The sequence below is a fragment of the Juglans regia genome, chromosome 2 (assembly GCF_001411555.2).
Source record: "Juglans regia cultivar Chandler chromosome 2, Walnut 2.0, whole genome shotgun sequence".
In the NCBI taxonomy this organism is placed as follows: Eukaryota; Viridiplantae; Streptophyta; class Magnoliopsida; order Fagales; family Juglandaceae; genus Juglans; species Juglans regia.
Window position 1 is genome coordinate 3,941,210 of NC_049902.1, and position 112,436 is coordinate 4,053,645.

General features: G+C 34.3%; 13 protein-coding genes and 1 pseudogene across 28 annotated transcripts; 7 read left to right on the plus strand and 7 right to left on the minus strand.

Annotated features, from left to right (window-relative positions):
• The first annotated feature begins 3,874 nt into the window (after window positions 1–3,874).
• Window positions 3,875–10,199, plus strand: LOC108999250 (betaine aldehyde dehydrogenase 1, chloroplastic). Its single transcript, XM_018976114.2, has 15 exons — window positions 3,875–4,049; window positions 4,231–4,373; window positions 4,787–4,867; window positions 4,946–5,094; window positions 6,253–6,345; window positions 6,429–6,552; window positions 6,683–6,748; window positions 6,842–6,908; window positions 7,064–7,140; window positions 7,514–7,627; window positions 8,717–8,794; window positions 8,879–9,030; window positions 9,170–9,230; window positions 9,358–9,464; window positions 9,633–10,199. Exons 1-15 carry the CDS (start codon window positions 3,941–3,943, stop codon window positions 9,721–9,723), a joined length of 1,512 nt encoding a protein of 503 aa, XP_018831659.1. The 5' UTR covers window positions 3,875–3,940; the 3' UTR covers window positions 9,724–10,199.
• A 3,002-nt stretch (window positions 10,200–13,201) lies between these two features.
• LOC108999188 (mannose-1-phosphate guanyltransferase alpha-like) lies at window positions 13,202–19,074 on the plus strand. Of its 3 annotated transcripts, none has more exons than XM_018975998.2 (15): window positions 13,202–13,733; window positions 14,162–14,259; window positions 14,369–14,469; window positions 14,579–14,657; window positions 14,822–14,882; window positions 15,090–15,136; window positions 15,222–15,314; window positions 15,439–15,529; window positions 15,812–15,860; window positions 16,907–17,023; window positions 17,135–17,282; window positions 17,670–17,762; window positions 17,857–17,925; window positions 18,673–18,715; window positions 18,804–19,074. In XM_018975998.2, exons 1-15 carry the CDS (start codon window positions 13,676–13,678, stop codon window positions 18,902–18,904), a joined length of 1,248 nt encoding a protein of 415 aa, XP_018831543.1. In that variant the 5' UTR covers window positions 13,202–13,675; the 3' UTR covers window positions 18,905–19,074. The 3 variants fall into 3 exon arrangements, with proteins under 3 accessions (XP_018831543.1, XP_018831541.1, XP_035543498.1); XM_018975996.2 differs by having other exon boundaries at window positions 13,247–13,733; window positions 16,904–17,023; XM_035687605.1 differs by lacking the exons at window positions 18,673–18,715; window positions 18,804–19,074 and adding an exon at window positions 18,417–18,650 and having other exon boundaries at window positions 13,252–13,733; window positions 16,904–17,023.
• Window positions 19,075–20,451: 1,377 nt separating this feature from the next.
• On the minus strand, window positions 20,452–24,153 carry LOC108999189 (E2F transcription factor-like E2FE). Of its 2 annotated transcripts, none has more exons than XM_018975999.2 (11): window positions 23,864–24,150; window positions 23,713–23,780; window positions 23,585–23,637; window positions 23,403–23,480; window positions 23,173–23,226; window positions 22,983–23,082; window positions 22,577–22,644; window positions 22,409–22,481; window positions 22,253–22,314; window positions 21,725–22,121; window positions 20,452–21,183 (listed from the first exon to the last, which is right to left on the minus strand). In XM_018975999.2, exons 1-11 carry the CDS (start codon window positions 23,956–23,958, stop codon window positions 21,095–21,097), a joined length of 1,137 nt encoding a protein of 378 aa, XP_018831544.1. In that variant the 5' UTR covers window positions 23,959–24,150; the 3' UTR covers window positions 20,452–21,094. The 2 variants fall into 2 exon arrangements, with proteins under 2 accessions (XP_018831544.1, XP_035542313.1); XM_035686420.1 differs by having other exon boundaries at window positions 21,140–21,246; window positions 23,864–24,153.
• Window positions 24,154–31,008: 6,855 nt separating this feature from the next.
• On the minus strand, window positions 31,009–33,318 carry LOC108999187 (pentatricopeptide repeat-containing protein At1g74900, mitochondrial). Of its 2 annotated transcripts, none has more exons than XM_018975994.2 (2): window positions 31,450–33,318; window positions 31,009–31,371 (listed from the first exon to the last, which is right to left on the minus strand). In XM_018975994.2, exon 1 carries the CDS (start codon window positions 33,276–33,278, stop codon window positions 31,785–31,787), a length of 1,494 nt encoding a protein of 497 aa, XP_018831539.1. In that variant the 5' UTR covers window positions 33,279–33,318; the 3' UTR covers window positions 31,009–31,371; window positions 31,450–31,784. The 2 variants fall into 2 exon arrangements, with proteins under 2 accessions (XP_018831539.1, XP_018831540.1); XM_018975995.2 differs by having other exon boundaries at window positions 31,009–31,379.
• Window positions 33,319–35,198: 1,880 nt separating this feature from the next.
• On the minus strand, window positions 35,199–36,606 carry LOC108999191. Its single transcript, XM_018976001.2, has 3 exons — window positions 36,440–36,606; window positions 36,210–36,298; window positions 35,199–35,616 (listed from the first exon to the last, which is right to left on the minus strand). Exons 1-3 carry the CDS (start codon window positions 36,467–36,469, stop codon window positions 35,463–35,465), a joined length of 273 nt encoding a protein of 90 aa, XP_018831546.1. The 5' UTR covers window positions 36,470–36,606; the 3' UTR covers window positions 35,199–35,462.
• Window positions 36,607–37,169: 563 nt separating this feature from the next.
• LOC108999190 lies at window positions 37,170–47,196 on the minus strand. Of its 11 annotated transcripts, XR_001997446.2 has the most exons (8): window positions 46,891–47,196; window positions 46,510–46,655; window positions 45,000–45,111; window positions 44,035–44,448; window positions 42,089–42,297; window positions 41,809–41,862; window positions 40,572–40,634; window positions 37,170–40,085 (listed from the first exon to the last, which is right to left on the minus strand). XR_001997446.2 is itself a non-coding variant. In XM_035687836.1 (3 exons), the coding sequence occupies exons 1-3, from the start codon at window positions 46,915–46,917 to the stop codon at window positions 44,273–44,275; spliced, it is 315 nt and encodes a 104-aa protein (XP_035543729.1). In that variant the 5' UTR covers window positions 46,918–47,196; the 3' UTR covers window positions 43,175–44,272. The 11 variants fall into 11 exon arrangements, 1 of the variants encoding a protein (XP_035543729.1); XR_001997448.2 differs by lacking the exons at window positions 42,089–42,297; window positions 44,035–44,448 and having other exon boundaries at window positions 37,170–39,555; window positions 39,648–40,085; XR_001997445.2 differs by lacking the exons at window positions 42,089–42,297; window positions 44,035–44,448 and having other exon boundaries at window positions 37,170–37,687; window positions 37,920–40,085.
• A 7,401-nt stretch (window positions 47,197–54,597) lies between these two features.
• LOC108999279 (two-component response regulator ARR5) lies at window positions 54,598–57,775 on the plus strand. Its single transcript, XM_018976150.2, has 5 exons — window positions 54,598–55,042; window positions 55,130–55,206; window positions 55,393–55,470; window positions 55,759–55,829; window positions 57,221–57,775. Exons 1-5 carry the CDS (start codon window positions 54,880–54,882, stop codon window positions 57,522–57,524), a joined length of 693 nt encoding a protein of 230 aa, XP_018831695.1. The 5' UTR covers window positions 54,598–54,879; the 3' UTR covers window positions 57,525–57,775.
• A 5,538-nt stretch (window positions 57,776–63,313) lies between these two features.
• Window positions 63,314–66,123, plus strand: LOC108999278 (formin-like protein 8). The gene is made up of 2 exons (XM_018976149.2): window positions 63,314–64,300; window positions 64,402–66,123. Exons 1-2 carry the CDS (start codon window positions 63,477–63,479, stop codon window positions 65,714–65,716), a joined length of 2,139 nt encoding a protein of 712 aa, XP_018831694.1. The 5' UTR covers window positions 63,314–63,476; the 3' UTR covers window positions 65,717–66,123.
• A 2,441-nt stretch (window positions 66,124–68,564) lies between these two features.
• Window positions 68,565–74,895, plus strand: LOC108999281 (protein EDS1B-like). Its single transcript, XM_035686563.1, has 2 exons — window positions 68,565–69,045; window positions 74,707–74,895. Exons 1-2 carry the CDS (start codon window positions 68,698–68,700, stop codon window positions 74,719–74,721), a joined length of 363 nt encoding a protein of 120 aa, XP_035542456.1. The 5' UTR covers window positions 68,565–68,697; the 3' UTR covers window positions 74,722–74,895.
• LOC108999280 lies at window positions 70,342–72,357 on the plus strand (annotated as a pseudogene).
• Window positions 74,896–80,496: 5,601 nt separating the features above from the next.
• On the plus strand, window positions 80,497–83,897 carry LOC108999261 (protein EDS1L-like). Its single transcript, XM_018976126.2, has 3 exons — window positions 80,497–80,966; window positions 81,994–82,800; window positions 83,020–83,897. The coding sequence occupies exons 1-3, from the start codon at window positions 80,619–80,621 to the stop codon at window positions 83,734–83,736; spliced, it is 1,872 nt and encodes a 623-aa protein (XP_018831671.1). The 5' UTR covers window positions 80,497–80,618; the 3' UTR covers window positions 83,737–83,897.
• Window positions 83,898–86,402: 2,505 nt separating this feature from the next.
• LOC108999292 lies at window positions 86,403–88,108 on the minus strand. The gene is made up of 3 exons (XM_018976167.2): window positions 87,866–88,108; window positions 87,672–87,738; window positions 86,403–87,568 (listed from the first exon to the last, which is right to left on the minus strand). Exons 1-3 carry the CDS (start codon window positions 87,938–87,940, stop codon window positions 86,676–86,678), a joined length of 1,035 nt encoding a protein of 344 aa, XP_018831712.1. The 5' UTR covers window positions 87,941–88,108; the 3' UTR covers window positions 86,403–86,675.
• A 1,680-nt stretch (window positions 88,109–89,788) lies between these two features.
• Window positions 89,789–97,540, minus strand: LOC108999276. Its single transcript, XM_035687865.1, has 6 exons — window positions 97,269–97,540; window positions 92,683–92,781; window positions 92,517–92,595; window positions 91,828–91,888; window positions 90,144–90,205; window positions 89,789–90,051 (listed from the first exon to the last, which is right to left on the minus strand). The coding sequence occupies exons 1-6, from the start codon at window positions 97,373–97,375 to the stop codon at window positions 89,938–89,940; spliced, it is 522 nt and encodes a 173-aa protein (XP_035543758.1). The 5' UTR covers window positions 97,376–97,540; the 3' UTR covers window positions 89,789–89,937.
• Window positions 97,541–98,686: 1,146 nt separating this feature from the next.
• Window positions 98,687–100,975, minus strand: LOC108999168 (paired amphipathic helix protein Sin3-like 6). 2 transcript variants are annotated; one of them, XM_018975973.2, is made up of 6 exons: window positions 100,816–100,975; window positions 100,320–100,460; window positions 100,082–100,219; window positions 99,497–99,659; window positions 99,272–99,327; window positions 98,687–98,900 (listed from the first exon to the last, which is right to left on the minus strand). In XM_018975973.2, exons 1-5 carry the CDS (start codon window positions 100,929–100,931, stop codon window positions 99,319–99,321), a joined length of 567 nt encoding a protein of 188 aa, XP_018831518.1. In that variant the 5' UTR covers window positions 100,932–100,975; the 3' UTR covers window positions 98,687–98,900; window positions 99,272–99,318. The 2 variants fall into 2 exon arrangements, with proteins under 2 accessions (XP_018831518.1, XP_018831517.1); XM_018975972.2 differs by having other exon boundaries at window positions 99,272–99,373.
• Window positions 100,976–112,436: the final 11,461 nt, after the last annotated feature.

The window sequence follows — 112,436 nt, forward strand, 5'->3', positions numbered from 1 at the left end:
ACTAGTAAACTGAATTGAATCTGACCGGAACCAATAAAATTGGAGGTACTGGTTTAAAAGAATAACTGGTGGGTAATTAGTTTTTGAAAATCTAAAACCGGTGCATACCAGTTCGATTCTAAATTTTGTCTAAAATCGGATCGAACTGTGGTTACAACACCCCTAGTTCAAATACATGCTTCTTGTAAAATTGCAATTTCTATAGGTGATATGGGGGCAATGGCATTGTCGTTAAGAGTTAGGTGGAAAATGTGATATGTTGTTGGCCTTGGACGGATTGTGAGGGATGCAGGAATGCCGTGAGATTTGGGAACGAGGTGGAGCGAAGGGAAGGTGTCCGAAATAAAAACTGAAAAAGCCAAAGACGATAAGATGGTTTTCTACGGTGCCAGGCCTTGTTTGTTTTGGAAAAACATCTCATCTCATCTCATCTCATCTAATCATTACAACTTTCCCAACTTCCAATACAAAATAAAATAAACAATTCAACTTTTTCAAATCCCAAAATAAAAATAATATTAAAAAATATATTCTAACAATATTTTATTCAATTTTTTAACTTTAATCTCATCTCATCTCCGAAAACAAACGAGCCCTGAATAAGCTGATTCCGTTTTCTCCAAGTTTCTGACAAAGCACAAATGCATTGACAGTACTTTGTCATTACGTGAAAGAAAATTTGAAACCATCTCAACAATCTTAAAAATAAGCGTTTGGATACAAATGTAACTGTCCTTACGATCAGGGTTAAGTTCATCTCATCTCTACATTCAAACTGTGTTAAGAGTACCTTACATGCCACATCATTTCAAATATATTATATATATTTATTTTAATAGTTTCATATTTATATTAAAATTTGATAATTAAAATAAAAATACTACTCATTTAAAAACCAACAGTTATATTTCTTGATGAAATGAAGCAACACTTAAAAAACAGTAGATAAGGGTCTTGGCCTATCTATATATAAAGGCATGTAATTCTTCATCAATCACATTCATTAACGTAAATAAAGATAAGCTGAAAATCCTACTCAATATTCTCTATATAGAAATATGAGGGTTCACAATCCAAAAATAATTGGTTCCTGTGAATACTTGATCAATGATAACCAGAGATAAGTGTTCTAATGATTCTTTTCTTATTAGATATTCTCAAATCTTACGACGACTTGTTTCTTCTTTTTTTTTCCCTTTTCATCTTGTTATGGGTCTAGATCTTTTTATTGGAAAAGATTGTATGTTAGAAACAAATTAAAGTAGATCGATTTTACTTGCATGGTGAATTGAGAGATCAAAATCTATCATGTGCCCATGGGAGGGTTCTTGAAAAGGTTCACTTTCGAGAAACTTTTAAAAAAAAAAAAATTTAACAAATGAGGATTTAATAGTACCTTACTTTTTTTGCTCAATAATAATAAGCTAGAAGTTTAGATATTTTATTCTCAAATCGGTACGTAAAGTATACCATTCTCGTCAATTAAATGGTAAAATTTTAAAAATTCAATTCAAATCAAATAATGTTATGCAAGTACTTTATTGGATATATTATCTAGATCTACTTATAAATAAAATTTTCCTTCTTAAAATACTTATTGCTAGAATATATATATATATATAGAGGTAATTCTATGCATCAGCCTACACACTTCACACACCATGCATTCAAATTTTTTTTTTTTTAAATCTCAATACACTAAGTGTGTTGAGTGTGTGATGAATAGTAGGCTGATGCAAATATTTTTCCTATATATAGTATTGAGATTTACATATAATAATATCACGTACGTCTTCCCTTCGTTGGCAGTTGATTCTTTGTCAAAATTTGGTTGTTGATTTTCATTTTTGCTTCTTAATTTGCTTTATTGGCCGTACGTATAAGATGCTTTACTTCTTTGACAGGATCCAAAAGAGTATACTTAACAATCTCGACGTACACGTGATTAATAGAATCCTCTTCCTAAAAAAAAAGAGAATGGATAAGAAAAAGAAGGGCATAAGATTGTACGTCAACTTACTTCCGATACCAATAACTAGCAATCCAGATCAGAATTTACGATGCAATTCGCGTGGCATTAATTTACATCAAGGTCCGTTTGGATATAGAGGTGATATGATTTTTTTATTTCATCTCATTTTATCTTATCTTATTTAATTTTAATTAATTATCTCACTATTATTTATAAACTATCTCAACTCATCTCATCTCAATATCCAGATGAATCAATTCTATGTTTGTGGGATTCTTAAAAAAATCAAATTACCTACAAACATGATCGAGGAACCTCTAGCAGACCACAAAATACAAATTATATATATTATTAAAAAAATTATTCTTATCAATTACTATTCACTACTTCACGCCTCACATCTTATGAAAAACACTCACACATCTTATAAAAAAAAAAAAAGAATTTTGCTACACAACCTCCACCACACTCTACACTCTACATTTTTTTAATTTTTAAAATTTTTAATATTTTTTTTAAAAAAAATTTTTGAGTTTATTCTTTTTAAATTATTTCAAATTTTCTATTTATTATTCATATAATAAATATTTGATACAAGAAAAATATAATAAAAATTAAAAATAATATAGAGTGTAGAGTGTTAGGAAGTTAGGAATATTTATTCAAAAAAAACTATAAGCGTTGAGTATGAGATGTGAAAGTAATAATGAGACGTTTGGATTCGAAGATGACTTGAGATGAGTTGAGATGGATTGTAAATAGTAATGAGATGAGTTGTGAATAGTAGTGAGATTTGTGAGTTAAAGTTGCTGAATAGTAATGAATAGTAGTGAGATGAGTTGAGATGAGCTGAACTGAACTGAGATAAACTATGAATATAAACGTCTCCAGTAATTGATACATGGAATTTTTATTATTATTATTATTTTATCCTCTCTGATTAAGAAATTACTGGATATTATAAAACAACGTAACGGGGATAAGATTGACAATTATCTTATCTATTGAGAGGTGGAACAACTTTCAGCACTGTCATGACAAATACTTGGAAAAATCTAAAGTAAATATCATATCAATAAACGAATAACACAATTTCGATTAATAAAATTGTCAGATTTACTATTTTAATTAAAAATATAAACTCTAATTTGTTTACTAGTAACAGTTACATATCGATGGAAGATGCACATTACAATTTATTTAAGATAAGTGCTATAATTATAAAGAAATTTTATAAAAATAAACTCATAAATTAACATGATTTTATATGAATTTATTTTTATAAAATCTTTGTTAAAAGCATTTATTTATTTTAAAATATTAAATATAATTTTCTCATACCAAAAAAAAAATTCAAAAAGCACTCTGTATTGGAAATGTGCTTAATACGGCAGTTGGAGGACTTTTAAGAAATTACATTACCAAATTAAACTAAGCAATGCCTTTCGATTCATAATAGGAATCTTACAATTATCTTATAATGACAACAATATTATTTACAGTACCATTAATACAACAACTGTATGAAGATACCACATAATTCAGAAGAGAGAACCACATGAAGGTTACATTTGAATCTATACCCTCTCTCTCTCTCTCTCTCTGGGATAGTTGCATTCGGAATAGTAATCAGGACAGCCGAAATATAGGAAACCAGATTCTCCAACTAGATTTTGACTTTTTCTTAAAAAGTTGAAAGGTTAGTCTCGTTTGACTAAAATTAAAAATTTTAAAAATTATCTTATTATTATAATTTTTTTAAATTTTTATATAAAATAAAATAAAATAAAAAATTTAACTTTTTTAAATTTTAAAATAAAATTAATATTAAAAAATATTTTTTAATAATATTTTTTTCATCCTTTTGATTTTAATCTCAATTCAATTAACCTCACCTTTAATAGCACAATTTAAGTAATCACTAAATACTACAGACTCTGAGACAGCTAAAGAGTGAGAGACTGAAAAATGGCGATCCCAATTCCATCTCGGCAGCTATTCATCGACGGCGAATGGAGAGAACCCACCCTCAAGAAACGTATCCCCATCATCAACCCCTCTACCGAAGAGATCATCGGTCTCTCTCTCTCTCTCTCTCAGTTTGTTCCGATTTCTGCAAGTTTGTGACCATTCATTCATTACAACGTTAGCTTATATGTCAAATATTTTTGGGTTTTTTTTTTTCTGTGCTTTTGGGTTTTGAGCTCTGAAGAAAATCTGATATTCGAGTTCGTGGGAATAATTTTTTTTTCACCCAGGAACTATACCGGCGGCAACTGCGGAGGATGTGGAGCTTGCGGTGGATGCCGCGCGGAAAGCTCTTGCTCGGAACAAAGGCAGAGATTGGGCCTCTGCTTCCGGGGCCGTTCGTGCCAAGTATTTGCGTGCTATCGCCGCCAAGGTATTGGATTGTGTCAGAAATTGAAATTCTATTTTTGTGATCCATTAGGGTTGCTATGCAATAGCTCAAAATAAAAAGTGTGAACTTGGCTTTAAAGAACAGAGGACAGGAACACACTTCGTGCCTTACATTATTCATCATTAGTCATCATTAGTTTCTTAAACTTCACGAGTTGCATACATCTTGTGTGAATTTGGATTTCATTTCGTGCGAAGTGTGCCCAATATGTATTAGGTGCTGACTAAATATGCATTCAAGAAATGTCTAGACCAGTTATCTGGTTCAAGATCACTGTCGATGATTAACAGATGATTTGAAAGCATGATCCCAGAGAAATGGCTCTGTGATGACTGGATATCAAAGCGGGGTTTTGTCAATAATGTTCTGATATTTGGTGTCGTGTATGCATGCAGATAACAGATAGGAAATCTGAACTAGCTAAACTTGAAGCAATTGATTGTGGAAAGCCGCTGGATGAAGCAGCATGGGACATTGTAAGCTTGTGACACTTTGTGGAAACCTTCTGTCAACTATTGAGTATGTTGCCTTTCATGCTTGTTAACGTAATCCAGGATGATGTTGCTGGGTGCTTTGACTACTATGCGGACCTTGCTGAAGGTTTGGATGCAAAGCAAAAGGCACCAGTTTCCCTTCCCATGGAATCATTCAAGAGTTATGTTCTTAAGGAGCCGATTGGGGTGGTTGGGTTGATTACTCCATGGTATTTGCCGCTTCTATATGTTGAATGTTTATGCATTCCTGTTTGTTCTTTCTTAGTGTTATATTTGCTGGCTTGATGATTGCAAAAAATAGTACCTTATCTTTCTTCCTTCACACGTGGATCTTCAGTATCAATTTAAACGGGGCTGTATTTATATTTGCATGTCTTGCATTTCATAGTTCATTTGATATTCCTACATGATTGTAAAAGTAAAAAAATAAGCTGAACTCAGGTGCTTAATCTGAATTTCTATATACTTTAAGTTGTAGCTTCACAAGGTGTCTTTTCCTGATTGCTGCTCAACTTGTTAACTTTAATGGGTCAATGTATTACATTTAGCAACCAAGCATCAGGTCACACTGCTTTAAGAAAGCAAAATAGCAACAAGAATCACAGATTTAAAAAAATATATATTTCCAACTCTTTTGGTCACTATGCTCTTGGCCATCAATGTCTTTGATTTTCTGCAATTGACATATCATTTTGGTATTCCTCTACGATCTCAAAATTGTGTGTTTTGTGGGTAATGATTCATTGGAGTCTTCATATTAGTAGTGCTTCAAATTTTTGGAATACTTGTTCAAGTTGTAAGTTTAAATCATTCATTTGTAGTTTCTGGGTGGGAAGCCAACTCTTTTTTTACTTATCAAAAAAAAAAAGGGGGAAGCCAACTCAAATTAATAAATATTCTCAGAACTATTGGAGTTTCAAATTCTTTGCCACCATGGGGCCCTCTAGTCTTGATATTTTAAGTTGCCTGCCTTACTCAATTTGTTTGACTTTGTCAACTTAAATCAAATTGTTCCTTGCTAATTTAACCATTTGTTTTCATTGTAGAAATGAATCTTAGCTTATCTGTTTAATTCTGTTGTTAATAACTATACTCCTCAGGAATGCATGCAATTTTAAGATTGTGCTTCCTTTTCTTGCCTGAATTACTCATCTGTAACCCTCTAGTGCACACTCCAATTCCTTTGCCTTTTTTCAAAGATTAGTGGAACAGGGGATCTCAACTGTTTTATAGAGCGGGGTAGTTATTTGATGGTGATCCTTAGTCTTTAGCATTGTTAAGATTATTTTTTAATGATGACCTACCATGACTACTGTGAACAAGAATGCCAATCATTGATAAAGTGCTTGCCTTTTATTGTGTTAAAGGAACTATCCTCTGTTGATGGCTACATGGAAAGTGGCTCCTGCCTTGGCTGCTGGGTGTGCCGCAATACTGAAACCGTCTGAAGTGGCATCTGTGTATGGCATCATTAATTTATATGAACTTGTTCAGTTTTGATTTTGTTTTGGTCTGCTGCATGTCATCATCTTGTACATTTCAGGACCTGTTTGGAGCTGGCTGAAATGTGCAGAGAGGTCGGTCTGCCTCGTGGTGTTCTTAATATTCTGACTGGATTCGGCCACGAGGCCGGTGCTCCTTTGGCATCCCATCCCCATGTTGACAAGGTCCATTTAGTAATTTTTCCCATTGGAAATTGTATGAAGCAGAATCATCTTACATATTTCATAACTCAGTGTCTATTTAGGTTTTTTTAGCTACCTGGCTGTGGCAGTTAACATGTTAAGTTGTCAACAGATTGCATTCACTGGAAGCACCATCACCGGGAGTAAGATTATGACAGCTGCAGCTCAGTTGGTCAAGGTAATTTAACCTTCGTATATATTGATAATTTTCGGTGACATTTATTTGTTTTGCATGATCTTTCATATGTTAACTTGTGTTGTTTCTTGGCAGCCTGTTTCACTGGAGCTTGGTGGGAAAAGCCCAATTATCGTTTTTGATGATGTTGACCTTGATAAGGGTCAGTGCCTCATGGATCATTAAATCTTTTATATCGGAAACAGATTGTATATAGAAGACAGTTTGGCATGCAACCCATATAACTAGAAAAACACATGCTACTGCTTGGTTTTATTGTATTGATAATTATTCTTTGCTTGTCCATGATTCAAACAGCTGCTGAATGGACTGCTTTTGGTTGCTTTTGGACAAATGGTCAGATTTGCAGTGCAACATCCCGTCTCATTGTGCACGTAAGTATGATCATTACAAGATTTTTTACACGTATTAGGCCATCTATGTAAGATCTCTCTCTCTCTCTCTCACTCTCACGCACACACGCACGCACACACACACACGCACACCCATATTCTAGCTACCCTTTGTCTTTGTGTTACGAATTGCATAAATGAGGGGAAAATATTATAATTCAGTGCATAATTAAGGTACATGAGTTTTACCAGCCATATAGTATGGCACCTAATAAGCTCACTGCCGGTTTTGTGTGAGCTTGTGATTGCTGATAATGGGAATTGCACACTTAAAAAATGCTTCTCAGACCAGGATTCGTTATGTTTCCTCCCTTTCCTCGATAAGTTATGATGTGGTCAATTACAATTGTTTCAGGAAAGCATTGCTGCAGAATTTTTGGATAGGCTCGTAAAATGGATAAAAAACATCAAGGTTTCAGATCCTCTGGAAGAAGGCTGCAGACTTGGCCCCGTTGTTAGTGGCAGTCAGGTATGGTTGAAATTTATATTTTCTGCACGTATATATAAAAATATATATGTGCACATATATATATATATATTTTTGGGGGGAAATGTTAATAAAATTTTCATTTTACTTAAAAAAAATTGTTGGGGAAATGTTCGAAAACACTTCATTAAAACTGACCTCATTAGTGCATCATAATCACTATGAAATTGGTTTCATTTGTAAACCAAACTATCACTAACATGTTTTGACTTATAGAACAGTGGCAAATAGGGAATTGGGATTAGTTTGTTTTTCTCAGCCATTTTCTAATGCATAGGACAGGAAAATCTAAGAATTATTATGTATTAGATCTTCTCCTGATTTGGTCTCTTTCTCATAAAGAAATTTTGCCACTTTGTATGCAATATGTTAAAATTTCATGGTTTTTGTGAATGTTGAGATAGTTTTGGTTTTTTAATGCTTTGTTTACGAAGGTTTTCCTATAAAAAACATGGTTATCAAAATCAGTGATTGTAAGCTGTTTTATCAATTCCAGTTTCAGTAGCTATTTTGCCAACTTTTATTGTTTGATATATGGGTATACATTATCTTTAAGCACAGAACATGCTTAGAAAAAATATAAGGTGGGAAGGGTGTCCCCTCCCAAAAAGAAATGCAAAGAAGAAGAAGAAGAAAGGCGTTTTGGTATAATGTGTGATTGTCATTGGTTGGCATGAAATCACTAAAGCAGTTTCCTGTGTATTCCCGGTAATGGAATTTTTCCCCAAAACCATCTCGTCAGCTAGTTATCATTAACTAAGCAACATTCAAGGCATGCATGTTTTGTGGGACATTTTGGGGAAAATTCTTCCTTGCCTGGCCTTTGTTATGTTGTCAAATTTGTGGGTTTAACTACTCCGATGAATGTTATGAAGTGGAAAATTTAAGAATTTCACCTATATATTGAATCATAATATCTATTTGATAATTATTAAACTTAGTTTATTTTTCAGTAGTTTTGTACAAATTTGGCTTCAGTTCCAGTGATATAACTTGGAATTTCTATCTAAGTCTACTGATGTAACTTTTTAAGGCGTGATGTGTTATTTAATATTTTTTCATCGTCCTCAGTATGAGAAAGTATTGAAGTTCATTGCTACGGCTAAGAGTGAAGGTGCAACCATAGTATGTGGTGGGGATCGTCCTGAGGTATAATCCTTTGCTTGGACTTATCAGCATTGTCATGTTTCTGAATTTGTCGTGACTTCGAATTGTTGTACATGTGAATGGCAGCATCTAAAGAAAGGATTTTTCATCCAACCAGCAGTCATAACTGATGTAACTACCTCAATGCAAATATGGAGGGAGGAAGTTTTTGGACCAGTTTTGTGTGTGAAGACATTCAGTAGCGAAGATGAAGCCATTGAGCTAGCGAATGATACCCAGTAAGCCAATAATTTTGTTCAATTATGACAAACAAATTTACCTAAAATTCTTGTAGGGCACTTTTTTCTTTAATGGAGAAGAAGGCGGATTGTTTTGATTTAGGAGATTTTGTTTTGATCTCTTATTGGTCTTTCACAGCTATGGTTTAGGTGGTGCTGTGATATCAAACGATCTAGAAAGGTGCGATCGCGTTAGTAAGGTGAGACTTGATTTGCACTCAAAAGGAACAAAGAAATCACCAGGCCCAAATAATCATTGAAACCATCATTTAATTGAGTTTATCTAGTTCTGGGACTGAATGTTGTTTTTTTAATGCTTTTCTGCAGGCTCTTCAGGCAGGAATTGTTTGGATTAATTGCTCACAGCCTTGCTTCACTCAAGCTCCATGGGGCGGCAACAAGCGTAGCGGTTTTGGGCGTGAATTAGGGGAATGGTATGACCCAAATTCTCAAGTTAGAGATACAAAATGAGATTTAAATATATACTTAAAATTGAATCTGATGAATAACACATTTTAAAAAAAAAGAATATAAAAAGGGAGAAATAACAGTAGGTGATATTCTTAGCCTGTGATAACATATTGTCAATTTTGTGTTAACAGGGGGCTCAACAATTATTTGAGCGTGAAGCAGGTTACTCAGTACGTGTCTGATGAACCATGGGGATGGTACCAGTCTCCTTCAAAGTTGTGAAAAGTGTACCATAGCAGTTGTACCAAAGTAACACGAAATAAGGTTGAGAACTTGAGAGGGTGTTTCATGTGTTGAACTCGGCGTTTGAAGGACAGAAGAAAATAATATAAACTGTTAGAACCAATTCTCTATTTTGTTTGGTCTTGACTCTTGAGCGTGGATTATTTTGGCTGGTTTTAAGTTTCAGTATCATGCATGATGGGATTATGGTTATCGAACTGACACAATGCCATTTGCTACTATTAGCACCTCTGCAATCCTATTGCTGCCATGTATCCAGTAAGTGGGGATGATATGGTCCTAAATCCTACAAGGCTCTTCAACTGGATTTGAGGTCTCAGTTTGTAATGGGGATGTTCTCTAGTTGCTTGACGGAATTGGATGTTTCAATACAAAGAGATTGATACAATATTAAGGCTCGGTTTGGATAATAAGTTGAGATGGTTTTGTGAATAGTAATGAGATATTTGAGTTGAGATGAGATGAGTTAGAAATAGTTTGAGTTAAAATATTTTATGGGATTTTGGGAAATGAGAGAAATAGTTGAATAAAAAATATATAAACTTAAAATATAATTATAATATTATTTTTAATATTATTTATGTTTTGGAATTTGAAAAAGTTGATTTGTTTTTTGTGTTTTGTTTAGAGTTTGAAAATTTTGTAATAATTAAGTAATAATTAGATAAAAAAATTGAAAATTGAAAAGTATTTATATTTGTGATATTTGGATATTTAAGATGAGATGAAATGAAAGCATTGTCTAAGAATTTTATATGGGCGGTATTAAATGCTTTAGGATTCACGCGATGTGTCTTATCTCTTTCTAAAATTGAATCATCTAATTTAGATGAGAGAATCTCTGCTCAATTTCAATTGAAGAGGATGTATATTCCTAGGACTTGGAGGAGGGGTATCCATAGGGATCCAACAAGGCCTAAAATATAACTAAAACACCTTTTGCAGAGGACTCACATGGCATACCTTTTTTACGCATAATAATGTAGGCTTATACCGGCGTTGAAGAGCATGTGAGTCACGTGACAGAACCTCCACGATTTTCTCACTTCCATTTTCTAAATTATAACCCTTTTCATAAAATTGTTTAATCTTCCTTTTTTTTTTAATTGTTTTAATGTATGAGAAATAATAGTTGTAATCGTGAATGCGCATATGTTGTGCAATCACTTTGAAAAAAATGAACAAATATAAGACTTACATGAAAAAAAACTAATTATTTAATAATAAATCTTACTCTTTTTTAAAGCTACTATATATCACTTGTACATTCTCTAATTATATGTAGTATTACTATGCATGCATTGCAGATTTTCTTTGGGGAATAAAAAAATGGGGGAAAGTTCCGAACCACTTAGGTGATAATCTTTACATGGCAATAGGCTTCATTCAATGGGCCAACGGTCTACCAAATTTTACACGGATAATCAGTATTTAACAATCCTCGAACTTTAGTTAGGCTTTTAATAATTGGTATCAGGCTAAAAACCATGTCACTAAAATGACTTGATATTATAAATAGACATGATATAAAACTATTAGATACAACATCGAGTCAATATTGATAAAGTCTTTGATCCCATTTGGATTGAGAAGTCATCTCATCTCATCATTACAACTTTCTCAAATTTTCATATAAAATATAATAAACAATTCAACTTTTTCAAATTTCAAAATAATAATAATATTAAAAAATAATATTTATATAATATTTTATTCAACTCATCTAAAACTATAGGATCTTATCCCATCTCATTTTATTTCATCTCTCAATCCAAACAGAACCTTTTAAGTCTACTTTTTCCACAGAAAACATTAAACACGATGGGGTTCACATGTTATATCTATCTCTCTTAATTACAAAAGTATTTATCATAGAAAATGCAAGCGAATGTTAATTCAGCCATTCCATGATGTCCTAATATTCCGACTTTGCTCTGAGCTGGATTTGCTCCAACCTTTGCCACTGTTGATATGGCTTCTACCAAAAGTAATTAACTGATAAGGTAAGATACTCACATCATGTGGTCGTCTTTCTCAAATTCTGAAGCCGATTCATCACCTTTTCTATCTTCTTAGATTTAAAGCAATCCTTATAAAAAACTCAGAGGTGTTATTAGAAACAAAAATAATCAAAAAGGAAAGGAACCTCAGACAACTGAAACAGGCCAAAAACATTTGATTATCATGCTAGGCACCCTCTGTCATGTGCACATTTGTCAGTACACACCTGTGCCTCGAATCAAGCAACATGTGCTTGTTGCTTCGTAAAATAAAAGCAACATGTGCTCTATAAAATTGGGGTTTTAGCTGTATATTTATATAGGGATGGATCCATAGAAACCCACTTTAATTTTATCCGCACACAGAAGCTTAGAAAGTGCTTGCCAATGGTGGCTATTTCATGTTACTCTCCAATGTCAATGTCAAGGGAATGGAATCTAAACATTTGTTTGGTAGGAAGGAAAGATGAGAGGATAGACAATGGTGTGAAAAAATGGAGGAAATTTCTTTTTATTAATAGAATAGGAAAAGAAAGTTGAAAAGGTGGACATTCTTCCTTTGGGCCTACCATTTTTCATCCTCCCAAGAAAAACAAAATGACTTGAGCAGGGAGATGAGAAAAATGATTTTTCACCAACAACTTGTGATAAAAACAAAAAAATAGTAATGTTTTCTTTCCTTTCTTTTATTAAACTTTTTCTCTATCCCTTTCAATCATTTTTTGCCTTCACTAGTCATTCCTACCAAGTCCAAGTTGTTTGACACTGACTACTAACTACCTCCTTTTTCCTTTATCTCTTCATCAATACAATGATAATGAATTGAGCATGATTTTCTATTAAATACCCTGCCTTTTACATATACATCAAGCAAATGAATGGGACCAACCATTTATAAGTTAAACGACATCAGGAAATGAACAATATTCCATACATCAATGAATTTATTCAAAGATTAAAAAGCATCTTGAAAATTAAAGTCTATCGATTTCATTAGGATTATATCTAATATTACTCATAAATATTATAATTTGATATGAATCATGTCTCTTAACCAAGACAAGGAAGTGACTGTAAAAATGTAGCACAACTGTTTAGCCAAGTATGGAGTTACTTTTCCTAAAGACCCCTCCTTTTATATTTGTTGTACACACATCCTCAAATATATTGAATGTGTTTACTTAGAAAACAAGCCTAATGCATCTTAAACATCATGTGTAGATAAAATCCTATCTATGTTATCGATGCAGAAGACTTCAACATCAGTTAGCATAAAAATAAAAATAAAAAAAAGCATAGTTGAATATTAGGAAAACCCATTGTGTATCATTGTCCTATTTGAACCACTTGATTTATCACCTAAAAATGAAAAGAAAAGAAATCTACCAGGCAAAGGAACCGAGCACGAATATCGTTTCTACAAATTGGAAGAGATTTGATTGGGGGGTGGGGAGGATGGCACTTAGGTATAATAACAACAAAGTGGGCCACGAACAGGCTGATCTGCTGACAACGGCTTGTCTCTCCCACTCCAAAGTCGGTCCCAAAGGACAAGAGCCATGTGGGGAAAATAGGCGGAAGCTTCCCTGTCTTGGCCATGTCTTTTGCTTACTTATCTTGAGCGAGTGGCTTTCGTACCCTATCGCTTTTTCACTGCATTAAAATGTAATACCGACACTTACTGGCCTTCTTAAATCTTTTCCTAGATTACATTTTTCAAACACCAAAATAAAACCCCCCCCCCCCCCCCCCTTCTCTCTCTTTTCTAGTGATGTGATGGTCATTACACAAATAGGCCAGTCATAAATTGTACGTTTGGGCTCTCTGTATGAAGTGTGAACCAGCTGCGTTTTATAAAAGGATTTAGCTTTGTGATATAGGAGTTGTGGACAAGTTGAGGCGTTGGGGATCTGAATTTCCGTGGGTCAAGAATGGGGAGCACAGATGAAAGAGTGGTTGCCGTGATCATGGTCGGTGGACCCACTAAAGGTATGATCTTGTTTCATGATATCTGGAATTGGAATGAGAAAATTGCCACTCATTTGTTATTCTCCCTGAATTTGTCTCTTGGAAATTGTTTAATCTTGATGTTAAAACTTGGGTGTAGGATTAAATTATCAGACCCCTTTTCTTATTTTCATTAAATTTTACTGAAATTGCTAAAAACTGCTGTGGTTCCCATGGAAACTTTTGAATTTTTAAGTCGAGTGATGAAACCTCTCTGGCATTTTGTTTTAGTTTTGAAAGCAGTATTTCCGATACAATGGTCAACCCGTGAAACCGTGACATTGTCACATTCTTTAAATGTTATTAGTAGTTTTCGAAATTGGTTTGATTATTATAGTGAATTCTGACTTTGGTTCTTGAATGAGAATCATAACACCTCTGGCTTTGGTTGCTAATTTTGAATTTTGCAGGTACTAGATTCCGACCACTCTCATTGAACATTCCAAAGCCGCTATTTCCTTTGGCTGGACAACCAATGGTTCATCATCCAATTTCTGCTTGTAAAAAGGTATATTCTTTAAATAAAAAAAAAAAAAAAACTTATAATGTGAATCTGTATATGTTTAGCTTCTATCTTTTGAGTATGCTGAGTATCAAGTGTTCTCCTTCCATTACAGATTCCGAACTTAGCTCAGATCTTTCTTATTGGTTTCTATGATGAGCGTGAATTCGCGTTATATGTCTCCTCTATCTCTAATGAGCTCAGAGTCCCTGTTAGGTATCTTTTTGTCTTGATTATCAACTAAATTATGAGCAAGTTTCTCTAAATTATTGTCTGGATCTGAATTTTCGATGTTGCTGTTTATTTTTGTTGATGCTGGTATCAGATACTTGAGGGAAGACAAGCCACATGGATCAGCTGGTGGGCTTTATAACTTCAGAGACCTTATCATGGAAGACAGCCCTGTATTTGTCTTTACCTTTGGCTTTGTCTCTGGTTGATAATTACAAACTTTTGCATTTAAAAAAAATAAAAAAATTGTTTGATTGAAGATATTCTGTCTCTCTATACCTTGACATGATGTGTATTCACATTGTGTTGATATTGATGCTTGAATTGTGTTTGGCAGTCACATATTTTCTTGCTCAATTGCGATGTTTGCTGCAGTTTTCCACTGCCAGAAATGCTTGGTAATTATTTTCTTCTTGCTGATAGATGATGGTATCTTTTCTTTTTGTAACAATCTTACCATTTGATGGTTCCTTTGTTCTTTCTTAATGTCTTGTATGGAAAATTTGTTGTGTAGCACCAGCTTCGACATTTTCTGGTGGTTAGGGGTCGATTTTCCTTGGCTTGCAGAATAATTTGATCACTTATTTTGCCTTCTATATTTGCAGAGTCTCACAGAAGATATGGTGGTATGGGAACTATTCTAGTAATAAAAGTAGGTTAACACGCCTACAAACAAAATTCTGCAAGAGCTTCTTTATGTAATGTTATCGTTTATGTATTCTTCTTTCTTTGCGCAGGTTTCTGCTGAGTCAGCAAACCAGTTTGGAGAGTTGGTAGCTGATCCAGCCACCAATGAACTGTTGCATTACACAGAGAAACCTGAAACCTTTGTATGTAAATTATAAATCATTCTCCTTAACATGTTCTTTAGCATTTGGTATTGCCTTGTTCCATTAACTGACTTTTGAAGTTCTTTCCTTCTCCTGGTGGTCTTTTTATTCTGATGAAATATAGGTAAGTGACCGAATCAATTGTGGTGTCTACATATTTACCCCAGATATTTTCACTGCCATCCAGGGGGTTTCCACTCAGCGGAAAGACAGAGGTTGGTGATCCAGGTCTTTGATTAAATTGTCATGCCTCACTGTGGGCTTAACTTAGGAGTTCTTGAAATAGCTTGATTTATATTCAAGTTATGGTTAAAACTCAAGATGGATACTTATCTTGAATTTGCTCCTCGGTTATTTGTTTTGGCTTTTCAAAATGTAATAAACTTGGCCTGGTGATAAAATGAAACTAATTTTTTCATCTGACTTACCATGTTATGTATGCATGAGCATTGATATTCATCATGCTGGAATCTGAATTCTTTTTTGCTCATTTGCAGCAAACCTGAGACGTTTATCCAGCTTCGACGCCATCGATTCAGCAACAAGGTTTTACCTTTTTACTGGGTTCCAAATTTCTGTAGGTGTTTTCTTGATTCTCAAGCAATGAAGTAGTGATAGCATATATACAGTTCAATAGGACTAGAACATAAAAATAACCTGTTCATTCTATTTAAACTGAGCAAAATGCCTACAGTATGTCCGTCTGGCAGTTGTGGTGGATTTGCTGCTTTATGATGATGAAGCATAGCATAAGAGGCCCATTATGGATTTCAATTTATCATGAGTCAGTTTGATTGTAAAAGAGTTTGAGGTTAGTTAACAAATATATAGGAATATTGGCCCTGATGAGAGAGAGAGAGAGAGAGAGAGTGGTGTGTAGTTCAGATAAATGCAATCAAGGTCATAATGAAATATTCCTCTCATTAACTTGGAAAGATATAAAATAAGAAAAAGAAAGAAAGAAAAGAGTCAGTTGTTTGAGTAGTTCAAACTATGTGAGAATAATGAAAGAAAAGAAAGTGGGGCGTGGATATTCTACTTTGGTGTATATACATACATATTGAATTGTGGATATCAACCATTTTATCAGTTTTCAAATCTATTATCTGATCTGGACAAGTCCTTGACCTATTCTTGACAAATTAGTATCTGGTGATCCCCACAATACATGCTTCCAGGACCTTTCAGAATGATGAACTAACCAGAATTGTAACCATGCACAGAATTATTTATAAAACTTTCATTTCTAATATGGGAAGGTGATTGAAAATGCCATATTGGTTTGAGTAAATTTAAATATTTGCTTGGGTAGGATTGAAAGTCATCTATGATATGATTTTATGCATGACAAAGGATGGTTGTTATATACATATTGTGGAGTTGGGCATATGTATGGTGTGGGTTTTGCCAGCATGGGTTTGTTGGGTTCAAGTTGTAACTCGTGGCATACTTTTTTATACACATATCGTTATTTCCACCTGTTAATTATAAAGTTTAATTTAACAAGTACAACTATGTCACTGCTGCTTAACCTTGGATTATTATTGATTTCTCTCCATTTCCTGGTCCTGACACAAGTGGTCCTTCAGCAGGAACCTTCCCGCAGATTTTGTAAGATTGGATCAAGATATTCTATCACCTCTTGCTGGGAAGAAGCAGTTCTATACATACGAGTCCATGGACTTCTGGGAACAGATCAAAACTCCTGGGTAAGCATAGCACCAGGGTGTTGAAGGCTGTAGGATGTCCTTGGAAAATAATCATTAACTTAGCCCTTTCAATCAGGACCATTGTGTGAATTTTTGGGTTGATTATTGCAGGATGTCCTTGAAATGTTCTGCACTGTATCTTGCACAATTCCGGTTCACCTCCCCCCATCTTTTGGCTAGTGGGGATGGCACGAAGAGTGCTGCCATTTCTGGGGATGTTTATATTCATCCATCAGCAAAAGTGCATCCAACTGCTAAGGTGATCATTCCATTATCAGACTATGCACTCTGGATAGAGTGTTACCAATCTATGAACATTTTTTAAATTGTACAACCGCATTATTGATCTGTAGTTCTAATACTACTAGAAAGGGGAAATTTAGCTGTGATTCCATTGAAGCTTTTTGATGTTTCACCGTGTTCATTGTGTGTGTGTGTGTGAGAGAGAGAGAGAGAGAGAGTAGGTAATGTGCATGAGTTGCAAGTTTGCATGCCATAGAATGCTATCCAACTTAACCTGGAAACATATACTACCTTGTCCTCAAGTCATCGAGTATAGAAGTGGTTTTGCTTATTTCCATCTAGTTGGACTGACTACAAAATTCTTGTATTTGTAACTATGTACTTTTCTGCTGTTGTGGAACAGATTGGTCCCAATGTCTCAATATCTGCAAATGCTCGTATAGGAGCTGGCGCAAGGCTCATCAGTTGTATCATCCTTGATGATGTTGAAATTAAGGTACATAACCTAGTCAAAGGGTATGAAGTGCATGCATAATGCATAAGTCTATCTTAGATTCTTAAGTGTGACATTTGCACTTGTGGTTTTTCAGGAAAATGCAGTTGTTATTCATGCTATTGTTGGATGGAAGTCCTCTATTGGGAGATGGTCCCGTGTCCAGGTAAGTTCATAACTTCGCATTTTGTTTTCTTCTAATATGATACAATTGTTCATCAAAAGATTATGGTTTCCTTATTGTCTAATCCTTGAGCCGTGAGTTCTTTCTGGAGGATTTGATTTTTTCCCTAGAATGTTGTTCAAAGTGTGCATTAAGCACTATAGTTGAGTTTGGAACCACAGTAAATATGGTTCCATCTCAGCACAAAAGGGGTCCAATAATTGAAGGGACCATGGCACATACGATGTCATCCATCACAGAAATAGTTCAGTAATTAATACCTTTTAGTTCTTCTGCCAGCATCAGGAAAGGATTGACCTTTATTCTGGTGGATCCTATGGCTATTCCTTTTTCATAGTTTGATTCGAATATGCAGACCATCTAATAGCTTCCTCTTCGTAAAAGAGAAAAATGGATCTTTAAATAGAGAAGTGAAAATCAATAGTCAATACGTTTAACCAACCAATGTGTAGCTGGGCTATTGCTTTTTTCAGCTGCTTCCGAGCTCCAGTAATATCGCTGCTGTGATGAAAGTGGGGCATTTTTTGCAATATCACGTTGCATAACAGGACTTCAGTTCCGACTCCCATGTCACAATCGTATCTCTGATTAAGCATCATAGTTGGAAGACAACATATTCTTGTTACTTGCACGAGACTTGTCGAGTTCATTTATTTTTGTGCTGCCTTTTCATTTGTGCATCTCTCTCTCTCTCTCTTGTAATTGATTAAGTCTGTCAATTGATTTCAGGCCAGCGGAGACTACAACGCAAAACTTGGGGTTACAATACTTGGTACTGTTATGCATTCTCCCTGTATTTCTATACAAGAAAATCAAGATCACACGTTGCACCATCTGACGTTCACTATTTTGTAATGCAGGTGAATCTGTGTCTGTTGAAGATGAAGTGGTGGTGGTTAACAGCATTGTTCTACCAAACAAGACTCTCAATGTCAGTGTTCAAGAGGAAATAATTCTATGATAAAGCAAGCCGAGTTCTCAAACCTATTGCTAAAGCTTTCTCACTAGTGTTATTTCAATCCTCATTTCTGGATTTCTAGTACGGAAGCCAACATTAAATAATTTATTTTCCTTTTGTAAATTGGCATTTCTCTAATAAGAATGAGTTCCTTTGTTTGGCTGCTTCATTAATCATTATTTCTGTTCTGTCAAAAAAGGCGCATATGAATCGTTCATGCAAAACGGGTGAGTTATTTTATCACCACACTTTCATCTCATTTTATCACTACATTCTCGTCGTGCTTCTATTCAATGGATTGATGGATAACGACACGTCAACATGACATTATAGAATAGAAGCACGACGAGAATGTAGTGTATAACATTTTTTTTTTATATAGAAGAATCAAAATAAAAGACTGTAGTGATGTTACTCAATCCCTATGGTTTGCAGCCTTTCCACGCAGCCAGGAGTGGGTGGGCAGAATTCTATGAGATGGTGTCAACTATCCAAACAATCGCAGTTTAAGATAAGCAAAACTGAACACATAGTTTGTGTCCAGTGTCAAGTGTTAACAATATCATTTGGTCATATCAGTCATAAGGGACGCCATTTACATTTTCAAATACCTCTCAGGCTTAGGGTGGCTATAGGTGTTGGGAACTTCTAAAATTTATCGAGTAGGAATGAAAACTATTTTAAAGGAGTTTTTAGTAGAGTTTAAAGATCTATCGAGAATATGTTTAGATAGGAAAAAAAAAACATTCAAGAAGAGTTCCTATGAAGGGTGTTATCCCCCCTCCGCTTAGGCTATAATGATGAGATTGGTTTCTCCATATTTCAAGTATGGAGTTTTATTATTTGATTACTGCAAACTCTGTCGTAGATAGAGTTGTGTTATCTCTTAAACTTCGGTCTTTAGAAATTTACCAGACTAGACTATGTCAATCACGAAAATATACTGAGAAACTACTAACGTTTATAATTAACTTGTTGTTTAAGTCAACTTTATATGTCCTCCTTTAATGAATGGAATGAAATCCGTTGTTATAAAATAATAATAATAAAAAAAAAATCTAGTAAATAGTAATAGCTGCCACCACAAAATGGGCAACCTTGCCACTAAAGCCCCATTTAGATAGAGATAAAATAAGATAATTTTAAATGAAAATTGAATAAAAAATTATTTTTTAATATTATTATTATTTTACAATTTAAAAAAAATTAATTATTTATTATATTTTATGTAAAAATTTAAAAAAATTGTAATAATAAAATAAAATAAAACTATTTTTATATTCAAACAAAACTTAAAAAGGTATCACACATCGAGTCATTCCTTTGATGGATATATATATATATATATATTAATGTTTATTTGGGAGAAGTTTTTTAAATTTAGTTATGTTTTAAAATCTCTCAGGTTATCCTCTCATTATTTTCTAAAAAAAAAATCGTAATGCCCAGAATCATCCCAAAGTGACTAGCCTTACTTCTTGCAAGGAGATCAACTTTCATTTCATACTCAATTATCTGGTGTCTCTTTCATAATCATCCATAGAAAAATAGAAATCAAATAAATTTTGTGATGCAAAGTGCTTGAGTTTCAAAAGGGCTCTGGCTGCAAGACTTGTGTTGGAAAGGAGATGCTAACGTTTTGGAAACATCCAGCTGCAATAGCCATTGGAGGCACTGTAAATTCAGGAGTACTCAAATCTCAAGGATTATCTAAACTCCTGGTACGAAGTGGAAAAACCTTCAGCTATCAACTCTTGACAGTTGACACCCACAAAAATCCCTCTTGACACCCACAAGCTCTTGGACTAAGTCGCTCAATCGTTCCAAAAACAATGATAAATATGTTATATGGAACATTAATCCAAGAGAGGCTAGGTATGCAACTTGTTCAGGGTGCTGAAAAATGGCACAAACTCAGTTCCAACGACTTCTTGAGTACAAGAGACTCTGATAGTAACAAACATACCAAGCCATGTTAATGGACAACCAAACCAAAGCGCACGGGAATAGAAAAAAAAATGTGTGAGACTATAAAGACCGTAAGGAATGAATATCTTCATGGGGGTGGCCGTTCTAACTTGTCGCATTGAGAACATGCATCCATAACGGAGTAAGCTCTTTCTTGTCAGATCACTAGAAAAAAGAATGCTATTTGATTGCTGAACCTTTTTCAGTGCTCGTTGGTGGGAAGAATCAGGAAATTTGTAAAGACTTTTTCCCGGAAACTTCAGAGTACCATGATTTCCACGCTTCCACGTAATGAGAGAAGAGGTCTTTCAAAGCTGCATTGTCAATACACCTTTGCATTACTCATTTTGCAGCATCAGACGAAAACAGAAATTGGCCTAGCAGAATGTAAAAGACAACTACATAAATGGCAAAGGACATCAAGGAGAACCCATTTCCTAAATATTGATACTTGAAAGATTAAAGCTTGTTAGCTTGATATGACAATATGAAGAGGACATATTGTATGATAAAACTCACTCTACCATGGATTTGCATATTTCCAATTAGCTTGTCACTGACCATATTTATATGGATGGAAGATTTTTTTAGTGAAATATAGATGGCAGATTGATCAAGGCTTCTTAAAACACATCAATGAGAGCAAAAAGATCATGCAGAATAACACTGGTGAGAGAATGCCACCTCTAGAGATTTAATAACTGCTACACAACCTTATCACTTGGTACCCTAGGTGAACCTAGATCATTGACAACCCACATCACTTGTGGGATCTCTGATGGAGAGTCAATAATGAAGCCTCTAAGCCCAAGAGAGATGCCTTTCCTTGACCTACAAAAGAGCATGAAATGATACCTTCGTTTTGATACTGAGGACGATATGTAGAGGCAAGATTCTCCCAATCATGAACTCGCTTTACATTGTTGCTCTCATGAACACCAACTTTGGCCACACTGGTGGGAGCAAAGGGACCAAATTGGTAGCTTTTTGAACTCTGTCTCGAGTCATGTTCCAAATTCCTTCTATCAACCTCATCTCCCAAATTGCCATATTTTATTTGATTCTGTGCCTTCGGATCCCCTTTTGAATTTCCATCAAATAATGAGTCAACTTTGTTCCTCTTAAAACTGATGTTTGTGACATCACTTCCAAACATTCGTTTCCTAGAATCATTCGGAACAGAAACATTGTCATTTTTGCCTCTGCATCCTAACCACCTGAATGCTGGCTTCCTAGTGTCTGACGTATGGGTCTGCACGTCATTCAAGAAACGCTTGAGATAAGCAAATGATGTAATTGTATCAGACATCGTCTTAGTAGAATCGTAGAGAACAAAAAAGATCAAGTTTAAACAGGCCTCGCACTTCTGCACTACCGTTTTACCTTCTCAATTAGTTTCATTGAAGACAACACATTTGCAATATCGTACAGGCGTCTAACTTTTGCTGCAAAATTTCAATGCCAACTAGATTTTAGATTCTTTTTCAGGTTCATTGCAGTTAGTAGATAAGAATAAAGAAAGCAAATAGCATTTATTACTTCTCATTAACGAAGAATTGTGGCCATCCCCAAGCAGTAACCTCGCAGCATCATCAAGGGAGATCAAATCTGCCTGGAAATTATTAAGAAAAAAATCAAACCAATGACTAACTAGAGAGGAAATCAACGACAAAATTAAACAACAAGAGAGATAATGTTCCCACTAACATTAGAGCAGACAAAGAGCTTGACAAAATTCTGGGTAAGAAGTGCCAGAGATTTTTCCCTCCGATTATCTGTGAAGAATCATACAAAGCACATTCAAAATTCTACTCCAATTTTATTTTAGTTTTTATACTATTGTTTCTTAATAAAGATTGATTTGCAACACGGGTTTATAGTATAACATTCAATTTCTATTCCCAAGAAGATAAATCTACAAAATCATCGAAGATGTGAAGGACGACTTATAAGATCGCATCGAGTCATCAAGTTCACAAATGTCCACCTAAATTGCTGCTTAACATGAACTCTGACCCATCAAAGCAATAAAGTTTCATTGAGATTCACAAATATTTTCATCAATAGTAGTATCTAAGCCAAAAAATATAAAAATAAAAAATAAACGGAATACCTTTTGTCAAGGATTTAACAGAACTAGTGTTGGGCTTGTCATTCTGACTTCCGGTACTAGGATTAGAGTACATGTCCTCCTCATCCTCGTCATCCGAAACCTGCCCCGATTAAAAAAATTATCTCTATCAAAATGCTAAAAAAAGGAATAAAATACGGAAAACTTCATAAAACTCTGAACTTTGACCTACTTTTGCGCAGTCGTTGCCGTCAATGGCATTGATATTCTCACTCAAACCTTCTTCCTGTGACAGCACTAGAACGCAATATTAGAGATATGTTCCAAATATACATTTCAACCATATCTTTGACCTACTAAAACGAATAGAAAATATTTAAAAAATCATAAAAAAATTTAAAAAAAAAAAAAAAAGAAGAAGAAGAAGAAAACTCGCAATCATAAATTAAAGATAAAAATCACCTTAAGCTCAGCCAAAGCCTTAGGGATTGCCGCAAATCCTTTCCAGTTGTATTGGTTCTTCGCTTTTCTTGCAAGGACCTAAAAAATAAAGTCAAACACCCATTCAAGCTTAAGACTTTACACACGCACATTTATATTAAAAAAAATCCAAAATTTAAGATGGCCAAAGTTCAAAATCTCACCCCAACACTCTCCAAGACATTTACAATATCGTATATTCTTCGCCTCTCAACACCTGAAAATCCCAAATCTCATTAGATCCACAATATTCAAAACTCAGACAAATACATGAAAAGGTTAGAAATTGTACCTAGTCTCGAAGCAGCGTCGTCAAGCCCAATGGACCGGACGTCGTCTCGATCGTACAGGCTCAAGAAACTGGAAGATGCAAGTGAACGAAAATCAAAAGAAGAAAAAGAATATATATTTCAGGATGAAGAGAAAAAGTAGAGAGAAAGTACTTGGAGCAAAGGAGGCCGAGGGACTTCTGCTTTCTGCTATAGGCGTGGTGCCTCGTCGAGGGCTCAGCTAGAGTAGATGACGAAGGCAAGGCCATTGACCGTGTGAATCCTAGGGGGAGAGTGGCCGAACCAAGTGTCGCAAACCTCAGGGTTGAGAATTGGAGGGAAGTGAAGCGAAGGTACGAGAGAAGAGAGCGAGAGGTGGAGGCTGAGGAGAAGTGAGAGGACCGTTAAGAAAGGGGGAGAAAGAAGGGGGGAGGGTTAGGGGAATGGCGGGGTCGGCATTTTGAAATTGAGGAGTGCTTGGACTTTGGACTTTGGTTTGGATCCAAATCTGTATTTGGTTTCGAATAAGCGGGAATTTGAAATTCTCGGTTTATACCGACGCGCCTCCGAATCCGCCGTCCACGTGCGAGTGGTCTCCCGAATTTGAAATAACACCAGCGCCTTGCTGGGCTGGGCCACACTCTTAACACTCTGGAATATTATTTTAAGGCCCGGTTTGGATATACAGATGAGATAAGATATTTTAAATAATAATAAGATTTTTTTAGTTAAAATAAGATGAGATAGTTTATAATAAAGTATATATTTGGATAGTAAGATAAGATGAGATAATTTTTATTTTTTAGAATTTGATAAAGGAAAATGCTGAAACCACAACATCGTTTGTTTTCAGAAAACATTTTATCGCATCTCATCTAATCATTACAACTCTTTCAACTTTCAATACAAAATAAAATAAACAATTTAACTTTTTCAAATTTTAAAATAAAAATAATATTAAAAAATATATTCTAATAATATTTTATTCAACTTTTTAACTTTTATCTCAACTCATCTCATCTCATCTTAAAAATAAACGAGGCAGTATTCCCAACTAGGATCCGGACTGATTTTTTTTTTTTTTTACTTAATGATTAAGTACGTGTTTTTTATTAATGTTATGAAATTTTTTTAAAAAAATGCATGAAAAAGAGCAAAAAAAAAAAAAAATACACTGGGCAGGATCTCCCATGTGTGGGTGTAGAAGCACTCTTTGATAAAGGGGTGAGTCCCACTAATGATTGAATAATAATTATGAATATATTAATAAAAATTCATATTTATGAGTAATTAAAAAATCTATCATAAATAAATTTAAATCTCAAAATATATTGAGAGATTGTTGGCCAAAATTTATAATTTCTCTTTTTTAAAAGAGATTTTTATCTATTTATTTTTCTATATATAAGAAATTCGTCATTTTTATTATAATTATAAATTATAATAATTTTGATTATTGTAATAAATAATTATATGAATTATGTTGTATATTTGTTTTAAATAATTGATTAATTTCAAATTTTCTAATAAAACCCCAAAATGCACTTCTATTCAATATTCACAAAATTATCAAATTCTTTATGAAAATATATTATTCTAATAATGACTTATTGGTTATTCTATTTTAATCACAAATGAATTTTTTTACTGTGTGTGATTGTTTTTACTGTTTATGTCAAAAAGTAATGATATGAGTTTGAAAACTTAGAGATAAAATAGAGATGTAAAATTAACTATTTGAATAGATAAAACTATATCATCCATATAGACTAGATTCTCATCTCATCTGGCAAATAGTATGTCTTTGAGATAAGAAAAACTTCAAATTAGAGGTTATGGTGTAAATTATAAGATTACACTATCCAATGAAAAGAGAACACATAAGAAATTCATTTTATTTAGCGTGGGTGTGACTGTAGAATATTACCCTCTGTTCTATCTCATTATTCACAATCCTCTATTTGTCCACTCGTTTTCTTCCTTTCTCTAGGGTTTCCTTTTCCTTTTGGTCTCTCTCTCTCTCTCTCTATTACTCTCATCTCGTGGATCTTTCTCCCAGTAGCCCATCTGGTCTTCGTCTCTCTCCAGTGCAAGAAATCGATTTTTCTTCCCATCTCCCTAACCTCTATAAGTGGTTTAATTTCATAATGCACTACATTATTTTTAAAAAATTAAAAGGGCATCTTGTTGAATTTTTGCATAAGCTCACTACATCAAACCTAAGTAGAGGTTCTTGCTCTTGCAAGTTGCTACTTCCAATGCCTTTATAGTTTCACACCATGCAAATAAGTATTTGTTTCTTTTCCTTATTTATTGTCTTTTATTTGGCCAACAATTAATTTATTAATTTTGACAAGAAGTATGTGATAATTCGATTCTTATAAACACGGGAACTGGTTATTATCGAGAGAGGGAGGAGAAACACAGGAATCGGGAGAAGGGGAGGGCAGAAACACAACTAATTATAATTTTTCTAGAACCAATTCTATTTTACATTTCTTAAAATTCATAAATGTTAAATTATGATTGGACGATGTAAAATTCTATTTTTCACCTAATCCGACGCCCAGGCGCTCCTTCCAAATATGTCCATCAAATATACCCACTCATATATATATATATATTAATTATATATTAATTATTAAAACAGTGACTATTAGTAAATTTATATTTTTTATTTTTTCTTAATGATTAAGGCTGTTTAAAAAATGTTTTAAAAAAAAGTTATTTGCATTGGTGTGCACCCTAGCATTGTCCAAAATATATATACTTTTAAATAATCATTCTATTTGGATGCCACACTACACACCACTACTATTTTAGTTTTTTTTTTTTTTTAATTCTTGTTAAACTAATTGAGCTATTCTACTCATCATCCCTTAAAGGTGGGCTCTGACTCCAACAGAGTCAGAAAGCCAAACTTAGAACTCCAACTCCAACAAAAATCAGAATCGAAGTTGGTATTCGACTCTGACTCCAAAATCGGAATTTTCAGAGTCGGAGTCAAAGCGTTAGAGCAACACATGGGAGAGAGAGAGAGAGAGAGAGAGAGAGATTGGGGGGGGGGGGACTCGGTCGACAGCCGCCGTCGAATGGTGGTTGTGTCGTTGTGGTATAATCAATGCTATTGAAGCCACCATGATGATATAGAGTCTGTAAATTCTAGTGCATTTCACAAAAGTATAAAAGGAAATGGGTAGAGACATGATGTTGAAGAAGAGCTCGGATACTGATGAATGATGATATAAAACCTTCTTGCGTGTTGGAGTAGTTGAAGAGGGAAGTCTAGTTTTTTCTCCCTTTTATATTTCGAGCCAGAGGGAAGTCTTTATGCCGTTGGTGATTTCGAATCTCTTCTAATATCAGAGGAAAGTCTTTCAACTGGCACAATTCCTTTCAATGTTAGGAAAATGAGACAACTTGTTACTTACAAACCCTTTGCAATTTGCATCAGCTGGCTTGTACCTAAAATTAAAAAAAAAAATGAAAAACGGCGGTGATTTCAACCAAATAAGTGAAAGCATGTAAAAAGTAAACTTGATAAAGTTGGTTCGGGAGAAAGACACTTTAGGCCCGATTTGGATTCAAGAATCACTCCAACTCATCTCATAACATCTCATCATTATAATTTTCTCAAATTTTCATACAAAATATAATAAAAAATTTAATTTTTTCAAATCTCAAAACAATAATAATATAAAAAAATAATATTCTAACAATATTTTATTGAACTTTCATCTAAAATCATCTCATCTCATCTCATTATCCAAACCTCACCTTAGTCTTTACACTAGTTCAAATAAAAAAATAAAATAAGTTGGTTCAGACAGATAAAAACGAGTTAATAGGAAATGAGAGAATTGCTCTGAAATTTTTGGTCGAAGTTTGGAGCCTACACGGGCTTCGACTTGAACTCTGATTCTAACATTAAATTTCGGAGCGGCACCAACTCCAACTCCGAATTTTGACTACTCCGACTCCATTGGAGTCGGAGTCGGAGTCGGAGGCGGAGTGGGCGTCGGCCGGAGTCGGGTCAGTGGAGGATTTGCATAGCCCTATTATCCCTGCACCACATACTTGATAAGAGAAAAAAATAAAAAATAAAAGCATATGATATAGGGATGATGAGTATAATTATCAACTTTTAAAGTTCTAATCATTTTTAATTATATTTGTTAACGAAGTACACTTTAAATGATTTCATAATTTAGTCATTTAAATCAAAATCACTTAATATCTATCAAAAAACAGATGTTGTTGTATTATATATATTTTTGCCATATATTTAATACATATAAACATGAAAACTGCCACGTACAGTTGGTTTCGCGCACCTCGACTAACGTGGCGGAACTTGTTTTATTAAAAAAAAAATTTGAAAAACGCATTGAGAAGAAGACAACTGATGCAAACCCCTGAAATGCTCGGTTCCATTTTTCCCCCGCATTCAGCTTGGCTCATTATAGTGCGGTTGGGCTTCAGCTTCCATGGCAGGAAAAAGCTGAGAGTGGGTTGATTTGCCTAGGATTTTTAGTACCAGTACTACTCCTGCAAATCCATTAAGTTAAGGCTCCCATAAACCTTATTTCCTCTCCTTAGCTCACTTTCTCTATTTCCCTCTCTTTCATTCTACCTCCAAGCCCTTTCTAAAAGCCGCAATTGAATCCATTTCCCACTTGTATAATGGCTCTCCCAACTATGGAAGCTTTCAGCTTGCTCAAGTATTGGAGAGACCTTCCTTATGCGTCATCGTGACTCCCACTATAGTCACCACTATTGTTTAAAGTAGTGCTGGGAGGTTGATGAAGACAACGAACCTTTTTTCAACTTAGAGTTCGTTGTTCACGATGAAGAAGATGATGTGGAAGATGAGGACGAAAACGAAAGCAGAGAACAAGAAGGAACCAACCATGAGAACGAGAGCGAAGAAGATGACAACGAGTTTGATGGCAGTGGGGACGTCGACAGTGAGGGAGAATTCAACTGTTGTCGTTGTCGCTGCTCCCAAACCACATCCAAAAAAACAGAACAAGGAAAAACTATTGAAACATCCTAGGCAAATCAGGAGAGCCAACCCCAGCTTGCTTTGAAACACTAGTCAACAAGCCATTCAATGAAGGAGTTTGCATGACCTGAGATATAAGACTTGCCATATCAATTGAAGAGGGTAGTTGCTCTGGGGCTCGTTCATTTGCATTCATATTTTTTACAACAGAGCTATGAGATGCTATAGAATGTGATCGTGGAGGAGAGAAGGAGTGGACGGGGGAAATGGAAGGAGAATCACTCTGTTTTCCCCTATCCCATTTTCGTTTCCCACTCATCTGAAAATGCCCCATTTCGCAACATCAAAACGTCCCGTTTCATTTCGCGGGTCCTATGCCAGGCAGACGAGGTGCGGAAAGTCGCTTGTGTTTAGAGTTTTTCTATAAACATACCACTTACCATGAGATTCATTATAGTAAGAGGGGTTATGAATCACATAGATCCACCATCTCAACCTACTCAATTGCCTAGCCCATTTAGTTGTTTCTTGTTAACATTGTGGTTCATACACCTGGGCCTGGTTCTAGCAACCTGAGATGAGGTCCTCTTATCTGCACACAAGGGAAAGCAAAGTGGGTTTAGTGCAAAGAGCCTCCGATGTTAAAGTTAGTCAATCATCTTAGTAAGTCATGTTGGAATCTCCAAGTTTAAAGAGAGACATTTGTACGTAGAGGATGACTTTTAAACGAGGTTCCTCACAGGAGGGGGGCATCTTGTACTCTGGTTCACGTCACCCTCCCACTGTAGCCCAGTCAAGGTCTTTTAATACGGCGTGGAGCCTGGGGTGGCGACATCAATGCGGTGTGGAGTCCGAAGGTGGCGCCATTAATGCGACGTAGCTCCCATAGTGGCATCTTGTCGGCAGATGATCGACGTTCTTATTCTTCATACCCTCTATTAGAGAATGGAGGGCTACCCGCGTTTGCCGCCTGCTTGTCGATGCAAATATTTTATTGTTAGGTGTCGCAAGGGACATCAGGGGCGGCGAGTCCTGTTGTCCCTATCAGCTAGTTTTCTTCCGCTATGCCCCCCTCTCTCTAGTTTGCATAATTCGGGGGCCGAGCTCCTTAAGCAGCATCAGGGCCATTTAGGGGATGAGGCTTGGGCTAGGATGGGCCTCAGATGTCCTACCCAGGCCTAGTAGGAAATTCCCCTTCCATTTCTATTAACTAACCTTATTCAAAATATTCTAAAAACTGGTTTTCTAATATAAGAATGAAATGAAAGTCAAAGTTATTTGAAAAAGAAAACTCAAGGTAAGTAGCGATTTAATAGAAGTCTTCCTTGTAATAATTTACTAACGGTTCCATTCATAGTAATTTGGTAAATAGGCAAAGTTGGGATGGGCTGTAGCTTGATAAAAAAATCGATGGAGGGAAGGAAGTTTTAGGTTTTGAAAGCTCTGCCGAAGCTAACACAAAATGAAATTTGAAACCCATTAATCATGGATTAGGAATATTGTGTTGAAAAAAAGGTTTTTGCAACATTGTTTATTAAAACATTATTAATGTAATTTTATATTAATATGATTAAGGTTGCTACTCACCCGGCACGGGCAAGTTGTCACCCCATCCTCCCCAGGTGCTTGTACCTGTTTTATAAGTAGACGCCAGCCATATGGGGACTCACCAACCAACACAATCAAACCACGACCATGACCAAACCCCACGTTTGCTCTTCAATCAAGCCATAATCTTGCATGAGATGAAAGAGATAAACTCAATGTCTATTTTGAAAAAACTCTTGCACGTCAAGAGACGGCCACGGATCTCTCGGCTTCCAAAGTTTACTTTTCAACAATGTCTACTTCCAAGAGAGGCTGAGAAATGAGAGGAAAGGAAGAAGAGGGAAGAATAAGAACATGGAAGAAGAAGATTAAAGCCTCATCAAGAGCGTGAAGTGAAGAAATGTGAGGTAAAATATGGTTTTTTATTTTCTTATATTCTTCGGTGTAATGAACGGATAGGTTTTTACCACGCAGACAAGTTATTTATCTGTTGACTTGCTTGTTTGGATATAAAAACCGTTTTATCTCATCTCATCATTACAATTTTTTTAAATTTTCATATAAAATATAATAAACAATTCATCTTTTAAAATCTCAAAACAATAATAATATTAAAAAATAATATTTTATTCAACTTTAATATTAACTTATATCATTTTATCTCACTATCCCAACTGCACCTAAATGTTTTGCATCAAAACTGGTGAAAATGGATCCGAACATTTGCTGACAGCAAATGGATATGAAATTTAAACCAATGTTAATATGCTATCACTGAACAACGCATCAATCTTCTTATCATCTCAATCAAATACAGGAGAGAACAAACTGTTGGACTGAATGGTTGAGCATATATCATGCATAGAATAACTATTTATTTGATGCCGAATCAGAAAAATTGGGTGCCGTCACGTGAAATGGCAGTGATCATGCTGCAAGAACATGAGATAGCACTAGGAAGGATGAACAAAGCAACCTCGAAGGTTATCAAACCCAGTAACCATAAACTCCTCTTGTCCTGTATCAATTGCTCCCCCAAAACGCTATTTGTAGGGGGCCGTCGGACTTGGAAAATTTCTACTTGAATTATCAGAAGTGCACTCACGATAAACTCCCTTCTGAAGAGGACCTGTGCACCTACAGGATTAGTTAGGACTTTATTCCGGACACCCGGTACCAATAATAAAAAAAAAATGCAATGTGTTACCGAGAAATGGCTGAAGATGAGAGGATTTCATATTCTCAAGAACTTCCCAACCACACCATGCATAATATAAGTCCTGGTCCTGCTGTGTGGACTGATTGCAAAAAAGGCACCCAAAGTCCCAATTTAGGAGCCAACTGAAATTACTAATGTGATCGCGATTGCTGTTGAAGGCCAAGGCAGCAGCACATCCTCAAAAACCATTTTAGAGACAGAAACAATGGCACTCATCATCAAGCACGATCAGAAGCCCTTGGTAACATTGTAACATTGGCTCTACAGTCAAGGAGGATTTAAGAAAAATCTACAAATGAGCCAATTCAGACGCCAGTACACTTTCACAATTTGAGCTGACGAGGAAGACGGCCACATCTACTCTGCAATCTCAATATCTCTTTTGCAAAACCTTGGTTGCCAGTTAGCAAAAGCCCATTCAAGACCCGATTGAAAGTGAACTTCCGGGGCAGAAATCCTCTGCCCACCATCTCGGTCAACAACTTCCCAGCCACCAGCAAATCATCTGATTTCTTCCTCACAAACATGGCACTCATCAAAACATTATAAGTATCTAAATTGGGCAAGCAATCCTCACTACCCATCTTCTGAAATACATCCAACCCCTTTTCAATCTCTCCGGCATCACAAAAGTAACGAATCACAATATTGTAAGTCTGAACATTCGGCTCACACTCATCATCCTCCTTCATTCTTTCCAGAAACATTAAAGCCCTATCCATCTGATCGGCATGACACAATCCTCTGATTATCACATTATAAGTAGTCCAATTAGGCGCATACCCCTTCCTCACCATCTCCTCAAACACCGAGATGGCATTTTCAACACTATCCTTCTTGCACAAAACTTGAATCAGTGCATTGTAAGTTGCGACAGAAGGGAGCACACCCTCCCCAATCATGTCATCGAAAACTCTTCTAGCTCTCTTAATCTCGCCAGCGCAGCCAAACCCATGAACCATGGTGGTATAAGAAACAACATCGGCCCCACATTTTCTTCTCTTCATTTGCAAAAAGAACTCCCAAGCTTCGTTAATCTGACCAGCTCTAACATAACCTTTAAGCATTGTATTAAACGTGGTTAAACTCGGTTCCAATCCTCTCTCCACCATCTCCTTCAACACCTCAAGTGCCTTGGGCGTCCGCTTAATTAAACACCACCCATTTGAAATTATATTATAACTAACGCAATCAACCTTAAACCTACCCTTTAGAGCCTTAAACAAATTATACGCCATTTCGACGCGTTTCGATTTACACAGAACATCAAGAATCGTATTGAACGAATTCAAATCCTGAAAACAACCGTGCTCGTGCATAGACAAGAAGAGCTTGACAGCTCTGTCGGGTTTGCCGGCGGCGACGTACCTCTCGGCGATGATGGCGAAGGTTTTCGGTCCCGGGCCGAGGCGGCGATTACGCATCCGGGCCACGAGAGCCCATACGGCCTTGTAGTCGCGCATGCGGGCGGCGATGTCGATGGCGAGGTCGAAGGAGGAAGAGGAGTGAGCGAAGGTGGGGTGGTGGCGGTCTAGGGTTCTGAAGAAGTGGATAGCCTTGGGTCCATGGTTCCAGAGGCGCTTGAGGACACTGTCGGCAAGCTCCGGGGTCCATTGAATTGTTGGGTCTACTAGTGTTTGCGTTAGGGTTCGTGGGTCGGAGCAGAGAATGAGTTTCGCTATGATGGCATCTTGTGGTGGGGGTGGTGGCGGCGTGGTGGAGAGGCAGTGGTATGGGAGTAAGTAAGAAGGTTTTGGAGGTTGAATTTGGGAGTAAGAAAGAGATAAAGAATTTCTACGAAGAAGCAGAGTGAACATTTTCCCTCTCCCTCGTTTTCCTCCAGCCAAACACCACTAACTTCAACGACTCTCATTTAATTGAGCTCTTTTTATTAGGCCCGGCCCACTAGGGAAGGAGTAGGGAAGAACCAAAATCAGACTTGTTTTCCCCTTGTGTTCTCTGTTGATAAATGATCATAGCGATGGAATGATTTTGGTAGGGTTGAGGCCGTAGGGGGTGGCAGCGGGGTCCCGCACGCGCATGGTGGGGCAGGGCGCTCTGTATATTTACATGTATTTTATATAAGAGAAATGTTATAAATCAGCCTACTGTATATTACACTCTCTATACACCTCACATAGTTTTTTTTTTTTTCAATCCAGCACGTTAGGTGTGCTGGGGTTTCTACCAACAGTAGAGTGTGGAGAAGATTTTTTCGTTATATAAATATATATTTATAAATATACGTTAATAGTTTATATATATATATAAATGAGTAATGCTAGATACAAGTTTCAAATAGACAAGTTCTATATAAACATTTTGTAAAACAATAGGTCACACTAATAAATAATAATTTTTTTTACATTTTTTTTAAAGTAGGATCTATTTTTTTACAAAGGTTTGTATGAGACTTGTCTATTTAGAACTTATACAAATCATTTCTCTATATAAATATAGTAATATAATTAATACTTTGTTCAAATTATAATTTTTTATAATGTGACTTTTATATAGAAATTCAAGACAATACAAATATCTCATTTAAGCAATGTGAGACTCTCGCCCCCGGGATTAGGCTGGGTGAAAATCCCATATTATTTCGTTAAGGCCGGAGAAAAGTGAAAAGAAGAAGAAATGAAACTATGAACCGCTAACTGGTGTCTATGGAGTGTGAGTTATCAAGAACGCGCAAGAATGCTACAGTTGATCCATGTGGAATTATCAAATTGCAAAAGCTTTTACGGGAATTTGAACAAGTTGAAGCAATATTTGAAGAACTTCTAAGAAATGATCCTATTCCTTATCGAGTTGAAGACATGGATATGTATTCCAATGTGTTCTATGCGGAATAATGTTTTTCCACCCTGAATGACCTTGCCCATGGGGTATTTATGACTGACAAATTGTTATGAACCCACTAGGTAGAACTCACCCTTGAAAACTAGCTTACAAGGGAAGGGTGCCTAGGAGCTTATAAACCATCAACTAATCCCATACTTAGTCAATGTGGGATCGTAACAACCACCACGCTCCGCAACCGACGTCCACGGCGGTCCCGGCGCTCACACGGGCTGGCTGTGCGCTTGGTCTTTTCCTAGCTCCGGGCGAACACTGCCATGCCGGCATCACCCCCCGTGCCGCACGATTGCAACCGTCGCAACATGGCCTTAGATGTGGGGTGGCTCTGATACCATTTGTTATGAACCCACTAGGTAGAACTCACCCTTGAAAACTAGCTTACAAGGGAAGGGTGCCTAGGAGCTTATAAACCATCAACTAATCCCATACTTAGTCAATGTGGGATCGTAACATGAGTTTGTTGGGATGAAAATATTCCAGCTGATGTTGATGCCTATTGACGTGCTGTAAATATAAATCCATGTGATTATTGAGCCCTAAATGGATTGAGACAAACTTATGAGATGATGAGCATGCCATTCCATGCTCTCCATTGCTTCCATTAGGACACATTGGCAAAATCAAAAATTTGGAAAGACAATGCAAATTGAATGATATTTCTAAAGCACGTACATGGGAGAAGAGTTTCATGCATTTTTCATGGGACTAACTAAAGACGGGGAGAGATTCATTGCTGGGGCTGGTGTGGGGATCTTCTGATCTCCATTTTTCTGATATTGTCTCTTGAAAGATGACTGCCCAACTTGATGAGCAATAAGAAGAAATTTGCTAGGCTGTATGTTCTAACAAGCTTGGAGATACAGGAGAACATTCAATATCAAAAGAACAACCAGCTGATTACCTTTCTATATCAAATTGGCAACATCTACCAATTCCAGTTAAAACAGAGTAGAGAACAACATTCCATTTTCCAAGACAACATCATCCTGATTTTAAAAAAGGGGGTTCAAAACATTATCCACCCAAAACTTTATTTAAGTCAACCGCATCTGCTGGATGCAAATTCAATGCGATTTCCAACTGCAAACCACACCATTCTAGAGTTTATATCACAACTTGAGTTCTCTTTACTTGGGCATTTAGTTTCGACTTGGATCTGTGAAGAAGCTGTTGAGGGATGGCATGATTTCTGGGGTCTTGTTGCGGACAAACTTCCTCAGGAAATGTTCTGAATACTTCTCCCCCTCAGCAAAGTTATCCAGCACTCCTGCAGTCCTGTTCTCCTTGTTCACCCTGATAAAAAAGAAACAAGATTCTTGATATGATCACATAGGCTAATTAATTACCTTTCTATATCACAAAACTAGTCATGTTTCAAGTTCGAATTGAAATGACTAGCCATCCTCTTAACATACTTAACCAGCTCATAAAATCCAATCTTTCCATTATAACAACCGGCTACTCACCTGGATATGACTAATGGACAGGATTTAAGAGAAGCAAGTAATCCATACAAAAAGGTTTCTGAAAATACAAATTGCCATCATTATAATTTTATCATTGTAACTTCAACCTTTTTTTTTTATTTTACAAGCCATTCATTTTACTTTCAGCTACAACCACGTTTTTCAGAACAATGATTATCACACAGGTCTTACACACGACGAAGCCAAGTGCAGTAGATTCCGGCATAAAAATAATAATTAAGACCAAAAAAGTAATAAAGATCACGATTACGATTACGAAATCACAGTGTGAATAAGGGACTCAAATCGTGATTCGGGAAGCCCATACCAGTTTAGCCTACATGCACTCATAATTCTACACACAAACATACACAGAAAGCATAAGCACAGAGAGAGAGAGAGAGAGAGAGAGAGAGGGACCTGACTTCAGGGTTGATGCAGATATTGCGGACGAGCTGAAACCCGCAGATCCCTACAGCAACTCCTACGGCGGCGAACAGAGGATACACCTAAACGTATACACACACATACACATAAATATAGAGATTAAGATCTAAAAACTCCTAAAACAACAAAATCGATCAAAACAAGGCAAAGAAACAGTCGGATCCAGAAGATGGAGAAAGAATCAAAGATGGATCTGAGCGTACCTCGGGCCTCAGCCATCGGTTCGGAGCCATTGAAGCACTGTACGAGAGGAATCGAAGAGGGTGCGGAGAGAAAAGATGGGGTATGCGAAGAAAATGAGGCGACTTATCTTTGAGTAGAAGGGTTCATATATTTTTTATTTTTCCTAGTCAGTCGAGTGTTTGCTTTTTTAATAACGACGCAACCTGATTGGCTGGAATGATAAAACAGCCGCCCACTGTTTTTCCGTAAAGTTATACTATTAATCGAATCAACAGTCGACACGTAAAGAATAAGGGAAATGATAGCATCACTGGGAGTTTACATATGATTTACACGCACGGTCTCACATGAACTCGCTGTGTATTGTATCATAACCCACAGAATAATGGTTTTAAAGGCTCGTTGACATTAGAGCATTGACAATTGTTAAATCTAAAATTTAGTTTTTAGTTATAATATCAACTTTTGATTAAAAACATTAGAGCATTGGCAATGACTTAACTATTGTCAAGTCTAAAATTTGACTAGAATTTCAAGTTTTGACTATAGGGTTAAATTTTGATTAAGTAAATCTACATTAGACTTGCCATATTAAAGCTAAAATAGTAATATAATATTATATATTTTAATAATATTTTATAATTTATTTTTTATATTTTACAAATATACTCCATGTGTTAATTAATAAATATAATGCATATAAATCAAAACCAAAAAGAAAAAAAAAAGGTATAATAATTATCTCCTTACTCATTTTTTCCTACATATTACAACTTTATAATCTGAATGCAGTACTACTTCATGCACAACAACTTTCGCTTGAGCTAATGAAACCCTATAAATAATAAGGAAAAATCAAGGATCCAAATACTAGATCATACATAAAATGCACATCATCCAACTTCTTCTTCTTTAGTTTGAATTCTACACATTTTTAGTATATGAAACAGAACAACCACCCTTGCAGCTGGAAACAGACTCTACAAACACAACCACCCTTGCCATAATCCCCATTATAATATGCATTCTTCTCCACCTCAGTCACTGCATAGTTCATTCAATATGACAGTTTAGAAATAGGACATTGGAATATTAGTGAGTTTAGATAGATAGCACCATTCCACAAGCTTGCTGTAAAAACAAGCCAAACTCCTGCATCTGAAAATTTAAAAATTTACCTTTTGTGGCACTTACAAACAAGGCAAAGTAATAAAAGAATTCACACCATTGTTGCATGTAGAATCACAAACATATATTTGATGACAAACCTGCAAATAAAAGACAGAATATGGACAAAACAAACACTTATTTAACTGGTTTGCTATTTAAAGCGAACTAACGTGATTAAAATGGCTTATGACATCTTTGGCATGGAAGGAAATGAAGTTTTTGATTTCTTTAAGCTAGTTGATGTAATGGAAAGACTACATGGAAATTGTCTTTAGTTAAATTGGTCCACTTTTTAGGATTTAGAAGATAAACAGAGCAGATTTAAGTTACCTTCATTTAGAGGCTTAAAAAGCACTGGTCCAGCTTAAGTTTCTCATCCTCAATTTCTTGTCCAAACAAACAAAGGCAGAATCAATTCTATAAATGCAAGTCCTTGCAAATATGTAGATGGGGAAAAAACTATACATCAATGTGACTTCAATTGTAGCAGGATAATTAAAAGGTTCCAAACCATCAATAGCCAAAACAATTGAATCTATTAGCTATTCTGATCCAAAACAGCCAAATCTATTGGCACATATTTTCATATATCACATAATTAAGGGGACCTATCTAAACCAAAACATAAAAATAAAATTTTCACAAAGAAAATCACAGACAAAACGAAGCAAACAAAAGAATAAATTGGCAGTGGTGAAGTTTAGTTTTAGTGAGTAAAATTTACATAAGGGTAGGAAAAAAAGAGCTTTAATGTGCATATCTGAGAAGGGAAAAAGGAAGAGCAGCTATGTACTAAGAGAGGAATGATGGATTTGCCGCCACAACGACTCCGTTTAATTGCTTATTAAAGAGAAAATTAGAGATTTTTAGGAGTACATTAGAATCGGAGCAAAAAATGAGAGAAGAGGGAGATGAGAGACTAAGAGAAAATGCACAGAGAAGAGGGAGAGAAAAGCAAAGAAGAGTTACCGTTTGGCCTAACTTGGAAGAAGACGGGAGAATCCAACCAATTCATGCGAGAGAAGAAGGCCAAACGAGGGAGAGAAGAGGGCGACAAGAATGTTGCGGGTCTGAAGAGAAAGAAAAAGAACGAGAGAAAGAAAGAGGAGAAGTTGATGGAAATAAGAAAATAATGAGATGGATGGTGAATAGTAACTCGCCAACAATAGAGAGATCCCCTAATTTACTATAGCTCATATGTTGAGCTTTGGAGCATTGACTAGTCCAATATAAATGTTTTTCCTCACATCTAGCCAAATTATAGATTTACATTGGTATTTGACTAGTTCAATGCCAATGTTCTTAGCATTCGATTATGCAAATACAAATGCAAAATTTGCATAATATGATATGATTTTGCATTTGGTTATTCCACTTAAAACTTATTCTCATATTGGATTACCCATATATTAGTCAAAATAATAATAAAATATTATAAATTTAATAATATAATTTTTTTTTGTTCTATTAATTTTTTTTTCATAAATTAAAATTTCATCCTGAAGACGTTGGAAATAAAATTGTTGCTTTGATTTCATCCTATCAAGATCTAATCTCATTATCTCAGCTTCGAACTTCTTCTGAAGTGCAAGATGTTCATTTATATCCCGCTCTTGCTTGCTGTTAAATTCTCTTCTGTCCATCCTGAATGTATTTCTTTCATCAGTCATGCAAGCTAAGGCATGGGTAAATTCAGAATCTACATCATCTCTAGACTTCCTCTTTCTTTCCTTGTCTTTTTCAGCCTTATTGCCTGGAGGTCTCTCAAGGATGACCTCCACGTTGTCATCCAAAATATCGTCTCCGTCTGGAGTTAAGCTAGCTCTGGCCGGACATCTTCCATGTGGTTTCCTCCTTGTTGACAATGTTGACTGATGTTGCTGCCATTTTGGTCGGTGTCTCAATAGACACCAACAATGCTCCATAGTAAAGTTTGCCTTCTCAATTTCTTTGTACATTATTTTTACTTTCTCAATTTTAAATGAACAAAGTGATAAAGTTAGTATGTAAATAAGCCCAAGCATATAAAAAAAACTAAAGGAAAAACAAAATTAATACCTTATTGACCTCTGTGGTATCACTTGGATGCAAAGACTCTACTTGTGCTACAGTAGCACAAAACTTGTTTGTGCATTTTTGGATCGATTGCCACATATTGGTCAATGACGCAATCGAACATTCAGGTTGTTTGGTTTTTTATACTCATGATATTATTCATAAATTCTTTCCCACATTTGTGTGGATTTTTGGTCAGTCCCTCGAATAGCATCAAAGCTAATGTTTAGCTAAGCTGAAACAAAAAGATTATCCTCCTCAGTGGTGAAAGACACACCTCGTTGAGATTTTTTAATAGGTGGCCTTTGTTCACCTTCAGCTTGTGATGGTTGGACCACCACATTATCATGCATGCTATTGAAGGGGGTGCTGTCTTCCTCTTGTCCACCACTTTGCAAGAGAGTAATGAAGAAGGGATCCGCATCAAATGAAGGCTCCATCCTTGAATAATTTAAAGTTTATCATAATTAAATGAGGCAGCACATAATGAAATGAGTGTTCAACAAGTCATTAAATGAGGCAGCAACATTTCTCATAAAAAAATCAGGCATCGCTACACATTTCACAACATCATGCATAAAAAGCTAGAAGAATACTTTGGATGTGATCTCCCAAGGTAAAATATCATTTAGACCTACTAAGGATCTTCAAAGTTGAGAGCTATGTATGGTAGATGTACAAGCCTCTGATCAATGCAACGTGAGTACTGGATTCTATACATTTTAATCAAAATCAGTTTGGATTTCCATATATCATTTTGCATGAAAGAGAGAGTTGACATTAATACCTCTTTTAAGGCCGTACCTACGGAAGTAAATAATCTCACTAAAACTTGTATACTTTGGGTATATCATATATGCAACATTTTAACATACTTAAAGCATGGATATTAGAAACTAATGAAGAATAAATTGTTTCGAAGAGTACCTTGCTAGAATTTTCCTTATTTCCAACAATAGTTTGACAAGCAAGCCTCCAAGATTTAGGTTTCTGTACATAATAACCCAGGTTAGTTAAACTAGCCATCACTTTAAAAATGAATTACATGATGAACCAAAGAAAATCGGAACACAGTAACAGATTACTTATGCTAGCTATGATCAGTTGGAATGCCATCATTTTTTGTATAGAAGCAAACAGGTTGCTTGAAATCTATATTTAGCACTCCTACAATCTTTTACAAACCATCATTATTATTTGGTTTAGCACTTTACCAGCTAAGGAATAAGAAAGAGTGTTTGCCTGGAAGTGATGGAATAACCATCATTATCATTTGGTTTAGCACTTTACAATCTTTTACTTTCATCCGATGAAAAAGCCCAAAACAAAATGACCTGCTCAATTGCAGCACAAGGTAGAACCGTAGAACTACATTTTTATTTTTGGGTGGTTGGTAGAACTACTACTTGCCAGCAAATCACATGAGTTCCTCCATATTCAGGCATGAGGACAATATCTCCTTCTTTTACACTGACAGGTATCAATTTCCCCGCTTTATCATGAGTCCCAGCACCCACCGCCACAACTTTTCCAAAGTTAAGCTTGGTAGCTTTCTCAGGAAGCAAAATGCCGGCATGGGTCTTGGACGGGAGGACGATTTTCTTGACCAAAACGCGATTAAGTGACGTGATAAAACCCACATATCAGAAGCAACTGATCAGCCGAACAATCAGTGCACAAAGATGACTACCATAATCCTAACTTCACAGTAAATGATTCAATTAATTTATCAAGAACACTTATTGGATTTGCATTAGTTTTGCATTAATTCATCAATTAATTAATTTCCTCAATAGCACTTCATCAAACACTTCATCTTCACAAAGACCACTTCACTCCACTCTCACTCCAACTTCACAAAGACCAAGCAGAAGTAATACAAATGAGATAAATCTTGTAGGCACGATCCTGGAAGACAATCCAGCTTTATACATGGAAGAAAAACTATAAAAAAGAAAAAGGAAGATTATTCTAGCTTTGTGCATGGCAGTCTTCAATCAGGTTTTTGTTTACCAGTTTTCAGATCAAAGTGTCTGGTTTTGAGCCTAGGATTCCAAAGAATTCATTTAAAATCTTTTCCCTCTCACTGTGTTTGTAGACAGAATTGAGAAAAATATACAAATTCAACCAACATCACAGTAAAACAAATTTCAAACATACTTACCTATTTTTCCAAGCTCACGGCAGGATGTGCTGGTGCTGCTGCTACAGGCAACTGCTGCAATGAAACCCAAATGCAAAGTGAAATAGGACGCCACAATTCCAAGAAAGAAACAGAGCCTAACTAATAAATTATTAATAAACCAGATGATCCATACAATCAATCTGTTTATCATGAAAAATTAATCATAAACCAATTTGAGAATAAAAAATAAATAAAAGCTAAAACACACAAAGGGGATCATGAATTGGTCAGATTAGATGGGTAGGTGTGGAGGAGGGACCTTGAGTTGGGCCTTGGCTGCATCAAGTCGCCTCCATCTCTGAGCAGCTTCAATGGCTTCTCTTTGCCTTGAGTGGTTCTGTGTTGACGAGAAACGACTGGAATGGCTTTTTTGCGAAGGAAACAAACACTCTAGGGCAGAGATCTGGACCATATGGCTTGAGTGGCTTTCGTGCGAAGGAAACGGGCGAAGTGATTTCAGATTTTGGGCTGAAAACAATGGCAGATATGCAGTTGCACTAGACGGAAAATGGAGAGAAAATTGTGAAAGAAACTGAGACAATCCAATGCTGTATTGAAGATACTCAGGAAATCACCCCAACGGCTACTAAGCCTTACATGGAAACCCAGCCATACATGGAAACCCAGCCATACACAGACCCAAGTCACCCAACGGCTACAAAGCCATACATGGAAACAAAGATACCCAACGGCTAAAATACAAAGATGGAAACAGAGGGTTGAATCTCATCTACTTTCCAATTCTTCCTCAATTGTAACGTTACACTATAATTTCTATTTTTCATTCACACATATGTACGGTAAATATATATAGTGAAAGGCTCTCCAATATGCTCTCACGCTTTGTGAGACATTGTGTCAAACAGCTTGTGTTCAATTATCTTTATGCGGGAGTAACAAACCGAGGGAAAAGCAACTACTTCACAGAGGAAAAATCGAGGGAAGAGAGAGAGCGCTTCTAGAGGGAGAAAATAATAAACAAATATTTGGTTGAACTACAGTATTAAGTCAAATATGACCGAAGGAGTCGAATCACTGTAGCTAAAAGTCATTTGGTTTTATACACTTGCATAATCCAATGCAGCCCGTTTTCATGTTTATTAAGCCATTTGACCTTTTGCATTTGCATTTGGATATTCCAATGCGAATGCTCTAAGTGAGTCCACATTGGACTAACTATCTTAAAGTCAAAATAATAATATTATATTATATATTTTAATAATATTTGACAATTTTTTTTTTTTTTTATATTATGCAAATACACTTCATATATTTTAATAATATTTGACAAAAAAAAAATTTATACAACAATTCTTGAAACCAACAAACTAATTTTTGCCAAGAACCTGACTATCAATTGGCAAGTCCATTGTGCATTCACTACTAAGCTTCGTAGCAGAAAATGCAAATTAAGAGGTCCAATTCAATCAATAAACTACTTAGATTTCCTTAACCATTTGAATAGAATGTTAATCTACCTCACAAACTATAAAGATGATGGATTTCATAATGTTCCTATACAAAAAGCAAAAAACAATTATGAGTTGCAAAAGGCAGCACATAATTGCTCGACAAATCTCTGCACCACAACATTTGGTCACAACCATTAAAATAGAAAGTAAGATGAAGATACAACTATTTGAAATAAAAGAAAATATGCCTACAAGTTCATCAAACCAGGAACTGTTGAAAGGCATCTGGTATTCCTCCAGATAGAAAGTTATTTATGACTTGATGAAAAAAAGAAATGGACTTTAGGTGAAGAAACAGCTCTCAAGAAACAAATAAGAGCTCCACTATAATACAATAAGACACTTGATTCACCACTAAACTGCATCAAACAACCACCTGCAGCCTCTGATCCACCATCCCCCAACGTTTGATTCATTGTCTCCAGTTCTAGGTCTATCACATTCTTAGCTCACGGTCATCTCCAATTTGAGTTTGAGGTATTGTTTAATGGTTGGCTAATATTAAAGACTATCCAATATAAATGGCAGCATATTATACACCAAACAGACACCAATCATTCACAACTAGAACAAACAAAACAAAGTCAATTCCCTTATCTCAAGGTGAACCACATTATTAAATTCCTTGTAATTGATTTGTTTACTAATTCCCAACAAAATAGTATTCTCTTTCTCTGTACCAGTGAAAGGTAGATGCAGGTCATCATGCACATGTTAAAGGGAAAACTCTCACCATTGGCTGAGGTATTTAGTAAAGGCCGTTCAGACAGGGGAGGCTCTAGTGGTGCTATCACTGGTGGCTGGAACACGGGAACCGTATCAACGAATGAAGCTGGTGGAAGTAGGGGAAACAATTGGGGATCAACAGATGCTTTTGGTGGGCACTAGTGGGGCAAATTGACCATAACCGCGAAAATTAAAGAAACTAATCAGCAAGGGGAACTGTATGGGTACTACGGAAATTAAAGAAACTAATCAACAAATTGACCATAACCACGCAAATTGTGCCTGTAGATATCGGTACTACTTTCTGGTGTACACGGGGAAGGTTCAAAGTCTTCCTTCTCCATCGAGGCTTTCATTCCTTTTCTTGAAGCACTTGATACAGATTTCTTCTGCTGAATACTGATTGATGAATGACGAGGACCTGCTTTGGATAGCAAAAGCCTTCCATCTCATCCCATCTTATCTTAATATCCAAACACCACAAATACAAATACTTTTTAATTTCAAATTTTTAAAATTTTCATCTAATCATTACAACTTTTTCAAACTTTCAAACAAAACACAAAAAACAATTCAACTTTTTTGAATCCCAAAACAAAAATTATATTAAAAAATTATTTTCTAATAATATTTTAACTTTATAATATTTTCATTCCCAAAACCCCATAAAACATCTCAATGCAAACAATTTCACTATTATTCACGAACTATTTCACTATTATTCATAGATCATCTCATCTCACTATCCAAACAAGCCCTAAGAGAGACTCCCAACATGTTGCATGCGAGGTGATTTTAGTTTTTTTTTTTTTTAATTATCTAAGATCCTATAATTTACTATCCCAGTCACGGCAAGTTCCTTGTGGATTCACAAGCACCTAAAAGATGGGTAAGAGTCACTTGAATTGTGAACAATCAATCTCAAATACAAGTCACCCCCCAAACAAAAAAAACCTGAGCAAAATTACTTACCTGCTCGCTTAAGATGCTTCCAACGGACCAACAAGGTCATTGTCATTGCTCTCCTTTTCATTTCCTCTGCTCCCAGCTCCCTATCTGTACTTATGGAAGGTGAAGGTGATGACTTCGCATCACAAAAAATGTAAATTACACTAGGGTCAGAACTCACATGCATGATTATCAAATGCAAATTAACATGTTTAAGATAAATGAAGAGATGGTGCACGGTTCCTCTACTACAGTAAATGAAAAGCTTTAGCCAATGTGCTTGATTAATGCCACATCATCTTCTGCTGCCGCAGACAAGCTAAAGATCAATGCTAGGTTCTGGCCCTCGGGGTGTGCAAGTTCCACCAAAAAAAAAAAAAAAAGGTGGGACCCACCATAAAAAGTGAGTTTTTTTTTTTTTCCTGATGGGTCCCACTTCTTTTCCGAAGAACATGTACAGAACTAGCACAAATCATTTTTCAATTGGAACTTACTATCATCTGGTTAGTCCAATGCTGTGCTTATGGGATTTCTCCCTGTCAGCCACAGTGACTGTTGTCTGTACTAAGAGTCTATTTCAAAGTAAAGGGAACTCAAGGGAGGAAAGGAAACATTCCATTTTCGTGAAGCCTTTATAGTAAAGGTGAAAGGCATTATCATTAATTTGTTTTTCAAAAGATGACAAGAAGATCCGGGCAAAATAGCAAATTCCTTACAAAGTGAGCCAGTTTCTCTGCACTGAAGTTTACAGACAGAGAAATGACTCCCCCAAGCCTGCTCTTTATTCCATTTGTTTCTCTATATATTCATAAAATCTATAAACTCTAAGGATCTAACATGAGATTTCTTGCCAAAGTTTTAAGTGTTAATATAATTATTCACACTTGCTAGACGGTGTGAGTTTCGCCTCAATCACACAAGCAGAACTAACACTGAAGGCATGGAAGGTACAATACAAAATGCAAATAACTGCCAATATTTGAGCAAGCCATATGTTACTTATCAAAAAAATGGTGCCTGCAAGAACCAAAGTTACTAAACATTCATGACTCCATGCCCTTTTTAGTTTAAAATTTCTTTAATTGTATTATGGAATCTATTAAATCTTTGGAACAAAAGAAAAGGCTGCATTTAAAGGTAAATCTTGTAGCTACACATTCATGATTAGAGCGATCAACAAGGGCTATCGGTTTCTACTACCAATAGTGATTTTGAAAATAAATGAATTAAACATCATCATAGGTCCAAAACCTGTGGCAAAGACCAAACCCTTCAAGAACAATAAGTGGACAAGCCCATATGTCAAGCACATCATACTCTAAAGTTAATACAGATCACATTTTCGTAGAAAGCTTTAGCCTACAGAAAGGCATCCACAAAATGAAGCAGACATCGTCACTTTATATACCACCTAGCTCTCTCCAAACATAAGAGTTTTGTAATAAAAATCCTTGAAAACAGACGAGTACTTCCACATCCTAGCAAATTCATCTAGTTTCATTCATGTGTCTAGAACTATTCACTGAGATTTTACCTGAACCTAAATTCTTTTACACAGCTCCATGAAAGAGATACCAGTTTCGGCAAGCTGAAGTTTCATCTTGGCTTTGACTCTTTGACTCTTGATCTTGACTCTTTGAGCTGGTGCCCGTTTACACAGAGATACAGCTTTTTATCATACTTCAAAATTGATGAAAACAACATATAAAGAGTTCGATTTTTTTAGTTTACAAATATGAATAGCAATCAAAGCTCAACCAACATTAACATCAATCACATCGTAAATTTATGATAATTACTACAATGCTTATATATCATACAGGAAATTGAAACGCCCGTAAGCAGAAGAAGAAAGCTTCCTAATTCCAATCAATGCAAAAAACATTGAACCACGGCTGAATTGGAAGAAACATACCAAATTGTCATAGCCCTCAATCATCATTGAATAAACAACCCCACCATTTCTTTCCCTCCCCAATTTAACCTCTCTATCCGTATCCGTATCCGTATCCCTACCCCCTTCTTTACTTCTATTCTTTTCCGAACTCCTCTCTCGCTCTGGTGGTGAGAAAAGATGACGACGAGGAAGGCAGAACCGAGCCTTTAGTGGGGCATTTTCTGAGGAGGAGGAAAATCCGAGGCCCTGCTTGAAACCTGGTGGCTCCTTCTCCTTTGCAAGTGAGCTCGTCGTAGTACGCTCGGCCTTTTATCTCCATCATTTTTTTCTAAGAGCACCAGTAGCGGGCTAAACAAAATTTAGCCAAAATTTAAGAGATTTATTTTTATAAATTTAGTTAGTTACTTTTTAACTACACTAAATAATAGATTCAATAAATCTATCACTATTTTATTAAAATATTAATTTTGATATTCTTTTTTATTTTAATTCTAATTATCATCTTTCTCTTATCTATTTTTTTTTAAATTTCTGTCATATCCAAGGATAGAAAATCATTAACAAAAATGGACCACTTAGACAAAAAACTTATAATCAGCCAACAAAAAGAAAAAGGAAAAGACCACATTGATTAGTGGGGCACCAAACAGATTTATCTTAACTATCCCATCCCACCCTAATGGATTCCAATCGGTTGAAGAACAAGTTGAAGAGATCCACCTCCACTCAATAGCCACTCTGACAAAATTAACATATAAAGTGATAGAATCATGTGAGTGTAGAGTGTTAAAAATGATTGCAGATGAAGTCGACAGAGAAGAAATTATAGAAATTGCATAAATATATGATCGTTAGAAATTACAGAAATAATTGCAGATGAAGTCGGCAGAGAAGAAATTGCAGAAGAAATTAATCTCGACGGAGAAGTATCCATGGAGAAGAAATAACTAATCAGAAGAAATTAATGAAATTATCACCAGATTTCGTAGAAGTCGACGGAGAAGAAATTGCAGAAAAGTCAATGGAGACACTTTGTTATGAATCCATTAGGTAGAACTCACTTTTGAAAACTAGCTTAGAAGATAATGGTGCCTAGGAGCTTATAAACCATCAATCAATCTCATACTTAGTCGATGTGGGATCGTAACAACCATCACACTCTGCAGCTGATGTCCACGGCAATCCCAACACTCACATGGGTTAGTTGTGCGCTAGGTCTTTTTCTAACTCCGGGCAAACACTGCCATGCCGGCATCACCTCCCGTGCCGCACGATTGCAACCATTGCAACATGGTCTTAGATGTGAGGTGGTTCTGATATCATTTGTTATCAATTTATTAGGTAAAACTCACCCTTAAAAACTAGCTTACAAGAGAAGGGTGCCTAAGAGTTTATAAACTATCAACCAATCACATACGTAGTCGATGTGGGATCGTAACAATTGACGTAGAGAAGTTGCAGATGAAGATGACTTTGACGGAGTTGCAGAGACGATGTACGGAATGCAGATCGTGTTTTTGGGCATGAGATTTGGGCAAAATGTAGATCATGTTTATGAGCCAAAGATGATTATTTTCTGAGTTGTGGATCACGTGAAACGTTAGTCACGTGAGAAAGATGAATTTTTTATGCGAAAATAATAATTGGCCAGCAAGATGGCTGGCCAAATTTGAATTTGGCGAATGAAAGTTAAAATTAAGTTTTATTGAGTCTATTATAGTGTGTTATTGTGCACCTTAGTTATTTTTTTGGGGCTAAAACTTGAATCGCTTTAACGTATACAGGGATAGAGCAGTCTCTGCAGATTGCAATGGATTTCGTTTTTATTTGGGTCATTTAAAGAGAAGTGGGCCCAGTGTTACGAATATGGGCCTCCAAATGATTCAAGACCAAAAATACCCATCCCGCACAATGCGGCATGCGGGAATTTCCTAAGAAGTACAAGTCTGTTTGGACAAAATTGTTGTTAAATATTTTCAAATTATTTTATTATTGTTTAAAAATTATTTATTATTATTTATAAACATTTTATTATTAGTAAAAACTATTTTACTATTAATAATAGATATTTTGAATATTTTTTATATTCATATAAATCGAAAAAAATGATATTTACAATCGTGAAGTTTGTAAGTACATCGCAATCATTTTAAAAAAATAAGTAAACAAATAATTTATATAAAAAAAAAAAATTTAATAAAATTTTTTTTTAAATAATTATATAATATTTATATATTTTACGATTATATATAACATTATTCAAACCATAATAACACGTAAAGGAAACGTGGAGGGTTGTGAACTCGCCTTTAGTTTTGCACGAAGTTGAAAATTCCTAAAGGGACCCTCCCATCTCCCCATAGCTCCTCACACCACACAACAAAGATGTGGGCGAATCTCCCCTTACGTACTTGCGTTTCAAAATCCTTGGAAATTTTACGAGACACGTGTGTGATCTGTGATGCAAAGGTGCGAGCGAGGCCCCTTCCCCACTCACGCAAGACCTGAAAATTTCTAGAAGGACCGCTCCATCTCTACATCATGCGGGGTGGGCCACAAGTTTTACAAGCCCTCTACGAATGTTTGCATTTTTTTTTTTTCTTTATACTTTTCTGTGTATTTTTGTTTTTTCTTTTCTCTTTATAATAATATGATGGATTATTGAGATTTTATCCAATTATTCATTCGAATTTGATGTTCAAGTTCGGAGATGGACAAAGCATGTAGGGTCGACACTTCCCGTAGGCTTCGTATGAAATGTTGTAAGTTCCACTTCTCAAGCCTCTCTCTTTAAATTTGACCACTATGTAGTATATTTACATAAGGAGTAATGCTAGGATATGTAAATATTATACACTCTTTTTTTAAAAAATAGAATTTATTATTAAAAATTAATTTATTATATAAATTTATTATTTATTTACATTTTTCAAATGAATTACCAAAAATTTACGTACCATAATATTGCAAATAACATTTTTCTTATATAAGTTATTGAAGAAAATGTCAATCTCTTATGTTCCATCTATCACTTAGATTATGTTTGGATGTTGTGAATAATAATAAAATAATTTGTAATTAATAATAAAAATAATAATAAAGTTTCTCGTATCGTTATCTTGAAGTGAAAATCTTGCCTGCAAACTAGCACACTATTTCTCTATCATAAATTATATTTGTAACTATGCAATATACAAATGTAGTATAATTTTTTTGAAAAAGAATAAATAAAAAACTTATATAAAAAAAATTAATTTTTTAATAATAGAATCTACTATTTTTTAAAATAATATTTATTTAATAATTATGGAAATATTTTTTAATAATATTATATTTTTTTAAAAAAATATATAAAAATAATAATATAACTAACGGCATTCTGAATGAGCTACTCGAAAGTTGTGGCTACAGGGACGGCTCAATGTATTTTGTGGCCTAAGGCAACCATTAATTATATGATATTTTAATTTAAAAATGATAAAAATCTTTAAATATTAAATAATAAAATTTTATTAAAATTTTCTGAAATGCAAAACAAATATGAATATTGATTTGATTAGTAATATCTATAAATACTATAACAATTTGAAAGAAAATCTAATTTTTTTGTAAATAAAGTATTATCCATTATTTGTATATATATTTTTTTTTAATACTTCATTATGAAAACAAATAAGGCCATCAATATCAAAATAAATATCATATTTTATAAAATATTCAAGAGTAATATATCATCAGTTTACTATTTCTATTCCAATTTTATTATTGTCTGAAATTTTTGTATGATTTCAATAGGATTTTTTTTAGTAAAACTTCTATATTTACTGATTTTATTTTATTTTTACCAAATTTTATCATTTAAGATTGATTTTATTTTAGGTAAAAAAAAATTCATTTTTTATGTTCATCAATATTTTTTTTATAATTTATTTTTTAAAGTCATAATAAATATTTGTTTTTCCCATTTTGGGGGGCTTTCTCAAGATAGGGGCTTAAGCGATGGCCTTAGTTGCCTACCCCTTGAGCCGGCCCTGTGTGGCTGTAGAGGCAACAACGGGCAAAGTAGCAGCTGAAAAATAAAAGGAAAGGGGATGATGCGATGATGGTGGGTGGGAAGGAAGGAAGGAAGGGTGGGGTCAGCAGAGGATCCAAGTTGATCCCTCGTAAAAGTCGCCAACCCCACCATGATGTTAGCAGCACTGATATCTACAGACAATTATCACTGTACATTTTAATGGACGACCTTATAAGCTTTTTTCCAAGTCCTTGTGCAGAGCAGAGGTGGGTTGACTGTTGCCACACCCACAATCCAACATAATCAAGACAATGTCTGAAACATTTTCTTTAGACAAACAAGAAGGGACACAGTCGATGATTCATCAAATCTTACAAAAGGTGACTACTTCTCATTATGATGGGGACTTTATATTTGGACAGTAATATTTCCTTTTGGCATCAAAGTCATGGTCCAAGATGCCTCTTCATCTTCTTCTCTGCACAAACCCCATCACCACATACATACATACATACATCTCTCTCTCTCTCTCTCTCTCACTCTCTCTATATTCTACAACATAATTAAAAGTCCAAGATGCCACTCAAACTGTCCATTCAAAGTGGATCAAACAAATCTTTAGTATTTTAAACTTCCCACTCCTACCACCACCACCACCACCAAATAAATAAGAATATAAAAGGTTGTCGGTTAAAAATTAAAATATTTTCTTCATTTTTAATTCACCTTCATATTACACTCTTATAACTAGCTTCTAGTGGGAGCACATCAATAATAAAAATTAAAAAAAAAACAAAATATAAATATTTTTATTCAAAAGAATTTAATTTTAATAAATATATTTTTTTTGTCCTTTCAAGATATATGAAATGAAATTTTTTTCATCAGTCATTATTTACTATTTCACACTTCACATCTTATAAAAAACACTTTATCACTTTATAAAAACAACAACTATAAATATAAAGTGTAAAAATAAATAGTGATTTATGTATAAAATTTTTATCTGAAATTTATTCAAGATCTCTTTTTTTTTTTTAATTAAAATAATAATAAATAAATACAAATATATATTTTTTAATCGGTGGGAGGGATAGAGCAATCAACATAGATATGGGAGATACTCTTTTGCACTGAAAAGCCAAAGCGAAATAGGATTTGGAAAAGCAAAACAGATCCAATGCCCACACAAGAGAGATCTATATTATTCTATGGAGGAGCGTTAAGTCCAAATCAAAGTATATCCATCCCAATTAACTAAGATGAGCCTAATTTAGTTTGGATCGTATCCGTCCAGATATTATTAAGTGGAGCATTTAAAGGCTCTGATCCTTCGCGCAAATGGAGGAGGTGGAGTGGGAACAGATTAATATAAATTTTTTTTTTTTTTTTCAGAGATGTGTGGTGGGGACCACCATCTATATCTGGAACCGTATCTCGAGAATTAGATTTTGTTGTCCGTACCATAATGTATTTCGGGAGGTCACACTCAGCTACCCTCAACGACCGGCCGTGGGCGGCTTTACTATTTTTTTTACGCCGCCGTTTCACAACTCCCACTTGGCTAGTATCTCTGTCCTGCCTCGGTGCCGTTATCACGAGGCAAACTTGATTATTCTTCCTCATTTTATTTCTGTGCGTATTTCGACAGTGAAACCATCACATCTCATTTTATGTTATAATTTTTTTAAATTTTTATATAAAATATAATTAATAATTTAAATTTTTAAAATTTTAAAATTTTAAAATAATAATAATATTAAAAAATAATTTTTTATTTAACTTTTAATTTTTATCTCAATTTAATCTATTTCAACTAATTATTCAAATCACACCAACAATATTTTAACTAGAGAAAGGCTATGCATCAGTTGTAACCGTAGTACACTTCACGTAATGCTTTTTTTTATTTATTTTTAAACTCAATATATTGAGTGTTTTGCAATTGTAGACTGATACAAATAATTTCTCTTTTAACTATTTATAAAAATGCACTCATGACAAGGCTTTTCTTCTGGCTTAAGTTATACGCCATATTGAATTGGGTTCCTTAAAATCCCATTTTCATGTAAGAAGTTTTTAAGCACCAAATATGCATCCCTAATTTAAGTGATTAGGATGTATATCGAACATCTTGGTCCACATTTCGATGGCTGCAGTGAAATGTATGAGCAACACTATATTCATCAAAAATTTGTCTCGAATGTATCCTAAAAAATACATTTCATCTTTTTTTTTTCATATATTTTTGTAATCATCATAAATATTTTTTAAATAAATAAAAAATTTACAATATCATTAAAAAATACTTCTTCAATCACTGAAATAACAATTTCAAAATACATTTTTAGAACTTACTCTGAAGACATTAAGCATTTCTGGAAATGTATTTTAAAAAATCTTGAGAATCTGACAAGTCTTTGGAAATGGTAGCTTTGGGAGTTTGGCTAACGAGCTGAAACAAGGGAAAAATTTAAAGCCAGTCGGGTATAAAACTATTTTTCGCACCAACTAATAGCTATTGGCTACATAAGAGGTGCAGCCTCCAAATACCTACACCCGACCTTTCAGAATCATTCATCTTCTCTTCCATTCATAATCCATTTTTTAAAGAGTTCTCTCGTTCCATTCGTAATCCCAACTCTCATTTTGAGCTTTCTCCCCTTACCAGTCTCATTTTGTTCGTCATCCGACACCTTTTCGAACATAAAAGAAAGGTCACAATACCACTTGATTTGCCTTATAGATCAGACATGCATAAGAGCTATAACACATTTATCATCATAAATAATGATCAATATATAAAAAAAATGTTATATAAATTTATAAATATGATTTTTAGATTTTAAAAATCTAATCGTGAAATATGTAAAATAAAAAAAGATTATAAAAAAACGGAAAAAGAGAAATGCCTAGAGGTTGCTCCTTTCTAGTGATTAAATTCATGAATCCTACAATGATTTATTGATTTTTTGAGACAAAACAAATATACGGGACTAAACAAACAAAAAATTTTACTTTTCAAAAAACGAGAGCTCCATAAATCTTGAAAATCAAACAGAGAGACTCACAAATATTGGGAAATTAGATCGTATTGTAGAGAGAGATAGATAGATGAGGGGAGAGTGATGAGAGCAGGTCATGTGAGTAGATGAAGATCCAAATAAACAGTTTTTATCACCTGTGTGAGAGTATAAATAGAAACCCGTGGTCCGTGGAGACACCTATGTAATAGCCTTTGATTGGCTAGTGTAAAAATTTACTTCCTATCTGACTGGCTCTAAGTACTATCTTAAATAAAATAAGATGAGATTAAAGTTACAAGTTGAATAAAATATTATTAGAATATTATTTTTATTTTAAAATTAAAAAATGTATATTTTTTTAATATTTTTAAAAAATAAAAAAATAAATTAACTAATAATTATCTTTTTAATCATGAAATAAAAAAAATATACAATATCGATCAAGATGAGGGACACCATTCTCGATCCCGTCATTTTCCATAGGCACATGGTTACAACTTAGGAACTGTAGGGAGGTCAAAATACGAGGCAGCCAGTAAAAACACTGAACACCTAGGAGTAAGGACTGTACCAAACCCAAGCATATGGTATAAGTTGGGTGAGTCCGACTATTTACTGCTAAATCTTTTGAATATATTGACAGGACAACGGAGTACAAGACAAGCGACTCAGGACCGGATTGTTCTCTCTCTCTCTGAAGAAAATCTTTCACATTTGGATCCTCAGAATCTCAGCTTTAGCCTTTTTCCTTAAATTAAAGCAAAAGCCTACCCACATGCCACGCCCACATACTCTCTTTCTCCTCTCGTATCCACCACCTCTCAACCCAAAAGGCTATAAAGTCATCCACAAAATCTCCCCATCCCTTGCTCTCTGTTTTTTCTTCTGTTTCCACTCTTTCTACGCAGACCCATTTCAGCGAGGCTAAAGAACACTTTTTGACTTTTTAAGAGGATTTTCCGGCGAATGGCGATTACCGGCCAGGTTTTGCGGAGAAACTTGCCAGAGAATGTTGAGGTTTTTGATGATTCACCTTCGGGTTCGCTAGAGCTGCACGTTCTTGCGGTGGATGACAGCGTCGTGGACCGGATGGTCATCGAAAGGTTGCTGAAGATCTCTTCTTGTAAAGGTGAGCGAATTTAATTAATATTTGTTGTTTTGGGAAAAGATTTGGGTTTTGATTGTTTTCTGAGGCCGGTCGGATTGGAATATGCAGTGACGACAGTAGAGAGTGGGACAAGAGCTCTGCAGTATCTGGGGTTGGATGGAGAGAAGGGCCCGGTTGGTTTTGATGTAAGAAACGAGCTTGGACTCGGATGTATTCACTTTGTTTCATTGCTAAGAAAGTGTGTGAAATCTCTAAAGAAAAAAAGAAAGGAAATTTTTTTACCTTTTCTTTTCTCGCGTTTCTTCAGAACCCGATCAAATATTCAAAGATTTTCTTTTTTGGTGGAGTGACTCTGATAGCTATGATTACAGGGCTTGAAGGTTAATCTCATAATGACTGATTACTCAATGCCAGGGATGACCGGATATGAATTGCTCAAGAAAATTAAGGTTTGTATTCTATTTTGTCCTGTCCTTTTTCTTCTTGTTATTCTAATTCTTTTCAATGGGACTTAAAACGAAAGGATAGGAAAGGAGAAATTAAACTTCTTTTTTGTATTTTTATCTTCATAATAGGTTAGAGAGCTTAAGTTCCTTGCATGTGAAAGTTTCAGCTCAAACAAATTTCCTTTTTCTACTTTGTGCATGCCTGCATTTTCTCAGCAAACAGATAATAACTTCTAAAGGCAATGACAAAAAAATATTAAGGGTGTTTTGCCTACGGTTGCTTTCAAGCAGGGATCATCGGTTTTGAGAGAGATACCTGTGGTGATCATGTCATCCGAGAACGTCTTGGCTCGTATTGATAGGTAATTTCTCTGTTCAATATTTTCTACTTGCATTAATAGTAGATGCATAATTGACATGAACTTACATGTAAATGCACGATGATTCTGGATCGTGGGCTTGTTTTATTAATGAAAAAAAAAACAATATAGTGACCTTGATGTTTTTTAATGGTCGGTAGGAATTCAAATATGTTGAATCTGATGATTATAAAATAACTATCTCTGTACAATACTCATTCTGGTTGTGCATGATATAGTTGATATAGGAATTATAGGCTGAATCTGTATAATTCTGAATCTGATCTTGCCTGAACGTCTTGTTTTATAATATTTTGATATTGATGTAATATAAGTTAGGGGCAATTATACTTTACAATCCCAAACTATCACCTCCATTACAATGCACACCCTAAATTATGAAAAATTGTAATGTGCATCCTAGACTAACCAATAAGTTTATATGGCATATTTGGGGAATTTTCGATGGTTAAAATTATGCCATGTGACCTATTCATTCATCTTAATGATCAGATCCTAACTGAGAGTGTCATTTGAACTCATTGGTAGTTTAAGGCGGTAGTTCGAGGCATATAGTCTAGTTTCCCCTATATTTATATTGGATATCCTACACTTTAGTGAAACAGAGTTTTGGTATAGCATGTTCCAATTTGGAGAATTATGCATTTCCAATCCTAGATGCCACCATTAAAATCCTGGTATAGTGTAATTGTATCATGTTCTTCTTGCAAGAGTATGACAACTTTTTGTACACCTCTTTTTACAAACTTGTGTAAATTGGAAGGTAATTATACAAAGCAGTCATCTTAGTGATAGATTACCAGTTTGGATGATGGTGCAAATTGCAATTGGGAAGACGGCTCCTTAGTTATCATTATTCATCATCCCCAAGCAAGTTCAATGTAATAATAACAGGCATTCTTCCAGCTCTGCATAGGTCCTTTACAGTCCCAACCACTTGGGGCTGGTAGCTTGAATTCATTTATACTCTTTTGCTGTGGTCTGGTTCTTGCAGTTATGCCTCAAATTGGTGGCATGTATTTAGAATAGAAAATATTCTAGGAGTGTAGTCATTAACCTCTGTCGGACCAATCGGTGGATTTATTGGCTTGGCATCAACCGTCCTCTTTCTGGTTTCCATTCAATTCAGATATAACTGTTAATATCATAACATTTACTTGGGCGTTGGAATTCTAATAAACTGTACTTGTTGTCTCTTCAGATTAGTGAGTCGTATGAAATAATTGAAGACGATTATGATTAATTTCTATTAGTTTGCTGTGTGAACATGACTCTTCAACTGCTGAAGTCAGTTTGATGTTTCTATACTGGTGTTAGTATCGGTTGAGTTATTGGGATACTGGCTAACGGCTCGTTCTATCACTGTTTAGCAGGTGTTTGGAGGAAGGGGCAGAGGAGTTTCTACTTAAGCCTGTAAAATTGTCAGATGTGAGACGTTTGAAAGATTTCATAACCAGAGGTGAAGGAAAGGATAGTGGAGAAAGAAGCAATCATAAGAGGAAGCGAGAAGATGATTACGCTTCCTCATCCTCTCCATCATCGCTGACATCACCATCACCATCACCTCCATCTTCCTCCTCCTCCGTACTCTCGGCATCGCCCTCGTCGTCATCTGCATCGTCGTCGTCATCATCTGCGCGAATGTCAAAGAGGGCCAAACTACGTAACAAAGATTGAATTACTGTCTCTCTTATCAGAATATAAATTTTTTTGTTAGTCTCCATCCTCCATCCTCGATCCTTGCCGAGTGTTTTTGTTTGGTCGGAAATGATTTCTTTCTAACGTGTGGAATAGGGACCAGGAATAGAGAAAAAGTAGGTACAAGAATCAGATCTAGCAGGACATCATTTGTTTTTACCTCTTTGGTCGTGTAAATATGAATTTCGTCTTATAGTTGAAGGAGTTTATTAATCATTGTTTTGGTTTAATGTTACTTCTACAAATCATTATCTATAAACTTGATGTGTGATTTATAAACTTTTTGGCTCCGAATTTTTTGGGGGGAGGGGATACTGTGTCAGGTTTTGTATCTGTTTTCTTCTGCACAGTTAACCACTTGGAACGTTTAGCTCATCATTATAATTTTTTTAAATTTTAATATAAAATATAATAAATAATTTAATTTTTTTAAATTTTAAAATAATAATAATATTAAAAATAATATTTTATTCAATTTATCTTAAAATTCAAACGGATTATAACACAACTATCTATATATGTTTCAGAAGAAATCGGATACAAAACCTATTTCTAACAGATATAACGTAGTTTCAAACCATGTTTGCTAAAGAGAGACGAACAGCTACTGAAGGCGAGGCATCCATCCCCTTGGTACCTTGGTAGTAATGTTGACGAAAACCAACTTCTGGGTAGGCAGTTTTGAACTTTACAGAGATGATAAAAAGCTCTACCATACCCATCTAAGTTGTGCTGCTGGATAACTTCTTACCCAACTTCAAGTCTCCTGAAAGAGTGTAAACATTTCTTTCACATTATACTCTATTTTGCAGTGTTCCAATCTGGAATAGACCAGTGCATGCGTGTTGTTAATCTTGTATTAGATCTAGATGGTGAGGTAGGACTAGCTACTTGTGCCAGTCTGTAATCATATAAACGCAATATCTGCTTAGAACTAGTATTCTGAGCTCTTCTCTGATGCTAAAGATTCCATGCATAAATATTTCTCCAATTTTTTTTGGCCTCCTCATCTTCAGACATTTTAAACGTTACTGCTGAACACTTGAAAGCTTACCAATCTAAATAATGATAGTCTTTTACAATTAAAGACAATGATTTTACCCTTTCGTTTTCTCTCTCCGGACCATTTCCTCTCTACCCAAGCAGCTAACAATCTCAGCCTTTTCTCCCAGGGGAGGAGCCGACTCCCTCCCTCTGCTTGTCCAGCCATCGTCTGCCATGGTTATCAATTTTTTTCTGGTTTTTTTTTTTCTTGCTTTCTAGCGATAGTACTAAGATCTTCTTATCTGCTGCCTTCTGATCTTCTACAACTGGCACGCACCCCACCATCAGACTCCCCAACTGCCGATCTGTCGGACGGAAAGAGAAAATTATCAAAACGAGTGGTGCGTGTGTCTCACGCGCAGCTGCTGTGCCAAGAGGAGTTTTCTGCCACCATATGCGGCTGCATGAGGGTCAATGGCTTTAGATCTCTTAGATTTTCACCTCTTCCTTAGTGTGGCGCGTGATCCGCATGTGCCACCATCGCCAATAATGATCCTCGACTGGTGTATCGGTTCATCTTCATGTTGCTATTTTCCTATGTTCATATTTTTCCTAACCAATGATCAAAATAAAATGGTCGTGATAGTCTCATTCAACCGGACCAGACCAATGATCAAAATAAAATGGCGACTTTCCCTTTATATGAAATGAGTTAGAGTTGAGATTAACTTGAGAATCCACTATTTTATTTTTATATTCTGGTTTTACTTTTGTTTGCTTTGAGATAATTATTGGGTACTTTCACTCTATTAAATCCTGTATCTTTATAACGACTTAATTTAATCTATGTCATGTTTTTCTTGAGAAAAAAACAAAAGAAAGCTCACCAATCTGCTCGAATCCAGATTCAATTTGAGTAGAGATCTTTTTCTGATGTAACAAAACCTGAACGGCGTGAACGCACTTGAAAGCTATGCTACAAGGCATTAGGAAGTCAAAATGCTATTGGTTTCAGATATCTGCATAGGATGCCTGAGGAATCTAACTTATATGCTTTTACTCCTATTTCAATCAAGATCATATTCCAAAATCTGTGGGCGGTCTAGACCATTAATGGGCTGTAAAGCTTTCCAGGGGCAGGCTTTAAAATTGGATGGTTGGCTCAGTAATTGGCTCCCAACCATTATGCATGTAGGCACAAAGGATTAGTAATTTCGCATCAAATCCAAAGATTTGAATTTTCAAAAGATTTGTTTTTTCTTCACCAGAGACAATCCAGGTCCCACTAGTAATGATACAGGCAATGGTTAAAGATGTAAATATCGTATAAATATTTAAAAAAAAATAAAATTTATTATTAAAAAATTAATTTTTTTTTTATATAAATCTCATATTTATTTATTAAAAATTATATAATATTTACATATTTTATAACTGTAAATATCATTTACTATATAAAAAAAACCAAGAATGATAGTGCTTGAAGTTAAAAAAATTTTCGAATGTCATTTGAACATATGCTATTTCTCGTATGGAAGAAGTATGGAACAGTTATTGGGTAAACGGTCGGTGACACAACAGGCAGAAAAACTTATACATAAAAGATTAGCATGTGTTAAATAATAATAATAAAAAAAATCTTCTACTAAAGTTTTTTGTTTGTTAGATATCAAATGAACTGGACCCATTGAAAGTATATTGTCAAAAGTAAATGAAAGAGATAAGATACTGAACAGATAAGTCAAAAAGAAGGTTTTTTATTTTTTATTTTTCCTATAAGTAAAAAGAAGTTACTGACATACTAAAAGGTAAAAATGATATAAAAAATAAGTATGACTTAGCAATTCTAAAGAAAAAATGAGATCTTAATAAAAAAATAGGGGCTATTAAACTGTTTTCCTTTCTAGAAAGAGAAACTGCAGCTTTTTTCTAGAAAAGTTACTCATCCTTTCTATCTTTGTTTCTACCGGTGAGCTTGGCTCACATCTTCCACTCCGTTTTATTTTTCCCCTTTAGTATCTGTCTGTTAATAATTTTTTTTGTTAGTGTTCTTAATCCTTCCTTTTTATCAGACTGGTTTTGGTAAGATCTATTGCACTCTAATGTCCGTCCGTCTGCCTGCACGCACCCCACCACGCAACTCCCAACCATTGATCTATCGACTGGGATGAAGTGGAACTACGGCAAAAATCTCGGCGTGTGACCCTCACATGTGGCTCATTTCACGGGTGGCTACATGCGCCGTATCAGTATTTTCACTACCTCAAGATTTTCTAGATTTGATCCACCTCATTTCACAATCAGTGGTGCGTGGTCTTCACACGCCATCACAGTCAAAACTCGATTGGTTGCAGTCCAGACAAATGTTTTGAATACCGTGTCGGAAGCCGTACCAGTCAAGGCACTGGAAAGAAATATTTCGATACCGGTACCGTTTCGGGATAATCGATATATGAATAAATTATATATAAAAATTATATTCTAATATAATAGTCTATATATGAATAAATTATATGTAAATACATATATATATAAATTATAAATAATCAAGTCTGAATTGAGAGTCAAAAAATAAGCTTGTAGTTTGAAAAAATAAAAAAAAAGGAAGGCCGAAATATAGGCAGGTACATGCCGAAATTGAGACTGGTACGACCGGTACCTGCCGGTATTTGGGCCGGTACGAAACATATGGGGTACTTGTACTGGCCTAGCGGCCGGTACGGAAAATTTCTGCCGTACCGGTCGGTACAGTACGAAATTTAAAACTTTGGTCCTGACCATTCGATCTCGGTCTTCTTACTATGTTTTCATTTTCCCTAATCGTTGATCTTGAAGCAGGGAATACGAGCCTCTTTAGAAAAATTTTTAGGAAAATAAACTGCAATGACCTTCAACATCTATCGCCCTCAATGACAGCATCACAGTTCGTACCGTTGTGCGAGTTATAAAAAACCGTCATTTAAGACAGTTTTATTTACAGGTTATAGGTGGGGAATAAGTTTCTAGTCCCAAAATCTGATTTGTTTTCTACTTATGTATTATGGTTGTTGTAATGGAGTATTTGTTGAGAAATCTCACCCTTCATCATGTATCTCATTTTTCTTATGTTAATAATGTATATGCTTGATTTAGAAAAAACAAAAAAGGGGCTACTAAAAACGTGGGATGAGCTTACAACTCTCCAAGTAAATACTTCTCTACATTCTCTAGGGACCCTCTTCAGATTTTTACAGGAAAAAATCAATGAAGGGTCTGCTTTTTTGGTAACGACCAAGATTTCCTATAAATAATCACTACCCAAGACTCTTTCTTCATTTATTTGTTTTTTTGAATATCTTTTAAGGCAATTGGGGCCTGATGAACTCTGATCGATGGGATAGTTTACTCAGCCATATGGCAAGTTGGCAACTTGGACAAAGTGGGTGACCAACGAATCATATATCTTAGGTTCCTAACCTCTTTACAAGTCACCTAGAGAGTGTAATATATAATTTATTATGAGATTAATTATATTTAAAAAATAAATTAAAATATTAATATTATTTAATATGTCAACAGTATTTGTTGTGCGTAAAAAAATAAACTTATAAATTGATTTGGATTGAGAGGGGCTATCCATCCATCCATCCATTTCATTTCATCTCATTTCATTATTACAATTTTCATAAACTTTCACATAAAATATAATAAATAATTCAATTTTTTCAAATCATAAATAATATTTTAATAATATTTTATTCAACTTTTAACTTTCATATCAATGCATCTCATTATTATAAATTTCACAAATTTTCACACAAAATAGAATAAATAATTCAATTTTTTCAGATCTCAAATAATATTTTAACAATATTTTATTTAATTTTTAACTTTCATATAAACTCATCTTATCTCAGCTCACTATCCAAACCTAATCTTATTCTTTCTTAAGCCATGATTGGATACAGAAACAGTTTAATTTCATCTAATCTTATCTCATCATTACAACTTTATCAAATTCTCACACAAAATATAATAAACAATTCAACATTTTCAAATTTTAAAATAATAATAATATTAAAAAAATAATAATTTAACAATATTTTATTCAACTTTCAACTAAAATATCTAATCTCATCTCACTATTCAAATGAGGCTGCGTTTGGTTCCTTAACTTATCTCAACTCATCTCAACTCATCATTACAACTTTTTCAAATCCCAACACAAAATATAATAAACAATTTAATTTTTTCAAATCTCAAAATAATAATAATATTAAAAAATAATATTCTAACAATATTTTATTATCTCAACTCAACTCAACTCAACTCAACTCACTTCAACATCCAAACACAACCTCAACACCCATTACTTCATATCATTGAATTAACAACAATGGACATGCATACAAATGAGGCAGGACGGCTAGACTTCCACATCCACATTAAGAACAAAACAAGAACAAGAAAACATAGCAAAGGATGTGCACAAATGTATTTGATAATCCCAATGAAATTAGGCTTAGGGGACGGCTTATTATTCTACATCTACTAATCACAGACTTGCCATAATTTCCATCTGGCTGCACCTGGAATTTACACTTTTAACTGTAAGGGTGCAGCACATTTATTTTCACAAGGCAACTGCCTCTGAAGAGGAACTAATATTCCAACCAACAACAACTACTACCTTCATTGAAATTGTCAGTACTCAGCAACCAACACTAGACAAATTATTTTGGACAATTTAATATTTATTCATATAGCCACAAGCAGCAAACGATCCAAGAAATACCTTTGTTTTTTTCAGTTTTCCTGCTAGAATTTTTCCAAGTTCTCAACAGCATGATGGTTCAGCCATGAACTTTTCTTTATTTTGTTGTTCTTCTCCTGCATTCTTTCTGTCTCTTCTTAACTGATTCTTCACCTTTGAGTCCATTCACGACATCTCTAAAGCTTATTCTATCAATGCCGTCCCCATCTCCATCCTCAAATAATGCAGTTGTGAAAGCCATTGCTGCCACAGCTGCAACTACTCTAGTTGTTGTTGGGATTTTCCTTCTTTTGTTCAAAAGATTTGTAATTGCTCGACGTCACAAGAAAAAGAAAGCAAGTACAATCTTTCTTCGAGAAGATGATGAAGTGAATCTTGGAGAGTTCATGAACTTCGGAGGAAACGTGAAAGGATTGATTGTTGAGGAAAATGGGGTGGATGTTCTTTATTTGAGGAAACTAGAAGGTGGGCAACTTGAAACTTCTTTTCCCAAGGTAGTATTCAATCCTAGTTTTGAAGATGAAAAGGAAAAGAGGGTGGATGTTAGAGTTGAAGGACCAAGAAAATCTCAATCTCTGGAAGTTCCATTGCTCTCTGAGTGTTCTGAGGGAATTCCTCTTGAAGTAGTGAAAACAGTATTGCAAATCCCAACCCAACCAAATATTTTGGAGAAGGAAACTCGAACACCACCACCCCCTCTACCAAAGAAGATTCCACTGCCACCTCCACCACCTCCGCCGCCGCCGCCACCACCACCATTTCTTCCAGCTAAAAGAAGTCTTGCACCTCCACCTCCACCTCCACCTCCTAAGGTAGGGAATTCGGTGTCATTATTGAAACCCCCACCAGCACCTAGAACAAAAGCAAACAACAAGAGCTGGGCAGAGGCTTCAGTGGGGGAGAGCTTGAGAATGGCAGGTACCGGCCAAAGGACGCTGAAGCCGCTGCACTGGGACAAGGTTATAGCTAATGCTGATCATTCAATGGTCTGGGATAAGATCATTGACGGATCTTTCAGGTACTTGTGCCTAATATTTTTCATTTCATACCTTTATAGTTGTCCTGCAATTGATCATTGTCTTATCTGTGCCTGTTAATTATTTTGTATGTGCAATTTAGATTTGAAGATGATCTTATGGAGACTTTGTTCGGATATGCTAATACCAAGAACAAATCCCTTGAAGGAGGTTATGTCCTGCCATCTTCAAGCAAGTCTAACACTGCTACACCAACTCAAATCTTCATCCTGGAGCCACGAAAATCACAGAACATAGCAATTGTGCTAAGATCGATTGTAATCTCGCGCAGAGAAATTCTGGATGCCCTTTTTGAAGGCCAGGGACTCGGTGCTGATACCCTTGAGAAACTCACCAAAATGGCTCCAACCAAAGAGGAGGAAGCTAAAATCCTCCAATTTAATGGCAACACAACTAAACTTGCAGATGCTGAATCTTTCCTCTACCACATCCTGAAAGTTGTTCCTTCGGCATTCACTCGTTTCAATGCAATGCTTTTCAGAACAAATTATGATCCTGATATCCTTTACCTTAAGGAGTCCTTGCAAGCGCTTGAGTTAGGGTGCAAGGAGCTAAGAACCGGAGGGCTTTTCTTAAAACTTCTTGAAGCCATTCTCAAGGCTGGCAACCGCATGAATGCTGGAACTGCTAGAGGCAATGCACAAGGTTTTAACCTCAGTGCTCTTCGAAAGCTCTCTGATGTAAAAAGCACAGATGGAAAGATTACTCTCCTTCACTTTGTGGTGGAACAAGTAGTTCGATCCGAGGGTAGACGTTGTCTGATCAATCGAAACCACAGCCTTGGCAGAAGGAATGGTCAAAGTATTGGCACAACAAATTCAGATAGCCTAACAGCAGAAGACAGAGACAGAGAATCTCTAATGCTAGGACTACCAGTGCTGGAAGACCTAAGCACTGAATTATCTAATGTGAAAAAGGCAGCCATCATCGAATATGACAATTTCATTAATATGTGCTCCACACTAGGTGGTCGTGTAACAGAAATTCGACAGCTTATGAGAAATTGTGGCAATGATGAGAGAGGTGTTGGATTTGTGAGAGAAACGAAAGGATTTCTAGAAGAATGTGAAGAGGAGCTTAAGGTGGTTAGAGGGGAGCAAACACGAGTTATGGAGCTTGTTAAGAGAACAACAAAATACTACCAAGCAGGAGCTTCCATTTCCAATGACAAAGGGTCACACCCACTTCAACTATTTGTGATGGTCAAGGACTTCCTCGGAATGGTCGATCAAGTTTGTGCAGACATTTCTCGGACGATACAAAAGAAGAATGAGACTGCACCTCTGGGATCTTCACCACCCTCGACAAAAACTCCGTGGAGATTACCAAATTTCCACTCACATTTCATGTCGGATATGTCTAGGACATCTTCCAACGAATCTGATGACGATTTCTGAGGAGAATAAACGACCAATTATGCAAAAAGTTGACTGGAAAAACACAACTAGAAGAAGATTTGGTATAAAGCCATCTGCAATAAGAAATGTAGAGTCTAGAAGTAAATCAGTCATCACAACTGCTGAACATGATGTCTCAATGGGCAAAAGCAAAAACTCATCACTCATATCAGTAATTTTTTTGTTTTTTGAAAATAGGTTATTAGAGAAAAACAATAACAATGATGCTTTCCACAATTATATACTTCCCCACAAAAAGGGAGCTCTGACAGGAGTTCCAATGCAAAGAACCTCATGAAGGAGCAGGGGAGACCGTACCATGGAGGAGAAGGAAGAAGAAGATGATGCATTTGCTACATGTATAAAATCAAAATCACGAAAAAAAGCAGTATTAATCGGGGAATCGAGCTTGGGAGGAGAGACAGAGAGGCTCTTCCCCTCCCCATAGAGGCACTGGACAGTTGAGAGGGTTTCACTTTTTTTTTTTTTCTTTTTAATATTTATATTTGAAGTCCAATGTTTTGAGAGACGTAGAGAGTAGAGGAGAAACAGAGGTAGAAAAGGTTATAGAAGTCCATGTACATAATTTAAAGTCAAGATGGAGTCTTGTCATCTTATTGAATTTGAGTCGGTCTTTTATCGGCCATGGCAACCCATGCACGCTGCCTCCAATCTCATGGGAAACACGAATCTGCTATTGGAAACTGTAACAAGTTTCATTGCATTAAGCACAGACCCTTCAGAATCTACATCTTCAGTACTCGGAAAGGAAAACTGGTGGCCTTGAGAGTTTACACTTATTGTTTTTTAATATTTTTATTTTTAAGTCCCATATTAATTTGATTCGTTTCGAACCAAACCAAAGGACCTTTCGTAGCGCTGCCGCCCATTAACGACATGCTTTTAATTACTTTATCTTCTCCTTAATACTATCCTTAATTTATCTGTCTCCCTTCTCTTTCAATCTGACCATGATCATGGAGGCACTTGGGTTAATTAAATGAGTAGAGAGAGAGCCCCAAAGTGAAATAAGAATTATCTTTAAAAGTGATAGCAAACATTACCATAAAATGAAAAAAAAAAAAATTAAATTGATGATTAGAGGGAAAAACGATTGATTACGGGCCAGGTCGAAACAGAAACCACAAGGCCTAGCCAAAATTATGACCAAAATAGTGACATGCATGTGTACAATGTTGTCCCAATCCAAGTAATTTCCACACTTTCCTGCTATATTTGTGCCGATCTGCCTTCTTGAGATAGTCCAATCCTATCAACGTGGAATTTACCGACTCAGTATCTTCAGACTTGGACTCACCTGCATCAATTATATATATACTATATTTTATAAAAAAATTTATAAACTAATGTGATTAAATTTGATGTATTAGATAATATTCTTATAAAAGAACTTTACGCAAAATATTTCTCTTCATTAATTAACTTACAATGACAAATTAGATGGCGATGGAAAAGAATCGGAAGTTAACGCCTTGTTTGTTTTCTAAAAACATCTCATCTCATCTCATCTCATCATTACAACTTTCTCAAATCCCCACACAAAATAAAATAAACAATTCAACTTTTTCAAATCTCAAAACAACAATAATATTAAAAAATATATTTTAACAATATTTTATTCAACTTTTTAACTTTAATCTCAACTCATCTCATCTCATCTCTGAAAACAAACGGGCCTTAAGTCAAGTTACAAGAAACTTCCAAGAAGATATCATGTCCTTGATCACTCATCGGCTCATCAGGCTCTTTATTATCTTAAAGCATGCGAAGGTCAATGATTGTTTAATCATGGTCGACTCTTCTACTTGAATTAGATTTCACACTATATATAGAGTAGTACTGTTGATCTTAATAAGTTCTGGTTGAAGTTTCTTGTTTCAAAGAACCAATGTTCACTTTATTTATTATTGTCTTATTACTTGTATTGAAAAGTTCCTTGTTTTGAGTCTTTGACCCGTTCTTTGAAAAGTTCCTTGTTTTGAGTCTTTGACCCGTTCTTACCAAACCAAATTAAGGACCTTTCGTAGCACTGCCTTCCATTGACAACATGCTTCTTGTTCTACACGTCGATCGATATACATGACTCCAATTCCTTCATCTTCTCCATGAGTATTCCTTTCCTGTCCTTTCTCTGTATCTCTCCTCTTTCAATCTGATCACCATGATCATGGAGGCACTTCGAAGAAAAGATAGAAACATAAAGGGTGTAATTGAATAGGGAATTTTTTTTTTTAAGTAGAAAATAGATGAAAATGCTGACAAAGAGAGCACACGAGCAGAAATCCATCAAAGTATGAGTAGTTCTAAAGTGGAAACTTTATAAGTTTTATGTCTTAGAATAAGAACAGATCATCAAAACACAAGTCAAGCATGGAAGTATTTTCTCATTAATATATAACTTTCAGATGACACAGATGGCGATGTGAACTATTTTTTTTTTTTTAAATATTTGTTATGCCAACTTGGAAAATTAGAATCCGAAGTCTTAAGTCAATGTACGTATAGAGCTTCACCTAACAGTCTCGTCCAATGGTTCCTCAAAACAAGAAACTTCCGAGAAAGATATGTCCCTGCTCACTCGGCGACTCATCAGGCACTTTATTGGAGGATCAAGCATAACTTTGAGTAAAATACATTTGACCTGGGTAAAACCCTTTTAGGGTTCCAAGTATTCTCCAATTATTCCCAAGCCAAGTCAAGTTTAGGTTGGTGAGAGTAGGGTTTTTTTTAAAAAAAAAAGGAAAAGAAAAAGCAAGTCAAGGTCAATGCATGGCTCTTTAAACTTTCATGACAAAAAAGCTCACCACTCAGAGCCATACTTCACACACTATAATCTCCTACTAAGGGGTGTTTTCAGTAAGTTCAAACTGATTCGTTTCTTGGAGCTCGGCTTAAAAGAGAAAAGCTCTGTGATCGTTGTCAACCTGCAAATTGCAAAAGAAACAAAAGAACTCCGAACGATGGCTGGTGGAGGAAGGCTCGGAGATATCATAAAAATGGATGAAGAGCTTATTATGAAAACTTGCTCTTCTGCCATGAACGCTCACAAGTTTCCAGGGAACCCCTTTACTTTTGAGAAAATCCGTGCATCATCAGATACTTATACGTCCTTCATTTTCAGCTTTGCTGGATCTTGGTCCATAAGCGATTGGCAGCTTGCTCAAAAACCTTTTGGAGAAACCCAGATCAAAACTGAACTGTTTCCTTCTCTTAGAAGTATAGGCAACGATGAATTTGCCATGGTTAATCAAGCTTTCCAGCAGAGGTTCGAGGAGCGGATCTTGGGGACTTCAGATTTCCGAGCTAAGGTACCATAATTTGGGTCGTTTTCTGTTGTTTTGTTTTTAACTACCACTTCTTTGGTTTCTACGGTGAATTCTGCAATGATTTGCTGACATGTGTTCTATTTTTGGAAAACATAAGCAGCCTGCTATTTTCATCTATCCCCCCATTTACCAATCATATATTGCCATATCTGTAGAACTTATGAATACGTCTTTTTAATTAATAGCTGAAAGTAGTACGTATAGGATTCTTTGTTGAATTGGTTTGCAACTTGGATTATGTAATTAATTCAGATGTTAACAAATCATAAAAAAACAATTTCATTATTCATAATTATGTAATAAATTCACAGATACCAAGCAATAAAGGACAAAAGAGAGGTTGCCTAAGGAAGGAAGGTGGATTGGGGATAATAAGTGTAGAAATAAAGTATAAACTATACTTTATACCATGAAGTAAAACTATGCAAAGTAACAATTTTTTGTAATCCTTGAAATAATATTTATGAAAAAAACTTAAACCTCTTCATAAGAATGACTATAAGAAAGTAGGATACTTACTTATTCCAAATGAAAAATTCAGGTTGTGTTTGGGTAGTGAGGTAAGTATTCTGTGAATAGTAATGAAAAACTAATAAAATAATATTGAATAATAGTAAATAGTAATGAAAAATAGGTGAAAAGTAATAATAAAAATAATGAATAGTAGTGAGTTATTCTCATAATACCTGAGAATATTTGAGAATGAGTAATGCTATACACCACATTCTCATTCTATTTTGATCATACTAAGTGGTATGTGGCACATTCATCATCATTAGATGATAAAGAAGCATGTAACAAATGATCATTTAATGGTAATAAATGTACTACATCATACTTAGTGGGATGAAAATAAAATGTTAGTATGGTGTATAGAATTTTCCTTTGAGAATACCTTCCCAAACTAGGCCTAAATCATAATGTACTGAAAAACCTAAATCTCAACTTTATAAAGAGAAAACAGAGTTCTTAGAGCTGTGCAAGTGATCCTAAGCTAGCACCAAAACAGACTGTAATGGAATTGGAAAACATATAACATCTTGTATTTGACTACAAGTACATAATTCAGGTGGAAATGGCCATGCAAGAATCTGTGAAAGGGGGGAAGCAAATGGTGTTTATAGGACACTCCACGGGTGGTTCAATTGCCATCCTTGCAACACTTTGGTTCCTGGAAAAATACTCCATAAGACAAGATACCTCGCCTCTTTGTGTGACTTTTGGATGTCCTCTAACTGGTAATCACATATTTTCCCATGCTCTTAGGCGAGAGAAATGAGCTTCCTACTTCAAACACTTTGTCATGAGATATGACATTGTCCCCCGGATCTTGCTTGCTCCTATCCCATCCATTGATCACAAAATTCCACCAATCTTGGAACTCTTTGATGCAAAATCCAAAAATCCTGCACTTCAACACTTTGGCAATATCACTACTCAACAGGCGTCAGATTTTTTTATAACTGTAATGAGGAATGCATCGGCCATGACAAGCCATGCTGCCTGCAAACTCATGGGGAACACAAATTTTCTCTTGGAAACTGCAACCAGCTTCATATCATTAAGCCCTTACAAACCCTTTGGAACCTACATCTTCTGCACTGGCAACGGAAAATTGGTGGTGTTGAGCAACCCAGATGCTATTCTGCAACTACTATTTTACTCTTGTCAATTGAGCAGGGAAACTGATCAAGAGGTAGACATTGCCCGTAAAAGTCTTCTGCAACATTTTGTATATGAAGATGAACTGCAAGAAAGCTTACAAATGCAAGATGTACACAATCTTGACTTGAACCAATTGGGAACCCTCCCACTGTCTGTAGAGGTAGGAGGTGATAGTGCCACACTCAACTCAGCCTTGAATGACCTCGGATTGGTAAGCTCTCTTTCTTTTACTTGTTATTACCAAAATTATTCATTGGAGTCCAAACAAATTCGATAGTCTGGATCTCTTGAAAGGATTTGATGTTAAACTTTCACTTGCTATATTGGTTTTTATCTAATTAGGCTTTTGAATAAACTAATAATTAATCTTGGTATCACAATAGATGCTTTTTAGTATTTGTTCTTATTTATTGTGTATGGGCGTTTAGAGCACGAGAGCCAGACTGTGTCTTCGTGCTGCTGGAGAATTAGAGAAGCGAAAGCGGGGAAACGAGGATTATATCAATGGGAAGAAGATAGACATCGACAAAGCAATGAAGGAGCTAGAAGACTACAGAGAGAAGAGTGCGCTTCGGAATTTAGGCTCTTATGATGCCTTCAAACTTCAAAAACACTACAAGGACTTCAACGCTACTGTGAAGAGATAAGAGCTAGCAGGTATATGGGATGAAATCATCGAGATGTTAAAAAGATACGAACTCCCAGATGGATTCGAGGGTGATAGGGGTTGGGTAGAGCTCGGAACGAGGTATCGCCGCCTTGTTGAGCCCCTGGATATCGCCAACTACTATCGACAATCCAAGAACGAAGACACAGGAGCCTATATGAAGAGGGGCAGGCCAAAGCGTTACAGATACACACAGAGATGGCGGGAGCATGCTGGCAAGATGGCTACCGATGCCAGTGGAGAATCCACTTTCTGGGCAGAGTTAGAGGAGATCCGCAGCAAAACTGGTAGCAGGGAAGGGTTTGAAGAAATCAAGGATAGAGTTTTAAAGCTAGAAGAAGGTGTGTATAAATGGGTTTGTGGCGGTGACTTGAATATGGATGTGTTCTTGGAGGAATCCACCCTTGTGAAGTGGTGGAAAACACTTCCTGACGAGCATAAGAGTAGATCTCACCTTTCACGATTCATGAATGGATAAATAAACGGAGATTTTGGCTGTTGAGTGCTGACCCCTGCCTGTGTATTTTTAAATAAGAAATCCGTTATGAATATAAGGTGTGTTCAAATAGAGTCTCTCTGTTCGTTGTAGAAATAAATGAATTTCAACAGTTTAAGGCAAATGTGAATTCAGTTTTGTGAATCATCCTTCTTGTAATCAGTAGTGCCTTCATGGATGCCTGGGTGGAAGAAGAATATAACTTCACTCTGAATATTTACAATCCATAGGTCAGTGAAAAAGGAAAACTACGTTACCTCGATACATAGCCACTCAAGCAACTTCACTCTGAAAGGTAGATGCCACCCTGAATCTTGGTCTATCATGCAAAGGCCCCCATATTATGTCAACATGCTAAGATTCATCAGGCCAAAAAGAATATAACTAAAAACCAAGAAGCACAGTCCATAGGAAGGTACATACCTATGGAACTTTTTTCTTTTGTTGTATTCTCGATGCTCGTGAAAGGAACACCTGATTGGAGACTGCAAAACTATGACCAAAAGTGCTACAAAGGAACCATTATAGACACATTTTGTTTGTATTTTAATGTTCAGAGATGTGCCAATTATTTGAAACCAATGTTTCTAAAAATATCTCAAGCTACCTATCGAGCGAACTTTCTGTTTCACATATTTTCTGATTGCAAGCAGTGCCAAGAATTTTTTTAGAGGGCGTTTTCACTTCGACTTAGGCCTATCGGCCCAAGCCTGCGCTCTATAGCCCAAGCCTCATTAAAAATTCACCAAAAAATTATAACACATCATTGTCGGGTTGAGTCATCAATTTGGGCTAACACACCAGCAAAACACTCCACACACCCAACAAATGGGTCATCGCAACTGCATGAACATGTCTCGATGGGCTAAAGCAGAAATTTCATTAAAAATGCTAACTATACTTAAAAAAAACTTACAAAAAATTTAATTCTTCATGTGCCAGCTATTGACATATTGAGAGTTATTAAATTTAAAAGTTGAGTTTCAAAAACAAATTGACAAAATGAATATTATAAGTAAAATTATATGTACATGCAGCACTACTCAAAATTGATTACCCATGTGATCACTAAATTATTTGCTTTTATTTTCTTGAATATAGGTCTTTAAAGAAATATATTACAATTTATAATTGTTGTATTAATTTTATTTTTCAAGTGTTATTTTATTCTGTATTTTACTGAGTCCTTCACTATGTCCTTGTTTGTAATTTCATTCTTTGTATTTTTACTTTACTTCTTGTAACTAGTATAAATAGCCGTGTAAAATGGTTTACCAATTAATTCATTTTATTCAAAAGTAATTTACTTCAACCCGTGTCTTCACATTTAATATGGTATCAGTAGTATTCTAGAGACTTTTGCTCGTAACTGCGATTTTTTCCCTTTTTCTCTCATGGCTTTGAACTCTTCGTCTTCGTCTTCGTCTTCGATTTCGATGGCAGAACCTTCGAGTCCCTTCTTCCTACATCCATGAGATAGTCCTAGTATTGTGCTAGTTACTCAATCTCTCAATGGTGATAACTATCACTCGTGGTCTCGATCGATGCGCATGACTTTGTTCGCGAAGAACAAGTTAGGGTTTGTTAATGGAAGTGTTCTCAAACCTTCAAATCCGACCGATCCAACGCTTGCTTCTTGGATACGATATAATAACATGGTAATCTCTTGGATTCTTAACTACGTATCGCTTGAGATTTCTGTTAGTATTCTCTACATCAATACAGCACATGAGATCTGGAATGATCTAAAGGAGCGATTCTCTTAAAAGAATGGCCCCCATATTTTCTAGTTACAAAAGTCGATTTCGACTCTTTTTCAAGGTCAGTTGAATGTTAGTGTTTATTTTACTAAGTTGAAAGGTCTTTGGGACGAGTTAATCAATTACAAACCGAATCCGGTTTGTTCTTGTGGAGCTGTTCCAACTCTTAATTCCTATGTTCGACAAGAGCATATACTTCAGTGTTTTGTTGGTTTGAATGAGTCATATGCCTCTGTTAGGGCTCAGATTTTACTAATGGAGCCATTGCCTCCTCTTAACAAGGTTTTTAGCCTTGTCTTACAAGAGGAACAACAGTGTGATATTTCAATTCTTTCTGTTCTTTCGCATGAGAATCATGCTTTTGCTGTTAAATATGAGACTAATCATTTGTGAAGTTTGTGCTGAAGAAGGAACGCCCTGTTTGCAAGCATTGCGGTCTTGTTGGCCATGTTATTGAGAAGTGTTTCAAACTACGTGAATTTTCTCCTAGATACAAGTTCAAGCCACGACAGCAGTCCATGGCCAATCAAGTTGTCTCTAACAACACTTCTTCAGTTGCATATCCTATTTCATTAACTGAGTCTCAATATCAACAATTATTGGCTATGCTTCAATCATCTGATCCTGCTATGTCATTTGAAATTTCACAACACACTGCTAATGCAGTTTCCTCTGTTCAAATTGTTGGTATAGGCACTTCTGATTTTTATACTTCATTTGTGTTTTCTTCTACTAGTGTTATACCTACTAATCTTGATTCTTCTTATTGGATTCTTGATTCAGGAGCCACAGATCACATGGTTCCATCCACATATTTTTTTCCTCCTTTGCTCTAGTTATTAACACCTCAGTCAAGCTTCCAAATGGCCAATTTGTATCTGTTACACATATTGTCATTGTTCGAATTTCTAAAGATTTAATACTTAGAGATGTTCTTTGTATTCCAGTTTTTTCTTTCAATTTAATTTCTGTTAGCAAGTTAACATCAAATCCGACTTGCTGTTTGTCTCTCCTTTTTTTTTTTTTTTTTTTTTTCTGATCTTGTTTTTATACAGGACCTAATTCACTAGAAGTTGATTGGAGTGGGTAGACACAAGGGAGGCATTTGCCTTCTTCAACAATCAAGCTCTTCTCTTAATGATTTACTTGACTCTCAATCTTTACTTGTATCTTCTTCAAATTTAGCTATGTTTGCTTGTTCAAAGTCATCAAAACATGTCTTATTTGAACTTTGACATTATAGATTGGGTTATCCTTTTGTTTCAAGGATGAAATTACTAAATAAAGTTCTTCCTGATATGTTAGAAACTGACCTTCCATGCCTTGTTTGTCCTCTGGCCAAACAAAAAAAAAAAAAAATACATTTTCCTAATAATCCTCATTTCTCTATATCTGCATTTGATTTAGTTCACTGTGAAGTATGGGGGACCTTTTTCTACTCCCACTATTGAAGGTCACAAATTTTTTCTAACAATTGTTGATGATTGTACAAGGGCCACATGGATTTATCTTTTAAAATGCAAATCCGAATTTTCTTGTCTCATTCCTCAATTTTTCAAACTTGTTAAAACACATTTTCAAAGAAAAGTTAAGAAAATTCTTATTGATCGTGGTACTGAATTTTTTTTAACATCATTTCTTAAATCAAAAGGTGTTATACACCATTTAAGTTGTGTTGAAACTCATCAACAAAATTCTATTGTTGAGCGTAAACATTAACAGATCTTGAACACAGCTAGGGCTTTAATGTTTCAATCCAATTTGTCTATTCCTTTTTGGGGAGATGCAATTTTCACAGCTACTCATCTCATAAACAGATTGCCTACACCTATTTTAGGAAATAAATCACCTTGTGAGTTGCTTTTTCAATTCCCTCCTACCTATGATCATCTCAGAACCTTTGGTTCTATTTATTTTGCATCTTCTCTACTTAGATCATGATCTAAGTTTGATCTTAGAGCACGATAGTGTATATTTCTTGGTTATTCTTTGGCATAAAGGGCTATAAGCTCTTAGATCTTGCTACCGAACGTAGTTTTGTTTCAAGACATGTTATTTTTCATGAGCATGTTTTCTCTTATAAATCTTTTGTTCCTTTACCATTTGTCTCTCATTCTAACTTAACTTTAATGCATTTTAACTCTAATCCATTTTTTTTCCAAAATAAACATAAATTTTTTATCAATATCATGTGCCTTCAACTATGCCTACTGCTGAAGATTCCTTACCTCCAGACATAGTTTCTCCTACTGTTGAGGATTATTTTCCTTCAGATTTACCCCTTCCCACTTCATCACAACTCCATACTGATCTTGAACCAGTCCAATCATCTACTGCTTCTCTTCTTATCCGTAAATCATCTAGACTTAGAGGAGCTCCTGGTTACTTGCAACATTATTATTGCAACTCCCTTACTACACACTCTTCATCAAATTTCACAGGTTCTATTCCCATACCAGCAGGTACTCAATATGATCTTCATCACTCTGTTTCTTATCATAGGCTATCTCCTAAACACAAATCCTTTGCTTTAGCTATTATTGTTGATATAGAGCTTGAGTTTTATTATCAGGCAATCAAGCACTCTCATTGGAGAGATGATATGGCTACCGAGATTGTAGCCTTAGAAAATAATAATACCTGGATTGTTACCTCTTTACCTATTGGAAAAAAGCCCATTGGATGTAAATGAGTCTATAAAATCAAGTATAAAAATGATGGTTCTATTGAGCGTTACAAAGCAAGATTGGTTGCTAAGGGGTAAACTCAACGTGAGGGTTTGGACTATTCTGAAACATTTTCACCTGTAGCAAAAATAGTTATTATTCGTACACTTCTTGCCATAGATACTGTTAAGAATTGGTATTTGATTCAAATTGATGTAAATAATGCATTTTTATATGGTGACTTACTTGAAGAAGTTTACATGACTCATCTTCTTGGTTTTCATACTAAGGGGGAGTCTAAAGTATGCAAATTAAATAAGTCCTTTTATGGACTGAAGCAAGCATCTCGTCAATGATTTTCCAAGTTCTCTAATGCTCTTCTTGAACTTGGTTTTAACCAATCAAAAGCTGATTACTCCTTATTTACCCGTTCCAATGGTAATTCTTTTATTGTACTCCTTGTGTATGTTGATGATATATTGATTGCAAGTAATGATTCACATGTTGTTGATAATCTGAAACTGTTACTACACACCAAGTTTAAATTGAAGGATCTGTGGCATCTTAAATACTTCTTTGGTTTGGAAGTTGCACGGTCTCTTCAAGGTATTTCTTTGTGCCAGCATAAGTATGCACTTGAAATATTACAAGATGCTGGGTTTCTTGGTGCTAAACCAACTTTCTTTCCGATGGAACAGAATGTGAAACTTAGTAGAGATATTGGTGCTTTATTAAGTGATCCTATTGTTTTTAGAAGATTAATTGATTGATTGTTATATCTTACCATCACAAGGCCTGATTTAACTTTTTTTGTTCATCAGCTTAGTCAGTATATGGATAAGCCACGTGAGCCTCATTTATAAGCTGCCTACCACATTTTACAATATGTAAAATCAACTCCCGGACATGGTTTGTTTCTTCCAGCTAATTCTTCTCTCCAGATTAAAGCCTACACAGATTTAGATTGAGGTTCTTATTTTGATACATGGAGGTCTATCACTGGTTACTGTGTTTTTCTTGGAGATTCTTTGGTGTCTTGGAAATCCAAGAAACAACAAATAGTTTCACAATCATCTGCAGAAGCTGAATACCGTTCGATGGCCACTACAACTTGTGAAATTGTTTGGCTTCTTACCTTACTTTCAGATTTTCAAGTTTCTCATTCTAATAGTGCTCATTTGTTTTGTATATCACATCTGCTCTCCATATTGCCGCTAATCACGTTTTTCATGAGCGCACAAAAAACATTGAACTTGATTGCCGTTTTGTACGGGACAAGCTTCAAGCTGGAGTTATTAAGACATTCATGTTGCTTCTCAACATCAACTTGCTGATGTTCTTACTAAAGTTTTGGGCAGCTAACAATTCTCTGTTTTGATCCCCAAGATGAGAGTTCATTCCATTTACTCTCCATCTTGAGGGAGAGTATTACAATTTATAGTTGTTGTCTTAATTTTATTTGTCAAATGTTATTTTATTCTGTATTTGACTGAGTCCTTCACTAGGTCCGTTCTTTGTAATTTCATCTATTTTGTATTTTCATTCTTTGTATTTTTACTTTATTTCTTGTAACTAGTATAAATAGCCGTATAAAATGGTTTATCAATTAATTATTTTATACAGAAGTATTTTACTTCAACCCGTGTCTTCACATTTAATAAAATACAACAACAATGATCGATGCTGCTTTCTAGCTAGGTTTTTTAAATGCACGAGATAGAATTAGTCCTACCAAATGGGTTATGCAAGGGCTATCGTCATATGGTTATAGTTCTTGGCCATTTTGCATTAATTACTCTCAACTCAAACTCATTTACAGCATCGTCAACTTTATATGATTGGTTTGGATGTAAGAAATCTTTTAATTCATTTTATTTTCTATAATGATTATAATTTTTTTAAATATTTAAATAAAATAAAATATATAATTTAAATTTTAAAAATTTTAAAATAAAAATAATATTTTATTTAACTTTAAATTTTTATATCATTAGTGACTATCGCTTGCTCTTTCTCACAAACAGGACAGTTGAGAGCTGTTCACTTTATTTATTTATTTATTTATCATTAATCTCTGTATGGGAAAGTTCCACGTTTTGAGTCTTTAACCCGTTCTTACCAAACCACAGCACCTTTCGCAGCACTGCCTTCCCGACATGCTTTTTGTTTTACACGTCGACATAACATATACCCTTCAATTCCTTTATCTTCTCCACGTTATTCCTTTTCTGTCCTTTCTCTGCATCTCTCCTCTTTCAATCTGGAGATATTAGAAATGATATTATAATGAGATAAACAGTAATAAAATAATTTATAAATTATAATAAAATAATTTAAATTATGATATTTTATTAAATTTTAAAAATTAAGAAAAAAAAATTAAATAAAAATATTATAAATTTAAAATATTATTAGAATATAATTTTTTAAATTATATTTATTTTAGAAGTTGAAAAAATTGAATTATTTTTTATGTTTTGTTTATAAGTTTAAGAAAGTTATAATTATTAAGTAATTATTAAGTTTATAAATTTAAGAAAGTTATATGAAAAAATAAAATTTTTAATTGTAGATTCTACTTTTTTTAAAAGAAATATATTATATTTATATGACTGTACGTAATATTACTTGAAACATAAAAGATATAATTAAACAGGAGAAAAAACCTTTTTCAAGTAGAAAATAGATTGAAATGCAGAAAAAGAGCACCTGAACAGAAATCCATCAAAGTATGAGTGGTAATAAAGTGGAAATTACTTGGTAAGTTTTATGTCTTAGAACAAGAATAGACCAAAACGCAAGATCAAGCATGGACGTAATTTCTCATTAATATTTAACTTACAGAAGACAAAGACGGCGATGTGAACTATTTTTTGCGAAGAACTATTTTTTTTTAATATTTTTTATGCCCATTTAGGAAGAGAATTCAAAGTTTCAAATAAAAGAAATTATATTTACAGTCGTAAGGTGTGTAAATATTGCACAATCTTTAAAAAAAATAAATAAATATAAGATTTATATAAAAAAAATTTAATAATAAATTTCACTATTTTTTAAAATGATTATACAATCCTTACATACTGAACTATCATACGTAATATTAATCTTTGGATAATACTAGTCTTTCCGTTGGGAGCTCCCGTTGCGATTTTTATTTTTTTATTTTCTTTTGTTTCTTGATTAAAAAATATTTTTTAATATTGATGTGATATTTTTTTAAAATATTAAAAAATATTAAAAAAATGTATGTAAAAAATGAAAAAAAAAAAAAACACATATCAAATGCACTTGCGGGAGCTCCCAGCTGGAGCCCCTGCGGTGACTCTAGAAGGATCTTTTTTTTTAATAGAAAAATGCTAAGCGTCCCACTCCCAGCTCCTGTTGAGAGCTACTGCTTGTATCAGTATGTATTTTTTTATGTATTTTTAAAATTTTTTTTTATATAAATTTTTTTAATAATTTTAAATATTTTAAAAAAAATAAAAAAAAATCATAATTTCATTAAAAAATACTTCCTTAAACTTCGTGATTAAGAAAATATTTTTTAATAATTTTTTTTATTTCATAATTAAGAAAGTATTTTTTAATAATATTCTAAATTTATTTTTTTTAAATATTTAAAAGTATTAAAATTTTTTTTATAAAAAATAATGAAAAAAATATATATATTAGTGCTAACGGTAGCTTCCAGCTGTGGCTCCAACAGCACTCTTAATCTTTAAGTCAATGTATAGAGCTTTACCTAACAGTCTCATCCAATGATTCCTAAAAACAAGAAATTTCCGAGAGCTTTACCTAACAGTCACTCAGCAACTCACTTCATTGGAGGATCAAGAATAACTTTATGGGTAAAATACATTCGTCATTGGTAAAACCCTTTTAGGGTTTCAAGTATTCTACAATTATTCTAAGACATGATTTGTCATTTTATCTTATTTAATAATTATTAATTTTTTCAATAAAATATAAAAAATATTTCAAATTTTTAAATAAAAATGATAATAAAAATATATATATTATAATAATATGTTATTTAACTCTTAAGTAAAATTTATCTCAAATAAAATTTAGGTAGGTGAGAGTAGGGTTTTTTTTTCATGAAAAAGCAAGTCAAAGGTCAATGGCACTTTAAAATTTAATGACAAAAAACTCACCACTCAGAGCCTAAATTCACAAGCTATATAGTCTCCTACCAATGGGTGTTTTCAGTAAAACCTGAAACTCGTGGTGGGTTTGGGAAGACAAGCTCTGTGATCGTTGTGTACCAACAAATTGCGAAAGAAAGAAACGAACTCCAAACGATGGCTGGTGGAGGAAGGCTTGGAGACATCATAGAAATGGATGAAGAGCTTATTATGAAAGCTTGCCCTTCTGCCATGAACGCTCACAAGTTTCCAGAGAAGCCCTTTACTTTAGAGAAAATCCGTGCTTCATCAGATGCTTATACGGCCTTCATTTTCAGCTTTGCTGGATCTTGGTCTGTAAATGATTGGCAGTTTGCTCAAAAACCTTTTGGAGAAACCCAGATCAAAACCGAACTGTTTCCTTCTCTTCGAAGTATAGGCAACGATGAATTTGCCATGGTTAATCAAGGTTTTCAGCAGAGGTTCGAGGAGAGGATCTTGGAGGCTTCAGATTTCCGAGCTAAGGTACAATAATTTGGGTCGTTTTCTGTTGTTTTGTTTTTAACTACCACTTCTTTGGTTCCTACGGTGAATTCTGCAATGATTTGCTGACATGTGTTCTGTTTTTGGAAAACATATGCAGCCTCTATTTTCATCTATCCCCCCATTTACCAATCATATCTTGCCATATCTGTAGAACTTATGAATACGTCTTTTTAATTAATAGCTGAAAGTAGTACGTATAGGATTCTTTGTTCAATTGGTTGGCAACTTGAATGGTTTGTTGAATGTGCTATTTGAAAGCTTTATACTACACATTATTCACGTGATATAATTTGAATTGTAATTTTAAAATTTTAAAATTTATCTTTTAAATTAAATTTTGTCACGTAGATAGTGCTTGTTGTAAAGACTTTCAAATAGAATTCCAATGTTAACTTTATCATAAAAAAAATTTCCACAAACTAAGCAATAAAGGGCAAAAGTGAGCTTGCCAAAGGAAGGAAGGTGGATTGGGGAGTGTAGAAATAAATAATTTAATCTTCATTGAAATGCTTTAAAATAAATAACAACACATAATATAAACTATGAATAATTCTATTTGAAGGCTTTTTGACCACAAATTATCTACGTGACATAATTTGATTTGGAAGATAAATTTAAAAATTTAAATCTTACAAATCAAATTATGTCATGTGAATGGTGTGCGGTATAATACTATAAAGACATAATATAAACTATGAATAATTCTATTCATAATATAACCTATGAATAATTCTATAAACTATACTTTATACTATGAAGTAAAACTATGCAAAGGAACAATTTTTTGTAATCCTTGAAATAATATGTATGAAAGTAGGATACTTACTTATTCCTAATGGAAAATTAAATCATAATGTATTGAAAAACCTAAATCTCAACTTTTATAAAGAGAGAACAGAGTTCTTAGAGCAGTACAAGTGATCCTAAGTTAGCACCGAAACAGAATGTAATGGAATTGGAAAACATATAACGTCTTGTATTTGACTACAAGTTGTACATAATTTAGGTGGAAATGGCCATGCAAGAATCTGTGAAAGGTAGGAAGCAAATGGTGTTTACAGGACACTCCACGGGTGGTTCAATTGCCATCCTTGCAACACTTTGGTTCCTGGAAAAATGCTCCATAAGACAAGATACCTCACCTCTCTGTGTGACTTTTGGTTGTCCTCTAACTGGTAATCACATATTTTCACATGCTCTTAGTCGAGAGAAATGGGCTTCCTACTTCAAACACTTTGTCATGAGATATGACATTGTCCCCCGGATCTTGTTTGCTCCTATTCCATCCATTGATCAAAAAATTCCACCAATCCTGCAACTCTTCGATGCAAAATGCAAAAATCCTGCACTTCAACACTTTGGCAATATCACTACTCAACAGGCATTGGATTTTTTTTTAACTGTAATGAGGAATGCATCAGCCATGACAAGCCATGCTGCCTGCAAACTCATGGGGAACACAAATTTGCTCTTGGAAACTGCAACCAGCTTCATATCATTAAGCCCTTACAAACCCTTTGGAACTTACATCTTCTGCACTGGCAATGGAAAACTGGTGGTGTTGAGCAACCCAGATGCTGTTCTGCAGCTACTGTTTTACTCTTGTCAATTGAGCAGGGAAACTGATCAAGAGGTAGACATTGCCCGTAAAAGTCTTCTGCAACATTTTATATATGAAGATGAACTGCAAGAAAGCTTACAAATGCAAGATGTACACAATCTTGACTTGAACCAATTGGGAACCCTCCCACTGTCTGCAGAGGTAGGAGGTGATAGCGCCACACTCAACTCAGCCTTGAATGATCTCGGATTGGTAAGCTCTCTTTCTTTTACTTATTATTACCAAAATTATTCATTGGAGTCCGAACAAATTTGATAGTCTGGAATCTCTTGAAAGGATTTGATGTTAAACTTTCACTTGCTATACTGGTTTTTTATCAGATTTGGCTTTTGAAGCAACTGATAATTCATCTTGGTATCACAATAGATGCTTTTTAGTATTTGTTCTTATTTATTGTGTATGGGAGTTTAGAGCTCGAGAGCCAGACTGTGTCTTCGTGCTGCTGGAGAATTAGAGAAGCGAAAACGGGGAAACGAGGATGATATCAATGGGAAGAAGACAGACATCAACAAAGCAATGAAGTTGCTAGAAGACTACCAAGAGAAGAGTGCGCTTCGGAATTTAGGCTCTTATGATGCCTTCAAGCTTCAAAAAGACAACAAGGACTTCAACGCTAATGTGAAGAGACTCGAGCTAGCTGGTATATGGGATGAAATCATCGAGATGTTAAAAAGATACGAACTCCCAGATGGATTCGAGGGTGATAGGAGTTGGGTAGAGCTCGGAACGAGGTATCGCCGCCTTGTTGAGCCCCTGGATATCGCCAACTACTATCGACACTCCAAGAACGAAGACACAGGAGCTTATATGAAGAGGGGCAGGCCAAAGCGTTATAGATACACACAGAGATGGTGGGAGCATGCTGGGAAGATGGCTACCGATGCCAGTGGAGAATCTAATTTCTGGGCAGAGTTAGAGGAGATCCGCAGCAAAACTGGTAGCAGGGCAGGGTTTGAAGAAGTCAAGGATAAAGTTTTAAAGCTAGAAGAAGGTGTGTATAAATGGGTTTGTGGCGGTGACTTGAATATGGATGTGTTCTTGGAGGAATCCACCCTTGTGAAGTGGTGGAAAACACTTCCTGACGAGCATAAGTGTAGATCTCGCCTTTCACGATTCATGAATAGATAAATAAACGGAGATTTTGGCTGTTGAGTGCTGACCCCTGCCTGTGTATTTTTAAATAAGAAATCCGTTATGAATATATGGTGTTCAAATAGAGTCTCTTTGTTCCTTGTAGAAATAAAAGAACTTCAACAGTTTTAAGGCAAATGTGAATTCAGTTTTGTGAATTATCCTTCTTGTAATCAGTAGTGCCTTCATGGATGCACAGTCACAAAAATCCTAGTTGCCACCACACCAATATGCAAGCTGATCTAACAAAACAAATGTGAATTAAGGCTGCAATAGAACCCTCCTGCAAACTAGCTGGGAATCAATTATAGTTTGATGAAAGACCCAAATTTGTTTCTGTTCTGAAAATTCACAATCCATCATAGGTCAACGAAAAAGGAAAACTACATTTACCTCGAAACATAGCCAGCACTCGAGTAACTTCACTCTGAAACGTAGATACCACCCTAAATCCTGGTCTATCATGCAAAGGCCCCCTCATATAATCTCAACATGCAAAGATTCAAGGCCAAAAAGAATATAACTAAAAGAAAAATTATTTTCAGATGGACTAGTGACATAATGCCAAGGCTCTTCACATCTATTAGAGGAGATGCCAAACTCAGCTAATGAGTATCAATTACAAATACATCTCTATCTCGTTTTCCGTTTTCACCTTCATTTCTTCTCTCCTCATTTTATCATTTTTTTTGAAACCTACTCTGTTGAGAAATACCTTAATCATAAAAAATTATATAAAATAAATATATATATTAATGTAGCTTGATGTAGTACGTCAGATTGTAAAATTACTTTTAATATAAAATAGATCTAACATATCAAATAAAACTACGTCAATTTATAAATTTATTTTTATATAATTTCATTGTATCTTTTAACAATTTTCATGCTCTTGTAATTTATTCAGGTTGAAACTTGGAGGAAGAGTAATTCAATGAATAATACCATTCACAAGCCTTTTAATCACAATCTTAATCATATCCGGACGAAAGATCCAATAATTAACATCACATCACGTCAAGCAATGATGAAAAGATGGTGATTATGGCTTATAAAGAGTAACAATCAATCCTTCGGTGGATATGTGGAACTAGATAAAGGAAAATGTTAGTATGTCTCATAGGTTTCTTTTTTCATTTTGATCATTTACGTATTTAATTTATTTTTTTGAATTTTTTGAAGTAATAGTTAAAGAAATGACTTTTAGTATATTTGTATACTTTTTTTCTTATTTTTTAAAAATATTTAATATGTTTAAAAATATTAAAAAAAAATTAAAATGTGTAATTTATACTCTAGAAGCACCCCTAAATAAAAAAATAAAATAAAATAATAAAATAAAAGGGGTAGATTCGGTAGGATAATGTAAAAAGGACAAATTTGAAGATGTGTGAAATGGGTCAGAAAGAACGTCGGGTGATTCTCTAAAAGAGTAATGCTATATAATCTTTCATCTTTTATATATTATATTTTTTTAAAATTTTTAAAATTTTTAAAATTTTAAAATTTTTTTAAATTTTTTTTGCATTTATTCTTTTTAAACTAATTTAATTTTTTTATTAATTATTCATATATTAAATATTTGATAAAATAATAATAAAAATTAAAAAATATGTGATGTGTAGTAAGAGATTGTGTAGATTTTGTCTTTGAAAATATTTATTTTTATAAAAAAAGTCTACACAATCTTTTACTATTCACATAATCTCTACACAATATTTTTTTTAATTATTATTTTTTTAATCAAATATTTAATATATAAATAATGAATAAAAGAATTAAATTAGTTTAAAAAAATAAATTCAAAAAAAAAATTTTAAAAATATTAAAAAATTTAAAAGAATATAATGTGTAGAGATTTACAAAATTGTGTAACACTGCTCATCTTCATAAAGCAACAATTTAAACCCCTGGTGATTCGGGCGAGTAGTGCTGGGCTACTGCCCACCCAGCAATAACTGCCGGGTGTGCTGGTACAATTTTTTCTTTTTATATTTTATATTTTCATATTTTTTAAAATATTTTAATATTTTTAAAAAATAAAAAATATACTAATATATTAAAAGTCACTTTTTTATATATTAAGTAAAAAAATTAAAAATTAAAATAAAATATATAAACTATCAAAATAAAAAAATAAATTCAGGTGACATATTGACATTTCTCTATCAAGAATGGTAAAAATGGCCACTGACACTTCCCTCAGCTAAAGGGTAAAAATGAAGACTGAAACAACAATCAATATATTTAAATGGATGAAGCACTGCTTGAGAAAAAAATTTTAAGGCCAGTGGAAAGAAACATCTATAACTTATAATCAAAACATGACATTCATTTATAAAACTTTAAACTAAGATTGCGTTTGGATGTTGAAGTGAGTTGAGTTGAGTTGAGATAATAAAATATTATTAAAATATTATTTATTATTATTATTATTATTTTGAGATTTGAAAAAATTGAATTGTTTATTATATTTTATGTTGGGATTTGAAAAAGTTATTGAGATGAGTTGAGAGGAATCATGGTTACAAACGAAGCCTAAGATACAACTCAAAACAAAATTACGTTTGGTCCTTTATTCAGAAGGGCTAACCACAGTATGGTTACAATTTAAATCCACATCAATTACCTTTTAACAGGAGAGTGAAACATAAGAAAGCATATGGAGAAGAAAGGCCAAATCATATTGTAATCATCTTTCATGTATTGAATTTCTATACCACCTTATCCATTCACATTCCAACATAAGCTCAGATGCACCAAACATATAAGAACCAAACTCATAAAGAGAAGTAGCTTAATTCCCGGGTGATCATAACCCCATGCCAGCATCTACCTCTACAGGGTAAAAAAACAAAAGAAACAGAGTCCAAGAACACACAAGACACGCGAAAGGGAGACCCAACATACATAATCGACAAAAATATGGACTCCTCCTAAGACCTTGCGATCATGCTACAAGAACGAGCCATCCGGAATGTTGGGTTGCCGCCATTAATACTCGACTCCGCCTCAACAATGGTATCATACGGCTTCCTGCAGCCAGGACAGCGCCCGTCCGCCTCAAGAATCCTCTTGTGGCAAAAGAGGCAGAGCCTAAACCCGCACAAGCAAGGCAAAAAGCTAGAGTCCGTGATATCCAAATCCTCATAGCATATAGGACATGAAGATGGCGCAGGCAGCACCCTGTTACAAGCCCACGCAACCCCTCCGCCATAATGCCGGTCCGGATTAGGCAAGCTTTGCTGCTTAGAAAAATTGGGTAAACTACTAGGTCGACAAGCATCGTCGGGCCTCCACGCCCGGCTGTTCCCCCAAGCCCCCGAAACCATTTTAGGACACTCTGGCTTCGAACTCCCACCTCCTAAGCTCATCCCATCCAGCGGAGAAACCAATTGGGAACGGCATTCGCGCTCAGGGGGTGATTCGGAACACGGGTTTAAGTTCTGGCGCTTGTCTTCGTCGTCAGCCGCTAAAGCATCTGCCACGGCCTCCCAATCGTCCAAGCATCCATCATCTTCTCCTCCTCCTTCCTCATCTTCGGTAATGCACCCGGAACAGGACCCACCACTGCTGCTGCTGCTGCTGCTGCTGCTGCTGCTATTACTGCCAGTGAAGTTTGTTCCTGAATCGGCACCGCCCAAGATACTACTATTCGCACTGGTTGGACTGTTCGACGGCGACTCGAAATAGCTGTATTGATGAATGGACCCATGCATCTCTTCTCCTCTAGAACTCATCTCTAAATTCTCCAACGAACGTTTATCCCCTTTGCGACACTGACCACCGCTGTTTTGCTCTTCTTTGCATTCCTTGTTCTTTGCGGTACCTAAACACACATCATTCATTCCAAATAATCAATTAAACGAACGAAGATTTTAAGTTTTAACGCATACATCTATAGGTTACAGAATAAGAGATCATAGCCATACATTGAGAAAGCCATTGCTCGCGACGAGCATCGAGCTTGCACTGCTTCAATTTGGCGGACCTGTTGGCCTGAAATCCCCAAATTCAAACAAGAAATCACAAAAAGTCAGAAATTGCAAATCAAGAAACAGGTTTTTTTTTTAAGAGTAAAAAACAGAGATGAGGAAAAATAGAAAGAGGAACAGAATTCTCTCACCCTTCTCTTCTTGCCCAAATCCCTGGCGTTGTGGGCCGAAGAAATCGAAGCGGTGGTGATTGAATCAGAAAACATGGCTGAGATGGTAGTACTATTATTCAGATTCGAAGAACAGAGAGGCTTGCCAAAACCCTAATTCGCGAGGCGAGGGAAAGAACAAGCAAGCTGAGAGAGAGAGAGAGAGAGAGAGAGAGAGAGGGAGGATATTATATTTGGATAACGGAAACGCCTCTGCTTCGTTCTGAAAAAGAAGGCGCAGTGTGCTATATATATATATATCTGTCATGTTATCAAAATACCCCAAAATCTTAGTTGAATTTCTAGAATGTCCTACTAGTATAATGCATTCCAGTTCCGGAGGGAAAGAGGTTCAATAGAAGAGAGCTCGCGCGTCGAGATCTCAATAAGAAGCCGTTCAATTTTTTTTTTTAATATTTAATAAGTAATGCTATATATATTAATAGGTTGTATAAATACTGTATATTCATTTAAAAAAAAAATAAAAATTTATTATTAAAATTTTAATTTTTTTATATGAATCTTATATTTATTTATTTTTTTTAAAATAAGTGTACAATACTTACGAACTCTATAATAACTCTATGTTAGATGAGTACATATTCAATTTCTCAAATATGTAAAGGGGTTACATTGAGTTTTGCATATTTATATCAATGGATATGGGCGGATAGGGTACATGAGATTCAAAAGTTTCAAACATATCCTAAACCTCAAGGATATGTTGGGAACTTTTGAATTCTAATAATTGGCTTGAGAAAAACATATCAATTTAAGAGACTTGAATAATAATTTTTCTTTATAAATCACTAATTTTACCAATACGAGAGATTCCTAGTTGCTAAACCAATTGAACATACACAAATAACAAACACTACAAATATATTATACAAAGTGTCAAAACTGTCTGAATATTATACAAACTAATACCTCTAAAATCATGGTTGTCTTCATACATCTATGAATGAGAGTAGCTATTCAGTTTTCACCTTCGCATCATGAGTAGATGAAATGCTATACCAAATACGACTGTTCATTGAAAGAATGGGTGATGAACCCAATTAGTAGAGTACATCTTACTAAGAATCACAACTTCCAACAATAGTAGTAAAACTAATGCATAATCTACCACTTCTCCTAACACCTGATTCTTTTACATATAATTGTTTTCTTGTTTCTTGTCTAAGAATTTCTAGTCACTTAAAGCATAGCACTTTCGCACAAGAACCTGGGGGTGAGAACTGATATTGTTAGAGTCAAGATTTTGGTTGGAATTCAAAATCCTGACACCAACTCTTACTTCGAAATTTTTAGAATCCACTCCAACTCCAACTCTGTAAAATGCGCGGATGTTGAAGTTGAAATCTAATTTCAACATGAAAAACTTTGTTTCTCTCTCATTTCAAACCCACCAAACACTATCATGATAAGATTGTGATATTCGTGAGGAAAAATGAGTGCATAATAGGTGGTCAAGATGATTGTAAATTGTAATATTGTACCATTATATAAGTTACAAAATCATAATATTAATCTAGCAGTACACATAGTAGATTACTATATACATAGTATAAATTAATAGTTATGCATGACTCATATTTAACAGTTACTACCCGTAGATATATATTGTTACATATACTAATTAGTATTTAATAGTGAATATATTATGACATAGGTATTAACACTTCTACTAGTATAGTATTGCTCATAAGTTATAGACTTCAATTTAAGTATATGCTATATATATATATATATTTATGATTACTATATAAAATAATTGTGTAGAGTTAATATTTCTCTTATAATATATGGTTAATTATGTCAGAGTTTAGAGTCGGAGGCGGAGTTGAGGTCAGTCATAAAAATCCCCTGCCTCCAACTCTGATCGGATTTAACAATAGTAACAGACATACAAATTTCAAAGTACATAAATCAAATTTGAATATGCCAAGATAATCACTCATCATCACAACATTTTGATGACGAAACTCATGATCATAATAGATGTTCTAAGACGTATAAGATGTATAGAAGTGGTCAGTATATTGATTCTACTAATTCACAGTCAGCCCTTCTCTGTACTTGGACCCAAATATGGCCATAGCAGCAAGTGATCCATATCCCATCGTCGCAAATGGCTGTGCCGGTTGATCCATGGGGATATATCTCTAAAACAAGTGCTGTAATTGTGAGAAAGAAACTAAATATGTAAGCCAAAAAAACACTTTATTTCCAATTTAATTCTTGAAATTAGACTCACAGTATGCAGATGAGGTCCAGTAACATGAACTCCTCCAAGAACCAAAGCAGCTTGCACGTAACCTGCTAGCAGGACAATATATTGAGTAGTTAGAATCCTATGGTGAGCTGACCTTGTTGAAAGAAGGCAAACACCAAGGCAGTGCATTAGCCATTCTTAAAAGAAGATGATAAAGAGTGCAACATCATCACATTAAACTCAGACCTAACAAATAGCTGTTACGGTCTCTGTATTGGCAGCAGTTCCTGCTCCACAACAATATATGTTTGGTGCCATATAATGAATCTTCTCACATTTCTTATAACTGATTATGTGTAACGCCTCAATGGAAGGCTCAAACCACATGACCTATACTCTAAAAGGACTAGTCAATGATACAATTGGAGCTCCATTGGAACCTTATAAAGAGCAAGAACTTATCATTCTCAAGCAATGTGGAATCCCATATATGAAGAAGCAGCTGGGACTTTGGGGAATTTTTTAGTGAAATGTTCTCTGTTATATTGTTTGAGAGCTTTATTCACGAGTTCAATCCTTATTTCAATTGTCGAGTCACTCCATACTTGACAAATAATGGGATATACGGTTTCTAGAACTACTTTGATGATCAAACGTGGTATCCTCTTAGTCGTGTTATTGGAGGAATTGTTTACACAGGACTATCATTGACTGCAGACATTAAGTGGTGGCTTTTGGGTTCTTTATATAGGGTATCACAATCTACTCCTTTTAAATTCTCGACGTCCTCGTCGGGCCTGTCCATTGTAGGTGGCATGGCTCAAGTCCCACATTTCTGATTGGGATAGACTCTGATACCATTTGTAACGCCTCAATAGAAGGCCCAAACCACATGACCTATACTCCAAAAGGACTAGTCAATGATACAATTGGAGCCCCATTGGAACTTTATAAAGAGTAAGAACTTATCATTCCCAAGCAATGTGAGATCTCATACACCACCAACCCTTATCCATATCATATGGGGTATCACATTATGGGTCCTTCAATGGTTCTTCTTGTATCTACTCCAAAAATGAAACTATCCTGAATAAATGTTGAAAAAGGGTAAAACATTAAAGATGGAATAAGTGGACATGGCTGATGGGTGTCCACTAATCCTGCCAAAGGGGAGTCATGATCTGCAGGACCATCGAATCTTTAAAAGGTCTATCAGCCAAGTTACTTCTACAGTTTTTATTTGTTTTCTACAGTACCTGTTCCAACCAATTCTTGATGATTGAAAACAAGATACAAGCAGAGTTGCAATTCCAGCGGTTCTAGTTAAATGAAATCTACATGCAGTTCATATAGCCTAAAAATTTAAAAACGGGTTCTCAATGGTAGATATTTTGATAGGTGCCATTGGAGCAAGACGTGCAATTCAACATCTGTTCTGGCATGCAAATTAGATGATGTAAACTGCCAATGATGAACCGTGCAGTTAAAATCCTAATAGCAGAGATTAAGTATAAATAATTTGTTCTGGATATGCTTAAGATCAATATCCTTGAGAATAAAGTTGTTATCTTACATTATCCACCGATCGAGTTCTTTAATCTACATGCCCCAAGTTGCCAATCAATAAATATCAATTCATGAACTTTTACCGTGTGAAGCTAACATTGATATGGTTAGCTTGAAAGTTTGGAAGTACTTCTATATTAGAATGACTCAATTTGCATACCATTACCTACTTTTTCCAGCATTCCTTTGTAGCTGAGCAACAATATATCGAATTGTCGTACCTAGAAATTTAAACCAACAATTGTAATTCATATCTTCAGAAAAGATGGTGGCTGAACTACCTTCTTTGCAAGCATATCATTTCTTCTGTAGAGATCAAAATAAACCAAAAGTGTATCCTCCAAATAAAGTTGTGGCAATCCCAATACTAACAGTTTTTTTTCCAAGTGAACCTCTACAGCATGAAATCCAGCACTTGACATACCATTTAAATATTTAATATCACGGAAAATCTTCTATAAATATAAACATTTGATTGGAAATTATTGGAAACTCAATCTTTTGCATGAAATTTGGAGTGACCACAATGACCCATTACAGACAAAGTCAAGACATATGAATTAAGCACGGTTTCTCAGTAAAACAAAGCTTCAATCACTCTGACAATATTTTGAGCAAAAATGCAAGAATCCACCATAACTACACATCCAAGAGCATTAACAATTAAGTGAGTGCAAAAGATGGAGAATATAATTGAGAGCAACATCTGGATATCCTAACCAAAGACCAATCTCTTTATTAAGCTAACCAACAATAATGAAAGAACCAACCACAGCATGCCATAACAATTACTTGCAAGATCTCATAATTTCAAAGAAAAGCATTTCTTCGAAAATCAAATAGACAAACCTCCTTTCCAAGAATGAGCAGACTTCTCAACCTCCAACAACTACCTTCGTCGACATCTTCATTTTCGGGGTCTTCACACCTGTCTACGAAATGAAATAACTTGCAAAATATGAATGCAAGGTTCGGAAAATGAAGGAAAAAAATAACATGTTTATGTGTTGCTTACTCTTTTGGGTTTGACTCAAGATTTTCATAGCCACCATTATCTTCATCTTTGGTTGGTTGGGGTTCTGTAGGAGAAGGCTGGAGAGACCGAGTGTGAAACCTGAAGATTAGCGCTAAACTCAGTCAAACATTATATCAGATTACAAATTAGGGACATTGTAATGACAATATATCTGTTAAAGGCCTAACCATTGATCCAAAAGTCGTAGAGCCCTACGACTGTTAGATAAGAATTTGGTTAAGCCTTTAATGATTAACATTTCACTACACTTCCAAATCCAACGTCCAACACACTCTACCAACACTGACTGGTGGTAGCCATTTCCCTTTTGGTGGCTTCACTCATCTATCAATATTTAGTGACTTAACATCATGCCCATACATAGTATAAAGACATTTTAATCCAGCCTATAAATCGCCTCATCTGCGACTTAAACTCTTGACATGATCCCTGCTCTAATACCAATTGTTAAAGGCCTAACTAATTTGGTTAAGCTTGTAACCCACAACATCGTCCCCACCAACCTATTTCGAAGATTATCCTGATGTACTTCAAAAAAAACTTTATTTCATCAATGGCCTAGATATTGATTTCTATCACCCGTCAACATGAACAACAACAACAACAACAACAACAAAAAAAAAAAAGAAGAAGAAGAAGAAGAAGCAGCAAAGCTTGAGAATGAACTCGTCGGAGAAGATAGTGCTTCAGAGCTTGGAGAGGAGCTCGAGTAGTCCGAGTGGCTTCAACAAAGGGCCAAGGACATTGAGGCATCAACAAAGAAAAATGGAGCACTCATCGCTGTATAATAGAGAGTTACCGGTGGTGGTGGAGAGAGAGAGAGAGAGAGAAAGAGAGAGAGAACATGACAATAATGCCCAATAAATAAGATTTTATTACAGATCAAATAATTGTATAGAAATACATAAATAAGGGCAATTTCAACAATAAGTCTGAATGGACGGTAATGTCCAGCTTTTATATAAATCAGCAAACAACTACACATAACAATGAAAATAAGGACATTTTCGGTATAGGAGTACGAGAAATGCCATGATTACCCACGTTTTTATTATGTTAATAGAAATACTAATGAAGTCTTCCTATAAAAAACTTCTATTTTTATTAAAATTAGTCTCTTGCCCTCTTTGTGAACGATTAATTACAAAAGTCCAACCGCAAAGTAAAAGAAGCGAGAAACAATGGGGGAAATCTTGGAAGTCTTCTTGTGCATCAGAAACTTTCCAAGCCCTTTCCTCAGTCACTGACACAAAAAGATTCATTGCACATACTTCGAGTGAACTCCGATAATAAATCTTCATTACCAACGAAAATAACGATCAACTGCAATTATGAATTATTGATTACAAGACACAAAATCGATTTGTAAACTTGTTTTATTATTAGCACTAGGGGTGTAAAACGGTCGGTCAAGACCGGAGAAACCGACTGGACCGGATCAAAAAAATGCATGTTCGGTTTCGGTCTAATGAGTAGGGGAATTTTGGTCCGGTCCCGGGGTGGAGATTTCTCGGACCGGACCAACCGAATAAAAAATAAAAATAAAAATATATTTTATATATATTATTTATATAATAATTGTACAATTAACAATATAAAATTTTAAATATGTTATTAATACTTGTTAATATTCTACAAATTAACAATATTTTATATATATATTCATCTAACCTATCACTATTAACAATATAAAATTTTAAATATGTTATTAACACTTGTTAATATTCTATGAATTAACTAATATATAATATCAATTAGTTAATTATATAGTAATTATATAAATTAATAATATAATTTTCATCTAATTTATTATCATTGACCATATAAAATATTTTTTTATTGAGTTTGTTACATAATCTACATTAATAAGTCACTTAATTTAATTTAGTATTTTAAATAATTTTTTTTTATTAATTGATTTAAAAAAATAAAAATATAAAAATTAGGCCAGACTGAATAGATCGACCGGACCGGACCATTTGCACCCCTAATTAGCACATATACATATTTATGTCCAATAACTTTCAAGGAGACTAGTAACATTATCAACCAAAGTGTCGTGAAGGTCAATCATCTGGACCTTAATCAGCATATATAACATGCAAAATGGATCATTTGCTATTTCCTGATCGAATTACCGAATTGTAGGAACAATAGGTCTGTTTACTATCTCTCAAGTTTGTCATCCACAAGACATCCTTTAGTGGATAAGTATGAGGAGTTAAAATAATAAAAGAAAAGACTACTCTCCAACGGAGATGTGCCACATCACATGATGGTTGGAGGATGATACAACAAAGGCTGTTGTATAGCAGTTCTCTTACAAGAAGAAGTTCGGGTATTGGTATTAGAGACAGTGGGTTTGTGGGGGGGGGGGCTATAACGATGAGTCCTACAGTCTCTCTTGTGCCTCGCTTGAATTAGACTCTATAACAACTAAAGGAAGGTCATACAGTCCTACAGTCCAAGGCTAATTAAAAAGTGTAAGAGCAAGAAGATCAAGAATGAATAGGAAGTACCTCTTTGAAAAATTGGACGATGCCCTTTTCCCTATTACCACATTCCTTGACAGATTGCAAATGATTTGAACCGTTGGTTATCACAGGCAAACTGCATCTGTGATTCATTTTTGTTGTGTGCTAGTGTAAATATAGCTCATATCAAACCAGAAGGTAGAAGCCTAAGAAGTACTGAATTATATACTGTACCTTTATTCTCTTCAGTAAGTCCCGTAACTTGTCACTTGTCAATTGGCCTGAAAGGACGATCTTATGTCTTATTGGCACGAAAATATTGAAACACACAAGAAGTGCAGGGTGCCCCTCCAATAAATGTTTCACCCTCGAGATAACTTCTAAAACTTCACCAGGTGATTTGCACAAATATATAGATAAATATATATATATATATATCAAAATATAGGTCGAAATTGAATTAAAATTGTGAAAGCGGCTTGCATGCATAGTTTTGGTATCCATTGGAGGTCGAAATTAATTCTAAATATTATGTAATAGTAAATACAAATGCAAAATCATTACTGATATATATAGAGAGACATGGAAATTTGTACATCATTACCGATATGCCCCATTGTGCCTCTTAAGCACATCAGCTCTATTATAAGCTTACATATTTAGGTAAGGGGGGGAGAAAGAGTCTACCAACATGGAAAATTTTATTTGTACCAAGAAAACTTATATTTGTAAGTTGGTATACCAGACACACTCTCCACATTGCTAAATATGACAAGATTAAGTTGTAAGACCCATCAATTTTAAACTTCTCTTGTAAATTAAAACTTACAATATCAAGTAGATAGTGTATCCTTAATTTACACCAGTCTACAAGTAGAAAGACTTTTTTATTCATTACATACATATCTCTAAGTATAAAGACTTTAAAAACTCTTTGTTTTTTTCTTTTTTGAGAAAAGGACGGTACCCCAATTTTATTGCTCAACCCTCACTTGTGGTAGAAGAATACCGTGGTTACATCCAAGCACCTTGGTATATACGAGAAAGTTTAAAAAATACCAAGGTGTCAAAAAATAAGTCCTAAAAAACCAAACCCATACAAGCATCTAACTATAAAAAAAAAGAAAAACCAATCCTATGCCATCTATTTACATCTCAAATAAGGAGGGACAGCCCGTTCCAATTCTTAATGGACCTATAATTGAAGAGGGAGAAAACTAGAATCGTTAAAAACTATAGAAGCTCCAGTTGCTGCCTCTTCTGCAAAAAAAAGAAAAAAACTTTCCATACAATTGACTTCTCGGCAGACGTACAAGAAAATATATATTTACAAGCCTATTTTTTGACACACCTAACACATCACTAGAGTGGGTCTCATAATGAAAAAAATATCGGTGCTTTAATTTCTTTTTATTACAATAATGGATCCCACAAAAACTGATGTGTTGCTGCACCGGGCTTACAAGAAATAAAACTCCATGTACAAAAACTTCTTGCAACTTAGAAGCTGCACTCAAAATGTCATCCCAAAACTCGAGCACTTCCCAATAGACCTTGCATCTGCCCAGTAGCGAATTCACCACAATCCGTGACTTTGAAACTTCCTAGACCTACTTAATCTGTCAACTAAATCTAATAGTGCATTTTTTCATTGATAATCAAACTGCAGCAATATCTCCAAAGAAACGTCTTGTACCAGCTAGAAGAATCACAACCCAATTGGCAGCTTCTTTTTTAGCTAGAAGCTGTACCCTAAGGAATTAGGGAAATTCTCTATCTCTCTCTCTCTCTTGAAGAATCAAGATGTCATTCAATTCCAATATGAACAACACATCACTAGCATCAACGCTAGCTGCATACAAATCACTCGATCATACGCTAACAAGAGTAGGGCAATTCTATGGAAAAGCATTCAAAGAAAGTTTCCAACACTATGCAGCCGAAGAAACCAAAGAAAATGAAAGAGAGAGAATAACAAGAGTAGGGCAATTCTATAAATTCTATAAGTATGCAATATAAAGAAATTAATTAAATCTTGGGTTAAATAGCAGAAGTTGTATTAATAACATTTAAGAAGAAAAGTGGAAGAACCTTCTTTCTCTGTAATCTTTGAGTGATTGAATGAAACGACGGTATATTTCTGGGTTGTCCTTAAACGTCTCCTTCACTAAATGCACAAATCTGATTGCGTCGATCATTATTTCCTCTAATAATCGAAGATTAAGCGAAGACCTAGTACAAGAAAACAACAAATTTTGGAAGGAAACGATCAAAGCTGTAGAGATGCAGAGGGCTCCCACGTTCCTGATTGAATATCCATTTTTCTGAGTTGCAAGCAGATGTTGATCTTCAGAGATACAGTAAATCTGAAACTTTGAGCTAAGTAAATGTATAGATATTTTTAAATTTAAATGTCTATTATTTATTTATTAAATTTATTTTTTTATTCATTTTTAATTTTTAAAATTTTTTTTATTCACGTTTAATTTTCAACCGTCTTGTAATAATAATCTAAGAATCAAATTAAATTATTAATTAACATATAATTAGTGTAATTGTAAAATATAAAAAAATAAAAAAATATTTTTATTAAAAAAATAATATTATATTATTATTTTGATGAATTCAATAACTAATTTAATATGGAGTTATGGTTAGGAAATTTTTAGATTTATAGAAATTGTATACTTTTTATCAAATTTTAGAAATAATTTTAATGAAGTCAATATCAATGCTCTTATATTAAAAAGAATCCATATTGAATTGGACATCTTTAAAATAATTTAAATTTTTACTACAGTAATTAGCTAAACTTAAAGAACCAAATTGATTTATCAAAAATTAAAATAATAATTTCTCACTTTATTAAAAATATGGTTAGTGAATATTTAGATAGAATATTAGATATTTGTTTAGTGAATAAAAAATTTTAGATAGAAATTTAGATAAGTTTAATCTCAATTTTTGGTTATTAGTATTAAATGATTATTGAAAATATGATTTTTTTAAATATTAATTTAATTATAATATAATTATTATTAATATTAAATTGGTAGAATTATAAAATATGATATAAATAAATTAAATAAATAAATTATTAAATTTAATAATATTTTATTATTTTATAGAGAATAAATAGCTAATCTAATATAAAAATTAAATTTAAATAGAATAAGCAAAAAAAAAAAAGCCTTAAAAACCCAAAAACAAAAATGATTTAACACCATGTATCGTACTACAAAATGTCGATTACGTACTCGTAGCACCGTCCTATTTATTTATTTTAACTTTAGTTGTTACGGTAGGCTTCCATATTATTAGTGGGCTTGATATGCCAATAAATAAACTTTAAAATATATTTTTTCTCGAAAAATACTTTCATTCTAAGAATTATTATGAAATGAGCTCAATGACCCAAATTAATATATGATCACTCCGGCGCTTCTTGTGCTTTTTAATCACGTTCACATTTTAGAAATCTCAATCACAAACTAAAAGTCACGATCGAGTATCATCAAATCAAGAAGAAATTTATATATAGATCAAAAATAAAAAATAAATAAAAATCTTGGAACTCTTCTCTTTCACTCCAAAACATTTTTATACATACAGGTCCAGTCCGTGGCTTCATTTCCTCTGTCACTAACTTAAAAAAGATTCGTTGCATATTCCTTGAACGAGCTCCAAGAGTAAATCTTCATTACTAGAAAAGATAACGGTCAACTGCAATAATAATTTAATCAAGAATGAGAATAAAAGACTTGAATCCAGCATTTTACAGTCGTGAAATGCGCAAACGTCGTATAATAAGTTATAATAATACGTACTCTACAACTGTATCTAGTATTACTACTCATGATAATAAGTTTAGAAAAATATGACGATCAAGAAGGAATAATAATTAAAGAGTATTGCTAAATACAAATTTTAAATAGACAAATCTTGCACATATCCTTTATAAATAAGTGGATCACAATAAAAAAAAAAAATGGATTCTTTTTATATTTTGTCATAGTAGGGTCTATTTTTTTTATAAAGAGATTACGCGAGACTTGTTTCGAGCTTGTATAAATCATTACACAATAATTAAGTACCTCTCTTAGAAATTGGATGAAGCTCTTTTCCCCATTACAACATTCATTCACAGACTCTGCAAATGATACAAAGTGCTGGTTTTGATCATTGGCGAACCGCATCTGCATATATATATATATATATATATATATATATATATCATATTAATTAAACTAGCAATATCCCATGCACGCATGAAGTGAATAATAATTAATTTGTTGCTTAATCATACTAATTATTTGTACCTTGATTCTATATAGCAAATTCCTTGCCTTCTCCTTGATCTTTGAAACTGCAAGAGTACTGATCTCAAATCCTGTTGGTAAGAAAGTATTGAAACCCACGAGCAGTTCAGGCTGCCCTTCGAATAAATCTTCCACTGCCGACCTAAGTGCAAAGAAGTCGATCCTGCACAATACATACATACATACATACATACATACACGTTAATATATAAAATAAATAATAAAATTTATCTCTTCCCATCAGCTTAAACTTTTGAGATAAGTGATAATTTCATATGGTATTAGAGCAGAGATTCTGAGTTCGAACCCTGACTCTACACTCTATCTCATTTAATTAAATATTTCAGGTGTTGGGTCATCCATTGAGAATGAGTCTAACCTACACGTCAAGGGAAGTGTTAAGATATAAAATAAATAATAAAATTTACATATTTCTATTAGTTTAAACTTTTGGGATAACTGGTGATTTCACAATACATACATACATATATATATATATAGCATTTAAGGTTAATGTTTCGTTAATGCATAATCATGAATATCGACGACGTTGGTTTCAGAAGAAGAAGAAGAAGAAGAAGAAACCTTTTTAGTCTCCAATGTTTGATTAAAAGGAAGAAACGATGGTATATTGCTGGGTTGTCTTTGAAAGCCTCCTTCACTAAATTCAGGAATTCATATGCGTCCTTTAGTTGGAGTACTTTGTCATGATCATCAGTACAACTAGCTACCACAACAAATCATTTTTAATTAATCAAAGAAATATTTATTAAGACAATAAAACAGAAAGAAACTATATATATATATATATATATATATTAACCTTTTTTCTGATGATCTGCAAGAATCTAATTGGAGTGCTTCCAAGAAATGATCATCGTATGTCTCTGCAGGCTGCCTGTCCTTAAACGTATCCTTCACTAATCTCAGAAACTCAATTGCGTCCTCTTGTTTATGTGAACGCCTATATATAAATATTGAAAAAAAATTTAACCATAAAATGATTACATAAAATTAAACTCACAAACTGATATTGTTTTATATATATAATACGTCAGATTGTAAAGTTATTTTTATTATAAAGTAGATCTAACGGATTCTATAAAATTACATCAATTTGTGAATTTATTTTGTGTAATTTATTATTTTGTGGATTTATTTATTACCAGGAATTATATATATATATATATATATTTATATGAAGATGATCATCAGATCAATAGCTATTTATTCAAGCTCATGTGCATGCATTAATTTTTAGATACAAATTAATTAATTAACGATAGATCGAAATTATAAACAGAAGTTAGAAAGGAAACCTTTTGTACTGAAAATCTTTCGCTATTCTGAGGAAATTCTCGTATATTTCTTCATCGTCGGGAAACTTCTGCTTCTGATGATGATCTAGCGATAGAGATAGAGATTCAGCCATCATTCTTTGAATATCTACAGTACTTAGAGATCATGAGCCACCTAAACACTTCTCCTTCTTTCGATTCTACATATATAGGTTTATATGAGAAAATTTTGATCAACCAGTTCAAATTAATTAAAATTGGTCAATTAACAGATAAAAAAAAATTTATGCACAACAGATTTTACAATGTTATATTGACCGAATCATTCGCCACATTTGTGTTGACCACCAAATCTTGATCCCTTATTTAAAGATATATAAAATATGACGTGTATTTTGATATTGATGGCCTTGATTTGTTTTCAAAATTAAGTATTAATTAAAAAGGTATTACAGATATATACGAGATAATATTAATACGTACTCCAATCACATATAAATTAACATTGTAATTGTTATATTGCTTATAGAAATTTAAATTTCATCATAAAAATTGTAATTTTTAAAAATATAGTTCAAATAGACATTTAATCGTTCGAATGATAGTAATATTTAATATGAAATAGTTCGTTGGAATCATTCAAATTAATACCGCGAAAATCAATGCCCCAATAAAACAAGCCATGCATCCCTTTCTCCTAATTAGTTTTCCTTACTAATTTTATCAAAAGAAATTATAATTGCAGTCGTGAGTACGCAAGTGCCATGCAATCATTTTAAAAAAAATGAATATATACGGGACCTACATAAAAAAAAATTAATTTTTTTAATAATAGACGACCCTAGTACTATTTTTCAAAATAATTACACGATACTTGCACATTCTGCGACTATATGTAACATTACTCTTTTATCAAAATAATCTCCTTCACCTTCAAAAAATCATACCAAATTAATTAAACGCAGAACTTCATACCACTCCATGCAGAATATAGATCTGAAAGTCGTCATATTTAATAATTCATAACGGTACGTACGTGTTATAAGGATGATTTCCAATATGATCTCCTTGACATCCTAAACTTTAATCTTCCAATTACAACTACATCATGATTTGGCAATTCAATATATCTCCGAGATAATTATGACAATATAAAATTTTAAAAAATTTAAATAGCCTGATCTATGTCATTTAGGAAGAGGGTACTTTCAATTTTATTGATTACCCTCACTTTCGGTACAAAATAAGAGTTTGAGAGTTACAAAAGTCCCAAAACCAATCTCTTTAAGTTTCAAACCATGCAGCAATTTATACAAAATAAGCAAAAGCTTTGAAGTATCAATACAAATCAAGGAATGTAAATCAAGTATCCATACAACAATTACAGATTAAGATTAATGCCTAAATTAACTTGGAAGTCCTGTTTTGTTTTGTCCATCACTAAAAGCCCAATTTATAAATGCTTGGGAAGTTTATCAACAGAAGTACTGAAAGAGACATTTTTAAGTTAACCTCGTAATTAAGTTTGAAATCCTTCATAAGATCTACATAAGATCATATGCATGCTCCTTATCATGGCGGCCGGCCTTTTCCTTGGTCCCTAACGAAACCAACTTGGCTGGGGACAGATGGCAGCGAATTCGAATTGTAAATCTATGTGATCGGCAATAAGATACATTATCTGCATGAATGATGTGATCAAATTAATTAACCAACTAATATAAGATCAGGCATATATAGTAATTTGATGCATATCATCATTGTACTCCTATTAATTCAAGACCCATGCATAAATTAGCATTTTTTTTCAACAGTCGCAAAGAGTACAGGTGTCGTAAACACACCCAACACTAATATTAAAGAGAAATGTTATAATCACAAAGAGATCTTAATACGTGTAAAAATAATATCACAAATTGACATAACCTTATATAATATATGTATTAGATTATTTTACAATAAAAATAACTTTACAATCTAACATACCACGCCAAACTACTCAATTTGCAGATTTACATTTATAGAAGTTCTTTATATATATATAACTAAAACATTTCTATGTAAGAAATACCTTATTGGTTACTAGGTCCATGCTCTGATCCTTGGGCACGGTCAAATATTCATCGAGATATTTTATAAATGTTAAGAAACGCTGCCTATCATCTGCGAACCGCGTCTGCAATTACACGAATAAATAGAAATAATAATATCAATTAGTCAGAAGCCTAGCTAGCTAGCTAGCTAAGAACCGCATCGATCTGCATGATCTACGTGCATGCGCGTACGTACGTACGTACCTCGACCTTTTTTAAAAACTCTACTCTCTTCATGTATTCGTATGGAAGTTTGATCTGATAATCTTTTGGTAAGAAAGTATTTAAACTCCTAAGAAGATCAAGATGACCATCGAGCAATTGCTGCACCCTCGACAAAAATCTAACCATGCCAATCCTACGCCATTTAAAAAATGCATGCACCTGATCAAAATCGAGTCATATTATGCACAGAGATTTTTAATGAATCATGTACACCAAATTCAAAGTGAATGGGACACCAAATTTTTAGAGCCATATATATATAACTGGTTCTGAAACTCAAATATCCCACGTCTATATATACGTAAACAGAAGAATCATTAATTAATTAATCCCCTTTCCACAAATATTTTCTTGCTATTCATTTCTCACATGTACACTCGATAATTAAAAAAAAATCACAATCCAACGAGTCCTATCTAATATTTTTTACTAGCCGTTGCACGCTAGAGATCAAAATATATTTGGGATTTCTTTTTTTAAAAGAATCAAGATTTGGTTGAATTCAATTGAAAAGAGAAAAATAAAAAACTAACAGCGAGCTGTATATCATTGAAACGTATATACGTACACTAACGGTTCCTATCAATAACGTAAAATGCATGGAAGCCGCCAAACACATGCAGATTCTTGTTATGTTTCCGGTATCTTGCAACTGGAAAAATTAAGAACATAAGAAAGAGGGGAGAGAGAGAGAGAGAGAGAGGGAAAAAAAAAAGGAAAAACGGAGAAAAAGAACACAAGTAGGGCACTTATAATTCATGATCATCAGCATTTGCAATCAGGCAGAGAATGCTTAAGTAGCAAGAAAAAGGGAAGAACCTGTTTCTTTTCAAATCTATAAATACTTTAATGAACTTATCGTATGCTTGTGGGATGTCCTTAAACCTGCCCTTCACTTGCTTCAGAAATGCAGATGCCTTCTCTTGTGGTATTGGTTCGGGTTTTTCAAAAGATCTGGTACAAGATATCAAACAAAGAGGGCGTACGTCCGTAAAAACAGAGAGAAACAAAAAGGAAAACGAAAGAAAGAAAACACAAAAGAGAGAAACAGAAAACTTGATTTGTAGATCAGAAAAAGCATATAGAATAAAATGAAGAGCGTCATCTTGGTGCATGCATGCATGGGTCGGCTCTCTCCATGCATCATGCAGATGAAAGGCTTACCTCTTTCGACGTTTGATTTGGGATCGGGGTCGACGCGGGATGTACATATTCGGGAGTTCTGAGCAGAGGTTCATAACGTGCTTTTGCATGGCGAAGAAACTTTGATCAGGAGGATACCGAGAGATTGAATTCAGAAATTGTCCCGACTTATGAGCAGCAGGAAGCTGTTCGCGCCCCAAATCTTTCGAACTAACTTCATATATATACAACATGCTAGCATATATGTGTTCATGGGCCTTCTTAGTTTTGGGTCTTTTCGGGCCGAGTCTATCTGATTACAACCCATCTAGAGACTTCCCTCTTAAGGATGTGTAATTTTGTTTAGCAACGTTGTTAATCTTGATCAATCTTCATATCTTAATTTAGTCATATATCTTCCTTATACTTAAAAGCACCCATAACGTAAACAGTAATGAATAGTAACCATATACAGTAATCAAAGAGTTCGTGTGTAATGCCACTGTGTTTCTCTATGAGCCAAACCGAAAATGGGTTATTGTGTGTGAATGCCAGTGTGCGACGTAATATCACAATCCGCGTCCCTCTCTACATCATCATAGCAAAACCACGGCAAAATTACAACAAAATCACCACAAAATCACAAAATCACTTCAAAAATACCACAAAATAAAAAAATCATCACACAACTCACCAAATCAACACACAAGTTTCCACGCAAATCACAAATCAGGGTCATCGGCTGGAGCTTGGGAAGGAGGGAGAGTCCGTGAGAGAGTGAGAGAGAGTGGGCATGCATGAGGGGTAGATCGGGGCCATGGGTGGTTGGGGTAGGTCGATGGTGGCCAGAGGAGGCTCATGACGATGGCTGGACACCGTGAGTCGTGGCGCACGTCGGTGGAAGTGGGAGAACCAATGCGTGAGGGAGGTGGACTTCGTGGGGGCAAACGGCAGGGAGATGGAGGCGAAGCTCGCTGGAGGGGGATGGCCGGTGAGAGAGGAGGCTACAGCGGAGGTGGTGGCACCGGAGGATGGCGCACGGCGGCGCAGCAATATCAAGCTCATTCGGGCTGTGCACAGTCGATAGAGAGGAAGAGAGTGCGTGAGAGAGGGAGATCGGTGTGGGGGGGCTCGCCGGAGTGAGGTGGTGCCGGTGGAAGGGGCGGTGAGGCTCACTAGCGCACTGGGCTGGGCTGGGCAAAGGAAGATTCGGCTGGGAGAGGGGTAGCGTACCACATACGTGTGAGCTGAGGGAGGAGAGAAGGGGGGGGGAGGGAAAAGTGAGGGAGAAGGAAGAGGGTCTGGGTATTTACCCAGTCCCTTCGTCTTGGGGTCTTCAAAATGATCTAATGGTAAAAAATTAAAATACTGATTTGAATATACGTAAATATTAACTTAATTAAAAACATTGAAATAAATTAAATAAATGATGAAATTTTATTAAATATTTTTAAGAAATTAAAACCATATAAATAATTAGAGTTTTAACATAATTTAAATATGATAATATCCTTAATTAACTAAATAAATAGCATATCATATATAAACTATCAAATTTAATTTATAAAATACTAATCTTCTATCATTAAATAAATGATAAAATTTTACTAAATATTTTTAAGAAATTAAAACCATATAAATAATTAGAGTTTTAACATAATTTAAATATAATAATATTCTTAATTAACTAAATTAGGCAAACGTGCGTGGGAAGGAGAGAGAGGGAGAAAGGAAAAGTGAGAAAAAATTTTGGTTTTTGGGTTTTAAATTTCAACCCTTAATCTTTAATTTTTAGATTTAATCTAACGGTAAAAGTTTAAATATTGATTTAAACTAACATAAAATAGATAATTAAAATATAAATATTCTATCATACACTTAAAATTAATTTTAATTTATAAAATACTAATTTTTCATCATTAAATAAAAGATAAAGTTTTATTGAACATTTTTAAGAAAATAATATTATATCATATACTTAAAATCAACTTTAATTTATAAAATACTAATTTTTCATCATTAAATAAATGATGAAGTTTTACTGAACATTTTTAAGAGAAAAAAACTATCTAATTAATTTGAATTTTTAATATAATTTAAATTTCATAATAAATAATGAACATAAATAAATAATAATTTTACTCTTATACATTAGACTATTTTAATATTCGAAGTTATACTTTATTTTTTTCTTCAATTTGGCAGATGTGGCAAATGTGACTGCTAGTGTATATGTGTGCGTGTGTGTGTGTATGTATTAACAATAATCTTAAAATAGTATTCCAATACTCTAATGTATAATAAAAGGAAATGATTTGTACAGTTTTAGGGTCTGTAAGTCTTACACACTCTTTTTAAAAAAAAAAAGATAAATCTTGGATTCACATGAAAGAACTTACTTTCTAATGGTGGGTTTCACTATTTTTCAAAAAAAAAAGTGCGAGATTTGCATATTCTAAGACTATATCTATCATTATCTATGTATCAATGAAAATTATTATCTGATCACTGGAATTTCAAACTTTAACAAAAACCACTCTTATTATCTTATTGGTCTTATTTCTATAATTGAAGTGAGAGGTACAATAATTATGAAATATAATGATACCAAACATATTTTATACTTTTCCACTTCATTGTTTAATTGCAAAAAACAAATAAATTGAGCCACCTGGTACAAAATGTTCTCTGGCCACAGTAGATCCAATCATGCATAGTTAAGGAATTGAAAGGAAGAAATCCATTAGTATTTTATCAGTGGGATCGATAATTGATCAACATATATATATATATATATATATATATAAGAAAGACCAAAAAAAGGAGTTAGGGAAGAACATGCATGGTCACTCTGTTGCTTGCATGTGGAATTATGAAGCAAGCGTGGCCCCCCCCATAAATCATGTCAACAGCTTGGCCATTACTTCTTACTTTTCTTTCATTCTAAGCCACCCACTCTAGTGGCCGAGAGTGAAGGGAAGAGACTAATTAAAATCAGTGTAATTCTGATTTACTGAGATGATCATTCATATTGCCAAAGTTTATGAGTTTTGGTGCCAAATAAAGCATCCATAGATCGACTCGGATTTTATGCAGTTCCAAAAAGAACGGGACCAAATGATGACATGCATGAAGCTTGGTAAAAGAAACACAGAGACAAAAAACACAAAGATCTGTACTGAGAATGTCTCAATTTGGAAGTGTGTCTTATTTCCTCGTATACATGCATATATATATATATATAGAGAGAGAGAGAGAGAGAGAGAGAGAGAGAGAGAGAGAGTCCTCGAGTTATCTATTTTGGATCATGTTATATGTCCCAATACATGCAAGCAAATTGCACATGGGCATGCAGATGATGCATGAGTTTCAGAGCATCTGAGCATGTATCCAAATGCACGGACTTAAAATACTGACAGATGATCATGAGATGACGTTTTATCACTTTCTTTTTGCTTCAGTGCGCCATTTTCCCATGCATGTGGCGTGCCTTCTCATTTTGGGGACATCCTTTAGACCCAAAAGGCAAATTCTAGTAAAAGCGTACAATGTTGTAATGGATCAAAAAACTCTTAACAAGTTTTTCAACGAATTTAGGGCTTGTTAATTTTTGTTAAGTGCACTCAGCTCAACAAATTTCACCTCAGTTGAGTTCGATTCAAATTTATACCTTTTCTGATATTCAAACATCAAATTTTCAAATTATTAAATTCATTTCAATTCAAAACTTCTTTACACTTGAGACTTACAAACTTTTTCAACTCAACGCATTTTTACACGTGGGACCTATAACCGTTTTCAACTTTCCATAAATACATTTAAACTTATCTTAACATTTAAATATATTTAAATTCATATTAGGTGAGCTCCCACAGAATTCAGTCAATCATCTCAACTCACTACTATTTATAGAGAACTCAACTCAGCTCAACATCTAAACACAGCCTAAAAGTTTCAAGTCAAAGAGATGGATAATAATAAATATTATAAGATCTATTTTATATGTTTATTTTTGTCCTACTTGAAAGATTTTTGAATTTGAATTATAACAATTTGAAGAGATCTTGAAATTGTAGAAGTACTAGGTTTTTTCATTAGTCTTTACGCAACTTAATAGCCATCATGAAAATTGAAGAAGAACATTAATCTTTTGGCCTACGTGTTAGTTGGTGTGATGATAGTCATTGAAATTGGACCCGGTCCTTTCATCTTTTATCCCACGAAAAGCCTCGTTCAATGCTTCTAGGGAAAGTCTTTGATCATTTTTTCAACAAACATATAGCTCGAGGTTGTTGTTCAAAGAAATGATCGATATGTACATGTTCTTCTTTCGGTCATTAGATAATGAGTTATTCTATAATTTTGGAACTTAATTACTCGTTTACTTGAAATGAGTGGTTCAAGGTTTACTCTTCCATAAATATGATTGATATTTTTTCGAGAATTTATATTATACAGTGTAAAATCACTAGTTATTCCAAAAGTTAAGATGATGGAAAAATATAAATTTTATTATTTATTTTATATTTTAACATTCTCACTTACATGTAAGCTAAACTACCTGATCTTATTGGATGGCCCAATTCGTAGAATACTTAATTAAATATGGTAGAGTGTAAAATCATGGTTCGAAATAAGGACCTCTACTCTGATACCATGTAAAATCACCACTTGTCTCAAAAACTTAAGCTGATAGGAAGATGTAGATCATTTTATTATTAATTTATTTTATACATTAACATATAGCACTAACTGGTTAAGATCCTCTCAAGTTTTTATCAGAAGTTGAGAAAGATAAACACATAAAATAATAGACCTACAATATTGTATTCCTCATTTGGTGCTGTCAAAATTAGAGTAGTAATTAAGAGCTAATTCATCATTTCAAAAGGCAACCATGTGGATGGTTTTAGTGACTAAACCCATTTAAAAACCACTAATGACTTGTTTTCAGCCGTTAATGTTTGGTTAAACTTAGTTGTCAATAATTTAGTGAAAACTTTTTCAAGATCTCCTCTTTGAAAAGTTTCTTAGACCCTTTTTTCGGTTTGGGGGTGATCATCTTCAATGGCCGGGGGACCTTAGAGCTGGGTGACCTCGATTGCCTACCTCTTTTGAGCTGCCATCATATATAAAGTAATTACAAATTAAGTAAATTAAATTTGTTAGACTTGAATTAACTTCAAATATACAAACAAATTATTCGAAGTGGGTTTGTTTTATTTGCTTAATTCGTTTTAGCAAGAGATTAAAATTAATGGTTTATTATGGAAGTACTTTTCAATCCATAATAATAATTAGGGCTTTTAAATATAGAAATCATCTCAACTCATCTTATCTCGTTTCATCTCATCATTACAAATTTTTAAAATTTTTCACACAAAATATAATAAACAATTCAACTTTTTTAAATTTCAAAATAATAATAATATTCTAATAATATTTTATTCAACTAATCTAAATCAATCTTATCTAATTTCATATCACTATCCAAACGAGCCCTTAATCAATCTCTCGTGTTTCTTCTGGTGTACTTCATACAACATATTTTCTCCTTCTTGAATGATTGCCACCCAGCATAACTTTTTACCAACTTGGCCAACTTTTTAATTTTCCCCACAATATATATATATATATATATTTCCATTATTTAGAGACTCCATTAATATAGTTAAAGGTATTTGAAGTAGGTAAGGAGGTTGAGAAATGAGACCCACGTTTTGAGTAGGTTCACCTGATCAACTTAACCGATCACAATTATCTCAGTAATTACCCATATTCAAACTATCAATCATGTCCAAATAATGATCAGAATCGTTATTTCTTAAGCAAGCAATAATATTGCAAGTAAATATGGGGAGCTGACAAATAATAAATCCATACCCCACCTAAGCTAGACAACAATGTTGCATCACAATTGAGGGTGATCGGATGGTTTTGTGTCATTTTCTTTGCATAGTTCCAACTTTGACAGGATTTTTTTTTTCTTTTTTATATGTAAGGTAGCATTTGGATCATAGAAGAATGTTTCCAACTCTCCAATCGTGATATATATTGGAGAGCTAATTGAGACAGTTGCATTTGGATAGTGGGATATTCTGAGATATTTTGTGAATAGTAGTAAAAAAAAAAAAGTAATGATAAAATATTGAATAGTAGTGAGGTATTCTGAGAATACCTGTCAGAATACTTGAGAATACCTTGACACCCAAACTAGGTTTGGCCTGGTTTGAATAACAAGAGTTTCTCATCACATCTCAATATCCAAACACCACAAATATACACACACTTTTCAATTTTAAATATTTAACATTTTCATCTAATCATTACCTAATTATTTTAACTCTTCCAAAATTTCAAACAAAATATAAAAAAATTCAACTTTTTTAAATCTCAAAACAAAAATTATATTCTAACAATATTTAACTTTATAATATTTTTATTCAATTTTTTATCTATCATTTTCCAAAACTCCATAAAACATCTTAACTCAAATCGTTTACTGCTATTTACAAACCATCTCATTACAATTCACAGATCATTTCATCTCATCTCATTATCCAAACGGGACATAAATCCTTCTTCACTCCCAACTATTTTAGGGTAAATATAATCCATAATTCGTGTTTAGGGTTTTATTGAATTTGAAGTTGGTCTTTATATATGCATGATACATTCCGTTATATACGTGATGTAGTCTAAATTTTAAAGTAGATCATCCGTCTAATATTTGTTAATTTTGTGATGAAAAATACTGATGAGATCGATGCTCACTTGTCAGAATATATGTCAAAATCAATCTTGCAATGATAAATATAAAAGATTCTAAAAAAGATAGATAGATAGTAACAATTATAGTAATCACTTAATTGGATATATATATATATATATATAGATAGATAGATAGATAGATAGATCGATCTGATCTCTAGATACATCATACATGATGCTTGAAAAGTGAGAATTGATGCTCTCTTTCGCACTAAAAATGGACAGGAAAGTGCCATTATTTTCAGTTCACATTTTTAGTTACATCCATTAAACCCGTCATAGTTTAAATTTAAAACGCAAAGCACCTGCAAGGGATATTCAAGTCAAATTAATTAGTGCGATCTTGAATTACCAAACAATGAAAGAATAATGATTTATATATGCTGTCTCGTTTGGTTACACAGATCGATGAGATGAGATAAAAGTTGAAAGTATAAAATATTGTTAGAATATAATTTTTTTAATATTATTATTATTTTGAAATTCTAAAAAATTAAATTATTTATTATATTTTATACGAAAATTTTAAAAAATTATAATAATTATATGATATGAGATTTCAGTAACTAAACCAAATCCTAAATCTACAAGCCCTATACATATCCTTTGTAAAATAGCGAATTTCATTATAAAAAAATGTAAAGATTTTCTTTTTTCCTTCATGTGGAATCACTTTTGTACGTAGGATTACTCAACAACAAAAATAAGTTGGTTCTTAAATGGTCTCTTAATGCCACAACAAACAAACCGATAATTTAGTATATAGGAAAAGGATATATTACTCATCAGTACTCTTACTGTTGGAACTAATTAATTAGTAATTACCATCATTAACTGCCATGCATGCGTGCATAGTTTTTTAAGGCCGGGTTTGGATAATAAAGTTATCTCAAGTCATCACATCTCATTTCATCTTATTTCATTTTAGTATTATTTCAATATTTAAACACCACAAATATAAACATTTTTTAATTTTAAATATTTAATTTTTTTATCTAATGATTACTTAATTATTATAACTTTTTCAAACTTTCAAATAAAATGTAAAAAATAATTTAACTTTTTAAAATCTCAAAATAAAAATCATATTAAAAAAATTATATTTTAACAATATTTTAACTTTATAATATTTTAATTTTTTATTTTAATTTTTTTCTCCAAAATTCCATAAAACATATTAAGTCAACCATTTCACTATTATTTACTAATCATCTTATCTCACTATCCAAACGAGACCTAAATTTCACGTGCCCTCGTGTTTCAAGATCATCACACATCTCTGTTTATATCGAGTTCTCTTTCCCACTTCATGATCACCAGACTGTTGTGAAAAATGATGATAGAAAAGTAAATTAAAACAAGAAATTAAAAAACTTGCATTATTCCAATGGGTAAGGATATATAATCTAAGGTTGCATTATTTCAATGGAT

Coding starts and splice junctions, on each gene's coding strand:
- LOC108999292 (XM_018976167.2), bottom strand. CDS start 87,940: ATGTTTTCTGATTCAATCACCACCGCTTCGATTTCTTCGGCCCACAAC. Junction 87,739..87,865: donor ATTTGGGCAAGAAGAGAAGG/GTGAGAGAATTC, acceptor TGGGGATTTCAG/GCCAACAGGTCCGCCAAATT. Junction 87,569..87,671: donor CGAGCAATGGCTTTCTCAAT/GTATGGCTATGA, acceptor ATGTGTGTTTAG/GTACCGCAAAGAACAAGGAA.
- LOC108999261 (XM_018976126.2), top strand. CDS start 80,619: ATGGCTGGTGGAGGAAGGCTTGGAGACATCATAGAAATGGATGAAGAG. Junction 80,967..81,993: donor CTTCAGATTTCCGAGCTAAG/GTACAATAATTT, acceptor TACATAATTTAG/GTGGAAATGGCCATGCAAGA. Junction 82,801..83,019: donor CCTTGAATGATCTCGGATTG/GTAAGCTCTCTT, acceptor ATGGGAGTTTAG/AGCTCGAGAGCCAGACTGTG.
- LOC108999168 (XM_018975972.2), bottom strand. CDS start 100,931: ATGATGGCTGAATCTCTATCTCTATCGCTAGATCATCATCAGAAGCAG. Junction 99,660..100,081: donor AAACATTGGAGACTAAAAAG/GTTTCTTCTTCT, acceptor TGTATTGTGCAG/GATCGACTTCTTTGCACTTA. Junction 99,374..99,496: donor ATTTGCTATATAGAATCAAG/GTACAAATAATT, acceptor ATATATATGCAG/ATGCGGTTCGCCAATGATCA.
- LOC108999250 (XM_018976114.2), top strand. CDS start 3,941: ATGGCGATCCCAATTCCATCTCGGCAGCTATTCATCGACGGCGAATGG. Junction 5,095..6,252: donor GTTGGGTTGATTACTCCATG/GTATTTGCCGCT, acceptor ATTGTGTTAAAG/GAACTATCCTCTGTTGATGG. Junction 6,346..6,428: donor CCGTCTGAAGTGGCATCTGT/GTATGGCATCAT, acceptor TGTACATTTCAG/GACCTGTTTGGAGCTGGCTG.
- LOC108999189 (XM_018975999.2), bottom strand. CDS start 23,958: ATGGCCTTGCCTTCGTCATCTACTCTAGCTGAGCCCTCGACGAGGCAC. Junction 23,227..23,402: donor AGGCTTTGGCTGAGCTTAAG/GTGATTTTTATC, acceptor GTGCTGTCACAG/GAAGAAGGTTTGAGTGAGAA. Junction 22,482..22,576: donor AGCTCTTTGTCTGCTCTAAT/GTTAGTGGGAAC, acceptor AATAATTTCCAG/GCAGATTTGATCTCCCTTGA.
- LOC108999188 (XM_018975996.2), top strand. CDS start 13,676: ATGGGGAGCACAGATGAAAGAGTGGTTGCCGTGATCATGGTCGGTGGA. Junction 15,137..15,221: donor GAACTATTCTAGTAATAAAA/GTAGGTTAACAC, acceptor TTCTTTGCGCAG/GTTTCTGCTGAGTCAGCAAA. Junction 15,861..16,903: donor GCCATCGATTCAGCAACAAG/GTTTTACCTTTT, acceptor GTGGTCCTTCAG/CAGGAACCTTCCCGCAGATT.
- LOC108999281 (XM_035686563.1), top strand. CDS start 68,698: ATGGCTGGTGGAGGAAGGCTCGGAGATATCATAAAAATGGATGAAGAG.
- LOC108999278 (XM_018976149.2), top strand. CDS start 63,477: ATGCCGTCCCCATCTCCATCCTCAAATAATGCAGTTGTGAAAGCCATT. Junction 64,301..64,401: donor ATCATTGACGGATCTTTCAG/GTACTTGTGCCT, acceptor TGTGCAATTTAG/ATTTGAAGATGATCTTATGG.
- LOC108999191 (XM_018976001.2), bottom strand. CDS start 36,469: ATGGCTCCGAACCGATGGCTGAGGCCCGAG. Junction 36,299..36,439: donor ACCGATGGCTGAGGCCCGAG/GTACGCTCAGAT, acceptor GTATACGTTTAG/GTGTATCCTCTGTTCGCCGC. Junction 35,617..36,209: donor TGCATCAACCCTGAAGTCAG/GTCCCTCTCTCT, acceptor CTTTTTTATCAG/GGTGAACAAGGAGAACAGGA.
- LOC108999187 (XM_018975994.2), bottom strand. CDS start 33,278: ATGTTCACTCTGCTTCTTCGTAGAAATTCTTTATCTCTTTCTTACTCC.
- LOC108999190 (XM_035687836.1), bottom strand. CDS start 46,917: ATGATGATTGAGGGCTATGACAATTTG. Junction 45,112..46,890: donor TTGAGGGCTATGACAATTTG/GTATGTTTCTTC, acceptor TGTGATGCGAAG/TCATCACCTTCACCTTCCAT. Junction 44,449..44,999: donor GAAGCATCTTAAGCGAGCAG/GTAAGTAATTTT, acceptor TATCCAAAGCAG/GTCCTCGTCATTCATCAATC.
- LOC108999276 (XM_035687865.1), bottom strand. CDS start 97,375: ATGATCGACGCAATCAGATTTGTGCATTTAGTGAAGGAGACGTTTAAG. Junction 92,596..92,682: donor CTTGAGTCAAACCCAAAAGA/GTAAGCAACACA, acceptor TTTCGTAGACAG/GTGTGAAGACCCCGAAAATG. Junction 90,052..90,143: donor CTGGACCTCATCTGCATACT/GTGAGTCTAATT, acceptor CACTTGTTTTAG/AGATATATCCCCATGGATCA.
- LOC108999279 (XM_018976150.2), top strand. CDS start 54,880: ATGGCGATTACCGGCCAGGTTTTGCGGAGAAACTTGCCAGAGAATGTT. Junction 55,207..55,392: donor AGGGCCCGGTTGGTTTTGAT/GTAAGAAACGAG, acceptor CTATGATTACAG/GGCTTGAAGGTTAATCTCAT. Junction 55,471..55,758: donor AATTGCTCAAGAAAATTAAG/GTTTGTATTCTA, acceptor GCTTTCAAGCAG/GGATCATCGGTTTTGAGAGA.